The sequence below is a fragment of the Dromiciops gliroides genome, chromosome 1 (assembly GCF_019393635.1).
Source record: "Dromiciops gliroides isolate mDroGli1 chromosome 1, mDroGli1.pri, whole genome shotgun sequence".
Taxonomy (NCBI): domain Eukaryota; kingdom Metazoa; phylum Chordata; class Mammalia; order Microbiotheria; family Microbiotheriidae; genus Dromiciops; species Dromiciops gliroides.
The window spans coordinates 377,168,595-377,312,773 of record NC_057861.1 but is presented as its reverse complement, the minus strand read 5'-3'; positions in this window follow the sequence as shown (position 1 = coordinate 377,312,773).

Genomic DNA, 144,179 nt, shown 5'->3' with positions numbered 1-144,179 from the left:
AGTTTCAGATGTTTCTCCCTCCTGCCCCTCTCTCCCCCCTCCCCAAGACATCAAGTAATCTGATATAGGTTATATATGTAAAATCACATTAAACATATTCCTACATTAGTCATGTTATGAAAGAAGAATCAGAACAGAAAGGAAAACTCTCTGGAATGATGCCACTTACTGGAAACTTACAATGGGAAAGCTCCACCACGAGGAGAATGCCTCAGAGGGCAATGCCATTTTGCTTTTCCTTGATGTCAGGAAGTGACGTTTGCTCATGGGTGCTGTCTATCAAGGCTACCAGCCAATTAACTTGAGGAGCCTCCTATTTTCTGGGAGGGGACAGGAAGGAGGAAGGAGGGCCTGGGTGGAGAGCTCTGTGTCTTTTTGGTTCCTGACTTGGTGGTGACAGCAGGAAAAGACAGAGAGGAGCTGAGGAAAGATAGGATTGCGAGGTTGTAAGAATTCTGTTCTCAATCTTTCTCTTTCTATATTTCAATAAACCCTTAAAAATCTAAACTCATTTTATCAAGGATTTTAGTCAGTTCCCCCCCAAAAAAAACTGGGGGAACAGATTAGAACGCACATTTAGAATTTTAAATTACACACCTCAAAAAAGAAAAAAACAACAGCACCAAAAACAAAAGAAATAGTATGATTCAAACTGCATCCATATTCCACAGTTCTTTTTTTCTGGATTTGGAGAGCATTTCCCATCATGAGTCCTTTGGAAATATCTTGTACCATTGTATTGCTGAGAAGAATCAAGTCTATCACAATTGATCAACACATAATGTTGATGATACTGTGTACAACATTCTCCTAGTTCTGCTCATCTCGCTCAGCATCAGTTCATGCAAGTCCTTCCAGGTTTCTCTGAAATCTGGCTGCTCATCATTTCTTACAGCACAATAGTATTCCATTACATTCATATACCACAACTTGTTCAATGATTGCCCAATTAATGGGAAAACCTTCAATTTCCAATTCCTTACCACCACAAAAAGAGTAGCTATAAATATTTTTGTACATGTGGGTCCTTTTCCCTTTTCTATGATCTCATTGGGAAAAAGACCTAATAGTTGTATTGCTGGGTTGAAGGATAAACCCAGCTTTATAGCCCTTTGGGCATAATTCCAAATTGTTCTCCAGAATGGTTAGATCAATTCACAGCTCCACCAACAATGCATTAGTGTTCCAATTTCCACAGCTTCTCCAACATTTATTACTTTCCTTTTTTGTCATATTAGCCAATCTGATAGGTGTCAGGTGGTACCACCGTGTTGTTTTAATTTGCATTTTTCTAATCAGTAATGATTTAGAGCATTTTTTTTTCAATTGGGGAATGACTTGGATTCTTATACATTTGATATAGTTCCCAATATATGTTAGAAATAAGACTTTTCTTAGAAGTACTGGCTATAAAAATTGTTTTTTCAAATTTCTGCCTCCATTCTATTTTGGATACATTGCTTCTGTTTGTACATTTTTTTAAATTTAATGTAATCAAAATCATTCAGTTTGTATTTCATAATATTCTGTATTTCTTTTTGGGTCATAAACTGTTCTCCTTTACAAAGATCTGAGAGGTAAACTATTCCTTCCTCTCCTAATTTACCTATGGTATCACCTTTTATGTCTAAATCATGTACCCATTTTGACCTTATTTTAGTATAAGGTGTAAGATGTTGGTCTATGCCTAGTTTCTGCCATACTGTCTTCCACTTTTCCAGCACTTAATTTCAAATATTGAGTTCCAATCCCAGAAGCTGGAGTTTTGGGGTTTATCAAACAGTAGATTACCATATTCATTTACTACTGTGTCTCCTGTGCCTAACCTATTCTATTGATCCTCCACTGTATTTCTTAGCCAGTACCAAATATTTTGGATGACTGCCGCTTTATAATAAAACTTCAGATTTGGTACAGCTAGCCCACCTTCCTGTGCATTTTTTCATTAGTTCTCTTGTTATTCTTGACCTTTTGTTTTTTCAGATGAATTTTGTTATTATTTTTTCTAGCTTTATAAATTTTTTTTAGGTAGTCTGATTGTTATGGAACTGAATAATTCAATTAATTTAGGTAGAATTGTCATTTTTAATATATTAGCTTGTCCTATACATGAGTAATTAATATTTTTCCAATTGTTTAGATCTGATTTGATTTGTGTGTAAAGTGTTTTGCAATTGTGTTCATAAGGTTCCTGGGTTTGTCTTTGCAAGTAGACTCCCAAATACATTATATTCTCAACCATTACTTTAAATGGAATTTCTCTTTCTATCTCTTGCTGCTGGACTTTGTTGGTCATGCTGATGATTTATGTGGATTTATTTTATATCCTCCAACTTTGCTAAATTTGTCAATTGTTTCAAGGAATTTTTAATTGATTCTATAGGATTCTCTAAGTATACCTTCATATCAGCTGCAAAGAGTGATAGTTTTGATTCCTCTAATTCCTTTAATTACTTTTTCTTCTCTGATTGCTAAAGCCAACATTTCTAGTACAATATTAAATAATAGAGGTGATAATGGACATCCCTGTTTTACCCCAATCTTATTGGAAAGACCTCTAAGTTATCTCCATTACATATAATGCTTGCTGATAGTGTTAGGTAGAGACTACTTATTATTTTAAGAAAAGCTCCACCTACTCCTAAGCTTTCTATTGTTTTTACTAGGAATGCATGGTGTATTTAGTGAAAATCTTTCTCTGCACCTATTCAGATAATCATATGATTTTGGTGAGTTTTCTTATTGATATGGTTGATTATATTGATAGTTTTCCAATGTTGAACCAGCCCTGAATTCCTGGTATAAATCCCACCTGGTTAGTATATTATCCTGGTGATCACTTGCTGTATTCTCTTTGCTAATATCTTATTTAAGATTTTTGCATCAGTATTCATTATGGAAATTGGTTTATAATTTTCTTTCTCTGTTTTTGCTCTGCCTGGTTTTGGTATCAAAGTCACATTTTTGTCATAAAGGAATTTGGTAGAACTCCTTCACCTATTTTTCCAAATAATTTGTATAATATTGGAATTAATTGTTCTTAAATGCTTCATAGAATTCACTTTTAAAGCCATCTGGTCCTGGAGAATTTTTTCTTAGAGAAATCATTACTGGCTTGCTCAATTGCTTTTTCCAATATGGACTTTTTAAGGATTGTATTTCTTCTTTAGTTAACCTGGGCAGTTTGTATTTTTGTAAATATTTATCCATTTCATTTAGATTTTCAAATTTATTGGTATATAGTTGGGCAAAATAGTTCCTACTTATTGCTTTAATTTCCATTTAATTTTTAATACTGGTAATTTGTTTTCTTTTTTAAATCAAATTAACCAATGGTTTATCTATTTTATTGTTTTTTTTTTTCATTAAACTAGCTCTTAGTTTTATTGATTAATTATATAGTTTTGTTGCTCTCAATTTTATTAATTTCTCCTTTAATTTTCAGGATTTCTAATTTAGTATTTATTTGGGGATTTTTAATTTTTTCTTTTTCTAGCTTTTTACTTTTCATGCCCAATTAATTGATCCCCACTTTATCTTTATTATTCTTGTAAGCATTTAGAAATACAAAATTTCCACTAAGCACTGCTTTGGCTGCATCCCATAGATTTTGGTATGTTGTTGCATTATTGTCATTGTCTTGGATGGAGTGATTTATTATTTCTGTGATTTGTTGTTTGGACCACTCATTCTTTAGAATGAAATTATTTATTTTCCAATTAATTTTCAGTGTATCTTTTCATGGCTCTTTATTTCATGTAATTTTTATTGCATCATGATCTGAGAAGGATGCATTTACTATTTCTGCCTTTCTACATTTGACTATGAGGCTTTTGTTTCCTAATACGTGGTTAATGGTTTTTTTTTTTCTTCATGGTCAATTTTTTAATATGTGCCATGTACCACTGAGAAAAAGGTATATTACTTTCTATCCCTGTTCAATTTTCTCCAGACACCTATCATGTCTAACTTTTCTAACATTCTATTCACCTCTTTAACTTCTTTCTTATTTATTTTCTGGCTAGAATTATCTCATTTTGAGAGGGGAAGATTCAGATCCCATACTAGTATAATTTGGCTGTTTATTTCCTATTGTAACTCTTTAACTTCTCCTCTATGAATTTGTATGCTATACCATTTAGCGCATATATGTTTAGTATTGATATTACTGCATTATTTATAGTACCTTTCAACAAGGTGTAATTTCCTTCCTTAGCTTTTTAAATTAGATCTATTTTGCCTTTGTTTTGTCTTAGACAAGGATTGTTATCCCTAATTTTTTTTTACTTCAGCTGAAGCATAAAATATTCTGCTCCAACATTTTACCTTTACCCTGTGTGTATCTCTCTGCTTCAAATCTGTTTCTTGTAAACAGTATATTGTAGGATTCTGATTTTTAATCCACTCTGCTATTCCTTTCCATTTTATGGCAGAGTTCATCCCATTCAGATTCACATTTATTATTACTGTCTATTTCCCTCCATTCTATTTACCCCTTTGTATTTTCCCCACACTTCTTTCACCCTATTCCTCCTCACCAATGTTTTGCTTCTTACCCCTGCCTCCCCCAATCTGCCTTCCCTTTTACCAGCCCCTCTCCCTTTCTTTACCCATTTATCCCCTGCTTCTTTCTTCCTTTCTATCAGTGCCCCCTTTCCCCTTACACTTTTACTTCTGTAAAGAAGCTCAATTTCTTTATCCAAATGAATGTATATGTTATTCCCTCTTTGAACCAAACCTGATGAGAGTAAATTTGAAACAATGCTCACCCCTTCCTTATTTCCTACAATTGTAATAGGTTTTTTTCACCTCTTCATATGACATAATTAAACCCATTCCACCTCCCCTTTCCTCTTCTCCACATAAACTCCATTTTTTTCACTCCTTAATTTTCTTTATATCATCACATCAATGACAACTTATATTTATACTCTCTATGTATACTTCTTCTGTCTTTCCAAATAGAGACACAGTTCTCAATATTTATAAATGTTATCTTCTCATGTAGGAATATAAACGGTTTGAGCATATTGAATAACATTTTCCCCTGTTTACCTTTTTAAACTTCTTCTGAGTATTGTATTTTTTTTATTGTATTTTCATTTATTTTGTTAAATATTTCCTAATTACATTTTAACCTGGTTCAGGCTGCACACATTATCAGCCAAATCTGTGAACTGAGTATTTGATACCTCTGGTCTATGAACTTTTTTTTTTTTTAATGTATGAGGTATTTTATTTTTTCCGTTACATATAAAGATAGTTCTCAACTTTTGTTTATACATGCTTTACAATTTCAGATTTTTCTCCCTCCCTCCCCTCCCTCCACCCTCCCCTAGACAGCAGGTAATCTGATATAGGTTATATCTATATATCTCTATACATATACATATATATATATATACACACACACATACATATATACACACATAATAACATTAATCCTATTTCTGCATTAATCCTGTTACAAGAGAAAAAATCAGAGCAGTGATGCAAAACCTCAAAATAGAAAAAAAAAAACAACAGCACCCAAAACAAAAGAAATAATATGGTTCAATCAGCATCTATACTCCACAGTTCTTTCTTTCTTTTTTTTTTCTTGGATTTGGAGATCCTCTTCTATCATGAGTTCCCTGGAACTCTTCTGTACCATTGCATTGGTGAGAAGAATATAGTCCATAACAATAGGTCAACACTCAATGTTGATGATACTGTGTACAATGTTCTTCTGGTTCTGCTCATCTCACTCATCATCAGCTCACGTAAGACCCTCCAGGTTTCTCTGAACTCTTCCTGCTCATCATTTCTTACAGCACAAGAGTATTCCATTGTATTCATATACCACAACTTGTCCAGCCATTCCCCAACTGATGGGCACCCTCTCAACTTCCAATTCCTTGCTACCACGTAAAGAGCAGCTATAAATATTTTTGTACATGTGGGTCCCTTTCCCCCTTCCATGATTTCTTTGGGCAAAAGACCTAAAAGTGGGATTGCTGGGTCAAAGGGTATGCACAGCTTTATCGCCCTTTGGGCATAATTCCAAATTGCTCTACAGAATGGTTGGCTCAGCTCACAGCTCCACCAACAATGCATTAGTGTTCCAATTTTCCCACAGCCTCTCCAACATTTATTATCTTCCTTTTTTGTTATTTTAGCTAATCTGATAGGTGTCAGGTGGTACCTCAGAGTTGTTTTAATTTGCATCTCTCTAATCATTAGAGATTTAGAGCATTTTTTCATATGGGAATAGATAGCTTTGGTTTCTTCATCAGAAAATTGCCTGTTCATATCCCTTGACCATTTCTCAATTGGGGAATGACTTGGATTCTTATAAATTTGATTTAATTCCCTATATATTTTAGAGATGAGGCCTTTATCAGAAGCACTGGCCTCAAAAATTGTTTCCCAGTTTTCTGCCTCCCTTCCAATTTTGGATGCATTGCTTCTGTTTGTACAAAAATTTTTTAATTTAATATAATCAAAATCATCCACTTTGCATTTTATAATATACTCTATCTCATGTTTGGTCAGAAACTGTTTTCCTTTCCAAAGATCTGATAGTTACACTATTCCTTTCTCTCCTAATTTACCTATGGTATCACCTCTTATGTCTATATCATGTATCCATTTTGACCTTATTTTAGTATAAGGTGTAAGATGTTGGTCTATGCCTAATTTCTGCCATACTATCTTCCAGTTTTCCCAGGAGTTTTTGTCAAATACTGAGTTCCTATCCCAGAAGCTGGAGTCTTTGGGTTTATCAAACACTACATTACTAGTGTCATTTACTACTGCATTTCCTGAGCCTAGCCTATTCCATTGATCTACCACTCTATTTTTTAGCCAGTACCAGATAGTTTTGATGACTGCCACTTTATAGTAAAGCTCCAGGTTTGGTACCGCTAACCCACCTTCCTGTGAATTTTTTTTCATTATTTCCCTGGATATTCTTGATTTTTTGTTTTCCAGATGAATTTTGTTATTATTTTTTCTAGCTGTATAAAATAATTTTTAGGTAGTCTGATTGGTATGGCACTGAATAAGTAAATAAATTTAGGCAGTATTGTCATTTTTACTATATTAGCTCTGCCTATCCATGAGCAATTGATATCTTTCCAATTATTTAGATCTGATTTGATTTGTGTGAAGAGTGTTTGGTAGTTGTGTTCATAGAGTTCCTGGGTTTGTCTTGGCAAGTAGACTCCCAAGTATTTTATATTATCTACCATTACTTTAAATGGAATTTCTCTTTCTATCTCTTGCTGCTGGACTTTGTTGGTCATGTATAGAAATGCTGATGATTTATGTGGATTTATTTTATATCCTGCTACTTTGCTAAAGTTGTTAATTGTTTCAAGTAATTTTTGACTTGATTCTCGAGGATTCCTTAAGTATACCATCATATCATCTGCAAAGAGTGATAGTTTTGTTTCCTCCTTGCCTATTCTAATTCCTTTAATTCCTTTCTCTTCTCTGATTGCTAAAGCTAACATTTCTAGAACAATATTAAATAATAGGGGTGATAATGGACATCCCTGTTTCACCCCTGATCTTATTGGGAAGGCCTCTAATTTATCTCCATTGCATATAATACTTGCTGATGGCTTTAGGTAGATACTGTTTATTATTTTAAGGAAAGCTCCTCCTATTCCTAAACTCTCTAGTGTTTTTATTAGGAATGGGTGCTGTACTTTGTCAAAAGCTTTCTCTGCATCTATTGAGATAATCATATGATTTTGGTTGGTTTTCTTATTGATGTGGTTGATTATGTTAATAGTTTTTCTAATGTTGAACCAGCCCTGCATTCCTGGTATAAATCCCACCTGGTCATAGTATATTATCCTGGTGATCACTTGCTGTAATCTCCTTGCTAATATCTTATTTAAGATTTTAGCATCAATATTCATTAGGGAGATTGGTCTATAATTTTCTTTCTCTGTTTTTGCTTTGCCTGGTTTTGGTATCACCACCATATTTGTGTCATAAAACGAATTTGGTAGAACTCCTTCTTCACCTATTTTTCCAAATAATTTGTATAATATTGGAATTAATTGTTCTTTAAATGTTTGGTAAAATTCACCCGTAAACCCATCTGGCCCTGGGGATTTTTTCTTAGGGAGTTCATTAATAGCTTTTTCAATTTCCTTCCTTATCTCTTTTAATGAGATCTATTTTTGCCTGCACTTTGTCTGAGATAAGGATTGCTACCCCTGCCTTTTTTACTTTAGCTGAGGCATAATATATTCTGCTCCAGCCTTTTACCTTTACTCTGTGTGTATCTCTCTGCTTCAAATGTGTTTCTTGTAAACAGCATATTGTAGGGTTCTGGTTTTTAATCCACTCTGCAATTCGCTTCTGTTTTATAGCAGAGTTCATCCCATTCACATTCACAGTTATTATTACTGACTGTCTATTCCCCTCCATTCTATTTACCCCCTTTGTACTTTTCCCCCCTTCTTTCACCCTATTCCTCCTCACCGACGTTTTACTTCAGTGAGATTATGCACCTTCATTGTTTTCTTCAGTGAGATTATGCACCTTTTTTTTCCATTTGGCTAAGTGAATTTTTTAAGGTATTGTTTTCTTCAGTGAGATTACGTAGCTTTTTTTCCATTTGGCCAAATGAATTTTTTAAGGCTTTGTTTTCTTCAGCTTCCTTTTCCAAGCTGCTGATTCTTTTTTCATAGTTTTTTTGTTTTGCTTTCATTTCTCTCCCCATTTTTTCTTCTAACTCTTGCAATTGATTTTTAAAGTCCTTTTTGAGTTCTTCCAGGAAGGCTTTTTGTTCTTGAGACCAATTCACCTTCCCTTGTGAGGCTTCAGATGTAGACAATTTGAGGCTATTGTCCTCATCTGAGTTTGTGTTGGCTTCTTCCCTATTGATACAGAAGCTCTCAATGGAGAGGGCTCTTTTTTGCTACTTACTCATTATTGCAGCTTATTTATTTATTCTTTAAGTTGAGGTCTGCTCTGGGGGCACCAGGGTCCCTGTTTGGGGCTTCTTGTGCAGGTGTATAGGTGCTGTGTGACCGGGCTTTTACTCTGAGGCCTTTATGGTGTGTGGAGATGCCCCGTCCTGCACTTCCTGTCTGATTGTGCTCGGCCAGCCAGGCGCCAGACCCCGGCGTCTGATCCCGCCATTCGTGGCCCTCTTGGCCGGTGCAGGTAGGTTTTTCCACTGTCCTTCTTGGCCACCAGATTTTTGAATCAGGTTCCGGGAGCCTCAGTTGTTCGGCTGTGGCCCGCAGCTCCTGCTGACTTGCCCCGACCCCCTCGGCGCTGGGTTGCTGCCCTGCGCTGGACCTCCCTTTTGCCTGAGTCAGACCGACCTTTTCCTGAAGTCTTCTAAATTATCTCTGGTTGGCAGACTGTGTCTCTCTGTCTCTTTTCAGGTTCTGTAGTTTCAGAATCTGTCCAGAGGCTTGATTTAATGTTTGTTTTGAGGGAACAGAAGGAGAGCTCAGGCAGCTTGCTGCTTCCTCTCTGCCATCTTGGCTCTGAGTATTGTATTTTAAGATTAAATTTTCTATTCAGTTTTGGCCTTTTCATCAGGAAACCTTGAAAGCCCATTATTTCATTGAATGTCCATCTTTTCCCTTAAATGATAATGATCATTTTTGCTGGGTACTTGATCCTTGGTTGCAATCCAAGCTCCTTTGCCTTCCAGGATATCGTATTCCAAGCCTTGTGATCCTTTAATGTTGATGCTGCCAGGTCCTATGCAATCGTGACTGTGGCTCTATGATATTTAAACTGATTCTTTTTTGCTGCTTGGAGTATTTACTCCTTCACTTGATAATTCTGGAATTTGGCTACAATATTCCTTGGATTTTTCCTTTTGGATTCTCTTTCTGGAGGTGATCAGTGGATTCTTTCAATGATGATTTTATCCTCTGGTTATATAATATCAGGACAGTTCTCCTTGATAATTTCCTGAAATATGGTGTGTAGAATCTTTTTTCTGATCATGGCTTTCAGGCAGCCCAATAATTCTCAGATTGTCTCTCCTGGATCTCTTTTCAAGGGCAGTTGTCTTTCCAATGAGTTATTTCATATTTTCTTCAATTTTTTTCATTCTTTTGATTCCGTTTGATGGATTCCTGGTGTCTCATGGAGTCATTAGCTTTCATCTGTCCAATTTGAATTTTTAAGGCATTGTTTTCTTCAGTAAGCTTTTGCACTTCCTTTTCCATTTTTGCAAATTAATTTTTTAAAGAATGTACTTCCTTTTCCATGCTGCTGTTTCTTTTTTCAAAATTTTCTTGTTTTGCTTTTATTTCTCTCCTCATTTTTTCTTCTACTTCTTTCAATTGAGTTTGAAAATCCTTTTTGAGCTCTTACAGGAAAGCTTTGTGGTCTTGAGACCAAGTCATTTTTCCTTTTGAGGCTTCACATGTAGGCAATTTGAGAGTAGTGTCCACATCTGAGTTTCTGTTATATTCTTTCTTATCTACACAGATGTTCTCAATGGTAAGAGCCCTCTTCTGTTTCTTACTTATATTGCAGTTTATTATTATTTTTTTAATTGAGGTCAGTTCCTGGGGCAAAACAGTTACTCTTTCAAGCTTCTTGTGCTGGGGTTTAGGGGATGTGTCACTGGCTTTCTACTATGAGGCCTCCATGGCTGGGCTTGTGCCCTATTCTCTCTCCTAGTGTGCTGGAATGGCCAGGCCTGGTCCCAACTGTTCTGTGGGTGGCCCTGCAGCTGGCAGGCTTCCCTTTCAGCTGGTGCTGGTGTATCTCAGCAGTGGCCTGCTGTGCCACCAGCTTTCTGAGCCAGAATCAAGGGGCCTCAGTTGATCCACTGTGGACAAGAGCTTCCTGTTGATTTGCCCAGACCCCCTCAGTGCAGTGCTGTGCTGTGCTCCCCTTTTGCCTGAGTGAGACCAACCTTTCCTTAAGTCTTCTAAATTATCTCAAGTTGGAAGATTGTTGTCTTATTGTTTTTTGTAGGTTCTGTAGTTACAGAATCCATTAAGAGGATTGATTAAATAGCCTTTGTGAGGGAAGCTTAGGAAATCTCAGGCAACTCCCTGGCCTCTCTCCACAATATTGGTTCTGCCGCCCCTGAATGACATTTTAAAAATGTATAAAGTAGGGCACTAAATTTGAGAATAAAAAACAAAGCATATATTTGAGAGACATATTAAATTATGAATTAAAAATCTGTGGTGACTCTTTAGGAATGATAGTCTGTAGAGAATATACTTTTGAACTTTGGTTGACAAGATATTCACCTGGATGCTGTTGAAATATTAAAAAAAAAATAGAAGAAAGAAGTAATTTGTCAAAGAAAATAGATTTGGTTTTAGTTTTATTTTGTTTCATGTGAAAATACCCAAAATGTTATGCTAAACATGCAATTAGAAATGTGAGAATAGGACTCAAGTCTGAGTGGGTCCCAGAGTAAATAAATAAATATTTATATTTAGATATTTGATATTATTGGTATTATTTAAGGGAGAAGACAGCATAAATATTAATGCCAAAAGGGGCAGCTATGTGGCACAGTGGATAAAGCACTGGCTGTGGATTCAGGAGGACCTGAGTTCAAATCTGGCCTCTGACACTTGATACTTACTAGCTGTGTGACCCTAGGCAAGTCACTTAACCCCTATTGCTTTGCCCCCAAAAAATATTAAAGACAAAAGAAGTTGAAAAAAAGCGGATGAAAGAACTACCTTTCCTGAGTAGGGGAGAGGGGAAAAAAGAAAAAAAAAACTAATATAGAGAGTAGATCAGAAGAAAAAAAATCAACCTTCATAATACTATGGTAAGACAGAGGAAAGGGAAAATTTCAAAAAGGAAGGGAAAGTTGCTATTAGCAGACACAGAAATGATGAAATCACAAGGAAAAAAAAATATTGAATTTGAATATTAAAAGTATTAAGGGAGGGCGGAGCCAAGATGGCGGAGAGGAAGCAGCAAGCTGCCTGAGCTCTCCTTCTGTTCCCTCAAAACGAACATTAAATCAAGCCTCTGGACAGATTCTGAAACTACAGAACCTGCAAAGAGACAGAGAGACACAGTCCTCCAACCAGAGATAATTTAGAAGACTTCAGGAAAAGGTTGGTCTGACTCGGGCAAAAGGGAGGCCCAGCGCAGGGCAGCAACCCAGCGCCGAGGGGGTCGGGGCAAATCAGCAGGAGCGGCGGGCCACAGCCGAACAACTGAGGCTCCCGGAACCTGGTTCAAAAATCTGGTGGCCAAGAAGGACAGTGGAAAAACTTACCTGCACTGGCCGAGAGGGCCACGAACTGCGGGATCAGACGCCAGGGTCTGGCGCCTGGCTGGCCGAGCACAATCAGACAGGAAGTGCAGGACGGGGGATCTCCACACACCATAAAGGCCTCAGAGTAAAAGCCCGGTCACACAGCACCTATACACCTGCACAAGAAGCCCAAAACAGGGACCCTGGTGCCCCCAGAGCAGACCTCAACTTAAAGAATAAATAAATAAGCTGCAATAATGAGTAAGAAGCAAAAAAGAGCCCTCTCCATTGAGAGCTTCTGTATCAATAGGGAAGAAGCCAACACAAACTCAGATGAGGACAATAGCCTCAAATTGTCTACATCTGAAGCCTCACAAGGGAAGGTGAATTGGTCGCAAGAACAAAAAGCCTTCCTGGAAGAGCTCAAAAAGGATTTTAAAAATCAATTGCAGGGGCAGCTAGGTGGCGCAGTGGATAGAGCACTGGCTCTGGAGTCAGGAGTACCTGAGTTCAAGTCCGGCCTCAGACACATAACACTTGCTAGCTGTGTGACCCTGGGCAAGTCACTTGACCCCAATTGCCTCACTTAAAAAAAAAAAAAATCAATTGCAAGAGGTAGAAGAAAAAATGGGGAGAGAAATGAAAGCAAAACAAAAAAACTATGAAAAAAGAATCAGCAGCTTAGAAAAGGAAGCTGAAGAAAACAAAGCCTTAAAAAATTCATTTGGCCAAATGGAAAAAAAGCTGCATAATCTCACTGAAGAAAACAATACCTTAAAAAATTCACTTAGCCAAACGGAAAAAAAGGTACATAATCTCACTGAAGAAAACAATACCTTAAAAAATTCACTTGGCCAAATGGAAAAAAAAGGTGCATAATCTCACTGAAGAAAACAATGCCTTAAAAATTAAAGTGGGACAGTTGGAAGAAAAGGAATCCAGGAGACAACAAGAATCAGTCAAGCAGAATAAAAAAAATGAAAAAATAGAAGAAAATGTGAAATACCTCATTGGAAAGACAACTGATCTGGAAAACAGATCGAGGAGAGACAATTTGAGAATCATTGGACTGCCTGAAAGCCATGACCAGAAAAAGAATCTAGATACCATATTCCAGGAAATTATTAAGGAGAACTGCCCTGATATCATAGAATCAGAGGATAAAATCATCATTGAAAGAATCCATCGATCACCTCCTGAAAGAGACCCCAAAAGGAAAACTCCAAGGAATATTGTAGCCAAATTCCAGAATTATCAGGTGAAGGAGAAAATACTCCAAGCAGCCAGAAAGAAGCAATTTAAATATCATGGAGCCACAGTCAGGATTGCTCAGGACCTGGCAGCTTCAACATTAAAGGACCGCAGGCTTGGAATATGATATTCCGGAAGGCAAAGGAGATTGGATTGCAGCCGAGAATCTATTACCCAGCAAAAATGTGCATTTTCTTTCAGGGGAAAAGATGGACATTTAATGACATTGGGGACTTTCAATCTTTCCTGTTGAAAAGACCAGAACTGAATAGAAAATTTGATCTCAACATACAAGACTCAAGAGAAGTTTAAAAAGGTAAACAGAGGGGGAAAAAAAAAGTTACCCTATTAGGTTAAACTGTTTATATCCCTACACAGGAAGATAATACTCATAACTCTTAAGAACTGTAAATGTATTTGGGCAGAGAGAAGGACTTTATATAGAGGGTATAAATATAAATTGTCTTTGATGTGATGATACAAAAGAATTAAGGGGATAAAAAGGGAGTCTATGGGGAGGAGAGGAAAGGGGAGGTGGAATGGGATGAATTATATCATATGAAGAGGTGGAAAAAACCTATTATAATAGAGGGAAAGAAAGGAGGGGGAAACATGGTTTCAACCCTATTCTCATTAGATTTGACTCAAAGAGGGAATAACATATACATTCATTGGGATAAAGAAACTTAACTCACTCTTTTAGGGAAACAAAAGGGGAAGGGAAAGGGGGGACTGAGAAGGGAGGACAAAAGCAAGGGAGAAAAGGGTAAAGAAAAGAGAGGGGGGTGATAAAAAGGGAGGGCAGATCGGGGGAGGCAGGGGTAAGAAGTAAAACGTCGGTGAGGAGGAATAGGGTGAAAGAAGGGGGGAAAAGTACAAAGGGGGTAAATAGAATGGAGGGGAATAGACAGTCAGTAATAATAACTGTGAATGTGAATGGGATGAACTCTGCTATAAAACGGAAGCAAATTGCAGAGTGGATTAAAAACCAGAACCCTACAATATGCTGTTTACAAGAAACACATTTGAAGCAGAGAGATACACACAGAGTAAAGGTAAAAGGCTGGAGCAGAATATATTATGCCTCAGCTAAAGTAAAAAAGGCAGGGGTAGCAATCCTTATCTCAGACAAAGTGCAGGCAAAAATAGATCTCATTAAAAGAGATAAGGAAGGAAATTACATCTTACTTAAAGGTACTATAGATAATGAAGTAATATCAATATTGAATATGTATGCGCCAAGTGGTATAGCATCCAAGTTCTTAGAGGAGAAGTTAAATGAGTTACAAGAGGAATTAGATAGTAATACTATACTAGTGGGGGATCTGAATCTCCCCCTCTCAGAATTAGATAAATCTAGCCAAAAAATAAATAAGAAAGAAGTGAAAGAGGTGAATAGATTACTAGAAAAGTTAGACATGATAGATGTCTGGAGAAAATTGAATGGGGATAGAAAGGAATATACCTTTTTCTCAGCAGTACATGGCACATTTTCAAAAATTGACCATGTATTAGGGCACAAAAACATCATAGTCAAATGTAGAAAGGCAGAAATAGTAAATGCATCCTTCTCAGATCATGATGCAATAAAAATTACATGTAAGAAAGAGCCAGGGAAAAGTAGAATAAAAATCAATTGGAAACTAAATAATTTCATTCTAAAGAATGAATGGGCCAAACAAGAAATCATAGAAACAATCAATAACTTTATCCAAGAGAATGACAATAGTGAGACAACATACCAAAATCTATGGGATGCAGCCAAAGCAGTGCTTAGGGGAAAATTTATAGCTCTAAATGCTTACATGAATAAGAAAGAGAAAGAGGAGATTAATGAATTGGGCATGCAACTTAAAAAGCTAGAAAAAGAACAAATTAGAAATCCCCAATTAGACACTAAATTAGAGATCCTGAAAATTAAAGGAGAAATCAATAAGATTGAAAGCAAAAAAACTATAGAATTAATCAATAAAACTAAGAGCTGGTTTTATGAAAAAACCAATAAAATAGATAAAATACTGGTTAATTTGATTAAAAAAAAGAAAGAAGAAAACCAAATTACCAGTATCAAAAATGAAAAGGGTGATGTTACCACCAATGAAGTGGAAATTAAAGCAATAATTAGGAAATATTTTGCCCAACTGTATGCCAATAAATTTGACAATCTAAATGAAATGGATGAATATTTACAAAAATACAAACTGCCCAGGTTAACTGAAGAGGAAATAAAATCCTTAAATAAACCCATATTAGAAAAAGAAATTGAACAAGCTATTAATGAACTCCCTAAGAAAAAATCCCCAGGGCCAGATGGGTTTACGGGTGAATTTTACCAAACATTTAAAGAACAATTAATTCCAATATTATACAAATTATTTGGAAAAATAGGTGAAGAAGGAGTTCTACCAAATTCGTTTTATGACACAAATATGGTGGTGATACCAAAACCAGGCAAAGCAAAAACAGAGAAAGAAAATTATAGACCAATCTCCCTAATGAATATTGATGCTAAAATCTTAAATAAGATATTAGCAAGGAGATTACAGCAAGTGATCACCAGGATAATACACTACGACCAGGTGGGATTTATACCAGGAATGCAGGGCTGGTTCAACATTAGGAAAACTATTAACATAATCAACCACATCAATAAGAAAACCAACCAAAATCATATGATTATCTCAATAGATGCAGAGAAAGCTTTTGACAAAGTACAGCACCCATTCCTAATAAAAACACTAGAGAGGTTAGGAATAGGGGGAGCTTTCCTTAGAATAATAAACAGTATCTACCTAAAGCCATCAGCAAGTATTATATGCAATGGAGATAAATTAGAGGCCTTCCCAATAAGATCAGGGGTGAAACAGGGATGTCCATTATCACCCCTATTATTTAATATTGTCCTAGAAATGTTAGCTTTAGCAATCAGAGAAGAGAAAGGAATTAAAGGAATTAGAATAGGCAAGGAGGAAACAAAACTATCACTCTTTGCAGATGATATGATGGTATACTTAAGGAATCCTCGAGAATCAAGTCAAAAATTACTTGAAACAATTAACAACTTTAGCAAAGTAGCAGGATATAAAATAAATCCACATAAATCATCAGCATTTCTATACATGACCAACAAAGTCCAGCAGCAAGAGATAGAAAGAGAAATTCCATTTAAAGTAACGGTAGGTAATATAAAATACTTGGGAGTCTACTTGCCAAGACAAACCCAGGAACTCTATGAACACAACTACCAAACACTCTTCACACAAATCAAATCAGATCTAAATAATTGGAAAGATATCAATTGCTCATGGATAGGCAGAGCTAATATAGTAAAAATGACAATACTGCCTAAATTAATTTACTTATTCAGTGCCATACCAATCAGGCTACCTAAAAATTATTTTATACAGCTAGAAAAAATAATAACAAAATTCATCTGGAAAAACAAAAAATCAAGAATATCCAGGGAAATAATGAAAAAAAATTCACAGGAAGGTGGGTTAGCGGTACCAAACCTGGAGCTTTACTATAAAGCGGCAGTCATCAAAACTATCTGGTACTGGCTAAAAAATAGAGTGGTAGATCAATGGAATAGGCTAGGCTCAGGAAATGCAGTAGTAAATGACACTAGTAATGTAGTGTTTGATAAACCCAAAGACTCCAGCTTCTGGGATAGGAACTCAGTATTTGACAAAAACTCCTGGGAAAACTGGAAGATAGTATGGCAGAAATTAGGCTTAGACCAACATCTTACACCTTATACTAAAATAAGGTCAAAATGGATACATGATTTAGACATAAGAGGTGATACCATAGGTAAATTAGGAGAGAAAGGAATAGTGTACCTATCAGATCTTTGGAAAGGAGAACAGTTTTTGACCAAACATGAGATAGAGTATATTATAAAATGCAAAGTGGATGATTTTGATTATATTAAATTAAAAAATTTTTGTACAAACAGAAGCAATGCATCCAAAATTAGAAGGGAGGCAGAAAGCTGGGAAACAATTTTTGAGGCCAGTGCTTCTGTTAAAGGCCTCATCTCTAAAATATATAGGGAATTAAATCAAATTTATAAGAATCCAAGTCATTCCCCAATTGAGAAATGGTCAAAGGATATGAACAGGCAGTTTTCTGATGAAGAAACCAAAGCTATCTATTCCCATATGAAAAAATGCTCTAAATCTCTAATGATTAGAGAGATGCAAATTAAAACAACTCTGAGGTACCACCTGACACCTATCAGATTGGCTAAAATGACAAAAAAGGAAGATAATAAATGTTGGAGAGGCTGTGGGAAAATTGGAACACTAATGCATTGTTGGTGGAGCTGTGAGCTGATCCAACCATTCTGGAGAGCAATTTGGAATTATGCCCAAAGGGCAATAAAGCTGTGCATACCCTTTGACCCAGCAATCCCACTTTTAGGTCTTTTGCCCAAAGAAATCATGGAAGGGGGAAAGGGACCCACATGTACAAAAATATTTATAGCTGCTCTTTACGTGGTAGCAAGGAATTGGAAGTTGAGGGGGTGCCCATCAATTGGGCAATGGCTGGACAAGTTGTGGTATATGAATACAATGGAATACTATTGTGCTGTAAGAAATGATGAGCAGGAAGAGTTCAGAGAAACCTGGAGGGTCTTACGTGAGCTGATGATGAGTGAGATGAGCAGAACCAGAAGAACATTGTACACAGTATCATCAACATTGAGTGTTGACCTACTGTGATGGACTATATTCTTCTCACCAATGCAATGGTACAGAAGAGTTCCAGGGAACTCATGATAGAAGAGGATCTCCAAATCCAAGAAAAAAAAAGAAAGAAAGAACTGTGGAGTATAGATGCTGATTGAACCATATTATTTCTTTTGTTTTGGGTGCTGTTGTTTTTTTTTTTCTATTTTGAGGTTTTGCATCACTGCTCTGATTCTTTTTCTTGTAACAGGATTAATGCAGAAATAGGATTAATGTTATTATGTGTATATATATATGTGTGTGTATATATATATATATCTATATGTATATGTATAGATATATATAGATATAACCTATATCAGATTACCTGCTGTCTAGGGGAGGGTGGAGGGAGGGGAGGGAGGGAGAAAAATCTGAAATTGTAAAGCATGTATAAACAAAAGTTGAGAACTATCTTTACATGTAACGGAAAAAATAAAATATCTCAAAAAAAAAAAAGTATTAAGGTAAAAATGATGCTGTGTGAAGTAGAAAAGAAATAAAATAAAGCAAGATGTTACTATTTTTTTTAAAATGTTGGCAGTGTGAGTGCAGTGAGGTGACGCAGTGGCTAGAGCACTGACCCTGGAGTTAGGAGGACCTGAGTTCAAATCCAGTCTCAGACACTTGACACTTACTAGTTGTGTGACCCTGGGCATGTCACTTAATACCAATTGCCTCACCCAAAAAAAATGTTGGCAGTGACATTGAAGACAGGATAATTCTCACATTAGTGAAATGTAAACAAATCAAAAGTTTCATCACCCTAATTTATTGCTCATCCCTAGCTCTGATACATTAGAAATGTTTTGCTCTGTCTTTTAAAGCTTTTTTCCAGCAAAATAATTTATGCTGTCAAATTTCAGGTAATAGAAAGATAATTTGAATGTGAGTCAAGATCTTTCAAATATAAATTGACTACTAAAAAAGTAATTTGAGGTCATGGCATGTGGGAATCATATAATTAATTAGCTATTATAACTTAGGTAATTTTGAATTTTCCTAACTGTAACATTCCTCTCTATATTCCCTACTCTCCTCACCTTCTCAAATTTTTCACCCTTCTAAACCAGGGAAACATTACAGTAATATAAAATGTTATCATAGGGTGTCAGATGTGTGAACCAAGGGAATATAGTTTTATTTGATTATATCAAGTCAGGACTGAGTTCATTGGAAAACTAAATCTAAGGGCTCCTTGAGGAGCAGGATCACTATTGGTAACAATGGATCAAAAACTCTGAGCAAAGTATCACTTCCAGTTCCAAGGGAGCAGGGCTAATAAAAAGCAGTATAACATGGTCCCAAATGATCAGATATGTTCCTAGGGGAGAATGTTATTGCCAAGTAAAAGGATCAAGGATTATGAGCAGCAGAATTTAATGCAGTCCCAAAGAAATAAATGGCATTCCTGGGTAAGCACCAAAGTACAAACCAGGAGAGAAGTGACTACACCTCTCTGCAAATCACCCCATTTTAGAAGCATTGAAAATTTTCAAGTGGTTCTGGAGGTGGAACCATAATGTTTGAGTGAAGCCAGGAATTTTCCTGACATCTCCCAAATTTCCCTCAGAAAAAAAAAAAAAAACTGAAATCAAACCCCTCAATGGATTGTGGAGTTACAAAACCTGGAAAAAGACAGTGAAAAAATATTCCAGCTTAAGCAAACCTAGAAAGTTTTCAGGAATGCTCTGTATCACTTGGGCAAAATGGGAAAACAGCTCAGGGTAGAGCATGTCTGGGTAAGCCAGTAAAAGTCTCTTAGCCACAGCACAGATCAGTAGCTGAGGATCAATGGTCATAGCAAAGCAATGTAGTGGCACAGCAGACCAGGTGAGAGGGACCCCACCGCAACTCAAAAAGTAATCTGCCAGCTGGAGTATCTGCAACCCAAACAACCCAACTAGGCTGGGCCACTCTAGTTGGGTGAGCAAATTGCAAGCAGCTGAGGCCTCAGAGTAGAAAGCCAGGGACTAGGCCTCTGGCCCCAGAAAAAGAAGCTTGGGATAGGAGCAGAACTCAACATGAAAAGGCAAAAAAAAGGCTAAAATATGAATAAGAAACAGAAAATTGCACTCACAATAGAAAATATGGTGACAGGTAGGATCAAAACATAAACTTGGAGGAAGAAAACAATGTTAAAATGCCTATATGCTTTAAAGAGGAAGAAAAATTGATCTCTAGAACAAAACCCCTCTTGGAAGAGCTAAAAATGAGTTTACAAACCAAATAAGAAAAGTATAAGAAAAATGGGAATATAAATGAGTCGTGCAAGAGAAAGACAGTCAATATCTTGGTAAAAGAAAATAATGCCTTAAAAATATTATTGGATAAATGGAAAAGGAGGTATAAAAACTCACTTGGGAAAGTAATTCCTTAAAAATTGAAATTAGGTAGACAGAAAATGATGATTTAATGAGACAAAAGGAAAAAATAAAGCAGAATCAAAATAATAAAAAAGTAAAAGAAAATAAAAACCACCTCTTCAGAAAAATAGCAGACCTCGGAAATAGAACCAGGAGGGACAATTTAAGAATATTTGGACTACCTAAGGACAATGATTTAAAAAAAAAAAAAAAGCTTGGAAAGCATATTTCATGACATTTTCAAGGAGAACTTCCATTATGTCTTAGAACTGGGGGGGGGGGGCAGGGGGGAACAGTCATTGAAAGAATACACTGATCACCTCCTCAAAAAGATCTCAAAAGGAAAACTCCAGGAAATATCATGGTCAAATTCCAGCATTATAAAAAAGGAGAAAATACTGCAAGCATTCAGAAAGAAACAATTTAACTATAAAGGAGCAACAATCAGGATTACACAGGACCTGGCACCTTCAACATTAATGGATCAGAGGGCTTAGAACATGATATTTTGAATGTAAAGGAACTTGAATTACAACCAGGAATGCACTACCCAGAAAACTAATCATATTCTTTCAGGGTGAAAGAAGGGCATTCAACAAAATGGCAGAACTTAAATTTTCCCTAATGACAAGCTCAGAATTGAACAGAAAGTTCAATCTGCAAATACAAGACTCAAGAGAATCATAAAAAGGTAAAATGTGTGTGTGTGTGTGTGTGTGTGTGATATAATCTATTTAGTAAAGTTTAAATGTTTACATCCTTACATGGGAAAAAGATAGTTGTAACTCTTGAGAACTGTATATTTATTGGGACAGATAGGAAGACACATAGACAAAAGGTGTGGGTCTAAGTTTATTTTTATGTGATATTTTAAAAAAAACTTAAGGGGTAACACAAAGGATTATACTAGGAGAAGAGGAAAGGGAAGGCAGAATGATGTAAATCACATCACATGAAGAGGCACAAAAGAGGGAAAGATTGAAGGGGTGAGCATTTTTTCAAACTTATTCTCATCTGATTTGACTCAAAGAGAGAATCATGTAAACACTCAGTTATGTATAGAATTTTATCTTATCTATAGGGAAGAAAGAGGGGAAAGAGGAAAGAAAATGGTAGGATGCTGATAGAAGGGAGCATAAAACTAGGAGGCAAAAGAAGAAAGAAAAAAGGAGGTGGGGCTGACAAATGGGAGGGTAGAAAGAGGGAGGACTTTGTCAGAATTAGCACACTGGTGAGAAGAGACACAAGGAAAAGAAAGAGTAAAGTATAAACAAGGTGAAAAATAGGATTGGGTGAAATAAACAGTAATCAAATCTGTGACTGTGAATGGAATTAACTATTCCATAAAATGTAGATTATGTTGTCCTTTGAGAGACAGCAAGCTCTAGTGAATTATGTTGTAGGCAATTGGAAACTCAGGGTGATATTGTTTTAAGTTTTGTTTCTGACACATATTAGCTGCAATGATCACAGTCAAATAAGCTAATGTTTTATTTTATCCAGGTGATTCTTTAATTAATTTAAAGAACAGGTCAATTTACATTGGACACAGTTTGCAATTAGCATTCTAATCAGAGAAAATATAGACCTGAAACCACAATATGAAGTTAGGAATTTAGATTGAGTATGTAGTAAAGTTGATGGTTTTATTTTAAATGTCTTGAAATTGTTACAATTAATTAGATAATCATATGGAGGAGTAAGTATCATATCTTAAAATAGAAGTAGTATTAGAGGGCTTTTGGTTATTCATATTCCTTAGTAGGAATTTTAGACAAAAGCCATGCCAGAGTGAAGCAAATGAATAAAGCAGTGGGAAAGTGGGAGCAATAGAGAAGATAATAGTGCAACTGCACACCTAGAGAGTGTAATGAAAAGGGCCCCAGTGTTAGTGAGGGGATCTCAAAAATGAAATTGGAACAATATCAAGGTCAAAGTAGCCTACATGAACATATTTGATAGACATGCCTTTCCAAGTTGTTTCAAACATGTTAATCTTAATGGAAATAAGCACTTAGAAATAACGTAAGTCTTGGAAACTACAGGGACAAATGTTTTTGAAATATTTAGAAATATATATTAAGCATCCTAGAATTCATAAGATGCTTACTTCTATCTGCATTTGAACTCCATGTGACTTAACAGCCAATGACACTGATATCTGATGTTACAATGCCTCATTGAAGGTATAAATGAAACCTTAATAAATTAAATGTTCAGAGGAAGTCCCAATAAAAGGGGATATGGGTATTCATTCATAATCTCATTTTTTTGATCAGTAACATCTTTATTTGAAGTCAAATATTAGGTAAATGCTTGCTTATACTATAAAGGACTGGGAACACACACATAAATGTACTATTCACATGAGATATTACCTATATTAATATTTATGGAGGTTTTTTATTGAGCACATTCTTTATTAGAACTTAAGGTAAATAATATAAAGTACATAGCTTTTATTGTGTTTTCTTTCTGGGTGATAAAATTGGGATAGCTAGCAGAAATACTGAAAAATTTAAAAAAAAGAAGCCTGGATATAGCATGTTATATGGAGTGTAATGTGGATTCTAGTTTGTATATAATTAAGTGGCTGTAGTAACAGCTACATCAGATTTAGCAAAACATATGGTAGTGTTTCTATTTTTATCTAAATAGTTAAATTTTAAATCTCCTGAAACCAAATTGATGACAATGTTTTCAATAAAAAGTAATACCTATGACATGGTATTTTATAATGTCATTATTTGTTGTGTGATGGGGGTAAAATCACCAGAACTGTAGGAGAATTGGGAGAATAGAAAATTATAAAGAAAAAAATAGCAAGCAGAAACACAAAATATCTTTAAAATAGTAATAAATTCATTTGTGAGCTATAAAAATTCCTATATTTTTTCCAGAGAACATTTTCAAATTGATGGAAAATTTTATTTTATTTCTATTTTTTGTGGATTGTGAGTAAGATTTTCCACACCCTTTAGATAAAAGTGGTTTAAGTATAGCACTAATAAGTTTATACACTAAAAATTAAGATTTAAAAAGTTTAGATATTATTTTTAGCTAGAGAGTTATTATATTTAGATATTTTTGGTAGGGCAGAGTGAAGATGGCAGAGGAAAGGCATTAAATGCACAGAGCTCCTGACACAATTACCTCCAAAAAAGCCATGAAACAATGCCTGGAGCAGCAAAACCCATAAAAAGATGGGCTGAGATTATTTTCCAGCCAAAGACAGATTATCAGTAGCCATGCTGAGCTGGTAGAAGAGTCCAAGCCTGTGAATGTGACAACCCAGTCCCCAGGCAGGCAATGGCAGAAAACTTACAGAAGCCTCCATGTCAGTTGTAGGACCAGAGTCTTCTGGAACTAAGCTTACAGTCAGGTGAGAGGGTTGAACAACTGGCCAGGGGGTAAGTGTAAAATACAGGGATGTGTGTGGCAGTTAAGAAGAATTTCAGCTATTCCAACCCAGTGGGAACCAGGAAGAAATCTTGGGTGGCAGGAAGCCCAGGTGGGGGAGGAGCATAGGCTCATTGGAGCTAAGACACACAACACTCAAAGTTTGCTAACTGGTTAATTAGCAAGTTGGCTTGAGTTTCTCTTCAAACCAGAGAACAGGCCAGGGGAGAGAAAAATCTTTCCTTCTTCAAACCAAAACACCTGGGACCCTCCGAAGCTTAGTACAATGTAGCTTGGAAGTAGGGTACCACTGTAAGAGGGAGATCAAAGGCAAATAAAAGATGGCAAGATGAGGAAGCTAAGAAAATTGAGAACTATAAAATTTTCTTTAGCCACAAGGAAGATTGAGGTGCACAGTCAGAATAGGATAGCAACCTCAGGGCCCCTACATTGAAAAGTTCAAAGAAAAATATGAATTGGTCTCAGGCCATGGAAGCACTCAAAAGGAATTTTGAAGAGAATGTAGGAGATATAGAAGGAATATTTAGAGAGGTGGAGGAAAGAACGAAAAGAGAAGTAAGATCAATGCAGGAGAATCATTAGAAAAAAGTCAACAGCTCAAAAAGCCAAATGGAAAAGGAGATAGAAAAGCTTTCAGAAGAAAATACTTTCCTAAGAATTAGGATTGAACAAATGGAAGCTATTGACTTTATGAGAAAATGTGATGAAATAATGGGATTTAGCATATACTCAAAGACCTACCTGGAGATTAATCTATAATGATTGAATCAAGTGAGAGTTATTGACTGCTGATTAAGCCGACTTCAAGTTAATTGGATTGTAATCACACCTGGCTATCCCTTAAGAAGGTATTGTTCTCAGAAACTAGACTGTGAACTCAACTTGAGAACACCTTCAAAGACAATGGATTTGGATGACACCAACCAATCACCTTGAAGCAGTGTGTAAGGATTGCCTCTGTTCCAGATCTATAAAAAAGCTTCCACAAACAGCTTGCTAGGGTGTTCCTGATTAAAGCAGGCTCGTGGAGGAGGACTTCAGGAAGAACCCAACCAGGCTAGAACTCTAGACTTGACTGGAGCTGAAGCTTCTAATTTAAGGCAACCACAATTTAGATTTTAAACATCACAGTTAAGCATTTATTAAGGAGAATAAGAATTTGGTAAAGAGAGAAGAAAAGGCCTAGATTCCTATCTATTAAAGGGAGAGCGCATTTCTAGCTCCCTTCTCCACCAGTGTCCCCAGGAAAAGAGCGAGAATCAGAGCGCCAGGCTCCCCCCCCCCTTCCTCCCACAAGCAAACATCACTTCCTGACACCAAAGAAAAGACTCCTGGTCTTACCCTCAAAGACCTTCACTTGATGGCAGAACTTTCCTATAGTAAGTCTCCAGTAGGTGGCATCATTCCAATAATTACAGGAGAGACAATTTGAAAATCATTGGACTGCCTGAAAACCATGACCAAAATAAAAGTTAGATAGCATCTTCCAAGAAATTGTGAGGGAAAATTGCCCTGATATTCTAGAAACAGAAGGTAAAATAGAAATTGAAAGGATCCACAAATCACCTCCTGAAAGAGATCCCCAAGGAAAACCTCCAGGAATATTATAGGCAAATTCCAGAGCTCTCAGGTCAAGGAGAAAATATTGTAAGCAGCTAGAAAAAAGAAATCCAAATACTCTGGTCCTACACTAACCATAATGCAAGATCTAGCAGCATCTACATTAAAGGACTGGAGGGCATGGAATCTGTTATTCTGAAGGGCAAAAGAACTGGGACTACAGCCAAAAATCACCCACCCAGCAAAACTCTGTATAATCTTTCAGGGGAAAAAATGGAACTTCAATGAAAAAGAGAACTTTCAGACATTTGTGATGAAAAGACCTCACTTGAATAGAAAATTTGACTTTCAATTATAAGATCCTACAGAAGCATAAAAAGATAAACAGGAAAAAGAAATCATGAGGGATATTAAAAGATTAAACTGTTTACATTCCTACATAGGAAGATAATACTTCTAACTCATAAGAAATTTATCATTATTAGGACAGATGAAAGAACACAATTAGAGGACACAGGTATGAACTGAATTTGAAGGGATGATATATGTAAAGCAATTATTTTTTGTTTATCCTTGTTTTTTGTGAGGCAGGAAGTGTGGGGTGGCATATGTCTGGGGTGGCATATGTCTGGGGTGGCATATGTCTGGGGTGTGTAACGATTGGAATAACGCCACCTGCTGGATACTTACTGTAGAGGAGTTCTGCCCATGAAGGGAAGGTCTTTGAGGGCAAGACCAGGAGTCAGGAAGTGACGCGGGCTAGTGGGAGGAGGAAGGAAGAGACTGGCGCTCAGTCTCGCGCTCTTTCCTCTGGACTCTGGCGGAGAAGGGAGCTAGAAATGCGCTCTCCCTTTAATAGATAGGAATCTAGACCTTTCTCTCTCTCTTTACCAAATTCTTATTCTCCTTAATAAATGCTTAAAAGTCTAACTCTTGCTAAAGCTTATAATTTATTGGCGACCACTCATTAAATATTTTAGACAGACTAGCTAGAATTTTAGCCCTTAACAGATGGCTGACCACGAAGAGGAAAGCTAACCCTCAGTCTTCTTCTGATCTGCTGGTTGGGTAAGAAATTTCCCCTCCCTCTCCCTTTAACTGCTAAGTACTGGTGTACTGGCTGTGTTTTTCCTTTGAATTTTTTCGAATGGACCTTTTAAACTCCCTAATTATCCTATTTTTGATTTTGGTCTGTTTAACCAGACAAATGGGAGATAAGATCATGTTAATGCTTTGTTTTTGTGGATTTTCTATTTTTCTTTTTATTTTTGTTAAAAGAGCCAGCAACTTACTCACACAAGGAAATATCTCTCCCTCTCCCAACCATGCTTTTTCAGAGAAACCTGAAGAGATTCCTGCAGCTTTTCCCAGTTCTAACACTAATTGTTGCTCTAATTTTGCATGCCTGGAGGCAAAGACCCACCCTCTAGAAGCTTTTAATCCCCTAGCACCTGGAGGCAAAGTGGGGGAAGAGGAATCCAGGCCTGAGTTCAAAATCAAGTCTGATTCAAATTGTGCTGGTCCCTTCCCCCCTCTCCAGACTCCACCCTCTACTCCTCCCATGGCCAAGCCCATTGCTTCCCCGGCCTGGGAAGTCCAGAGATCTAATGCTCATGCGCAACTTTCTCTAACTACATTTGCAGCTTCAGGCTCAGCCCTTCCCCAGCCTGGCTGTGCTTCTGAGACAACTTTAGAAAACCCTTTAAATTCCAGATATGCTCGTTTTGTTCATAATTTTGCTAACCTGCTTTTGTCTTTAATTAGTAATCTTATAAAGCATTTGTATGGTGAAAAGCCCGACAGACAATATAGAGGGGTTAAAGAAGAAAAACTTAAGCTGAATAAGAATGACAATCAACATAGTTCAAGACTCTGCTTCTTTTGGCATGGAAGGGTATATATTGTACAGAAATGTAGAAGTAAGCAGCAAGGTATTGATATGAGTATTGGGGATTTTAGATATCGGAATCAAAAGTGTTCTAAATTCACTCAGATTATTAATAGTATCAGTTCAGAGGTTACATAGGATTTCTATACTATTACATATACATTTTGAAATTAATGGTATGGGTTTATTTTCATAGAGATTTTAATGCTTTTGAGATTGTGTCTTATACTTAGTTTCTGAAACAAGGAGAATATTTGTAAAAGCTTTTTATAGTCATGTGATCAAGTTTATATTTTATAATACTCTTATTGATATTAAGTTCATATTCATTTAGATTTCCTTAGTTTGAATTTCACTGTATTTTATTGTTCCATGTGTATTTTCTTCTATTCATTTGTCTATCTAATTTTGAAACATTGCAAGATGGTTTTGATTTTATTATACAATGTTAATTCTAGGAGTATTGTGCTCCCATATTCTGAGTTATTTGTTTTTGTTATTTTTTCTCAACTGATTATTTGATCAAACTCTTTAAAGCATTTCCCTAGCAAATTGTTTGCCATGGCAAGTGTAAATTGATTCTAGAAGTATTATTTTTGATAAGCATATTCCAAAAAAAAAAAAAAAGAGGGGAACATTTGTAAAAGTTTTCTTTGAGATTGTGTTGTGCTTTAACTTGTATTTAAATATGTTCAGATTTTTCAAAAAAGTAATTGTATACTAAGTTAAAAAAAAGGGGTATTATTTGAAATTGTTGCATAATTATATATTGTGTTCTGAGTCAAGATGCATTCACATTTTTTGCAATCATTTATTATCCTCAATTTTTAAATCCATATGAGACTTGGATTATGGGAACTTATCATTTAAGACATTAATTGCCTTTATTCTGAGTTATCAGATGCCAGTTGGCCAAGATGCCATCCAATCACAAGAGGAATACATGCAAGAGCAGACACTGAACTGTCACATGAGGGGAGACATGCATGAAGTCAAGGTATGGCCGAGGGAACGGCTTTTGACAAATGTTGAGGTTGGATTCTCTTGGTTTAATATTTTATTTTATTTTTCCCCACAATATTGTACAGATGGCTGGAAGTATTCATCCCACCCATCTCACTTCTACACCTGGCTTCTATGCTCCCTCCTATATGCCTGATGCCATGGACATCTTAATCCCATGGATCTGATTAAGTCTGACTCAGTTTCCTCCAATATGTTCGGTGGCATGGACGTATATTCCATCCACCTATTTTAAGCCTGGCATACTGTATGGGCAGTATATATTGCTCAAGTGTGGGAATGCTCATATCCCATCATTTCTCTGTTCTTTTATGGTAACCCCCATAATTATCTCAGGTGTCATGATAAATACAGTGTTGAATTTGGCCTTGATACCTGTTACCAATTATATTAGATTTTCTAATTTCTCATAATGGCATGAGGATAATTAGGCAGATGATGCAAAAAGTGATGAAACAAAGATAAAAATTATTTTTAAAAATTAATATCGCAGCAATTGTCTTCTCAATTACTCTCCATAAGGGGGGACTATAATAATAATGTAATTTTAAAGAATGGTTCAATTTTTGTTTTATTGTATGTTTCACGTGTTAACAACTAAGATTCTGTATTCCCTTAGACATGTTTTTGAGAACTTTCATTGTTTGATTTGATTATTGACAAAGCTATTTTAAAGTTGTGTTAAGCTCAATTTTGTAGGAAATTTTCCTGGCTGATTACCAGCATCCACACATCAACCCCTGAAAAGACTTCCATTCCACGACTACACCTAGAGGACATCTGAGAAAAGACTTTCAGAGACTTTAAATGAACACGCTCTCTTTCCTTTGGACTCTGGTGGAGAGCGGAGCTAGAAATGTGCTCTCCCTTTAATAGATAGGAATCTAGACCTTTCTCTCTCTCTTTACCAAATTCTTATTCTCCTTAATAAATGCTTAAAAGTCTAACTCTTGCTAAAGCTTATAATTTATTGGCGACCACTCATTAAATATTTTAGACAGACTAGCTAGAATTTTAGCCCTTAACAGATGGCATATGTCTGGGGTGGCATATGTCTGGGGTGGCATATGTCTGGGGTGGCATATGTCTGGGGTCGGGTTTGGGCTCAGGGCTTCTTGGGTTCAGGGGTGATGCTTTGTCCAATGTACCACCTAGCTAACTCATGATGAGATCTTTAAAATAAAGTTGAGTAAGAGGAATTTACTGGAATAAATGGAAAGGGAGAGGTAGACTGGGGAAAAGTGTCTCATAAAAGAAACAAGAAAAAGCTTATGGAGGGGAGGGAAAGAGGTGGAAGGAGTAGGGTAGTGAGTGAACTTTACTGTCATCAGAATTGCCTCAAAGAAGGAATAACATAGTATTCAATTGTGTTTTGTAATATATATTTTCCCTGAGGGAAAGTGTGAGGGGAAGGAGATAAGGGGGGAGCTGAAGTAAAGAAAGGCATTTGCGGGGATGGAACAATAAAAAGCAAAACACTTTCTAGGATGGTGGAGATGTTATGAATAACTGCATATGTATGACTTATATTGAATTGCTTTATTTAACAGGGAGGGTTGAGGAGGGAGACAGAAAGAAAATTTAGAACACAGAATTAGCTCAAAGACTTTAATCTCATCAGAGTGACCTCAAGGAGGGAATAACATACACACCCAATTGGAAGGAGTAATCTATATAACTCTGCAGGAAAGTAAGAGGAGAAGAGGATGTGAGAATTGAAATGACACCCCCTATTGAGAGGGACATTGTGAGAATCAGGCCTGAAAAGAAAACATGTGACTTGGATTCTGGAAGTGACCTTTCTAGGGTTTCCAAGGTCAGATTGACTTCTGGAAGTTGTGCCTACCACCTGTGGGTTATGTTAATCAGTGCTATCAGCCAATTAGCTTGGAGCTGTGTGTGAGGATGGCCCTGCTTCCTGTTTCACAGGGGACTTCTGTGAGAAGCCGCTGGGAAGCACTGTCTTTTGGTTTAGGATTTTGGTGTGGTGGTAGAACTTTACGTGGACTGCTAGGAAAAGCATGAGTTTCTCTCTGGCTATACCAAATAGATATAATCTAGGATTTTCCATGCTACGAGAAATCTGTTCTCAATCTCTCTCTCTACTAACTTCCATAAATACTTAAAACCCTAAACTCTTGCTGAATTGATCAGTAAATCTTAGCTACTTTCTCCCCGACACTAGGGTCAGGTCAGATGACCACACATTAGATTTTAAACATCACAGCTAGAATTTTAGGCTTTACAGTTTTGGCAACTACAAAGGGATATGCTGAACCCTTCAATCTTTTGATCTTCCAGTTGGGTAAGGAATTTTCCTCATTTGCACATGTGCCTGTCCCTTTAAATTTTCAATTTGGTTTCTCTTACCTGCTAAGTATATACTTTACCTCTTAAGTACCCCTTTTCTAATTTTAGCCTCCTATTTCCACATCTCTTCCTTTTACATTTCACAATGGATCATGGCCTCTGGAGTTTTATCACCCTCTGGAGTTTTAGTGTTTTAAGTTTCCTTTCCTGGTTATTCACCCAGGCCAGGATTGAACCCCTATTTATTCTTGGTCCTTATGAATTTGATTGTTCTATTCCTGTTTTTATTTTTATTCTTACTTTTCTTTGTGTTATAGTGAGGAAATTTTTGAATTACCAAAAAGGGACTGATAATATTACATATCACATAATTCAGGGGTCCTACTTGAGAAAATAATTGTAGCATGGGACTCTACTGATTCAGCCAGGCATGAAAAAAGCAAGGCTTATCAAACTGATATTTGTATGTATATATGTATTGTCTCTATCTCTATCTATCTATCTATGATATTATGAGATAGAAGCTATGAATGACAGATGAACAGCCAGAATGTTTCACTAGTACCCTTTTTATCTTGGGAGAAATTCAGGAAAACTTAGAGCATAATATGTTTGTCCTTGTGATTTACCTTTGTGACAATATGGATAAAATTCACATATGAACAGGCAAAAATATATAATTATAAGTATTGTTAGAGGGTAGTCCTGAATCTATGAGATGACAGATTTACTTCATTATTCTAAGGAACCATGTGACAAGTGGTGCTGAGCTGGTGGTTGGAAAGAAACAGTTGCAAAACATTATAACATTTTACTATTTCAAAGAATAAAGGAAGAAATTTAACTAGATATAGATCACTGCAAACTTAAGGGATTTTATATTTTATCACAATAACATATCACAAAATCATCATATAACAAGTATATAATACAATTCTTCATCTACCATGCTAGTTATTTAAAACAGTTTATTATGTACAGAATCACTTGCCTCATTTTTATGTCTCATTCTTCCAGGATAACAATTATATATCTCTAAGATTCTTGTACTTGACATTTCTTTTGAAGGCATGTCTCTTGAAAGTGAAATTGTGGACTCAGAATAATATGGGCACTTTTTTATGTTGTCCTTTTATTAGAATCTGAAAGGTAATTATCATCACATAGGTCTTAGTGACTTGATGGGGTCAGGTTACATAGTCAAGGAGAAAAATTATGGGCTAGTTATGAAAAAATACGACATGTGTTTAAACCCAATTGAGTTATTTAATAAGTAGCTTTAGAGAATGGATAGTATACCATCATGCCACTTCAGCATATTGAGTAGCTCAAGGGGAAAATGTTGTGAGGAGACTTTAATTAATTTCCATCATCAAATTCTCAGAGTTACAATGGAACAACATTCTGTCACATGCTGCAGATGGTTCCAAGGGCAGAGTGAATGCCATTTGAGTGTTGCTACATCCCTATCAAGCTATTAACTGAAAATTTCTTTCTTTTAAAGTTGATGAGTATAAAAGTTAATACTGTACCATGGAACTATAATAGAAAATATTTATTTCTGTGGCATTTCCTTGAGTGTTAGGGGATTAATTGCATAATACTCATCCCTTCATAAAGATGTGTTAAGGCAGAAGATCTCTGTCAGTTAATTTCAACTTCCTTGAAATATCGCATCTGAGATAATGTGATATCTGGGAAAGGCAATTTTCAAGATCTTTCAGTATCTCACTCCCTATATCTGTAAATTGAGTTTCATACATTTATTCTTTGTAGTATTTTCTATAGTGCCTTTCATTTCAGGGTCAAACAAAGTGATACATGATTAATGAGGTGACTTCTTAACATCTTTATGAATGAAAATTTCTGTCCTTATTTCAAAGGAGGAGAAATGAAGTCATATGGAGGTTAAGGAACCATTAAAGTTGTGTACTCTTTAAAAGGATGCAATTATGCTGTATTTCATTGTATTCTAAGTACTTGGTGAATAATTTTCCCCTTTAGTATTCTTAACTGTTATTCAGATTGCCAAGAGAAAAAAAATATAACATAGCATAAAATAGGCTAATCTTGGTAGCTATTGTGAATTATTTTACCAAGGACCTTATCTTACTTAGGTAGAGCTAGAAGGATCCATACAATATATATATATATATATATATATATATTTAATTAAAAAACTGTTTTAGGGTTAAAGAGCCACTAACCAAAAAAAAAAAAGTCATTCATTAGCATTCTTTTCTATGATGAAAGCACCACCATGGTAGAGTTTTTGTTTCCTTAATTATATGGCACAGCCCATAGAACAGATAGCTGCCACTTTTTTTTTTCTTTTCAAAAATGAGTGACTCTTATTTCCTTATATACATATGCACTGCCTAATAGGGGAAAATAAGGATGGAAGAGGTGCACGGGAAATATTCAGTAGAAAAGCAAACATAAAATTTTGTGCACTGCCTTTAGAGATGCCAGTTTGGGGTGCTGGCTACATATCTTATATTTTGGAGGTAACGCTTTTCTTCTTGAAAATGCTCTTTTAAAAAAGAAAGAAAGAAAGAAAATGCTCTTCAAATCAATACTATGGCAATGAACTTTTCTATATAATTCTAGTTACAGAGAAATAGCTGAAGGGACCATTTGATAAATTATTGTTCCACCGCATGCTTGTGTTCAAATAGAGTTTTAAAGGAGTTAACATCAAGGATCTGGCTCAAAAGTGACTGATCTAATTCCAGTAAATAATTACTCAATAACTGGCAGGAACTGAAGCAACAAAGCAATGGTCCAAAGTGCAGAAACTATAGATTATTGATTACAAAGCGCTATTTATCTTAACAAATTATACACTTTCAAGTATTTTAAATATCTATTATTTAATCAAATGTCAAGTGAATCAAAAAATAAAGCACACAGTTATCAATGTTAGCCCTATTTCTAACCCAAGGTCAGAGACCAGTGTCATAGAAAATATGAGAAAAGAAAATATCTAGGGTTTTACGTATGTTTAGGGCATAAATTGGTATGGGAACCATTGCTGGAAGTAGTAATAATATTGTGAAGAAATCAAGACTGACATCCTCATTCCCAAGACAGAGAAAAAGGAATGATTCAAAGAATGAATAGGATGTTTTTTCTATTATATGTCAGTAGCTAAGTCTATCTGGGTACTTGATGGAAGTTCTTTCTATTTCTCAAAAAAACTACATTCCTTATTTTGACCAATATACTTTTTTTTCCCCTCCCTTGACTCCTATATTTTAGGAACTTGACTTAATTGAAATGGAATTTTTCAAAAGTTAAAAAAAAATAAAATCTTACTGTTGAAATAAAATAAGACATATCTGCATTTTATTATGATATATCTAGTGGGTGTTTTTTATTATTCCCACTCATTTTTGATGACTTCTTTATCTTCAGCTTCTTTCCCAAAGGGCAAGCTTCTATAAGTGAGTGATAGTCTTAGGCCTGGTCTTGTCAATGGGTAGGTCACAAAATAGACCCTGTGGCTTTCTTTATTTTTGTGAGACTAAAGTGATCTTATCATAAGATCATAGACTTTGAGACAGAAACAACTTGATAAGTCATTGAGTCCAGCATTATTATTTTATAGGGACATGAAAAATGAATTCTCCATAAACTCCTTTTTTCTACATTAAAGTTCCTTTTTCTAAATTCTTGTCACAAAGAGAATGATTGGAAAGGAGAGGGAATTTCCTCAAAGTCTCAGTCATAAAGGTTCCAGTGAAATAGTAATCTACTGGAATATTTTTTTCCTAACTTTCTATTAATTAATATAAGAGGGGCTACTGAAAGATGACTTTGTCACTAAAGTGCCCAACATAATTAGAGTCTTTCCAAATCCCAACTACATATCTATATCATCTTTAATTAACCTAAGGACAGTTCTAGGTAACTCAAATGATATGTACAATTGGCCTAGAATAATGACTTCCCATATTAATTGAAATAATTTTTCCCATAACCCCAGAAAACATATTCACTAGCATAAAATAAGAACTCCAAAGACTTAATCTTAAAAGTCTTCAAAACCCAGTAGCATCCTGTCTTCCCAGTCTTAATTTACATCACCTCTTTTTTCCAAGTAAATTTAACAGCTAGTACTATTCTATTTCCTTCTATCATATTAAATTCACACAAACTACTTTAAACCTATATACTTACAAGACAATCTTCCTCTCTGCATTTCTGACTTCTTGTTATCCAAATTTTTAATTTGGCCTAAGGTTGATGGAGCAGTTGTCTTCTGGAAGATTAATAAATGTTAGAGAAAGGAGTAAAGCAAAAAGATGTCTTGGATTAAAGTGAATATGTTTTCCACTATACTGCAATCAATGCCAAAATGAAAAAAAATAGTTGGAGGAAGGAGCATTGTCTTTTTTTTTTTTTTTGGTGAGGCAATTGGGGTTAAGTGACTTGCCCAGAGTCACACAACTAGAAAGTGTTAAGTGTCTGAGGCTGGATTTGAACTCAGGTCCTCCTGAATCCAGGGCTGGTGCTCTATCCACTGTGCTACCTAGCTGCCCTGTCCTTCTTGTTTTAAACAGAATTCTGTTGGGCCAGAACCAAGATAGCAGAGTCAAATGGACATTTATTTTCTGAGTCTTTACCAATTTCTATTAAAAGAAAAATGAAAATGTGTCAAATCAAATTTTTAGGGGCATAAAAAACAACAAAAAAGTGAATCATTTACTTATCACAGGACAGCTTAGGAGGAAAGAAAGACAAGTCTTTGTTCACTGGGTTGGGGGCTGATGGAAAACATGGTGACAGAGAAGGGATGCAACTATAGGCCTTGAACATGGAGGTGATGGTGGAACCAACAACACTAACAGCCACAGTAGTACTGGGAGTGCTCAGTGCATAAAAATTATAAGAGAATTTTTCACCTGGTTAGAAAGAGAATAAATTGGACCCCTAGAATAGCATTAGGCACAGGAATAAATACAATTTGGTAACTCCTTTGCAAAAAGGAGAAGGATACATAAATAATAGGATGTAAATAAATTCACGGTTAGCAATCATAACTGTGAATATAAATGGAATGAATTCTCCCATCAAATGGCAACATTTATCAGAAACCAAAATCTATCATTGTACTGATTTTAAGAGACATATTTGAAACGTAAAGACACACAGAGATAGAATGAAAGGTTAGGGGAGAATCTATTATGCTTCACTGAAGTTTAAAAAATAGCAGGGGTAGCCATCATGATGTCAAAAAAATCAAAATCCAAATTCTAGAAGGACTTGAAAGTTAAAGGAATTACAGGAAGAAAAAGACAGTAAAAATATACTATCATGAAACCTCATTTTTACCTCCCTCAGAATTAGAGAAATATAACCATAAAATGAATAATAATTTAAGAAAATGAATAGAATTTTTGAAAACTTGGATGTGATAAATTTCAGGACAATTTTGAATAGAAATGGAAAGGAATAAACATTTTTCTTAGCTGTATATGGCACCTTCCCAAAAATTGACCATGAATTATCACATAAAATCCTCACAAACAAATGTAGAAAATCAGAAAAAAAAATAATGAATTCTATGTGGGCTATACCATCCTAAAAAACCCATTCCAAAAATAGCTATTCAAACTTACATAGGATTTGATTTGGAACTATATAGTATTGCGAATTCATTAGTCTAAGGAACTCTTTTCATCGGTACAATTCTATAAATTTCCTGCAAAACACTGTAAGAGAATTGACTTAGGCATTAAGATATTCAGTAACATTCCTGGAATTACTAAAGCTGATATGAGTCAGAGATAATATTTTAACCCAATACTTTCTGTCCCAAAGACCCACTTCTTATTCACTGCTTTATACTGTTTCTCAGAGAAAGGATATTCAATGAAGCCTCTCTGAGATTGTAATTCTCCTGAATCTGTGCTATTCTAGAATATAGTCATAGTTCATAAGGCTGCATTATTACACTTTTCTGTGCCACTGTCAAAAGCACAGTGAAATGGTACTTCCAAAAATGTGGCTTATAATAAGTTCAGCTGTATAAGTCTGGTGCTTCATTCATACTCCAGATAGTAGTGCACATCCATTTGTCCCCAAGGTGCATAATGGAATATTCACATGAGATACCAACCTAGAAAATGTCCACATGACACATAAGCAACCAACATAGTTATCTTATTAATTTTGGTAGATTTCTTCAACCAAAGAATAATATCTGTCACTCTTCTTTGGTAGAATTCCTTCTGTAAAGGATCAAAGCAAGAAGTTTTCATATTTTCATCATTCTTACATTTTACAGGTTATATATTTTTTTCTTTTTCGTAAGATTAGCATACTAAATTCTAACTGTTAAATGGTTTCCAAATATGCTATTTGAAACTAACAAAAACCCTGGAATATAGGTGCAATTTTTATTTTCATTTTATGGTATAGCAAAATAGGGCAAATAGAAGTGAAAAAAACTCACCCAGGATCACATGGTAAGTGTCTGAGGCAAGATTTGAACGTATCTTCCTTGTTCCAGGCCTAGTGCAGTATCTGCTACCTCACCAGCTACTTCATATATGTATCTGTTCATGTATACTTTTTTGTTTGATATTTGTTGGGGATTTTCATCTTTATATTTCATTAGTTTCCAAATAAATATGTCTCTTTTCATCTACCCAGTGAGCCATTCCTTGAACATTTTTTTCTTTTAAAAATGCATGCATGTATGTATGTGTATATGAACATAAGTACACATATATGTATACATATACACATACACATGTATGCATAAATAAACAAACATTTTCTTTTCTCTTCCATCCTTCATAAGTAAAGGGTGAGGGGAAGAGGCAAAGGCTAATTCATATATTGGCCATATATAAAAATGTTCAATACCTCTCTGTCAAAAATTATATTCTGGAATCATGGAAGTAAAGGTATGAAAAGAAAGCAAATTTAAAATAAGAGTTCAGTGAAACTAAGCAATATATTAACCTTATGTAATGCTCCTAATTCATGACCCCTGATCTATACATTGAAAGTTGGATTGCATATTTGGGAATTAATCTCTGGAGTGAAACATCTTCATTATAATTAAATAGTATCCAATTTTTGCCTTATTTTTGTTTTTTATTTCGTTGTATTACTTTTGCTTTTCAGTATGGTAGTTGTTTTAGGACATTGTATGCTTACATTTATTTAATTTCAGTTTTTGGACAAATTCTTGGCAGCTTTCTTAATCCCCAGGCCAGAAACCATGTTCTAGAAGACATTGTTTTCATTGCTGAAAAATGCTCTTCTGCTATCCTAATTGGTGGCTTTATTAGTTACTTAAAATATCTTGACCACAGTCATTCTTCTCATTCTTTCTCAGAACTTGTCTCAATTTTTTTATCATCCTTCTCCACCCCATATACCTGTTCCCAAGCTTTGTTATGCTCAGGTTTTTGTCCAGGGTGCTTAAGTATAGACATTTCTCAAAATGTGTTAATATTAAAATATAATTCCTTATATACAGATCCTTTTTTCATCCTCTAAAAGAGTCTTATTTTTTCTTTATCACTAACCATATAGTCTATTCCTCCCTAGCTGCACCTTAAAATATATTACGTAGACCACAAATCTGAGGATTTAATTTATACATATGCTAATTTTCTTTTTTCTTTAAATCCAGGTAATATATTTAACAATACAATATTTTTTTAGAAAACCAGAAGAAATTTTTTTTTTAAATTGCTTATGTCCTTTAAATTTGATTGTCTTTTTTTTGGGGGGGGGGAGCTAGTAAGTGTTAAGTGTCTGAGTCTGGATTTGAACTCAGGTACTCCTGACTCCAGGGCCAGTGCTCTATCCACTGCATCACCTAGCTGCCCCTTTGATTGTCTTTTTATCTAACTAGGGCTATCACATAGTTAAAAGAGAAAAATGCATATTTTTTGCAAATATTATATGCAAATCCATGCTTTAAAGTATAATATAAAGATAACAGGTATTTGTATAAAGAAAAACAAAATTAAATGTCTTATCATGATAAAGGACTTCATAAATGATTTTAAAGCTGGAATTTTTTTAGAAACTATATGAAATCACATAATTTTATTATGAATCATTTCATCTCAAATTGAATGCAAAACTACACTTTCTAATATCTTATGCTGTAGCTATGAGGAAGATAAAATAAAAGATTGTATGGCATTCCAAATGTATAGATTGTAATATTTAAAAGTTTTAAGAAAAATATGCTAAATGCAATATTTCAGGTATCAGGCTAAATTTCAGAATTTTAAAGACTATTTCTCCATTTTTGTTTTAATTTACAGGAGAAAATGTTCCTTTGAAATCATGTATAAATGTATTAATTTTATATCCTAAGCTTACAAAATCACCATCTCTGAAGCACTTAAGACCCACTTTAAAATGTTTATTTCAACTGACGGCAAGTTCAATGCAGAGCTATCCTGATGATGTTTTTGCTTTGTAGAACCTGGATTTTTTTTTTTGATGAACTTTAATTTTTGAAGTACATTGATTGTAAAATAATGTAATATATATAATATTGATAGTATTACCAACTCTGAATCTATGAATCCTCAAGTTTTAAAAAATATGAAGCCAGAAGATTCTCTGAAGTCTTTAAAGTTATTACGAGCATGATTTCCACTTTATATTATCATATGATTTTATATTAGAAGTTGTACTATAGAATATGAGACAAATTAAGAAATCCCTAATAGCCATAAATACATATAATTATTTTCTCTCCATGTCAGGAAAAAATAATCCTTGCCTTTAAAAATAATCAGTTTATAAGTACCTAATACAGAGTACATAGAAATAACTGTGGTTACTATTATGGAGTGCACAGAAAAGTATAATTCCTACTTCCTGATTTCACAGTTTGAGAAATTGTATAAACACACATACACACACACAGACAGATATAGAGACAAAGAGATCAAAAGAAATAGGTAATAATTCAAGGAAGTATATCAGTGAAAAATGATAGACACATGTTAGTTAATACATCCTTTAAAAATGGAGAGAAGTAAAAATATAATAGTTTGATAGGAATGACCAGGGGAGACTTCTGGAAAAAGTAGGACCAATGATAAAATTTAAGAGGTTCATTGAAATTAAAGTGAATGCCATAGGAAGCCATGGGAATTGCCTACGCACAGGACAAAAGACAGGAATGTTTAAGATATGGGAGACAAGTGAACACTGAATATTAGAAGATATAGCATAATATATGTGGAGAGATAAGTTGAGGACAGATAGGAGATGGGTCTTAAATATTATAATGTTTTGAAATGTTTCTCCTACATTAGATATTTTAAGTAGTGGATTTACATGATTGTTATTATATTACTAGTGGCCTTGAAAAATCACTTAAACTCGCAGTGTCTAATTTTCTTCATTTATAGAATGGACATAGTGGAGATGGATTATGCAATCTTGAGTTTCATTCAAGTTGTAAAATTACATGATTCTACATGAAAAAGAGATTGGTTACAAGAAGATTAATAAGCTACTGCAGTGCAGTTGAATAGGAATCATTGAAGGTTATTATTGTTCAATAACAACAAATCTTTTTCCTGTGTCATGCCTCCCCCCTTCTTTTTACTGGTTGCGCTACATATGGGAATGGTTTGGTAAGGGAAAAGAACCCCCAAATCATACCCAATAACCAGTGACACAGAAAACAAAACAAGTCCTCATGAAAGTGTATATATTGTCTCCAGGGTATACAATCCAAACTTTCCTGTTATTCATAGGGTCTAAAACTGCTCTGCATATACAAAAATAAAATATTATTAGGCAATATTAAAGACACAAGGAAAAAAAACATTTCCTTTGAAAATGATACTGACCTCCTGAATATTAAATAATATTTTTGATAATTAATTGAGGCAGAGTAGTTACATATAACCTAGCAATTTGATCTTAGAATATACTGATATACTGTCATAATTTGTTAATGCTTCATGCACCTCACAGTTCAGTAGAGACATGGTTCTACCCTACCACAGGAAAGGCTTTGTGATTATGTTTCTCAAGGACATCTGCTTCAATGTGAACAGACATAATGAATGATTTTCCCCCTTCAAATATATAAAAATATCCCAAATAAACTGTCAGTTCTGACCTTTTTAAAATGATATTGGCATTTTAATCTAGTAATGGTGCCAAAGCAATAAAATGTGGCCTCACCTGAACTGTATTTCAAAAGTTCATTGTACAAATGGATGGAACAGATCTCAGGGACACAGAATGAGTATATTATTCAGAATGGTCACATAGAAACAGAGAGGGGGAGGGCCTTTATGAGTCTATTAATTATTCTATACCTCTAGTTAAAAACTAAGGCAAGAAAAAAAAAAAGAAAATGGCTGTTCTGTTCCAGTGAAAAAGGTATTCATATCTTGTATAGCAACAGATAGTTACTATTCCCCACCCCCACCCCCACCAAATACTAGAAATGGATCCAGAGGGTGACTAGTCTCTGCTAGTATATTAGTATTTTGTTATTTTTAAGTATATGATAACTGAGAGAAAAGTGTGTTTATTGCTTAAAGATTCCTTTAAGTACTTCAACAAATTATGTAGGACCAATTGAGCTTACACTGAAGTCTTTCTCCTCCAAACCATATCTCTCTCTCTCTCATATCAATCTATTATTTATAATCTCATTTAAAGTTTGCATAACTATTAATGCCATGTACATTTTAATGTATGTTTTTAGCACAGTAATTTAAACAGTCTCCAACTTCTGGAAACTCGAGACATTTGGAATAAAAAGATTCTGACTGAAAGTAACTACTTGTAAATCCTTGATTAAGCCTTTTATTCTTTTAGATCTTATGTTGCTACATCCTTAAAATGAGACAAAGGGAAATCAGTAATATTAAAGGTATATCTTAAATGTATGATCTTGTGATCACAAACTTCATTGTGTTAGATGACTTCCAACATTTCATCCTTTTAACATTTTTCTATAATCATTTCGTATAAAAGTTTAAGTATGCTTAAATAAACACTACAACTAGAAGAACAACCTAAATTAGGAACTGTCTTATTCAAAATAGACTTGATCTCTATGTCAATCAGAAAAAAAATGTCATCCAAGGCTACAAGAGTTATTGAAAAACAAAATGAAAGAAAATGAAGTATTTAAAAGGGAATCACCTCACGCAAAAAGACATATCAATACAGTAGAAAATCTATCTGAAGAAAACTCAGAATGAGATGCAATCCTGAGTATTTATAAAAGTAAATGAAAGGACAAGTAGAGAACTAAATGTAACAGATTTGCCAATGAATTTAAAATTACATTTTAATTTTCATTGACAGTTGGGCCAACACACTTGTTTTTTGTTCATTTGTTTGGTTGTTTTTTTGTAATACCTCATTTATTTTGTGCTACAGAGAAAAAGTGAAATATTATTTCAAAACATGGAATTACTAATAAAATCGTGCTGAAATAAAAACACTTTGAAAATACCAAGGAAAAATTGATTTTAATTGTTTTCAAAATTGGGTAAAATAACCTGATGAGTGGAGGAGGGGAAGATGATATTAGTAGAAAGAACATGTTATCTAGAAGCAGATATCCTCAGCTAAAATATAAACTCACTCAGTGCTTGTGTAACATGAGTCATGAGTTAATTCTTTAGAACGTAGATTCCTAACTTATGAAATAATAGTCTTATAATAGATGCTTCCTACAATTCATTTAAGTTTTAAAACTATGATACTAATACTCACAATGGCAAATTACTTTATCATGTCTTTCTTCATGAGGATACTCATTACATATTTCTAGAGTATTCTTTATGAAAATATGAGAAGTGAAGTTAGACATTTGATATAATCACAATTTCTCAGCAGCATGATTGCCTAAAAGGTATAGGGAAGACCATTTTTATTGTTTTCTGAGAGAGAGAAAGGAAAGATATGTGTGTATATGTATGAATAGGTGTGTGGGTGTGTGTGTGTGTGTGTGTGTGTGTGTGTGTGAAAACATGGATTCAAGGATATCCACCAGCAAAATGTTCATATGTGTATAATGAACATTGTATAACATTTCTCAATGAATGAGAACACAAAAATAATTCAGTTCAACAATCTTTCCTTATCAATATCAAGTGAGTCATAAAACATGGAAAGGGAGTTAAGGCAATTAAGTTGCATATTAGATAGAGTGTTAGAGTTAAGGATACCTGAGATCTTCCCTTGGATGCTTTCTTCCAGGCAAATAATTTAATATCTTTTAGCATTAATTTGCTCATCTATAATAATAGCCCCTACCTTATTGGGTTGTTGTAAAGATCAAATTATGTAATATAGGCAACATTCATTACAAACATCAACATGTTTTAAAATTATAATATAATGATAACAAGTATTATCATCTCTTTTTTTTTGGTGGAGCAATGAAGGTTAAGTGACTTGCCAAGGGTCACATAGCTAGTAAGTGTCAAGTGTCTGAGGCCAAATTTGAACTCAGGTCCTCCTGAATCCAAAGTGGGTGCTTTATCCACTGCACCACATAGATGCCCCTATCATCATCTTTTAAATATTTTCATTATAATTGGCTGTTTGCAAATTGCTCAAATAGAAGAACGATTCTAAAAGTGGATTATGGTCTTTAAATGTTTTTGTTTGAAGATGACTTTATACTGTCTGCATCAAGTCCGAGAATATTATGTAGGACATTTATAAAAGCCATTTATAAATGACATTTTTTTAAAGAATCATCAGCAAAGCATGATGTTCTACACCTATATTCTCTGCTGACACCAAAAATTGAGACTGATAATCTCTTGAGCCCTGTGGTTCTGAGTTGCAGTGAGTTAAATTGATTAATTTTTATTAGCCATCTGCACTAAATTCATATTGATATGGGTCCCTAACACTTTATGAGCTTATATACTTTTTTTTTTTTTAGTGAGACAATTGGGGTTAAGTGACTTGCCCAGGGTCACACAGCTAGTAAGTATTAAGTGTCTGAGGCCGGATTTGAATTCAGGTACTCCTGACTCCAGTGCCAGTGCTCTATCCACTGCGCCACCTACCTGCCCCATGAGCTCATATTCTAACATGGAAATCCATATTTCCATACACATATAAGGAAACAACAACAACAAAAAAGGAAACAAAATAAATACAATTTAATTCTTTTGGATATAGCACTAGCAAGTGAGGAAATAAGTAGAGGCCTGATTAAAAAAAATATTTACTTGGACTAAGCTTTGAATGATATAAAGGATTATAAAATGCATAGGTGTTACTTTATACAAATGGGTGTCAGGCTAGGAAAAGGATTGGCGATGTAACATGGAAATTCTTGTGTGTAGAATATAATTAAATCAATTTAGCTGGGTAGTAGAATACAAAAAATTGGAGTGACTATTATTTTTTTAAACAAGGACCCCATATACAGTGAATATTTATTTGTGGTAGTAAGAAATAATGTAAAACAAACTAGATGCCATATATGTGGGAATGAATAAACAAACTCATATTAATATAATAAAATGGTGTGATGTAAGAAATTATGAGAATTTTATATAAAAAAGAAGCATGTGAAGGAAAATAAAATAATGAAAAGTGAAGTAAACAGAACCAGGTATACAATATGTAGAGAGACTTCAATGGTATAAATGGAAAGAAAAATGACAATCAAATCTTAAAAATGTGATAGTATAAAGAGGAATCCTGATCCCTAAGCACAGATCTAAATATGACTTCCTCAAATTTTCTACAGAGATAGGTAATGGATTCAGGAGGACCTGAGTTCAAATCCAGCCAGGGGCAGCTAGGGGAAGCTAGGTGGCTCAGTGGATAGAGCACTGGCCTTGGATTCAGGAGGACCTGAGTTCAAATCCGGCCTCAGACACTTGATACTTACTAGCTGTGTGACCCTGGGTAAGTCACTTAACCCCAATTGCCTCGCAAAAAAAAAAAAAAAAAGATGCATGGTCTTGCCCTCAGAGACCTTCACCTCATGGTGGAGCCCTTCCACAGTAAGTCTCTAGCAGGTGGCGTCATTCCAATTGTTACAGTGACTATAAAGTTAACAAAATGTTGAAGTGCATAATTTCATACTTTTTATATATTGATTAGTTTAGCCAAAGAGGTTTTTTCTCTCTCATTAATTCTTCCTCTCCTCCTACCTCCCCCCAGCCCCATCTCTCTCAACTTTTTGTAAGGGATGCCACTGCATGGGAGGGAAGAAATACATTGAAAAATGCATATGATGAGAAACAAAAGCTAAAACTGTTTTAAAATCTAGATGTCCATAAGGCAGTATACTATGTTGGAAAGAATATTCCATTTAAAGCTATAATAGTTTTGAATCCTGAAATCAGTACTCGAATAATCAACATCAATTGTGCTTCATTTTCTTTTTTAATCATATTTACAATTCATTTATTTTGTACTATAAATGTTTCACCCCTCTAATTGCTTGAGTCATGGGCCTGTATTTCTGAATATAGTTCATAGTTCAGCAATAAATTAATTTCAGAAATTCATTATTACTAATAATTCCTGTTCTTGCCTCAAGGAATTATCTGATTTTGTCAAATGAAAATAAACACAAGAGAGTCAGGCCTGATATCTTTCTACCACTAACTTATCCTTCAATAACGCCTGCTTTGCTTTCCAAATTATCTAGACCACTATATTGCTTGGACATTTTTAATGTTCACTTCTTAATTTTAGGGATGAAGGGTGAAGGGGTCATTGCTAACCCTTCATTACCAAACTTCCAATTAATTTTATTGTTCTCCATGCCTCAGCTATGTAACCAATCATGTTGACCTCAATACCTTTAGGTCAACAACCTTGTGCTGTTCTTTTTTCTGAACTCTCCAAAATCTAGAAAAGAAGGCTGTTCTCATTCAGGGGCTCCATTTACTGAGGAAGCTGTGATTTTATTTATTAGTAGATCTGTATTTTAACTATAAAATAATTGTACTCAGAACAATGTGCCCCAGTTTACCTTACTTTAATTTTATAGTACTTACTAAGAATATTTCCTTTGACAGTCACTTTACTGACTGCCCTAGAGTTTCTCATCTATAATGGAGGCAAATTGGACTAGATAACCTCTAACAAATGGAGTAGATGTTCTTTGAATTCAGAATCTATGAAATATTTTTCTTTGTTGTCTTCTTAATTTAATCTTTAAACATTCTCAGATTGACTGTTTTTTTAGTACCAAAACTTCCTTTAGACTAATTTTATCGGGGGTTTTTTTGTATTTTTTTTTTTTACTGTTTTATCAGGTGTTAATGCTGATAATCCATCATCCTTTTCTTTAAGTTGTCACAAACAAGTTTCCTTTCTAAACTACTGTTGCTAATAAGTCCATTAGTTACTAATTAAGGAGTGTGTTAAGCTCTTTGGGAATGCATATGGCAGTTGCTTTATATCAAATCACCACTTATATTAAATTATTGAGACTGTGTGAATTTCATTTTAACCTTTCATGTTTTTATAATAAATCACTAATTTAAATAGCTCAGTATGGAGTGATTTTAATTTTGCGCTTAATCTCCCCCCACCCATTTTTATTCTTTCTTCTAGATTTGAACTAGTTCAGACTTTCCTCTAACAAACTGGCATAATAAATATACATAGATACCTCCCTTTTTCAGGAATGATATCCACATCAAGAGTGATTAAATTTATGTGTATTAATATATAATGTAATTCATTTTTGTGACATCATTTAATATTTGCTGTGTCCAGTAAAATTGGATTTGGTTGTAAAAATAAAACAGAAAATGCCATGATATATACATGTGAGACTTCTGCATAATGTTAGCTTCCCTCATTTCATATTCATGATCTATATTTTTATATTACATATATATGAGAGAAAGAGGGAGAGAGAGACTGACAAAACTGGAGGAGAGAGTGAGGCAGATGATTATGAACAGCTCTGTCTCACTTAAATCCAATTTACATGCAAGTAAAGACATTCATACTCAAGATGTGGTTTATCCTTTTTGAGAAGGAAGGACAAATAACTACATAATACACACATACATATACATATACACATGCATATTCCTATACATATACATAAACATAAACATATGTATATCCAAATGATGTGGGATGGAATTTGGGGTCAAATTGATCATGAGTCATTCCAAAAGAAATACAAGACTCAGTGACCCAGTTTCCCAAGTTTTCTTGCAATAATGTGAGTGACCACAAGGAGAAAACCAGAATAGTGGAAAGGTATCTCTCAAATAAGGAAAGGAAAGACAGTTATATTTATAGTATGGATAAACTGATTATCAGTTTTATTATAATAATCTCCACCTTGGGGTGTTTCAGGTGAGGGCTTATCTTAAATTGGAGTTCCTGGAGACCTAAGCCAACACCCGAGGCAGGTACCTTTTTCGGTGGAGGTGTGTTTTAGAGTTTTACACATCATAAGGTAAATCTGGGGACAAATTTGGCCTTTTCTATGCATGTCTCTTTCTGATTCCCACGGCTAGTTTCAAAATATCTCCATTTTTCATTAGAATTTCTATACCCTTGTCATTTCCTTTATTGTCTTCAGGTCTCCATGGCCTAGGTCCCTCTGTTCCTGTTATGGGTAATGATTTATGTGGGTATGAGAACCTAGCATAAATTATCCATTAACTGGAATCTGACTCTCTTTTAGAGCTAATATCTGAATTAAAGCTTGGTTCTTAGGTTTTTATATTAACCCCTTTTTGCCTCCTACATCACAAACCCATATACATTTATACATGTAAACATACATATATAGATACATACATAAATATGTATCTGTATATGTATGTGTGTGTATATATATGTGTGTGTGTGTGTGTGTGTGTGTGTGTGTGTGTGTATACATATATATCTTAAGCTAATTTATTCCAAACTCTATTAAAGTCACTGGGTTTCAAAGTACAATAAAGAACAAGATAGGATCTGTGGAATGAGCTCTTGAACGCATGACATGATACCTCCAAAAAACATCCAAATAATGCCATAGGAAAATGCCTGGAGCAGCAAAACTCACAGAAGAATGTGATGAAAACATCTTCTAACCAAGAACGGCTTGGACTGTCAGAAGGAGGGAGCTGATGTGCTGATGCAGGAGTGGAGCCCAACCCCACAGTCACCCTGACACAGATCCAATCCCAGGAAGGCCTCACCAGAGAAGGAGACCCCCAGAGGCTCTGAATCAGCTGAAGTGGCAGTGTCATCTGGAACCAAGCTCACAGTCTGGTGAGAGGGCTGAGCCTTGGGAAGGGGGGAGCCTACAGGGGTCTATGCTGATGCTGAGGCAGAACTTGGATTTTACACCCCTGCTGAGAACCAGGAGTTAGGCTTGAGTAGCAGTGGCCCAGGTTGTGGATGGGGCACAGGCTCATCTGAGCTAACAACCATAAAACAGACAAAGCTGGTTGATTAGCAAGTTGGTCCGGGGTCATCTAAGGACCAGGGAACAGACAAGGTGAGTTAAGAACCTGATCCTCCTTAAATCAGGCCACCTGGGACTTCTGAAGCTTGGGATACTGAAGCCTGGAAAGAGTGCCCCACTTTAAGGAGCTAAAAGCCAAATAAAAGAAAGGCAAGATGAGCAGACAGAGAAAGGTGAGGGCCACAGAAAGTTTCTTTACTGACAAGGAAGACAGAGGTGCACCTTCAGAAGAAGATGTCAATGTCAGGACCCCTATATCTAAACATTCCAAGAAAAATATGAATTAGTCTCAGACCATAGAGGTGCTCAGAAAGGACTTTGAAGATAAAGTTAGAGAGGTAGAGGAAAAAATGGAAAGAGAAATGAGGGTGATGCAGGAAAGACATAAGAAAAAAGTGAACAGTTTGAAAAGTCAAAAGGAAAAGCTCTCTGATGAAAATAATTGCCTAATAATTAGGATTGAACAAATGGAAGCCAATGACTTTATAAGAAACCAAGACACAATAAAGCAAATCCAAATGAATATAAAAATAGAGGGAAATGTGAAATATCTTCTGGGAAAAACTGTTGATCTGGAAAATAGGTCCAGGAGAGATAATTTGAAAATGATTGGTCTACCTGAAAACCATGATCAAGGAAAGAGCTTATACACCATCTTCCAAGATATTCTCAGGGAAAATTGCTCTGAAATTCTAGAAGCAGAAGCTAAAATAGAAATTGAAAGAATCCACCAATCACCTCCAGATAGGATCTGTGATTTTATTAATAATAGGAATACTTGGATGAGAATAATCCCTCTATTCAAGTATGTAGCAAACAAAAACTTATGGAATCACCCTATTATTGTCCCAAGATTAGGGAACATAACTGGGGTTTATTATATCTTTGTTACTTAGAAATGAGAGGCTAAAAAAAATAAAGCAGGGCAGCTAGGTGGCACAGTGGATAAACCACTGGCCTTGGATTCAGGAGGACCTGAGTTCAAATCCAGCCTCAGACACTTGACACTTAACTAGCTGTTTGACCCTGGGCAAGTCATTTAACCCTCATTGCCCTGAAAAAAAAAAAAAGAAAAAGAAATGAGAGACTACTGCACCAGTTTGGGGGCATTAAATATTTATTAAAGCATACTAAACATTAGTAAAGAGAGCATATGGCTCAGAAAGTTAGCAAAGCCTATCTAGGAAAGAAGAGAGAAATAGTGGGGAACTATAGTGGGCTGCGTCTGCTTTCACCAAGTTCCAGGACCAAGAGAGCAAGAATCTGTGTAAGCTCCCTGCAGGCCAGAGGAGAGCCCCCCTTACATATTTCTCAAAGCTAATTGGCTTGCATGATTAAAATCTATTGGTTTGGTGCAGCTAGGTTGCTCAGTGGATAAAGCACTGGCCCTGGGTTCAGGAGGACTTGAATTCAAATGTGGCCTCAGACACTTGACACTTACTAGCTTTGTGACCCTGGGCAAGTCACTTAACCATCATTGCCCTGCAAAACAGAAAAAAAAAACCAAAACAAAAAACCAAACAATCCCTCCCCCCCAAAAAAAAAATCTATTGGTTCACTGGATTTGAGGGTGGTCCAGAGCAGTGTATGCTGCTGCCAGAGTACAAAGCCCATGTCAGAGTATGGAGCCCTCCTAGAGGAACAAACCTTCAGGTGGGTGTGGTTTTAATCCCTATTCATAGTCCCAGGTCCCACTTGGCTGACTCTGGGCAAGTCTTAAAAGGTCAGGCAGTTAGGCCCTGGAATGAGGGGGTCTCTGGGAGTCCCAAAACACGATTACATTTTTACAGGCAGCTTGGCATCTTCTCAGAATTTTACGATCTTAGGAGAGTTTCCTAGAGCACTAAGAGATTGAGATATTTGCCCACGGTCACATAACAACGTCTCTTTTACCTTAAATTAGAGGAGTTCATATTTACTTCACCAACAGCCAAAATATGTTTAATCAATATCTTAAATCTGTGATTCTTAGCATCAAATACCTGCTAATCAATGGATCTGTAAACACTTAATTAAGCCTCAAGTATATTCCTTGTACTGTGCTAAGCATTGAAGATACACAAAGAGTAAAAACAAAGTCTTTGCTAGCAAGGAGCTCACAGCCTAATGAGAGAAACTAAAGAAACAAATACACAAAACATAGTTATATACAGAATAAATGGGCAATGATTAACAGAGGGAAGGAACCAGAATTAAGAGGGATTTGGAAAGGTTTCTTGTAAGAGATAGGATTTTAGTTGGAACTTAAAAAAAAAAAATCAAGGAAGGTAGTCAGTGGAATTGTGGAAAGAAAGGATTCTTCCTTGGGTGAAGGCCAGGAAAAATGCCTGGGGCAAAGAGACCAAGTGTTTCTTGTTTATGCAACTGTAAGTAGTTCACTGTCAATGGATCAAGGAGTAAGATGTAAGAAGACTGGAAGGATAGGAGGAGGTTATGTATTTAAGGACTTTTGATGCCAAACAGAGGATTTTATATTATATCCTTTTGTTTGGAAATAATAATTCTAGCTGATAGAAAAAAAGGCTGCACACAATTGAGAAATTTTTTTTTGTCTCTTTGTTTCATAAGTTGTCATAGCTTAATAATAATGATAATGATGATGGTGAGGATAATAATAATTGCTAGATACAAAACCTGCTACTGATGACCATATCTGTATTTATGTTAGGCAGTTAAGTAACATTCTAGGTAAAATACTGGGCCTAGAGTCTCTAAAACCTCACTCGCTCACTAGCTGTGTGACACCCGGCAAGTCATTTAACTCTTATATGCTTCGATTTCCACAGTTTTAAAAATGGGAATAATAATAGTGCTTACCTTAAAGGATAATTATAAGGATCAATTGAGATATTATTGTTATATATTTTGATTATGTAGTCTGTTCTTCCTAGTTCAATCAGTCTGCGGGTGTTAGAATGTTGAATGTCTCATCTTTAAAGACACAATCTCAAGTTCTCATTTACTATATTTCCCTCACTGTTCTGTTTATCCATTTATAATCAATTAGTTTTTAGAACTTGGGTATTTACTTTTTAGAAATACCAAGAATACATATACTAAAATTTTGTCCCAACCCTTTGCTCTTTTTGGTCCCAACCAGTAAGTGTCCAGATTCAGCCTCATTGCCAGATATGTCATAATCTCAGCTAATTGCCTGTCTTCAGAGCATTAATTCTGTAATGGCTATAAAATATAGACTCAGTAAAGCTGGAACACTAGGGCACCCTCCTCACCTTTGTGATTGTAGGCTTGAAACCATTCACAAAAATTAGAAAAGATAAATCAGAGGCCAAGGACTAAGACCCTTTCATACTATTACATGGCTTCATAGGGGAGAGGAAATCAAACCTTTCTCTCTATAAGGACTACCTTTCCTAGGAAACCATTATCGATTCCTGGGGGTGGAGCCAAGATGGCAGAGAGGAAGCAGCAAGCTGCCTGAGCTCTCCTTCTGTTCCCTCAAAACGAACATTAAATCAAGCCTCTGGACAGATTCTGAAACTACAGAACCTGCAAAGAGACAGAGAGACACAGTCCTCCAACCAGAGATAATTTAGAAGACTTCAGGAAAAGGTCGGTCTGACTCGGGCAAAAGGGAGGCCCAGCGCAGGGCAGCAACCCAGCGCTGAGGGGGTCGGGGCAAGTCAGCAGGAGCTACGGGCCACAGCCAAACAACTGAGGCTCCCGGAACCTGGTTCAAAAATCTGGTGGCCAAGAAGGACAGTGGAAAAACTTACCTGCACCGGCCGAGAGGCCCACGAACGGCGGGATCAGACGCCAGGGTCTGGCGCCTGGCTGGCCGAGCACAATCATACAGGAAGTGCAGGGCGGGGCATCTCCACACACCATAAAGGCCTCAGAGTAAAAGCCCGGTCACATAGCACCTATACACCTTCACAAGAAGCCCAAAACAGGGACCCTGGTGCTCCCAGAGCAGACCTCAACTTAAAGAATAAATAAATAAATAAGCTGCAATAATGAGTAAGAAGCAAAAAAGAGCCCTCTCCATTGAGAGCTTCTGTATCAATAGGGAAGAAGCCAACACAAACTCAGATGAGGACAATAGCCTCAAATTGTCTACATCTGAAGCCTCACAAGGGAAGGTGAATTGGTCGCAAGAACAAAAAGCCTTCCTGGAAGAGCTCAAAAAGGATTTTAAAAATCAATTGCAAGAGTTAGAAGAAAAAATGGGGAGAGAAATGAAAGCAAAACAAAAAAACTATGAAAAAAGAATCAGCAGCTTGGAAAAGGAAGCTGAAGAAAACAAAGCCTTGTGAGATTTAAAATTGGATATTAGATCATAAATCTCCCCTACTTAACCCTTCCCTTAATTCATCTCCCAGACTAGTAAATGGAAGAAGCTTCTGGTTTTCTAGATAGAGCCTTTATTGTATATAAGGTGTTGTTGATTAGAAGGATAGGAAAACAGAAATACAGTACAAATCGTCTTAAATCTAGGCTTAGTCTATATTCCTTATAAAAACTCACCAAACCGATTTAGGCCACCTTTGGAGTGAGTCAGACCGTCTGTGCCGCGCCGCCCGGAGTCCCGCCAAGCCGGCAAAAAAAGGCTACTCCCCTTCTCTCCACCCCGGAAGTCAAAAAACCCGGCAGGCAGTCTGACATGCGCAGCAGGCAGACTGTACCTGGCAGGCAGTCTGACATGCGCAGCAGGCGGACTGTTCATCTCCTCCCCAAAAGGGTGGTCCTTGAAAAACTGGCGTCTTTCAGTTATCCTAGCCGACTGTTAAAAACTTTCATATTTTACCACAGCCTTAAAAAATTCATTTGGCCAAATGGAAAAAAAGCTGCATAATCTCACTAAAGAAAACAATACCTTAAAAAATTCACTTAGCCAAATGGAAAAAAAGGTGCATAATCTCACTGAAGAAAACAATACCTTAAAAAATTCACTTAGCCAAATGGAAAAAAAGGTGCATAATCTCACTGAAGAAAACAATGCCTTAAAAATTAAAGTGGGACAGTTGGAAGATAAGGAATCCATGAGACACCAAGAATCAGTCAAACAGAATAAAAAAAATGAAAAAATAGAAGAAAATGTGAAATACCTCATTGGAAAGACAACTGATCTGGAAAACAGATCGAGGAGAGACAATTTGAGAATCATTGGACTGCCTGAAAGCCATGACCAGAAAAAGAATCTAGATACCATATTCCAGGAAATTATTAAGGAGAACTGCCCTGATATCATAGAATCAGAGGATAAAATCATCATTGAAAGAATCCATCGATCACCTCCTGAAAGAGACCCCAAAAGGAAAACTCCAAGGAATATTGTAGCCAAATTCCAGAATTATCAGGTGAAGGAGAAAATACTCCAAGCAGCCAGAAAGAAGCAATTTAAATATCATGGAGCCACAGTCAGGATTGCTCAGGACCTGGCAGCTTCAACATTAAAGGACCGCAAGGCTTGGAATATGATATTCCGGAAGGCAAAGGAGCTTGGATTGCAGCCGAGAATCTATTACCCAGCAAAAATGTGCATTTTCTTTCAGGGGAAAAGATGGACATTTAATGACATTGGGGACTTTCAATCTTTCCTGGTGAAAAGACCAGAACTGAATAGAAAATTTGATCTCAACATACAAGACTCAAGAGAAGTTTAAAAAGGTAAACAGAGGGGAAAAAAAAAAAGTTACCCTATTAGGTTAAACTGTTTATATCCCTACACAGGAAGATAATACTCATAACTCTTAAGAACTGTAAATGTATTTGGGCAGAGAGAAGGACTTTATATAGAGGGTATAAATATGAATTGTCTTTGATGTGATGATACAAAAGAATTAAGGGGATAAAAAGGGAGTCTATGGGGAGGAGAGGAAAGGGGAGGTGGAATGGGATGAATTATATCATATGAAGAGGTGGAAAAAAAACCTATTATAATAGAGAGAAAGAAAGGAGGGGGGAACATGGTTTCAACCCTATTCTCATTAGATTTGACTCAAAGAGGGAATAACATATACATTCATTGGGATAAAGAAACTTAACTCACTCTTTTAGGGAAACAAAAGGGGAAGGGAAAGGGGGGACTGAGAAGGGAGGACAAAAGCAAGGGAGAAAAGGGTAAAGAAAAGAGAGGGGGGTGATAAAAAGGGAGGGCAGATCGGGGGAGGCAGGGGTAAGAAGTAAAACGTCGGTGAGGAGGAATAGGGTGAAAGAAGAGGGGAAAAGTACAAAGGGGGTAAATAGAATGGAGGGGAATAGACAGTCAGTAATAATAACTGTGAATGTGAATGGGATGAACTCTGCTATAAAACGGAAGCAAATTGCAGAGTGGATTAAAAACCAGAACCCTACAATATGCTGTTTACAAGAAACACATTTGAAGCAGAGAGATACACACAGAGTAAAGGTAAAAGGCTGGAGCAGAATATATTATGCCTCAGCTAAAGTAAAAAAGGCAGGGGTAGCAATCCTTATCTCAGACAAAGTGCAGGCAAAAATAGATCTCATTAAAAGAGATAAGGAAGGAAATTACATCTTACTTAAAGGTACTATAGATAATGAAGTAATATCAATATTGAATATGTATGCGCCAAGTGGTATAGCATCCAAGTTCTTAGAGGAGAAGTTAAATGAGTTACAAGAGGAATTAGACAGTAATACTATACTAGTGGGGGATCTGAATCTCCCCCTCTCAGAATTAGATAAATCTAGCCAAAAAATAAATAAGAAAGAAGTGAAAGAGGTGAATAGATTACTAGAAAAGTTAGACATGATAGATGTCTGGAGAAAATTGAATGGGGATAGAAAGGAATATACCTTTTTCTCAGCAGTCCATGGTACATTTTCAAAAATTGACCATGTATTAGGGCACAAAAACATCATAGTCAAATGTAGAAAGGCAGAAATAGTAAATGCATCCTTCTCAGATCATGATGCAATAAAAATTACATGTAAGAAAGAGCCAGGGAAAAGTAGAATGAAAATCAATTGGAAACTAATAATAATAATAAATAATAAATAATTTCATTCTAAAGAATGAATGGGCCAAACAAGAAATCATAGAAACAATCAATAACTTTATCCAAGAGAATGACAATAATGAGACAACATACCAAAATCTATGGGATGCAGCCAAAGCAGTGCTTAGGGGAAAATTTATAGCTCTAAATGCTTACATGAATAAGAAAGAGAAAGAGGAGATTAATGAATTGGGCATGCAACTTAAAAAGCTAGAAAAAGAACAAATTAGAAATCCCCAATTAGACACTAAATTAGAGATCCTGAAAATTAAAGGAGAAATCAATAAGATTGAAAGCAAAAAAACTATAGAATTAATCAATAAAACTAAGAGCTGGTTTTATGAAAAAACCAATAAAATAGATAAAATATTGGTTAATTTGATTAAAAAAAAGAAAGAAGGAAACCATTATCAAATGAGTCAACAACTCTCAAGAACACTGAGTTGAAGGGTATAGTCGAAATCTAACTAGGCACTTTTGAAGATCCCTCCAGTTGTGGCCACATAGTCAAATACCAAAAGAACAAACAAACAAGTAACCAAAAAAAACCCCAAAATCTAGTGTTCCTAGCAGAGCAGGACCCTTATAGAGTGTCTCTACATGTTTAAAAGTCTTTCCAAAGCATGATATTTTACATAGTCATGTTTGTTGAAAAAGTAGTTTCCTCAGGTTCTCGAAGTGTGGAGATATCAACCCAAGCACTCTTTACATGAGGCTAACAATGCCTCAAAAATTGTGTAGATGCCTGAAAACTGTGACCATGAATCTCAATTATAACTATTAGAGCATGTAGAATATCCTATAACTTACACTTTGCAAGCATAACTTTAGACAACCCAGTTTTCTCTCTGTTATGTTGAAACACTAGACTTCGACTTTGTAGGGGTTAGTTAGATAAATAAAACAAAGGAAACATAGGGTATTAGCATTTTAGCTTTGGAATAAGAAAGCCCTGGGTCTAGGTATTGTTTCTATTATATATTAACTCTATAACTAGAGGCAATTCTCTTAATTTCTCACTACCCTAGACAACTTGCAAAGACTATAAGATATAGCTATTCATACATAGACAAAAATGTAAGTACATCTCTATATATACATATATGTGTATATATGTATAAATTTGTACATACATACCTACATAAATAATCAATCCATATCCTTAAACATATATTTACAGATTAAACTCTTCAGAATCTTCCTAAGCACTTCAAATAGAAGCAATTCAGTTTTCTTTCATAGCCCTGGTACACTATCCAGGTTTTATAGGCATACAACAATGAAATAAGCACAATGGTTATGCAGACCTTCAATATCTTAGTCAGTCTAATACCTCTTCTCTCCCACACTTAACTTCAATGCCTCCCAAATGCTGAGCTATCTCTGGCAAAGTGTGAATCAACCTCATTATCAATGTGTAGATCCCTGGAAAATATACTGCCAAGGAAAGTGAACTTATTCACAGTGTCTAGAACTTCTCCTTTTCCTGGAATGGATGGTTTCATGTATGGATGGTGTGTTGCTGGTTGATAGAGCACTTATATTTACTTAGTATTAATTTTTAGGCCAAAATTATCATAAGCAGCAGAGAATGCTTTAAAAAGAATTTGTCCATACATAGTTGCATTTTAGCTTCAGGGGCTACATTGAGTGCACAATCTTCTGCAAACAAACAAACAAACAAAAATTACACAAACATTCTTCGACTTTAATCTTGGGTTGTCACCTTTTCAAGTTGAAGAATTTTCCATCAGTGTTGTAGCTGACATTAATGTTGTGTTCATCCTCCTTAAAGGTGTTTGACAACATGGTTGAAAACATCATGCTAAAAAATATGGGAGCAAGCACACAGCCCTGGTTCACTCCATTGATGAAAGCACAAGAGCATGTTCATCATCTGGAACTCAGGCAAACATGCCATCATGAAACTGATGTACAGTACTGATGAACTTCTCAAGACAAACAAGTTTTGACATAATTTTCCCTAAGTCCTCACAAATGACAATATGAAAGGCCTTGGTCAGATCTACAAATGTTGTGTAAAGACCTCTGATTTGCTCCTGGCATTTCTTGAGGAGTTATCAGGCAGCAAATACTATATGAACCATTCCTTGCCCCTTTCTGAAGCCATACTTAGTGGCTCATAGGTAGATGACCATCTTCTAGGTTAAGGATCAACCCCTTAAGGAGTACTCTGAGCAGAATTAATAAATATGTAATGACCTGACACTTTAAATATATATAACTAAAGTTTCATTCATCTCTTCCAGATGAAACAGAAGAAATATAATTAGACTCAAAAAAGTGACATTAAAATATGTTAGTTATATTACTCAAGCACATTGTAAAGTGTAAATACAAGGTATTCTTGCTTTTAAAACTCCCATTTCAAAATAAACAGAGACAGGACAGACCATTTCACAGGTAAAGTAGGTTGATGGATATTTGTGATAAGTTCAAAGATGCCACAAAGACCTCCTGACATCCAAGATGCCTCACCTTCCTTTGCTTATCTCCAAATTATCCTGTATATATTTGGTTATACATAGTTATTATCAGCATATCTTCTACATTAAAATATAAGCTCCTGGAGAACAGGGACTTTTGCCTTTTTTTTTTTTTTTTGCGGGGCAATGGGGGTTAAGTGACTTGCCCAGGGTCACACAGCTACTAAGTGTCAAGTGTCTGATCTATATGTGCACAGAATTCCATATGTCCACTCAGGTAAAGCATCTACTTCTGGTATTGTCTATTGGTCCTAATTAGGATACATGTTAGATTCTTTTGTATCATCACTTAGGAATATTTTCTTACAGTCACACTGACAATGTGAGTCTAATGTCAGGAGGAAACAGGTTGAAACATTAAGATTTCCCTTAAGAGTTAACATTTTCAACACAAATTTGGCAGCTGGCAAATAAGTGGTCTCCAAATCTCAGAGAAATAGTTAAATTCAGGGATCTCTGGATATCAAGAGAAAACAATTACCAATTCTTGACATGGAAACCAAACATTTGCTGTGAATGTTTTCAAAGGCCTCATAGGGGAATGACTAGCCAATTGCTCTGGATGGTTCTCCAGTTTTTCAAAATTTAGCTCAGAGGAGAATGTTGAATTATACAATTTTTTTTTTTATGGAAGAATCTTTCAACTAGAAAGCTAAGGAGAATTATATGTTAATGCATGAATGGAATACCATTTTAGAGAATGTGTGTATAAACATGCATATACATATGTGTATATGTACACATACACATTGATACATGTGTATATACATACATGTGGATCGATGTCCATCTACTCTATTCTAGAGTTTAAATATGCATGTATATATGTATACACATATATATATACTTGCTCATTCATTCATAAATTTGTCTATCATTTGTTTACTTGTTTATTTATCTCCAATCAAACCCAGATATCTTTTAGTACATCAGCGAAGATATAGTGTGTTCTTCCTGGTGGCTGAATCTCACTACATGATAGCTGTTAAATACATGAGAGTGTTTAACAAATGATAGAGGACCTTACTTTTATGAAGCTGACTTGACTGTTACCCTGTTCTTTGTTGATATCACTAAGCTAGCCACTGGAGAAGAAATGCAATTGTTGAAAATATTCCAAGGTATAAGTACAAAGTGTTCCCGAATTAAAAAATAAGTATGCCTATTTTCCTTCAAGATGTTATATATGATTAGATTTTGTGTAATACATATAACATATAATATACATTATATTTGTTATATATTAAATAGTTACTATACATATGTATACACACATACAACATATATAATCACATTTTCATGGGTAGTATGAATGTATATGCATATGTATGCACACATCTGTGAATTATTAGTTATGATAGCACATAAATTAGTAGTTACTGATGTTTTATAATTTGAAGCAACAGTAAGGTCTAGGTTGTGGTTTGTTGTTTTTTGTTTAGGGATTGAAGAGCACTGTATTGTATTTAGGAACTGAAATTCAAAATCACACAAAAGTCCTGGAAAATAACAGAATGACAATTAAAATGTTACAATATATAGTAAACAAAGAACTATGAATGTAAAATACAAAAAAATGTTTATATCAAATAAATTCATCAGCAAAAATATGAACTGACCATGTGTCAAGAATGAGGAACAATTGATATGCTCTGATATTATGCTAATGATGTTAAGAGCAAATGAGGAACATTTTTATCATGTTATGTGTAATCACTGTAACAAATGTTTAGGAGGACAGAAATAATAGTTGTACAGGGAGGAGAGTCATTCATAAGTTGTGAGATGTATTATCAGGGAAAATATTAATATAATTTGAATCATAGCTGCATTTGAAAATTTAAAAGTGTAAGAAATTTTAGCTTCTCTTAACATCTTCATACTTGGTAGAAACATATTTTGAATAATAATATATGCAATGTTTTAATATTCATATCTCTATGAAATTAGTAATTTCTATACAATTATTTATGATCCCCATTTTACAGATGAGGAAACTGAGAATCTGAGAGATTATTTGATTTTTGAAAGATAATACAGGAAGTAAATGGCAGAATAAGAGCTCAACTCAGCTCACTCCAAATTAGTACATCGAATTTTGTACTTTTTTACAAAGCTTGTTATTGAGAGAGAAAATATATGCTTCATCTCCCTACATGATATTCCTTAAATAATATTTATTTGGGGGGGGTACATGACTCCCCACACACGTTAAATGAGAATTTAAAGGTAAAATTCTGTTTCAGGTGTTCAGGTGATAAGACATTTAATTTTGCTGTATTGCTTTCAGGAAATTAGAAACGATGACAGCAACATCAAAGATATTAATAAAGTAAATTCCCTATTAAGTTATTTAGTAAGAAGGATTTTTTTAAGACAACTTAAAATGGGAAACCAATTTTAAAATGGTAGTTTGTTCCATTACAATTGGATTACCATGATAAATAGGGAGTTTAAACAAATCTTATAATCCAAGAATTTGTGATAGGGGATGTCTAGAAAATGATTTTCATTTAATTTATATAATTACAAAAATCCTTCTTTACATATGTTACTAGAAATTTTACAATCACACATATCAGATTTACACTGATATATGCTCATTCTATTAAGTATTCTCAAATTTTGCAATTGTTTAAAGTTTCCAGTATAGAGTGAATCAGGAATGTACCCCGAACAAGAAAGAAATAATGGTTGATCTGGATATCCTCCTTAACAGAGATTAGAGGTAGAATCATCTAATCAGAGGAACAGACCATAGATACTTCCACAGGATAGAGTGGACTTCTAATGTGAGAAGTAGAGTGAGCTTCAATAATGAAAAGGTTTTAATGGCCTGGTAGAGAAAACCCTGTGGAGATGTCAGGCAAGAGACTGAAGAAAAATGCAAAGTAATCCATTGTCTTTTCTAAAAAAAAAAATCCTTTAAAGCATGAATTTTCTATTCAATACTAACACCAGTATTCAAATAATCCACATTTGAAAACCCATAATAATCTTTGACTTTTCATTTTCTCACTTTTCATATCTAGTTTCCGTACCCTATGAACTGTAGTTCTGCAATATTTTATACTTGTCTTCCATCACTTCTATTTCTCTTCAACAAATCTATTGCAGTGCCTCTCACCTCAACTATTGTAATATCCTAATTAGTTCCAATTTTCTATTTTCTCCTTTATCCAGCCAATATTTCTTTACCACTAGCATATTATGGCAATTACAGAATTCTAATAAAACAACAAAAAAATATCAGTGACTTCATATTGTATTTATTGTTATTCATTAGTTCAGTTGTGTCCAACTCTTTCCAACCTCATGGATCATACCACACAACGCCCTTCTGTCTTTGACTATCTCCTGAAGTCTGCCCAAGCTCATGTTCATTTCTTCTATCACAACCCTTACATCATTCTCTACAATTCTCTTGTCTTTTTGTCTTCGATTATTATCAACATCTGCATATTATCCAAGGAGTTCTGTCTTTTCATTATATAGCCAAAGTATTTAAGCTTCTGATTCATCTGCTATGAGTAATCTGAATTAATTTCTTTTATTCCTGATGGATTTTTATCTCCACAATCCAAGGAACCCTCATAAGCCTTCTCCAGCACCATAATTCAAAAGTGTTCATTCTGTAAGACTCATTATTCCTTATTGTTCAATATTCTCAGTCTTATGTTACTGCTCAAAAAACAATGTTTTTAGTCATATCTGAGTCTTCATGACTCCATTTAGGATTTTCTTGTCAGAGATACTGGAGTGATTTGCCAGGTTTTTCTCCAGTTCATTTTTACAGATGACAAAATTCTGGCAAACAGAGTTAAGTGGCTTGCCCAGGGTCACATAGCAAGTAAGTATCTGAGACCAGATTTGAATTCAGGAAGATGAACTTTCCTGACTCTAGAAATCAATACTCTATGCACTGTAGCACCTAGCTGCCCCATATAGTCCCTATAGTCAAACCATATCTTTGGACCTCTGTTGGTATGGTGCTGAGTCTGCTTTTTAGTATATTGTCAGGACTTTCCAAGCTTTCCTCCCAAGGAAAAAGCATCTTTTAATTTCATAGCTATAGTCACCATCTTAAGTGATCTTTGAACTCACAAATAAAAACATCCGATACTGCTTTTATTTTTTTCTCTCTCTATTTTCCAGGAAGTAATAGGGACAGTTGCCATGATGAGTTTTTTTTTAATTGTCTACTGACCTGTGATTGCTTTATCTTTCACAAAATCCTTTAAAGTGCTATTGTAGTTTCTTAGCTTTATCTTTCACCTTACTACTTCATTAATGCTATGTTCTAGGGAAACATGATTATAATTCTCTGTTCTTGGGCCCCTTGTTCTTTTGTGTTCCTTTATGTCTATCTGTTCCTAAAATACATTTAGCCCATGATTACCTTATGTTGAAGCTCATCCCCACCTTTTTTCATGATTCAACTCAGACACCATTCCTTCTAAGAGAAATTTCCCCTAATACCCTAACTGAGACATTTCTTCCAAGTCAAAATGTTCACAGAGTTTCCTATGGATATTGCTTTTGTATTAATCACATTCTTCTTGTCATCATGATTATTTGAGCACTTCAGAATAGTTTTTGCAAATTCTTATGGGCAGGACCTGTGATTTATTTCACTTTTATATCTTTGTGGATGAAGAAAAGGTTAGTGGATATACAATTGGCCTAGAAGTCATAATGATCAAAAATTCAAATCTTATATCTGACACATACTGACTATGACTATGGTAAGTTTCTTAATCTCTTAGGATTGTAGCAAAATTCATGAAGACTATAAATTACAGGGAAGGTTCTTGCACAGGTATAATAAGTTTATTTATTCAAGAATTCCCTAGATCAGCAAAATCACAGGTTTGGGCTGTATATTCCCTATATTGCTAATGCTACGTAGAACCTTAAACATAGCAGGTATGCTACATTTTCCAAATAACTCTTGGGTGATGTATAATGGGGAGAGGATGATACAGCTTTTGATTACGTATTGAGATTAAATTATGTCAGTGTTCTCAGAAGTTCAAAATTTCAGAGCAAACATTTTTGTGAATACATGTTTGTGCAAGACCATAAAATTGTTTTCAGTGATTTTAAGAAACAACTGCTTCCCTGTAGCTCAAAGTTACATTCATTTTCAACTCTTGTTTTAAGTCTTGTTTGCTTTATAACATACATTGTCGAATTATTTAATGAGCACAATCCAATCAAAACTTTGGTGGAATGGACTATTAAGGCTTTCTAGAACTCATTTAGTATGAACTAGAGGCAGGAGAATTCCCATTATTTGGACACCTTTCTTCTTCCCTCCCTCCCTCCCTTCTTTCCTTCCTTCCTTCCTTCCTTCCTTCCTTCCTTCCTTCCTTCCTTCCTTCCTTCCTTCCTTCCTTCCTTCCTTCCTTCCTTCCTTCCTTCCTTTCTTCCTTCCTTATTTTCTACCTTACTTCCTTCCCCAAGGACTCTACCCCTCCAAACACAAGCTGCTGAAAACCCTGAAGGTTTGACTGGTTAATCATAGTCTTTGGATGAGATCAAAGGAAATGACTAATTTGATTACTTCCAATTGGATAGATGAACACCAAAAGACCTTACCATTTGAACTAGCACTGCCTTCTAATGTTCTCCAGGCATTGACATCTACTTTGACTGTCTATCCTCCACACTACTGGCACCGGCATCTAACCTACTAATGAATCCTATGGACCATTTTATCTTGTCATCTAATCTACTTTTGTAGCATTAGGACTTCCTGGCCTTTTCACTTACCCTGTTGGTGAACGTACTTTTTTGTATTGTCTTTACAAATTAGAGTGTGACATCTTTTTATTTTTTTAATAATAAAAGTATTTTATTATTTTCCAGTTACATGTAAAGATATTTTCAACATTTGTTTTCATAGGATTTTTGGTTCCAGATTTTTCTCCCACTCTCCCTTTCCTCCCCCTCCCCCAAGATGGAAAGCAATCTGATGTACGTTATATATGTAAAATCACATTAAACACATTTCTGCATTAATCATATTGTGAAAGAAGGAGCAGAATACAAGGGGAAAATCTCATAAAAGAGCAAAAATAGCCAAGAAATCAAAACAGTGTGTTTCAATCTGAATTCAGAATCCACAGTTCTTTTTTCTGAATTTGTTGAATATTTTCTAGCATAAGTTCTTTGAAATTGTTTTGGATGATTGAACTGCTGAGAAGAGCTAAGTCTATCACAGTTGATCACACAATGTTGCTGTTTCTGTGTATAATATTCTCCTGGTTCTGCTCATCTCACTCAGCATCAGTTCATGTGAGTCCTTCAAGTTTTCTCTGAAATCCTCCTGCTCATCATTTCTTACAGAACAATAGTTTTCCATTGCATTCATATACCACAATTTGTTTAGCCATTCCCCAATTGATGGGCATTCCCTTAATTTCCAATTCTTTGCCACCACAAAGAGAGATGCTAGAAATATTTTTGTATATGTGAGTCCTTTTCCCTCTTCTGTGATCGCTTTGGGATACAGACCTACTATTAGTATTACTGGGTCAAAGGGTATATACAGTCCCATAGCCCTTTGGGTATAGTTACAAATTGCTCTCCAGAATGGTTGGATCTGTGAGTGTGACATCTTGGACAGAAGGAATTATCATATATTTTATTATTTTCATCTCTGGTTCTTAGTATCATGCTTGAAATTATATTCTATGGACTTAATAATTGTGGTCATATCAGGAATGAGTTCAGGTAAAAATTAGTATTAACAAAATATTTGGTTCTGATCATAAAAACCACAAATTTGTTTGATTTAAATTTTGCCATCATAATAACTTTATTACTCCCCAAAATAATAAAAGATGAATGGGGAGAGATAGAGAGAAAGAAACAGAGACAGAGAAACAGAGGTTATATAAAACTAATACTTATTTTCTTTTGGCAATTGATTTACATGATGACAACGTGTGTGTGTATGTATATATATATATATATATATAAAACACATATATGTATGAATCATCTTTCTTTCTGCTTCTATCTCTCTATTTCTTTGACCCCATATTTCTCTTTCTTTCTTTCTCTCTCTCTTCCCTACTGCATTTTCTAAATATTTTATCTATAATGTCCAAGTGAAATAGACAGTTCGAATACCATCATTTCCATTTTATCAGTTAGGAACATGAGGCTTAAGGACCTTGAAGCCTGTACAAATGCATATAACTAATACCTATTCAAAATATAGTATACATACAGATGTTCTGACTTTTAGATCAATGACAATGCTATACATATATTTATTTAGCTTCTAAATATTATTTTATAAATAAACATTTATATTATTTTTTCATTTTTGGTAAAAATTCTGAGTATAAGATTTATATTATGAAAGATAATTAGCTATTTTCACTTAACATAAAGTAAAAAAATGTAAATTGACAGAAAAGAAAGAGCTAAGTACAAAAGTTAAATATCTGAAATGAATAGCTTGAGTCAATTCTCTAGTCATCTTAAATGGAAGCTTCAAGCATCTCCTTAAGTGATGATAGATCCAGAGGAAAAGGAAAGGCCTAGATTTTCCAGTATCCACTAAGAACACTGGTTGTATTGTACAACCCTTCAAGCAGAAAAAAAAAAACCTTGGGCTTGATAGAGTCTCATCTTATTTGTCTATAGTTGATTTTATATGTGTGTGTGTGTGTGTTCACACCAATTCTCCTGGACTCATACAGAGAATTCTTTTTTACAAAAATATCTACCTGGCTCATTCAATGAAGCATTCATCATACGCAGGGAAGCTCACAAGAGATCCCCTGATAGTCCTTTCAATTCAAGCATGAAAAAGATATATAAGCTAAAAATATCTTGCCCACAGACTAAAATCAAGAACATAAGTAAGTTCATTTTATGCCATTAGAAGGATCTACATTCTTGAAAAGACATTTGACTGGATTGACAGATTGTCCATTGTATTTAACATAATTTAACTTTGGGTAAGTTATAACTTGCTTGTTTGCTTTTGAAACAAGGTTATGCCTCAGAACCCCTGCATTTATCTCCACAAAAGTCATCATTGCATATCATTTTTCCCATTATATTCTCTAGTGTACAATCTGATAATGATTCTAGGTTAATTTTTAAAAGAAATTACATTTTGTATTAGGGGGTCCTGGTCTAATATTTATTTTTGTCACTATCTGTGTAGCATTGTCTAAGTTATTTAAACTATTAGTAATTAGCATAAGTAGTTTATCAACTAATTTTATTTAAATCATACATGGATTTCAAATATTTGTTCATATTTCCCTTTTATTACAAGTATAAGTAAATTACAAATTTCATATAAATATCTTTATAAATTTCAAAGCAGAGTTGGGAAAATAAATGAAACTTTATACTTATACCATCTGAGGTCTTTAAAAAGCCAATGCCACAGATATTTGTGGGATTGTCATATACATTTGATGACAAGGGAAAAAATGAAGTTCACAAAAACATACTAATTGGTCTTAAGTAGACTGTACAAAACCATCTTTATCTAGGCTTTGATTATCCCCCCAAAGCCAAGAAAATTATAAAATTGCCTTTTGAGTGTAAACTTAAATTTACCTGCCAAAATGCCAATCTTTACTTTGAAGAGAATTTCATACATAGTGTCTTTTTCTTCATTTTACAGGTCTATGTAAAAGAGTGGTTTTTTTTTCTATTTTTTGAACCTTTTCCCTTTGCTTCACCTCCCTACAATAATATATTAGGATTTAAACTCATGAGAATGATAATATTTTGAATCCATATATCAAATAGGTAGCATTGATTTGTGTTTAATAGTCTAAATAATGTTAGTAGGAGTAAAAATATAATTCTAGATCAACATTTGATATGAAAAAGTTTCCATTAGAAAAATAATAAAAAGAGAGCCTGCTTGTATAATCCAGAAAGGTTTACAATGATATAAAAATAGTTAATATTACATTTAGAATTAAGCCATTAAATCATAATGAACTAAGGATAGGATTTATTATGTGTAATTTTACAATGTAGGATCAAATAACATTTATCTTTTTTGGCACTTGAACTAACATCTGACTTTTTATAAGAGATCTTTCTTTATAGGTACTTCTGTCATTCACCTCAGTAAATTTCCTTTGAGATTGCCATTTACAATGTAGAGATTTTCTATGTCTATATTTATTTGCATCACTGATAGGTATTTCCATTTCCCCATACCATCAATAAAATGTGAGATCCTTGAGGTCAGCGATCATATTTTTCCTTTTATTTGTATCTTGAGATTAGCATTATGTCTGGCACATGATATTAATAAATACTTGTTGAATGACTGACTAAATGCTAAAAATCATATAACTTTAACAAACTAGTTAATGTTATTCAGTTGCATCCAAATCTTTGTGACCCCATATGAAGGTTTCATGGCAAAGATTCTGGAGTGGTTTGCCATTTCCTTCTCCAGCTCATTTTTTTAAATCATAAAAGTATTTTATTATTTTCCATTTACATGTAAAGATAGTTTTCAACATTTGTTTTCATAAGATTTTTAGCTCCAAATTTTTCTCCCTCCTTCCCTTCCCTACCCCCTCCCCAAGAAAGAAAGCAATCTGATATAGGTTATATATGTACAATCACATTAAACATATTTCTGCATTAGTCATATTGTGAAAGAAGAAGCAGAACACAAGGGAAAAACCTCAAAAAAAGGAAAAAAAACAGGCAAAAATTAGAAGCAATATGGTTCAATATGCATTCAGAATTAACAGTTCTTTTTTCTGGATGTGGAGAACATTTTCTATCGTGAGTCCTTTGAAATTGTTTTGGATCATTGTACTGCTGAGAAGAGCCAAGTATATCACAGCTGATCATCACACAATCATTAGGGAATTATTAGGGAAATATGCTACACAGGTCTTATGCCACACAATGTGATTGTTATTATGTACAATGTTCTCCTGGTTCTACTCACTTCACTCAACATCAGTCCACATAAGTCTTTCCAAGTTTTTCTTAAATCTGCCTGCTCATCATTTCTTACATAACAATAGTGTTCCATTACATTCATAGACCACAATTTGTTCAGCCATTCCCCAACTGATAAGTATTTCCTCAATTTCCAATGCTTTGCCACCACAAAGAGAGCTGCTACATATATTTTTGTAGATGTGGGTCCTTTTCCCATTTTTATAGATCTCTTTGGGATACAGACCTAGTATCGGTATTACTAGGTCAAAGGGTATGCCCCATAGCCCTTTGGACATAGTTACAAATTGCTCTCCAGAATGTCCAGCTCATTTTATAGATGAGGTACCTGAGATAGGGTTAAGTAACTTGCCCAGGGTCACACAGCTAGTAAATATCTGAGGCCAGATTTCTACTCAGGAAGATAAGTCTTGCAGATTCCAGTCCTGGTGTGCTATCCATTTTGCCAGCTAGTTGCCTGAAACCACTGGATAGAGATGGATAAAATAATGAAAATCTCATGAGTGGGTACCCTACATAATTAATTGTGATATCAGTGCAGCTAGGTCATACAGTGGATAGAGCACTAGTCCTGAAGTTGGAAGGACCTGAGTTCAAAGTTGACTTCATACACTTACTACCTGTGTGACCCTGGGCAATTCACTTAAACCCAATTGCCTTAAAAATCCAGGGCCCACTTCAGTCTTCCTGATGGAGATCTTGCTGTTGGATCCAAATGGCTCTAGAAATGAATATGACTTCGGTGACTTTGTGCAACACTCCCTCACTTAAATCCAATTCATCACAAGTCATGACACCACCCCATTTCATGGTCCTCTTCAATATTGAAAGAAAAACAAGTGTTATATCAGCATTTGTACTGTGTCAATTTATAAATAGTTTAGAGACTCTGTTGGGCCTAATTGAAAATTTCTTTCCAGAATGGTTTGAATAAATCACAGCTCCATCAATAGTAAATTAGTGGAACCATTTTCCTATAGCCCTTCCAACATTTTTTATTATATTTATGTATCTGATGCAAGTGAGGCAGAAACTCAGTTACAACAAATTGTGTTTTTTCTAATTATGAATAATTTAGAGAATTTTATTTCCTTATGCCTATTGAAAGCTGCATTTTCTTCCTTGAATACACTCTGACCATAAACTTTGACAAATTATCTATTGGAGAATTGCTGAGATACATTAGAATCATTTATATATATATATATATATATATATATATATATATATATATATATATACACATCTAAAATGAATTTTATTAGGGAAATATGCTACAAATTTTTTATGCCATTACTTGTTTATCTCCTCAGTTTAAACTCTTTGATTTCAATTGTGTAAACATCTTAATTTAATATAATCATAATTGTTTGTTTAATCATCCATAATCATTTCTACCCCTTTTGGTCAAAAACACTTCTCCTAACCATAGATGCAAAATTTATTTATGTCATATGTGATCCTAAATGTTCAATGTTACTTTATATTATTTCCTTTATGCTTCTATCTTTCCCAGCATTCTTTCTCTAAAGTAAGTCCCAGTAACTAGGGCCAGACTTATGTTCTGTTATTTCCAGTTGTTTTATGAGGAAAATAGGCTAAGACTTTGTGTCTTTATCATGACCATGCAGAGAATGGATTAGGATCCTTGAGTCTGAATAGTCGTTCCAATGTGTTTTCTTTTCTTTTCTATTTTTTTTCATCAGTACCAAGTCACTTTATTGGGATGTAAATGGTGGTAGTTTTTTGGTACAGATTATAAAAAGGTCAGATAACCAAAAGATGCATGCACTGAAAGACAGGAGTGGTGCCCACAGTTCCCAGGTATGGGGGAAGTCAGGTGTGACTTAGCTCTCATTGTGACTGTCTCCAAGGGTGTGCTTGTCAAAAATATATTCCGCCATGACAGATTCATGGGCCCCCATTTTGTGCAGGTTGGTCACATGATTACCCAGTTGTTTGATGGACTTTACCTGTTCATCCAGCTACTGGGTTTTGATGAAATTACATAAATGGGGGTTGTTTTTTGTCAGTTGCCAGCTTGTGCAGTTCCAGTAATGAGTGATTGACATTTTTTTTTCCAAGTGCAGAGCACACTCCCTTTTTTAGTTCACTCCCTGAGTCATCACAGTTTGTTTTTTTGAGGTCTTACAGGAAGATGAAGCTGGGGTGTTGGTTCTTCAGTTTCATCAGCTTCTCATCATGCTCCAGCTCCTCATGGGAGTGGTGTAGGAAATACTTGGCAAAGTTCTTCAGGGCCACATAATCTCAGTAGAAATAGTAAGACATAGACAGGTACACTTAGGAGGCTTAGAGCTCCAGGTTGATCTGCCGGTTGATGGCGGCCTTGGAGTCCTGGTGGTAGTTATGTCACACCTGAGAATGAGATGAGGTCATCATTGTGGCAGAGATGGTGGAGGTGGCTTAGACAAAGAGGCAGAGGGAGGAGGCAGCTGCACAGCAGTCACAGCTGAGGCTGGGACAGTGGTGGCAGCTGAGGTGGACAGCTGCTGCTTCAACGGTAGGACAGAGAAGTGTTGGTTAATGGAGGTAAAGGTGAAGAGGTGGCTAAGGGCAGCCCATAAAATGAAAAAAAAAAATCTACAAAAACTTTCAGAAGTCAAAGAAGAGCACTGGGTTCCGTTCAAGCACTGTTGAAGCAGGAAACTGCAGTGGCTCCCCTTCTCTGTGCTTGTTATTTTAAATCCACATTGGACTTCTTCACTTATTTATTTTTAATTTTAGCTAATATTTTGCATGCTCCCTTTAAGTAAAGGCATTTTCTGATATGAATCTTACCAGCAATTCATTTAACTTCTTCATTCATTGCCTTAAGTAATGGCAGATAGGGTTATTTAAATATATTGGTCTGAAACATTTCATAAAATTTATTTAATGTTGGATTCTTGCTGATTTGAGTCATTTGGAGAAAAAGGTATTAATTTAAGGTAAATAATTTTCTGAACTTTCAAAAAATTGACTTGTCTTGCTATCCAGCCCTTGGTAAATACTATGTCCTTCAACAACTCTTGGTTAAATGCTTCTATTTGAGAGAATGAGAATATTATGATTTTATTTATTTTTTACACTATATCTTTAAGACTTTTTTATGACTATGACACAGGGCATATTTTAGTAGTAGGATAGACTGCGTAATTACCATACTGGAGAGTAAACATGGGCAAGCATTCTCAAAACTGTAATTAATATTCTAAGTCTGATCATAATAAAAGCTTGCTTAGCACTGATTAGGCTCTGTAGGGAATGTGTCAATGGGCAGTTTGTTAATAAATGAAGCACCAGAAGTCTGATGCACTGTGTTAAGTGTTTAGTCGATGCCACATATAATTGTCAGTAGTGAATACTAAAGACTGAGAACTAGTCACCCTCATCAAATGACTTTAGGGACACTGTTTCCCTGGCCAATCTAGATCGCTCTTTCCAAATAAAGTCTTTCAAGGGCTAATGGAAACTCACTGCTGAATGTTTCTAATTATGGATTATTGCATGCCTGGTAATCTATCACTAGCCACTTAGAAATAAGTGTAAGTGGCTCTTTAGAGGCTTTAAGCCTCTATGAAAAAAGAGGTCTCATTTTGACCAAAGAATACTATGTTACCACCAGGATATTGTAATTCTGTTTTGGAAAATTGGTGCTAAATACATGGTATTTTCCCAATATAATTATTTTATAATTATTTTCCAAAATGTTTTGTTGGATACATAGAGATACACACAAATATATATTTATGTATACATGATTATGTGTATACATATATAGATACAAACACATATGTGTATATGTATGATATGTAGATGTGTGTACATATATAAAACAGATACATGTATACATACATATGCATATATACACATAGATATGTATACATACATATCTATGTATGTATCTCTCTTTCTCTCTCTCTTCTCTGCTGGGGTTCTATATTCTGACAAATTTTTTTCATTTGGAAGCCCACCTTCCCCATGGACCAAAAGAAGGAAATTGAGGGAATTCGTTTATTGGATTGTCCCTTTCCCATTAATCAAAAGGAGGAAATTGAAGGGATTACAACAAGCAAGTGGTTAATTGTGGGAATTGAATTAACCACACTGACTCCATCTTGTTACTCATTTCTGGAGCTAGCTCAGTTCCCTTTCTATTCAATTATGGGTATAGGCCAATTTCTGTCTTGTGAGAAAATTTTATTCAATTCTGGGGATTGTAAGAAAAATTTTTTTTCAGTGTTTGAACCCAGCCCTGTGTGACTGAGAAGATGGACCACTTTTCCATGCTGCTTAGGGACCATTAACCAAGGACCTAGGTGGTACTGACCAGAAACCTGGCCAGAGCCAAAGTGATGCAAAAAAAGTGTTCTCACAACTATACATCTGAAGCAAATCATATTTTTTATCTTTTACTTTGAGCCAAATTTGATGAAAGTTTCAAACAATGATCATCCCCTCCCTGCTTTCCCTCTACTATAATTGGTCTTTATATAGAGAAAATATTTTCATCCCAATGACACACTCTCTTCAGTTGTAGCATGGAAACCAGAATTATATATCATTCCTGAGAGAAGCAAGATTACACTGATTTTCAGATACATTTTAAAAATCACATAAGAAAATAGAGTACCTAAAAAAAATCATTAAAATGAAAAAAAAAACTACAAAAACTTTCAGAAGTCAAATCTTAAGAAATTATAAATAAGTAACTATCAATTATATATCAAAAACATCAGGAAAATGGCAATAAATCTAATTTTAGATTTTGGAAACTCCTGACAGAGAGGAATGTGTTCTAACAAACAAGTGCTCTCAAGCATAAGAAGCTGTCTTTATAAGTCATGAAGTCTCTTTTTTTCCATTATAAAAAAGATGTGAGGGATAAAAGGGGGGGTAGATATACTTGAAGGCTGGAAGAAAAAAATTAGTCATGATAATTATGATAAGGGTCCCCTGACATGATATAAGGTATTTTTTTAATTATATATGTCATAAAAAGAAAAGAGTAATAAGCTCATAAAAAAACAATGTTTTCATAAATTAGATATAATCTAGTACATGGAGAAGAACAAATTATATCGTCTGTCATGGAAAGATCAAAATCTTGAGTTTATTAGAAATGTTATATAAAATAATAAAATATTAGAGTCACAATTATTCAAAAAAGTAAAAGTGTGTTAAGGAGGTACACAAAGGAAAATAAATGAAGAACTTCTCAATACAAATAGAAAGAAGCTTATGTCTTTTAAACTACAGGGTTGCCCTGTTTTTTTTTTTTTTTCCAAGAATCATTTTATATTCAGGTCCTATGTGTCTTTCCTCTTTTTATTTGGTATAAAAATATGTTTTTATCTTCATTTGTTCAGTATATGTAGTTGGATAATGATGGTCTATATACTATTTCCACTGGTAATAAAGGTTTTCTTTTGCAACCCAGGCTTCTAAGTCTGGAGTGTTTTGTATGCTATTGTGTATACAGGAAGAGAATTTGTGTGTGTGTGTGTGTGTGTGTGTGTGTGTGTGTGTGTGTGTGTGTGTGTGTGTGTGTGTAGGGGATTCTAGGTTTTAATCCACTCTGCTGTTTCTATTTTGCGAGAAAGTTCATTCCATTCAGATTCACTATTATGATTACTAACTATATATTTCCCTCCATACCATTTTCCCCCTTGTTTATAGTTTTCTCTCTCCTTTATCCCTGTCCCTTCTCATCAATGTTTTGCTTCTGACCACTGTTTTTTGCTATGTGACCTCCTTTCTATCAGCCCCACCTCCCTTTTTTTTCCCTTTTCCTTCCTACTTTTGTTCTTTCTTCTTTTATTGAACACCCTTTTCTTTCCCTTTTCCTCTTCTACTTCCTTATAGGGTAAAATACATTTATATACCCAACTAAGTGTATATGTGATTTTATCTGAAAAGTGTCTCTGTACTTGTTAATCAATTATAATTTCCACATCCCTTTGAATGAATTCAATTAGGAATAGTAGAACACCTCTTTTTCTTAAATGCACCTGTTTGCTCTCCTGTTTCCAACTTAGAAAGTCCCTACTATTTTCTAAAGTTAGAAATCAGATCACCTAATTTTTATCGATCCTAGTAAATTATTTCTTATTAATTGATCTTATTTGATTAATGTTTTTTTTTCTGTATAAGAAAAACAAAAATTTGTTTCAGTATGTATTTGGAGTCTAGTGCCAAAGCTGGTCCTGGATTTGTTGGGCAGTTGCCATGTATTGCTTAATATATTAGTACGCTTAGGGGCAGCTAGGTGGCTCAGTGGATAAAGCACCAGCCCTGGATTCAGGAGTACCTGACTTCAAATCCAGCCTCCCACACTTCACACTTACTAGCTATGTGACCCTGGGCAAATCACTTAACCCTCATTGCCCCTCCCCCTGCTATATCTATGCATATATATATGCATATATATATATAAAATATTTGGAAGTTAAAATCTTTGTTCAGCCATTTTATCTTTCAAAGTTTGATTTCAAGATGCAAATCAACTGCTTAATATCTTTATTGCCACATGCCTTGCCTATAAAAAAAATAAAGTATTTTTAGATACCACCTTCAACCACTTATTTAACATGGGCTCTGGATTCAAGATAAATTATTTCAGTCTCTATATTTAAATCAAATAAATTCAAAATTGTGCATTTGTCCAATAAAAGTTGTATTTTCATATCAACACAGAAATTTGTAATGAGTTTTAAAAAATCCTATTTTTATAGTTTTCCTTGAGGCCACCTATGTTTATGTCACTATACATATCATAGTTAATAAAGCATTTTGGTTTAAATATTTTGATTTGGAAGTCATACTCTGTTCCATTTAGGATAAATTATAATTGAATGAAAACCTGGACATTAAATTAATTTGCTTTTAAACATCTCTGTGAAATGCCATATGAATGTTCCTTTTTATTGTTTTGTTGATGACTTGTTTTAAATATTATGTAGTTTTTTATGATGCTGTTAAATGATCTTAACATTCTAATTATATTTTTGTCAGTATTATATATTTGCACATGACTGTGCTAGTCAGATGAAGAAATTGAGATACTAACCAAGGCAAAATAGTTGCCATGCCATAGTCCAGCAGTGAATTGATAAAAATAGACTCAATATTTCTGGAACTTTTTGGAATATCCTTTCCATTCTTCACTTATAAGCATCTATACATTTATTTAGGGATTATATTACTTATAGTTATTATTTGGGAATATGATTTATACCCTTCTTGATATGCATGATACCTGTTACTGCTATTACCACCGTTATTGCTCCTATTGCTGCTGCTGTTGCTGCTGCTGTTACAGTCATTCTCTACTTCCAAAGTAGCACTTCTGTATAGGAATATCTTCACTAGGAAGTATAAATTCCAAAAAGTAATTTGTCAAATGACGAATAAATACACTCAAATATTTGATACTTGAAAGAGAAGCAAGATAGACTATATCACTTAACTAAAAGAAATTTGGAAATTTATTTTGAATTGAGGACCCTGCATTTGGGCTGAGATAAACTGTCAGGGTTTTTTTTTTCTGTATGAGAGGCTGGTTCCCCTCTCCCTCCACTTCAGCTGAGCCAAAAAAGCCCCCTGGGCTTTTCAGGACACCAAGTCAGACTGCTGGGAGAAAAAAAAAAAAGCCCAGCTCCCTACACCCTGTGGGGAGCTACTCCAGGGATCCCAGACTTGTCCTGCCAGGCCCTAGCATAGCCTGTGCAGAGGCCCCAGGTATGCAGCAGCGGGCACGGGCCCTTCGAGCCCTGCTGGGCACAGCCCTAGTGTGGCCAGAGGATGATCTTGGTGTGTATAGGGTTGCAGAGATCCAAGGTTTTAGGGGGAAAGAAGAAACATATATATAGGGGAGCTAGCAAGACAGTGGAGGGGGGACTCCGAAGGACGAGGAGGGCACAAGGAGGCCGGAAGATTAAGAAGACACTAAGGGAGGAACAGACAGAAAGGGGGGCTCTGGAGGATAGAGAAAGGAGAAACACTGAAGGGGGAGGACAAGAGAAGGACTCCGGAGAAAGAGTACTGAGCATGGGGGCTTTTCAGTGAGGGGAACACTAGAAGAAGTTCCTTTGGTTGGTATGCAGGAGGAGGCTAAAAAAGTTTCAGGTGAGGCAGGTGGAAAGAGACATGCCAGAAAGCAGTCATGTTGTACATTTTATTTTCCTGTATCTTTATGTTTAAATTGTATATCATAAATAAACTCTGGTTTGATTATTTAGTTAAGAGGCTTCTTAATCTTTTGCTTATCAACTTGGGAGCAGTGTGGAGAAATTTTTAAATGGCCCATACTAAGTTAGTAGCAGTCAGACAGACAGCCAGTCAAAAGTCCCCAGATTAGTCCTCCAGTAAGATTAGTACTCCCCTCCCAGCCAAATTAGTTCCCTCTAGTCAGTAAAAATATTTCCACATTTGAATGGTGACCCAGATGGGACTTATGGCCCAATTATAATTTTTCTATACTTATAATTTTTATAAGTCCAGTTATAAATTTTTCCAGATTAGGATAAGTTAATATTTTGTTTTACAAAATGAATACAATTGTTTGTTAATATGTTGCTCATATCATAAGGGATCCTAAGGTCAAGGATGCTTTGGGCATTTCTTGAGCTTACCATAGCAAGGAACTTTAAAGCTTTTCCCCCATTCAAATGATAAGAACTTGACAATTTCTGTCTTACTGGGATATACCTATTTTTTTATTTGTACTTGATTTTCACAGCAAAAGGAGTCGCAGTAATCAAAGTCATTCACCAGGGTGGTTGTTTGAGCACTGTAACAGGCCATACATGGCAGTAGTCAAAGACTTAGCCATTTATAAATGCAGCGAAGTCAAGCAGAAATAAATGAATCTCCTGCCCTTTAACATTTCAGTATACAGGGGGAAATCTATTCTTTGTCCTAGTTAAAGGAAATGTATACCTTTATGTCACTGTCTGAGCCATACTCTTTTCAATGAATGTTCTGTAGGAACTTTCATAAGTAGAAAATTTCCACTTTCAGCTCATCTTCCTTAGTGAGCAGTTTTCGCTAGCTATTAATCTGAAGGCTGTCTCTGACTAGATTGTGTTTTGCACCAAATGTATTAATGCACAACATAATGGCATAGTTTGGTGTTTGAGATAATAATAATAATTCTTTATTTACTCAATTCCACTATAGCAAAAATGTTTTATTTCCTTCAATTTAAATTCACCTTGGCACACTCATAATTCTTTGCATGTTAGAAATTTCATTGAAGTTTCTATTGAAGAATCTCTAACCTTTTATTGGTTTCCCTGGTTATTAATACAATAAAGATGAAAAATCATTGCTTATATTCAAATTAATAACTGTTAGGTGTCAAATGAAGCTGTAAGTTTTACTTTCTATTAAATGGATTCTTATTGAAGACACATATCTATAATTAGATCTAATCAATAAATTCTTATATACTTTAACTTTGGTTAAGAATATTGAGTCATTGGGGCAGTGAGGTGGTGCATTGGATAAAGCACCAACCTTAGATTCTCAGGTTTGAACCTGAGTTCAAATCCAGCCTCAGACACTTGACACTTACTAGATGTGTGACCATGGGCAAGTCACTTAACCCTCATTGCCCTGCAAAAAAGAAAAAAAACAGGGGCAGCTAGGTGGAGCAGTGGATAAAGCACTGACCCTGGATTCAGGAGGACCTGAGTTCAAATCTAGCCTCTGACACTTGACACTTTCCAGCTGTGTGACCTTGGGCAAGTCACTTAACCCTCATTGCCTTGCCTAAAAATTAAAAAGAAAAAACAAAAGAAGAAAAAACAAAACAAAACAAAACAAAACTTGGGTTATTATAGAAATCACAGATGATACATTAAACAACTCAACCTATTGCTGTGAGCAGTCACACTGAATATGTATTTTGTCAGAAAGATATTAGTGAGTAATTTCACTATTGCTGTTGAATATGATGTCTAGATGTTCGCTTATTGTAATGGTTAGGCACTGTATCTAATGTTAGTAGAACTGACATTGGAAAAAAGCCCATCTGAGAAATGATCAGACTAGTAAAAATCATTTACTCACTCTTGGGCCAACAGTGAAATGTACATTAAAAGAGTATAAAAATTAGGGGGCTGGTATGTGTGTGTGCATGTGAGTGTTTATGTGTGTTTAGCAACAACACATGGGACTCAAAACTAGAGAATATTTTGCCACAATTAGTTAACTTTAAATTTTTTTAGGAAAAGTCATTAAAGAGTATATTTTTTGGGCAGCTATGTGGCACAGTGAATAGAACACTGCCCTGGAGTCGGGAGGACCTGAGTTCACATCTCTGATTAGACCCTTCACATTTACTAGCTGTGTGACCCCATGAAAGTCACTTAACCCTGATTGTCTTGCAATAAAAGATGATATTACCACTTGACAATCCTAACTGACTAACTCTGTTCCTCAAGGTATGATAATGAGAGGATTTTCACTGGTGGTGTGGGATTATATTTTGTAGATTTTGGGGGAAAGAGACAAGGATTAATCTATTTCTGTCTAATGTAAACTTTTTTTTTAAAAGAATTTTAAATTATTTAAAAATATCTTCACATTTTCTAGCCACAAAGGATATTATTTGTGTTATAGAAATAATAGGAAAAAAGAAATAATAGAAATTATAACTATACTTTGTACAAAAAATGGAAAATGGAGAGGGAATATAACATATGGTCTTCTTTTTACAAAGTGCCTCTCAGTCTGTTTAATACGTATTTACTTTTTTTTTATAACCTGCCTCTCAGTCTGTTTAGTGCATATTTACTCTTTTAAAATTTTTTTTAAATTTTATTTATTTATTTATTTTATTTTTTTGCAGAGCAATGAGGTTTAAGTGACTTGCCCAGGGTCACACAGCTAGTAAATGTCAAGTGCCTGAGGCTGGATTTAAACTCAGGTCCTCCTGCATCCAGGGCCAGTGCTCTATCCACTGCTCCATCTAGGTGTCCCCGTGACATATGGTCTTAAAGAATGTCTGAATATATATCATCATAAAATAATCTTTCTATGTAACTATAATTTAAAATATAGTATTGTAGGTTGTACTAAAATGTCATTATTGGGATGGGACAAACAACTCAAATATGGCAATGAAAGTATAGACCTTGTTCAAAGGAACTGCTTAAAAAAATGTGGTATAGTAAAACCACTATTGACTCTTGTATCTGAGATCTGCTTCTTTTACTTCAGTGACCATAGGCAAATGACTCTGACCTCAGTTTCCTAATATAAAACATTAAAAAAAATAGCTTAGGTTATATTTAATGTCTTCTGTAAAAAATATTTTGACTTTCTGGCCTAATTTGGGGGGCCTCATCTGAATGGAAGACTAATCTGGGGACTTTTGACTAACTGGATATCTGACTGCTATTAATTTAATGTGGGCCATTTATAAAGTTCCACCACACTGTTCCACTGCCAATTTGATAATCAAAAGATTAAGAAGCCTTTGAACTAAATAATCAAAGCAGAATTTATTTATGAGATACCATTTAAACATAAAAATACAGGGAAATAAAATGTACAACCTGACTTCGTTCTGGCAATTCTCTTTCCACCTGCTGCTCCTGGAACTTTTTTCATACAATAAGGGCAGTAGCAGCCTCTTGCCTTAGGGGATGTTCCACTTTCACTGCTCAGTTCCTTTCACTAACTCCAAGCCCCTTTCACTCTGTTGATCCCTCTGCACGGGCTACCTTTCCTCTCCGTACTGCCACTGCTGAACCCCTGTGTTTCTCTCTCACCAACCTCTCCTTCCATTCTCCTAGTGCTCCAGTTTCCTTCTGTTCTCTTAATCTTCACTTTTTCCAACCTGTACCCTGTGCTGACTGCTTCTGTGCTCTCTGCTGCCTCCTGTTCTGTCTGTCTGTCTGTCGGCTCCATCAGTCTGCCCTCTGCCGCCTTTGCCGCCCCTCTAATCTTGTCAGCCCCCCACCCCCTTCTTGTCCTTCAGCTTAAAATTAAGAATTTTATCAATCTGCTTAAATACTAAACAGAATAATTCAATATGTGAACAAATAATTAGAAGAATCAAAAAATCTTTTTTAGCTATGTCTAAATTTATAGAAATAGAGGACAAGTTAGACATATATTTTGCTGCGGGTAATTTAGTTAAAAAAAAGATGAAAAAGAGAGTTAAAAATTAAATCCTATTTCTTTTTTCCATTTTTATTTTCAAAGAGAGTAAATATTTCACTGTATAAAGCTACAATAAATATGCGTAATTTTGAATTAGAGACAATTCAAGAGGTCTTTTTTTTTCTTTTATAGTTTTTGGTTTTGTTTTTGTTTTTGTTTTGTTTTGTTTTGTTTTTTGCAGGGGGGCAATGAGGGTTAAGTGATTTGCCCAGGGTCACATAGATAATAAATGTCAAGTGTCTGATGCCAGAATTGAACTCAGGTCCTCCTGAATCCAGGGCTGGTGCTTTATTCATTGCACCACCTAGCTGCCCCTTTTTTTTTCTTTTAAATGATGTTGTGATACAGATTAAGTATTAAATTAATAATCTAGATGCTTATCAATGGAGAGTGAACAGGAGTATGAGGATATAAATAATCCATCCAAAAATCAGATGAAGGAATTACATCTGTTTAATCTTGAGAAAACTTAAAGAACATAAGTACCTTCAATATTTGGTGGCTTGATTTGTATAAAGAATCTTAATGTAGATCCAAATGACTGGAAGCAAAAATTGGAAACTGCAAAGATGAAGTGTGTTGTTTATTTGTTTTTCTCAGTATAAAGAAGATTTTCCTAACAATTGGAATTGTCATCTAAAACCATATATATATTGCCTTATTATGCAATGATGTTCCTGGCATTCATTTATAAAGGGAGTTAGAAAGGATATTCATGATCTGGGTAGGCAATCTGATTAGATGACTTTTTAAGTTTCTTCTGAATTAATAGTCTATGATTTTATAATTCTAATCATTATTTTAATGAATTGTATAACATTTAATTTAAGTTCTATACCTTTATTTACATCACAATTGCAAATATTGGTTAATATACTACACAGATCCCTGTGCTTGGGGAACGATAATAGAACAAGGAATTTATTCAGAGACATATTAAATACAATTATAAATAAACCTGGAACTCATATAAGCCAATTCTTTTACCCAGTTGACAAAAAATAATAATCAATATAAAATACAGTATTTTTAAGTAAATTATATATATTTGAGCAATTTGGGAAAATTAACTTGTTTTATACTTAAACAGTAAAATATTTAATATGGAGTATTTCTTTTATATGACTTATGGCCCCAAAGGGTGTTTCCTATGAAATGTGATGATTTTCTTTTTTTATTGAGGAAAACTAAATTCAATAATTGAAATAAAATCTGAAAATATGGAGTTTAATTGTTCAGTTAAACAAGATTGTCAACCAGATCTTTAATAATTAAGGAATTATTTAGAAGGGTAAGAGAATTTTTTAATGAAAAAATTTATAGTATATCTATAGTATATGCATTTCTCATCACACATTTCAGTTATTTACTAATATTTGCTATTTTCAAATTATCATTTTAAAAATGGGTTACTACATAAATTTGAAATTTAAATAACTGCCTGAATAAAGGGAATGGAACCCCTGCTGAAAGAGCCCTTCTTTGTTCCTTTCCATTTTATAGCCTTCTTAAGGATGTTAACACTATGAGAGAATGTGTAAATTTTTACTATTCTTTTTACAGTTATATGCTATGGGACATCATTAGGTTTGTTAATGCTACAATACATTTCAAGACTATACCAAGTTTTTAATATGTCAAAATTTAACCAGACTCATATTTCACATCACTTTTAAGTGCCACATTAGTCTATCAAGTGAAGTAATAGGTCATCCATAAGCTTTTCTATTGTAATAGGAGATCATTTAATAAAGGACATCTATCTCAAGTACAGATATGAATTGCCTAAGGATTAATATTAGTGCAACAAATAAAATATTCTGGAAATAAAATGAATAATTCACTCTGGAAAGACTTGACTTAATCACCTGAGAGCCCCAATGAAGTTCATTAGAAGGCAAATGATTTCTTAAGGCCTATACAAAATGTCCATGTGTTTCTGACAGTTAAAGGTAATGCACTGATAGGGTGATCCATAAAATAGGCTTCATTTAATAGTCAAGAATGTCCTTTTGAAGAGGCACACATGAGTTTCAAGATACAAACTCACTCATTTTTTTTTTATTTCAAAATCATGGATCTTTTAACAGATCTACATAGTCTGTATCTTATTTGAGGGATATTAAAAGGTTAATCTCTTTACATTTCTACAAAAAGAAGATGATACTTGTAACTCATAAGAACTTTCTCATTATTAGGGCAGCTGAATGGAGTATATTTAGGCAGAGGTCACAGATGTGAGTTGAATATGAAGGGATGATATCTTTAAAAAAATGGAACTGAAAGGAATGCACTGGGAGAAAGGAAGGGGAGAGGTGGAATAGGGTAAAGTACCTCACATAAAAGAAACAAGAAAAAGCTTATACAGTGGAGTGGAGGAGGGGGATGTACAGGGGAGTGAGTAAGCCATACTCTCATCAGAATTGGCTCAAAGAGGGAAAAACATACACATTCAATTGGGTATAGTAAGCTATCTTACCCTGCAGGAAATTAGGAGGAAAAGGAGATAAGAGGGGAGGTGATTGATGGGATGGTAGTTTGGGGGAGGTGGCAGTCAGAAGCAAAATACCTTTGAGGAAGGAAAGGGTAAAAGAAGATAGGAAATAGAGTAAATATCATGGGGAGGGAATAATATGGAGGGAAATACAGTTAGCAATAGTAACTTTGAAAAAAAAAATTGAAGCAAGTTTGTTTGATAGCCCTCAGTTCTCAAACACATAGAGAACTGAGTTAAATTTGTTAAAATATGAGCCATTCCCCAACTGATAAATGATCAAAAGACATGAAGTATTCAGATAAAATAATAAAAGTTACCTATAGCCATATATATTTTTTAAATGCTCTAACTCACTATTGATTTGAGAAATTCAGGTAAAAACAATTCTGGGTACTACCTCATAATTATTGGATTAGATAATAGAACAGCAGAGGAAAATAGCAACTGTTGTAGGGGTTATGGGGAAAATGAAACATTAGTATACTCTTGGTAAACTTGTAAATTGATTCAAACAATCTGTAGAGCAATTTGGAACTATGGCCAAAGGGCTATAAAATCAGGCACACTCTTTGATCTAGTAATACTACTACTAGGTTGGTATTTGAAAAAGAGATTTTAAAAATTGAATTTGAAATTGGGGAGTTGCCCATTAATTGGGGAATGGTTGAATAAATTGTGGGATGAGATTATGATGGAACACTATTTTGCTATAAGAAATGATGAGCAAGATGTTATGAGAAAACCTGGAAAGATTTACTTAAGCTGATGAATAATGAAATGTACTGTATACAAGATTACAGGAATATTGAAAGATGATCTGCTGTGAATGACTTAGTCATTGTCAGCAATACAATGATCCAAGACAACACTGAAGGACTTATGAAAAATGAAATCCAGCTATAGGAAAAGAACTGATGGTATCTGAATAAAGATTGAAGAATATTTTTTTTAGTTCATTTTTCTAAAGTTTTGTTGTCTGTTTTCTTTCACAACCTGACTAATGTGGAAATATTTTGCATGACTATACATGAATAACTTATATTAAATTCCTTGAGTTCTTAAGGGGGCTAGGGAGGGAGGAAGAGAATTTAGAACACAAAGTTTTAAAAAATCAATTTTATAATTTGTTTTTATGTGAAATTTGGAAAAAATTAAAATTCTATGAAAATCTGAAAAATAAAATAGAATTAAAAAAAATAAAATGTGAGAGGACTGGAAATATTGGAAGGAACCAAGTTATAAAAAGGCTTATATTTGATCCTGAATGTAGTAGAAATGAATTGAAGTGAATTGAATAGTGGGTGACTTAGTCAGACCTCTGCCTAGAGAAGATAAATTTGACAGATGAATGAAGCATAGATTAATATGGAAGGATATGTAAATCAGAAAGAAAACTAGAAGTCTATTGTAGTAGTCCAGGTAAGAGGTGATAAAATCCTGTAGCAATGTTATGGCAGTTTCTAGAACAGGAATCAGTTAAGGGCTTGGAAGATGATGCCTAAGCACTTTTCTTAATCATGGTTTTCAGGTAGACCAATAATTTTCAATTTGAAGAAATTGTCAGGGAAAATTGCCATGATATTCTAGAAGCAGAACGTAAAATAGAAATTGAAAGAATCCATCAATCACTTCCTTAAAGAGATCCCAAAAGGAAAACTCCTAAGAATATTATAGTCAAATTACAGAGCTCCAATGTCAAGGAGAAAATATTACAAGATGCCAAAAAAGAAAGAATTCAAGCACTGTGGAGACCCAGTCAGGATAGCACAAGATCTAGGAGCCTCTACATTAAAGAACCAGAGGGCATGGAATATGATATTCCAGAGGGCAAAGGAATTGGGATTACAACCAAGAATCATGTATCCAGCAAAACTGAATATAATCTTTCAGAGGAAAAAATGGGACTTTAATTACAAAGAGGACTTTCAGGTAATAGTGATGAAAAGACCTGAACTGAATGGAAAATTTGACTTTCAAATACAAGACCCTAGAGAACCATAAAAATAAAAATTAGATTTGGGGGACATACATAGGGTCATTCGGTGGGTGACTGTCTTTTGTCTGAGACCAGGTTTTGGCTGGGATCCCCCTGGGTCCAGGGTGGATGCTTTGTCCACTGTGTTACTTAGCTGCCCCATAATGACATCTTTAGGGTAAAATTGAGGGGTGAGAGGAATGCACTGGAGGAGGGGGAAGGACAGAAGTGGCATGTAGTGAGATCCCACATGAAATAAATAGCAAACGGCTTATGGAGTGAGAAAAGAGATGGGGGAAGACCAAGGCAGTAGATGAATTTTACACTCATCAGAATAGGCTCAAAGACCTTAATCTCATCAGAGTTGCCTCAAAGAGGGATTAACACACACACACACACACACACACACACACACACATATACACACACAATTGGGTGGAGTGATCTCTTTAATCTGGGAAGTAAATGAGCCTAACACTCATCAAAACTGGCTCAAAGACCTCACTCTCATTGGAATTTCCTTAAGGAGGTGTAAGGATTTAATTGTAATTTGCGGTTTTCCTAACACTATCTTTGCTTTATTATGGTCAGACTGAGAAAAAAATGTAAGCTTAAAAGCCTAAGAGAGTATGGGTGTGTACTTTGGGAGATAATTGAACAAAGTGGAGGAGCTCTGACCATAAGGAACATTTATTGAAACTATGTAACTAAAGCCTTCCTCTAATAGTTTTCCCATGCCCACATGGGATTGTCTAGATTATAACGGGGACAGACCATGTGGGTGTGCTGAGCCAATCAGAGACTCAACATGACTAAGAACTGGCCCTCCACTGCCTGTGAAAAAATAAGTTAGAGATACAGTTGAGATTCAATTAGAGGGAATTAGGGGGAGGGAGGCACCATGGTGACGGCTACAACCAGTGGGTGGAGCACCGTGCTGCTTGTAGAGCCCCAGAGGCCAGTGTATACTGAGGTTTTTTAAAAAAGTTCTAGCCAAAAGACGGGGTCATAAAAACCTCAAATAACAATTCATTCTTTACACCTGGTTAATGTTTTGTGGAGGCTCCACAGTTTGGCTGACCACAAAGAAGAAAGCTGAACCCTGATCTTCTGATCTTCTGGTTGGGTAAGAAGTTTTCCCCTATTTCCACATGTCTCTGTCCCTTTAAATTTTCAGTTGGGTTTCTCTAACTGGCTGAGTTCTTAAGTACCTTTTAAGTAGCCTTTTTCTAATATTAGCCTCCTATTTCCTTTTTTTTTTTAATTTTTTTTTGTCTCTCCCATTACTTTTTCCAATAGATTGTAGCCTCATGAGTGTTAGATATTTGAGCCTTTTTTTCCTGGTTATTCACCCAGGCCAGGATTTAAATTGTGTTTATGCTTGGTCCTTATGATTTCGAATGTTCTATTCCTATTTTACTTTTCTTTGTGTTATAGAGAGGAAATTTTTGAATTACAAAAAGAGGACTGATGATACTATAGAAATTAAGGACGCTAAGAAAACTATGAATCCCAGAACATACCACATAATACAGGGGTTTCCCTTAGAGAAAATAATTGCAGCATGGGACTCTCATAAGCTACTGATTCAGCCAGGCATGAAAAAAGCAAGGCTTATCAAACTGTGTTTTATGTAGCATAAAAAATATTTTAGCTTACTGGAAAACAAATGATTAGAGAATGGATCTTTTCACTACTTAACACTGAAAAATGTGCAAATAACCATTCACTTTAAGTCCTCCAAATATTTAATTTATTGGGAACTATGGAAGAAAGCAAACAAGGGGCTTATAGAGGAGGAGATGACAGGTTTTTTTTCAAATTGTAACATTAAGCATTTCTCTCCTTTTATATGCCTGGAGGCAATGACCCAGCCTCCTCTGGAAGCCTTTATCCCCCTTGCAGCAAGGGAAAGAGAATTCAAGCCTGAGTTTAAAACTAAGCCTGCTTCACAGGCTAGAACCCCAAATTACCCTGGCCCCACCCTAGCTAAGCCAACATGTTTGAATGTAAGTACTGCAGGTATGCAGCACATGGGAGAGATGGTCCTGCCCCTTCCTCTTGGGACTCCACCTCCTCCCCCTCCCCTGCCACTACTTCCTACTCCTCCCATGGCCATGCCCCTTGATTCTCCAGGCAGGGAAGTCAGGAGATCTAATCCACCCTCCTCAGGTCCTGAACTTGCTCATGCACAGCCTCCTCTACCTGCACTCCCAGCTTCTACTCACTTACCAGAGCAACCAGCCTCAGCCCTACCCCAGGCAAGCTGTAATTCTGCCTCAACCTGCTGTAGTTCTCCCAAACCAACCTTAGAAAACCCTTTAAATTCCAGATATGCTCATTTTGTTCATAATCATTTCATTAATCTGCTTTTGTCTTTAATTTGTAACCTTATAAAGAACTTGTTTTATGAAAGGACCAACAGAGAAAATAAAGGGGTTAAAGAAAAAAACAAGAGAAGCTTAAGCTGAATAAAAATGTACAAGAAAATTGTCATGTTTCAAAAACCTGCTTCTGTTGCTATAAACAGGGAAATATTTTGCAAAAATGTAGAAGTAAACAGCAAGATATTAATATGAGAGTTGGGGATTTTAGATATCAGAATCAAAAATGTTCTAAATTCACTCAGAGAAATAATGTCAGTTCAAATGTTACATAAGGATATCTACATTTTGAAATTAATTGTATGGGTTTATTTTCATAGATGATTTCCTTCTTTTAAGATTGTGTTTTATACTTAGCTTACAAAGACGAACATTAGGAAAAGCTTTTTATATTCATGTAATCAAATTTATGCTTTGTATTACTATTATTAATATCAAGTTCATATTCATTTAGATTTCTCCATTTTGAATTTCATTGTCTTTTATTCTTCCATGTGTATTTTGTTCTATCCATCTATCTCTCTATTGTTGAACCAATGCAAGATGGTCTTGATTTCATAATACAATATTAAGTCTGGAAGTATTATTCTCCCATATTCTAAATTGTTTGTTTTTTCAACTAATTATTTGATCAAATGTTATAAAGCATTTCTCTGGCAAATTGGTTGCCATGGCAAGTGTAAATTAATTCTAGAAGTACTATTTTTACTAAACTTTAAAAAAGTTATTATTTGAAATAATTGCATATTGTACATTATATTCTGAATTAAGATAAATTCACATTTTTTGCAATCATTATTATCCTCAATTTTTAAATCCACATGAGACTTGGATGAGAGGAATTTATCATTTAGGACATTAATTGCCTTGAGTTTTAGTTACCAGATGCCAGTTGGCCAAGATGCAATCCAATCACAAGAGGAATACATACAAGAGCAGACATTGAACTGTCACATAAAGGGGAGACATGCACAAAGTTCAGGTACTGCACTTCCTTGGGAAAGGCCAAGAAAATGGCAATTATAAGAGTTGAGGTTGGATCTTCATTTAATTTTTCCCTCACATGGCACTGGGCAGCCAGGTTATGATATCTCATTCAACACCTGATTTCAATTCCCCCTCAAATGTGCCTGATTTCATGGACATCACAATCCTATGCATCTGATTGAGCCTGACTCTGTTTCTTCTCTGTTCTTCCATGGTAACTCCCATAATTATCTCAGGTGTCATGATAAATACAATATTGGATTTGGCCTTGACATCTGCTACGAATTATATTAGATTCTTTAATTTCTCATAATGGCATGAGGATAATTAGGCAGATGATGCAAAAAGTGATGAAACAAAGATAAAAATTATTTTCTACTTTAATATCATAACTGTCTCCTCAATTTATTCTCCACGAGGGGGAATGTAGTAATATTAAGTTTTAGAGAATTTTTCAGTTTTTGTTTTTATTTCATGTGTAACAACTAGGATTCTGAATTTCCTTAGACATGTTCTTGAGAACTCTCATTGTTTGATTTTATGATTGACAAAGCTATTTAAAGTTGTGTTAAGATCAGTTTTTTAGAAAATTTCCCATCTGATTACGAGTATCTGAAACACCTGAAAAGATTTCCATTCCACAACTATACCAAGAGGACATCCCAAGAATCATCTGAGAAAAGACTTCCAAAGACTTAAATGGACATTTTCCTGTTTTCCTTTTCCCCATTGTATACAATGTTTAAAATGTCCACTTACTAAAGGGGAGTGCCCCTTTTAGTATTTCTCTGTTTAGAGTGTTCACCTGTTAAAAGGTGAGTGCCCCAGGGGCAGCTAGGTGGCACAGAGGATAGAGCACCAGCCCTGTAGTCAGGTGTACCTGAGTTCAAATCCAGCCTCAGACACTTAACACTTACTAGCTGTGTGACCCTGGGCAAGTCACTTAACCCCAATTGCCTCACTAAAAAAAAAAAGAAAAAAGAAAAAAAAAAGGGAGTGCCCCCTTTAGCCTTTGTTAATGCATCACTCAATCTTTTCAATCTTTTTTTCTCTCTTTTCATCCCCTTTACTTTGTTAGTCATAAGTATCTGTAACGTTATTGCTTTGTGAAGACATTGTGAGAATCAGAACGACATGCCCCTGAAAAGAAAACCTGTGACTAAGCCTCCCTGAAAGCTCTCTGGCATCCAGAAGTTATCACTTGTAAGTTTTGTCAATCACTGCTACCAGCAAATTAGTTTGTAGCTGTGTGTGTAGGAACCTCACCTGGGTGGCACCACAGAGAGCTTCCACTTCGGAGAAGCGGGGAGAAGTCTTTCAGTTGGACGTCACGAGAGGAACATGGGCAGGTACAGGTAGCAAGGGTCTTTTCTTTCTTTCTCCATGTGTTTCTCTTTGCTAACACCTGATATACTTTAATAAATGCTTAATGCACAAAGACTGGTGGTAAAGCTTCCAACTTAAGGTGACCACGCATTAGTTTTTCTTAGACATCACAGTTAGAATTTTAGACTCCACAGACTCATATGAACTTATGTATAGTGAAGTGAGCAGGACTGGGAGGACATTGTACATAGTGACAGCAGTATTGTTCAATGAGCAATTGTGAATGACTTAACTACTCTCAGCAATACAATGATCCAAGACATTCCCAATGGACTAATGATGAAGCATACTATCCACCCCCATAGAAAGAACTGAAAAAAGAGCACTTGTGGATTGTACATATGTAACCTTTTTAAGATTGTTTGATGTCTTATGGAGGGGGAAGGAAAGGGAGGGAGGGAGAAAAATTTGGAATTCTAAATCTTATTAAAATAAATATTGAAACTGAACCACAAAAACATGAAATAGTATGCTGCAATCTGCATCTAGATTACACAGTTCTTTTTTTCTGGGTTTGGAGAGCATTTTCCATCGTGATTCCTTTGAAACTATCATGGATCATTTGTGTTGATGAGAAGAGTCAAGTCTATCACAGTTGATCAACAGACAATATTTTTGATACTATGTACAATGTTCTCCTGGTTCTGCTCATCTCACTCAGCATCAATTCATTTAAGTCCTTCCAGGTTTCTCTGAAATCTACCTGCTCATCTTTTCTTCACACTGATTTTTTTAAAAAACTTTGATTTCTAAATTTTCTTCCTCCCTCCCTCCTCAACATGCCCTATGGATTCCAGCAATTCAATAAAAGTCATCCATGTACAATCATGCCAAGTATCTTCATATTACTGAAGTTTTGAAAGAAAATATACAGACTAACTTTAGCGAGAGGAACTAAAAAATAAAATTATACTTCAATCTGTATTCAAGTACTATTAGTTCTTCCTCTGTTGATGGTTTGCATTTTTCATAAGTCCTTCTGATAGCATCCTGCTCATCATTTCTTTCATAGTTACTATTGCTAACTGTATTTCCCTTCATCCTATTCCCTCCCCTTCATCTCTATTCTATTTTCTATCTTCTTTTACCCCATCCCTCCTTATAAGAGTTTTTCTTTTTACTTCTTCCTCCCCCAATATGCCCTCCCTTCCTTCACCTCTCCCCCCCCTTTCCCCTTTCCCCCTGCACTTTCCCTCAGGGCAAATATATTACTATACACACTTGAATATTTATATTATTCCCTCTTTGAGGCAATTCTGATGAAAGTAAGGCTCCTTCACTCCCCTGCTCCTTCCCCACTTTCCCCTCCACTTCATAAGCTTTTTCTTGTTTCTTTTATTTTAGTTACTTTATACCCTTCCACCTCTCCCTTTCCTTTTCTTCCAGTACATTCATGTTACCCATTAACTTTATGTTAAAGATGTCATCATGGGTTAGGTAGGTGGCACAGTGGACAAAGCGCCGGCCCTGGACCCAGGAGGCCCTGAGCCCAAATTCAGCTCCAGACATAAGCCACCCCACCCTGCCTGCCCTACAAAAAAAAAAACATGGATAAATGCTTTACATATATCATCTCTTCATATTCAATTCACACCTCTGCCAATAATCTAAGTATATTCCTTTCAGCTTCCCTAATAAAGTTCTAAAGAGTTGGAAGTATTATCTTCTCATATAAGAATGTAAAGAGTTTATCCTCTTAATGTCCCTCATGATTTCTTTTTCCTGTTTACCTTTCTATGCTTCTCTTGGGTCTTGTATCTGAAAGTCAAATTTTCTATTTAGTTCAGGTCTTTTTTATCACAAATGCCTGAAAGTCCCCTTTTTCATTGAAGTCCCATTTTTTCCTCTGAAAGATTATAATCAGTTTTGCTGGGTGATATTAGCTTGTAATCTCAATTTCTTTGCCATATGAAATATCATATTCCATGCCATTTGGTCTTTTAATGTAGAAGCTGCTAGATCATGGTGTCATGACTGTGGTTCCACAATATTTGAATTCCTTCTTTCTAGCTGCTTACAATATTTTCTCCTTGACCTGAGATCTTTGGGATTTAGCTGTAATATTCCTGGAAGTTTTAATTTTGGGATCTCTTTCAGGAGGTGATCAGTGGATTCTTTCAATTTATATTTTACCTTCTGCTTCTAGAATAGCAGGGCAATTTTCCCTAACAATCTTTTGGAACATGGTGTCTAAGCACTTATTTTGGTCATGGTATTCAGGTAGTCCAATGATTTTCAATTATCTCTCCTGGATCTACTTTCCATGTCAGCTATTTTTCAAGGAGATATTTCTTGTTGCCCTCTATATTTTTAGTCATTTGGATTTGCTTTAACATGTCTTTGTTTCTTATTGTAAAAATATTTTAACTAGCTTGGGCTGATTTGGGGGGACTTATCTGACTGGAGGACTAATCTGTGGCCTTTTGACTCACTGGTTATGTGACTATTATTAAATTAGTATGGGCCATTTAAAAGTTTCTCCACACTGCTCCCAAATTGATGAGCAAAAGATTAAGAAGCCTCTTAACTAAATAATCAAAGCAGAGTTTGTTTATGAGATATAATTTAAACATAAAAATACAGGAAATAAAATGTACAACCTGACTGCTTTCCAGTGCATCTCTTTCCACCTACCATGCCTGGAACATTTTAGTGGCAGCTGAAGCAGAGGGGGAGGGGAAGCTCCACTTGGGGAGCCTGAGGCCAATTTCAAGGCCTACATTATTAAGTCACTATCTTCCATTTGGTCAATCATAATTCTTAGGAAATTATTTTATTCAGAGAACTTTTGTATCTCCTTTTCCATTTGGCTTTTCAAGCTGTTGACTTTTTTCTCATAACTTTCCTGCATTACTCTCATTTCTCTTTCCATTCTTTCCTCCACCTTTCTGAATCTTCCTTTTATCTCTCCTACTTTCTCTTCAAATCACTTTTGAATGCTTCCAAGGCCTAAGACCAATTCATATTTTTTTTGGAAGCTTTAGATACAGGAGCTTTAACTTTGTTATTATGTTCTTCTGAGGGTGTATTCTCGTCTAGCTTGCCCCCAAAGCAGCTTTTGATGGTCTGCTGTTTTTTCTGCATGCTCATCTTGATCCCCTAATTCTTAGCTTTTAATTCCTTCTTAAAGTGTAGAGTTGCTTCCAGGACACACTGTTCAGAGCTACAGCTTGGCCCAGGCAATGATTGGGCTTTTTCTCAGCATGCCTGGCCTGTGTGTAACCACGGCAAATGTTCTCTGCGACCTGGAAACATGAATATGATTGTAATCTGATTCTCTATGGTCCAAAGCTTGGCATACCTGTCCCCCTCCCCCACTGAGTGGATGTCATCAACATTTCTTGCTGGTTCAGAAGGTGGGTGCCCCACCCCAGTTTCAGCAGAGACCACAGCTATTCCCCCGAACCAGTGGATGCCCTCACTGGTCCATGAGCCTAGTTTCACAAGAAGTAACTGAAGATTCTGAGTCATTGAAGGTGCTGCCTGCTTGATGCTGGTCTTGCTCCACACACTATGCTCCCCTCTCAGCCTGAACAGCAGTTGATCCCAGTCACCTAATTAAGCTGTCTTTGGCTGGAAAAGAGTCTCACTCTGTTCTTATGTGGATTATGCTGCTCCAAGTGTTGTCGTATCACATTATTTTTGGAGGTATATGGAGAGGTTTTCTGGAGCTGGGAGAGTCCCAGGCTTCCTTCTGTCATCTTGGCTCTGCCCCCCTAGACAGCCTTCTTAATGACTTTATTCACAAAAGGTAAAAGGCATATAGAAGAATATACATAAGAGATGGATAGATCAAATGAATTTTTTTGGAATATAGGGAAGATAAGAAAATATTTATAGACAGTAGGGAAGTAGTTCATAGAAAGATATTGAAGATTAATTTGAAATTAATTGTAGAAGGAGCAAACTTCTGTAGTAGATGGTATGGAATGGAATCATCCAGTATATAGCAGGGTCTTCCTTTGGAAGGAGAAAAGACTTAATGTGAAATGAGATTGAGAGATGATAGTAGTGGAACATATTTAAGTGATGTGAAATAAGGTAGAAGTGGGAACTCTTGGTGAATGACTTCAATTTTGCAGTGAAATATGAAGTATTGAATTCTTGTGCCACAAAACCTCCAGATTCTTAGGAATATACTAGTGAGTGAAAGAAATGATAGGGGTAAAAAGTGGCATAGTATAACTTTAAAGATAAATTTCCCTTTCACAATTTTGTTAATTACCATTAATGTAGTTTTATAAGGAAATGACTTTTCTATGTCCATTCCTTTTAAAGTGTTCACTTATCATCCAAAATGGTTCAACTGTGGAATACTTAGGCTCTGAGGCCGATTTCTCTACAATTGTTTTTTTCTAACTTCTCTCTTGATGATTTCCTCCTTTCAAAAAGGTTCAACTATCAGCTCAAGCCCTAATCTCTCTCCTGATCTTAAATGCCTTTCCCCCTATTTTTGGCCATACAATTTTTTGCTTATTCTTTCATTAGAACCTCAAACACAATATGTCCATCATCTCACCAAAATTATTCCTCCTCCAAATTTTGATATATATTAAAGTCTCTTTGATGCTTTTGTCATTCAGGATTGTTAATAGGTCACCAAAATTTACTTTTTCCTCTTTTTAATTCTTCATATTACATAATTGGTGAAATCCTCCATCCTCTTAAGTCCTTCTCAATAAAAACCTTTTCCTTGCCACTCATATAACCATCACCCTAGAGAGCAAGTATTCATATTCTCTTATTTGGATTTTCCTAGTAGTCCCTAATTAGAGACCTTTCTTCCAGTCATTTTGATGAATTCATTTTCCACAACACTATCAAAATACATTTAATAAAGGAAAGGCCTAACCATGGCATTCTTCTCAACAAACCCACTTGAAATTCCCCATTGTTTCTGGAATAAATAAATAAAATACAAACTCCTTATATTGTCTTTCCATCTGATCCTTACCTAACCTTCTAGTCATCACCACCACCACCACCATCATCATCATTTCACATTACCCCCCCCCCCATCATCTCTTATATGTCCCAGGTAAATTGGACTAGAATCTCTTACCTGGTCATGATAGCGTAATTTGTGCCTCTGCACTGTGAATGCAATTTTTGTCACCCCTTAGATATATAGTATTTACTTCTCTACATATATATATATATATATTATATATATAAATTATATAATTTGCTTTTTTAAAACAGATTTTAAATACTTAAATCAGTCTTTCCTCTCTTACAGGATAAACTATAAATTCATTTCCCTCTCATACATTAAGGCATTCTCCTTTTGACCTTTAAAGTTTGTGGTTAAGATGGACCAATCAGGGAAAAGGTAAAATTCCCAAAATAACTACTTTGGAGTTGCTCTGGACCAATCAGTACTGGTAGAATAAGAGTTAAAGCAAAACCATGATTATGACATTCCAAATTGTCCACATTACTTAATAGTACCATAAATGTGAAATAGCCAGGTCCACAATGGCTACTTCTGGATGGGTTATTGGATAGGTTTTCTACTTCTACAATGGGACGTATAATATTGCAAGTCTGTAAATCATGAGCTACATAACATTTTTTCTTTTTTTTTTTTTTGGTGTCTCTCACTTTTTTGTTTTATTTTGTTTTTTTCAACATTTGCTTATATAAGAATTCCAATTCCAAATTTTTCCCCCTCCCTACCCTCTGTCTCCCCCCTCCCCTACACAGCAGGTAATCTGATATAGGTTATATATACACAATAATATTAAACATATTTCTACACCAGTCATGTTACAAGAGAAGAATCAGAGCAAAAAGGAAAAACCTCAAAACAGAAAACCAACAGAACCAAAAACAAAATAAACAGTGTGGTCCATTCAGCACCCATATTCCACAGTTCCTTTTTTTTCCCTGGATTTGGAGAGTCCTTTCCATCAGGAGTCCCCTGGAACCCCCCTGTACCATTGGATTGGTGAGATAAATCTAGTCCATCACAGTTGATCAACACACAATGCTGATGATACTGTGTATAAAGTTCTTCTGGTTCTGCTCATCTCACTCATCATCAGTTCATGCAAGTCCTTCCAGGTTTCTCTGAACTCCTGGGCATCCTTTCTTACAGTACAATAGAATTGCATTACATTCGTATACCACAACTTGTTCAGCCATTCCCCAATTGATGGACAGCCCTTCAATTTCCAATTCCTTGCCACCACAAAAAGAGCAGCTGTAAATATCTTTGTACATGTGGCTCCCTTTCCTTTTCTTATGATCTCTTTGGAAAAAGACCCCAAAGTGGTTACATAAATTTTCAACAATGATATGGAGAACCAATAAATGAGAACATATGGCTATATATTTGCTTATTGAAGAAGTAACTAATAACATTTATACTGCTTTAATCTTGGAGGCTCTATGGGTATAAATATCCCTCATCTCTGTGGCTTGAGGTCTTTGGGTACTAGACCTGAAACCAGCTTTATTGTGAGATGGGATCCTTCTCTCAATAAAAATATTATCTTTGGCTAGGTGACTTTGTTTTTTTTTTTTCCTTGTCTAACACTCGGACTTAGAAATTTTTGCAACAGTACATTTACTTAAACCACCTCCAAGGCAAATAAACACTCTCATTCTTCACCTTATCATTCAGAATACTGTTCTTTTTAAAGCTCAGTTTGTATGTCATATTTTCTATGAATTTCTTATGGTCTCAGCTTTTATTTGCCCAATTGTAATTTTCAAGATATTATTTTCCTAGTGAGCTTTTGTATCTCATTTTCCATTTGGCCAGGTCAAATTTTTTTTTTTAATTTTTAAAATTTTTTTTGCTGAGGCAATTGGGGTTAAGTGACTTGCCCAGGGTCACACAGCTAGTAAGTGTTAAGTGTCTGAGGCCGGATTTGAACTCAGGTTCTCCTGAATCTAGGGCTGGTGCTCTATCCACTGCACCACCTAGCTGCCCCCAGGTCAACTTTTTAAGAAATTATTTTCTTCAGTAAAATTTTTTACATTTTTCCCATTTTTTATTCTTCATTAACCTATCTTTTTACTTTTTTATGATTCTCTTGAATCACTCCTATTTAATTTCCCATTTTTGCCTAAATATCTAATTTGATTTTTAACGTTTTCATAAGGTTTTTCCAGAAAACCTCTCTCTCTTTCTCTCTCTCTCTCTTTTTGGGGGAGAACACCAATCCACATCCTTCTTTAATGCTTTTCATGTAGCCCTTTTTATGTTTTCTCCATCTCTTTAGTTTGTGTTTTGATCTTCCCTATTCCCATAGCAACTTTCTATGGACAGCTTCTTTTTTTATTTTTGGTCACTTTTCTAGCTTTTTCTTGATTTTTAACTTTATTTTAAAGTTGGATTCTGTTCCTGCTTTAATCGTACACTGTCAGAAGGTTCTGTTTTATTTATGCTAAAGTTTTCAGACCTATTTCTGGTGACCTGTAAGTTTTAAATTCTTCCAAGGTGGTATGATCAAATAAGGAATTTAGTAATTGTTCTCCTGGCCTGTGATCTTGTCTGTGAGTGAAAACAAGCACTCTTTTCAACCCTGGAACTGTGATTAGGGTCCCTGCTCCCCTCTGGCTGTGACCTCTAGGTGGTAGTACTCCCAACTATGGGACCTGGTCCTGTGACTTGAATCCCTGTATGCGCTATTCCAGTGAGTCCTATACTCATCACCAGCAAAGTGTTCACTATAATCTCCTTTTGACCAGTTGTCTTCTCCCCTTGCCATCTCTGGGTAGAGAGTTTTGGAAGATTTGCCACTGATTTATTGTCTCCCAAGGTCATTGGCTTGTTGGGGAACTACTGGACTACATTCTACTATCACTTCTGTAAGATAAACCTTTCCTGTAAACCTTCTAAGTTGTCTTAGGCTGAAAAAATATTTCCATGGCTGTTTTGTTTGGTTGCTTGCTTTGTTTTGTTTTGTTTTGAGGTATTATTTAAAAGTTGTTTGGAGAGGAATTTAGAAGAGCTCAAGAAAGTCCCTGACTTTATTTCAGCATTTTGGCTCTGCCCTCCCCTTTCTGTTTTTTCTAGTACTTTTATACCTCTTTTAACAATCTGTTAATTCTCTTTTCATAATCCTCTTACATCATTATCACTTATTTCTTCAGTTTTTCTTTAACCATTTTTATCTCTTATTTTAGCTTTTCCAACAAGTCTTATCGGGTTTGGGTCCAATTAGAATTTTCTTGGAAGCTTTGCTTTAGTTGTTTTTACATTGTTATCTTCTTCTGGGTTTATGTCATGGTCTTCCCTTCCATCATATAATTTTTTTTAATTATAAATGAATTTTGTTCATTTATAAACCTACTTCTTGACTTTGAATTCTCTATTAAAGTTGGGTTTTGCTCACTTGGCACTGGGGCAGCTTTTTCTTTCTTTTTTTTTTTTCTATGCTGTTGTTTTTGGTGCTAGTAATGGGGGTCTGCAAGTTTGCAATGCTTCCAAAAAGATGAGATCCATGGTGATTCCTGTCCTGGTCTGTGCTCTAATCTTTACCTAGGAAGTGCACTTACTCTCCTGCAGCAACACATATTCCAGTGTTTTGTTTTGTTTTGTTTTTCACCCTGAAGCATTGACCCAGAATAATATATATATGCAATATAAATACTAAACTGTACTAGCTACTCCCAGGGCCAATAGGGTGACCACTGTAATCTCTTTCTGACCATTTATCTGTCCTCCTCACCAATTCTGGGCAGAAAGCTGCTGCTGCTAATGCTACTGCTGCTGCCTCCAAAGTTCTAAAGCTCAACTTTTGGTACCACACTTCATTCTGGACACAATTTTAGTGTTTTAGCAAACATCCTAAGTTGTCTTTGACTAAGAAAAAATTCACAGACTTTTTGTTGTCTCTGCTACTACAAAAGTTGATTTGAGGAATTATTTTCAAGTTGTTTTGAAGGAAATGTTGGGAGAGTTCACCTGGGTTGTTTCCTGTAATCTACCATCTTAATGCCTATTTAAATAAAAAATAAAAGGACAGAGTCAAACATTTTATGACAAGAAGTATAAACTGTTAATAACCATATAAAGGTTATGTATGTTTCTAATAATGAGAAAATTATAATTCAAGGTAACCTTAATACATTTTTTACTAAAATGGGAAATTTTATTAAAATATTGAAATCCAATTCTGATGGGCTTGAGGGGAATGAAGCTATCTAATGCATTCTTTTAATGGGACTAAATTGGTCTGAGAATTTTAGAAAATAGTATTGGCTATCTGAAAAGAAAGTCATAAAACTCATCTCAACCATTGACTTCTTTTTGAGAGTAAGAAAGTAGAATGATAAAATGAGGAATGCAGAGGAGGAAGAGAAAAAAGAAGGTGAATAAAGAGGACAAATTATAAGAAAAAAGAAAATAAAAAAGGACCTAAATCCTCAGGATGAATTCCTAAATTGAAGATACTTTAAATAAAAAAAAATAATATGGATGGTTGGTTGTAGTCTACATTGAACAGTGAGAAGCTAACTATTTGATTTCACAATGTAGTATCCTACATAAATTATACTTAAACAGAAATTTGAGTTATTTAAAAGCCAATGACTGGAAGTACTCGATGTTCCTTACAATACCCATCAAGACTCAGAGTTTTAAGATTTTTTTTGGATCATAATGTAATATTCTATCTTGATCAATTCCATAATGATGGTGAATTTCTCAAATATATTCTAATTATTATTTCATCACACGCAGAGAGTACAATGGTTTATTTAGAGATGATATAATCAATCTACATGTCTACTGAGAGAAAAATTATTTTCCATATCTGTTGTGAAGTGTGGCTGTATTGATTATATCTGTCCTCATGAATGCTAATTTAATGTTCTGCAATAGAATGAAAGGTTATTTTTAACCTTTAAAAGAACACCTAATTTTATCTTCATTGCAGCTAAATATTACCGAAAAAGAAAAATTGCAAATATCACATATTAATCCATATCATCTAGGAAAGCTATTTAAGATTTTTCTACTTAAAGAGTAGTTAAAATTTAAAATAACAAATAAGCCAGTCATTTTAAAATGATCAGTGTTTTCTATCCAGGATCAAAGCTTAGTATATTCATCATAATTCCAATGGGTTCATGATGAAAAATGCTATACACATACATAGAAAGAACTCATGAATTCTGAGTGCAGATTGTAGTATATTTTTAACTTTATTTTTCTTGCTTTTTTTCCCACAATTTGGCTACTCTGGGATGTGTTTTGCATAACTTTATGTCATTGTCTTCCTTGCCTTCTCATTAGGTGAGAAAGGAGTAGAGTGTTGGGAGAGAATTTTTAAATTAAAAATTAAAATTAAAAAAAATTAAGCATGTGGAAGATTTATGATGAAATACTTTAAAATATGCTGTGATAGGATAGCACTAAGATTTAATTCCTATTTTCATGTACTTTATCCTACAGACATCTACACTTAGCCCCTCTTTATTCCAAAAGGTATGAAACAGAGAGTAACATTACAACCTATTTCCACGAAAATTGTATAATCCTGTGCAATCACAACAAATGAACAATATCAAGATATGCTATTTTCACCAAGATCCATTCTAAGACCTGATCCAGTTATTTGCCTGTACTATTATTGATGAGCTATTGAAGGAAATTTTAGATATTTTTAGTACAGATTGGATCTCTATAGAAAGTTAGCTTACAATTGTGAAAATTTTGGCCCAAGCCAGGATGTATAATTTTCTCTGCTTTGTATCACTGAATGGTTTATTGTGCCCCAGAGAATCAGAAGGGGGAAATTAAGAAGAATATGTATATGTTAATGTAAAGTTCAATTTAAACAAATTTAGCAGAAATTCCACTTATCTCAATACAAATCAATTCAGCCAGAATGATAGTACACATGTGACTTGTAAAAAAGCAAAATGCTATTTCATATCAAATATATTATATTATCCCTAGAAACCATAACCAAAAATTATATAAGAAATATGTGACTTCAGCCCTTTTTTATGCTTAGAAAACTAGAATCTTACATTGTTAATGCATCAAGTTTTTGATTTAAGTTAATGTATTGCTCAAAGCCTTTTTATATGTTAATAACAGTATTCATTTTCCATCATAAGCTTCCAAGAGTAATACTATAGGTTACATTTAATATTCTTTTTTCCATTCACACCAACCTAAAATCTTTCTTTAAGCACTCTAAAACTTCATGTTGATTTATGATACATGATACTTTACCCTACTGGTATGCATGGATACTTTCATTACGACATTATTTCTATTTCTAGTTTCCTTTTCAAACAGTAATCAACAAAGTGTTCTTATTCAAGGTAAATTCCCAAGGCCTTCAGATTTTGAAACACAGTCCATTTATAAATTTCAGCTCCTATTCTCACTAGGTATTGGACAGATGTCTTTTAAAGGAAATACAATCCTTCTATATTTTATTTGTATTTGAGTACTATCAGTTGCACATGTTTAAGGTAATATGCAACCCAAGACAATTATTGAGTATAATTTAATTAATTGTCACCATAGTCTTATGAGACCAGAACTGTAGTATCATATACCAAAATGATCTATCTAACATAAAAAATTCAGAAAGCACAGTCTGAATCACTAAGTTACCCACAGGGAATAAATGAATACTTTGAGAGGTATTCTGTATTTTCCCAGTCTCAAAATTGCTCTGCCACAATGTTAATATTTTAAGCTATTGCCATCATAATATTTATTTCCAAAAGTATCTAAAATTCCAGAGAATAATTTCTATGTTCAGTTTTATTTGGATTTTGACATTTAGCCTCATATATTCAATAGTTCATTTCAACTGAACCAATATTTATTAAGCCTCTACTCCACTCAAGGTACTGTGATGGGTACTAGGGACACAAAGATGAAAAATAACCTAGTCTCTGTCTACAAAGTGTGTTCAGTCTAACAGAAAGAAGTCACACACTTGCTTTCCAACTCACTGCTATAGTGGACTACTTCATTGTCTCTAGAAACTCATCTTCCTACAAGATCAAAGCAATTTTGAAGCTCACTTCCTCAGTAAACCCTGTCTCTTGGACATTTCTCTTTCTTTAATTTAATGACAGCATCCAGGGTTTATTCCTGGACTTAATTATTCTCTCCAGTAACTCATCTTCCTACAAAATAGAATCAACTGAAACTCACACTTTTTATTTTTTTCCCAATAGAATAAGATAACAGTTTATTTAGGGACTGGGGAAGGGAAACCAAGAGAGAAATCCTTGGACTTCTCATGTGGAGAAAGCATGGCACAGAGCATGGCTGTGCAATAACAATCTCCTTGAGCAGGAGACAGGCAGACACTTTTATAGAGGTCCGATGGTGGTCCAATAAGGTGATCATCTGACTGTGGAAATTTCCCCTATTAAGGGAGGACCATTCCCCACTGGTGGTGGCTGGAGGAATTGGGTGAGGGGTGGCTTTGGATCTCTCAAGCCATCTCTCTGCTTCTCAGGCCACAAAGGCGTCAGCCACCTAAACTTATCTCCCCAGGGGTAAGGGAGATAAGAACACCTCTCAAAGTATTCATTTATTCCCTGTGGGTAACTTAGTGATTCAGACTGTGATTTCTGAATTTTTTCTGTTAGATAGATCATTTTGTTATATGATACTACAGTTCTGGTCTTGTAAGACTATGGTGACAATTAATTAAATTATACTCAATAATTGTCTTGGGTTGCATATTACCTTAAACATGTGCAACTGATAGTACTAAAATACAAATAAAATATAGGACTAACTGAGTCTGGATCCAGTTCCACTTATCTCTTTAGGTGTGTCTGTCTTTGGTTTAGTTTCTCAAGGAGAAGGTTCTTTGATGTACCCCAGAGAACTTCTGGGGTGCTCAGCCCCATAACATTCCCCACTTCTCTCTATATAAGGAAAAAGGACGATGATTCTTCTTCTGAAACTGCTTCATGCTGAGCAGGGTTGAAGAAATCATGGGGGGGGCAGGGGGGCAGGGTGGAGTGGGGAAGTAGGGAAAAGGCTTGGTCCCAAGTGTGAGATTTGAGGTCAAGAGGGTAGGAGGAGACACATAGGCGCAGTCGTTAGCTGCCATGAGGTTGAATCCTTGAGCCTAGATGGAACAGACTTAAACAAAAATTTAAAAGTAACCAGGGCAAAAGATGTAAAAGGACTTATCAGATGAGTTAAGTGGGGCTGTTTTTTTTTTTATTTTTGGTTGTTGTTTTTTCCAGTGGAAGCTGGCAAGGCTGAAGGCAAAACAGAGAGTGGCCTGCCTTACATGAGTTAAGTAATCAGATCAAAGCTTAATTCTGTCCAGCTCAATGGCTAGACTAATTTTTTTTTTCCTTAATGCTTTTACACATTACAAATAATTCCCAATCTTAAACTATTCTACCACAAAAGCCTTTAAGAATAGCAGTAAACAGATCAACAACTGTGAGATGGCTACAGGTTATTTCTTCTGGTCTATGCAGTGAACTAAGAATCCATAAGCTAGGAACTTCTCACTGAGCTTGCTTTTTCTTGACAACATGCCTTAATAAGGGCCAAGTTGAAGAGGGTAAAACCAGAGAGGGATGAAGGAATTTGTGATCCTCATGTGTACACATTAAAGGCAATGTTGGCCTATGTTTCAGGGGTGTTCCCCTTAAACTCCCCACAACCTGTAGGTTTGACAGAATAGTAGAACTTGAATGAGAGAGTAAGACAAGGGTCGCCCCTGAGTCATCCATAGAATTAACCTCCTACTTCCAGCTTGACCCTGGGCTTGGCCATAGAAATGTCAGTAACAAGGGGATGGCCAGGAGACCAGATTACAGGGAGCTGGGTTTTTGCCAGGCTAACCTTTTGGGGGCTGCACTGGGGACAAGGAGGTAGGGGAGGTGGCCTCACCTTCGAGGAGCATCCCCCACTCCTGTGTCTCAGTTTACTGCAGCTACCAGAATTTCTGCCACCCAGAGATCTGCTGGGAGCAGATGTGATGGCTGCTGCTATTAGCAAGGCTTGTTCTATGGAGAGGGAATGAGACATCTTTTCTCTCTCTTTGGCTACCTCAAGGTCTCTGTTATAAAAAATCTTAAAAGGAACATCAAGGAATTGTGAGGGTGGGGTTTGGGGACCTCAGTCTAATTTCTGGAGTTTTCTCCTGATGTCAGGAGCAGATTGGCTAATAAAATATATATTGAGGACTGTTATTCCTACATCCCTTTCTGGAACTAGATTTGTATATTTTTTTAGAAAGTCCATGAGGAGACTCATGAAAATAGCTGAGTTTTTGTCTGGCCCCTTTGTGATCTCCTTCACCTTCTTGTAAATGATTTGTTTCTTCCCCCCCCCCCACTCCCTTCTCATTCCCCCAACCAGGCAGGTGACCATGTGGTTTCTACAGCCCTGTCCTCTCTATCATGATAGTTCCATCTTGGGTCTACAGCAGGAACAGCTATAGTTCCAGGAACCCCAGCCCAAATTCCAACCTATGAATATTCATCACCTACTTGTACAGCCAGGTCTCAAATCTGTTTTTTCTCATCAGGGGTACAGCAGCTGTCAAGAATAATTTTCAAGTCGGTCCAGGAAAGGTCAAACTGCATTGTCACAGACTTAAAGCCATCTATGAACTTTGTGGGGTTCTCTGAGTAACACCATAATTTCTCTTTAATTTGAGATAAACTGCTCATGGAAAAATGAACATGCATTAGGGTTGTAACCTTCCCAATGGGAAATTCCCTTAATGGAAGCAGGGGAGCCATGGAAGACACTGGTAGGGACCTGGGTGAAGCCTATTGGGGAGGGGACCAGGGGGCTGGTGAAGGTCAGATGGAGGAGCCTGCTTAGTCTGTGGAGTGGGTGGGGGAGCAGTAGAAGTCTTTGGCTGTGGAGTGGGTGGAGGAAGGGTAAAGGAAACTGGGGGGAAAGGGCATAGGCAACTTCAGATTAGGTAAAGCAGATGGGTTCTGCTGCTGAATGGAAAAAATTAGAAAATAGGAAACATATTAGAGCTCTCCCAGATTGTGACAGGGGTACAGCTGTGAGGGCTACACCTGGATAGGTTGTGGAGATCACTGTTGGGTGGGGCAAATAGAAGAGTATTGACATCCACTCCAAGTGTGGCTGGACCTCGGCTGTGTAGGGCACAGGAGATTGGTTCTGAAATCAGCCAGTGGGCAAAGAAGAGTCTTAGTCATGGAGTAGTATGACAGTGGTTGACCCATAGATATGGAAGCAGGCAGGGAAGAAATGAAGCAAGAAACAGGTAGGGAATGAGGCTGAGGAGCAGGAGGGCATGGGGTCCCAGAGGAGGAGGGTGTGCCAGAAAGGTTAGCTAATCACTTGGACTTGTGGTGATTTTATACCAGCAGGAGGACATTGTCCAATAAATAATTTAATTCCTAAGCCTCCTGTGAAGAAGGTGTTTTAGGGTTATGGAAAGCTTACTGTGAGAAAGGAGGCTTCTTAGGGTTATCCTAAGGCTCCTTGGACTCAGTTTGTTTTGCTGGGCATATTGCATTCTGTTCCTTTCCTTTTGAGTTCTGGCTTAATGCCATAAAGGCAAAAATGTATGGAATTTCTGTCCATTTGCCTTCACACCTGCAAAACTTGTCCAGTTGCAAAATGGTATTATAGTTAAGAGTTCCACATACAGGCCAGTTCTCTTGGGATTCCAACTGATACTTTGGCCAATGAGTGTTACAATAATAGATCATGCATCTTTCTCAAATTTGTAAGTTCTAATTTAGTTCAATCCCTTAGTATGCATCCCAGTGGTGAACCTTTTGGAACACTCCCTTTCTGTCCCATGGTTGTACCCAGATGTTGTCCTGTATAAGGAGAAAGGTCTGAACATGATTCAGATGTTCGGTTGAGATTTCTCAAGGGAGGGAAATGATGGCTGCCCATCTCATAGAAGAGCTGAGTGCTGGCAAAGGATAGACACACAAACACAAAAGATCTTACCCAGAAACTTGAAGTCTGAGGGTCTGAGCATGGTTCAGATGTCTGGCTGAGCTTTTGGTGAGAGGAGACCCAGACTGCCAGTTGCTGTCACGTGGAAAAGGTGAACGTCTCTACTTCTCCATGACTCACCCTTCTGTTTGAGTCAGGTGAGAGAGGGAGAAAAGAAACCCAAAATGAAGGTTCCTACATCCAGGTTTTGTGTTCCAAGAGGAAAGAGGAAATTTCCCGGAGCCTTCACACTGGGTGCCAGTTATGTTGTGGGGAAATAGGGTAGGGGGTTTGGGATGGGGGTAGGGGTTGGGGTTCTTAGGAGTTCCTCTTTAAAGAATTACACCCTAGGGGCAGCTAGGTGGCACAGTGGATAGAGCACTGGCCCTGGAGACAGGAGTACCTGAGTTCAAATCTGACCTCAGACACTTAACACTTACTAGCTGTGTGACCTTGGGCAAGTCACTTAACCCCAATTGCCTCTCTTAAAAAAAAAAAAAAAAGAATTACACCCTCTTGCACACAAATACAATAGAATAAGATAATGGTTGATTTAGGGGCTGGGAAAGGGAAACCAAGAAAGAAATCCTTGGACTTCTCATGGGGAGATGGCATGGCACAGAGCAGGAACTCATAATTCTTTAGTACCCACTTCTCTGGGGGCACCTTCACTTAAGGAAAGGTAAAAAGCACCATTTAATTACAGGATTTTAGCATTCCCTGGCACAGACTACTTAGCACAATGCCTGGATTAATGGTAGGTATGTAAGAAATATTTGTGCTGCTAGGTATTACAGTAGATAGAGTGCTTGACCTGCACTTAGAAGACTCATCTTCCTGAGTTCAAATCTGGCTTCTGATATTTAGTAGTTACATGACTCTGGGCAACTAACTTAATCCATTTTTCTTCAGTTCTCATATGTAAAATGTGCTGGAGAAGGAAATGGCAAACCATGCCAGTATCTCTTTCAAGGAAACCTGAAATGGAGTAAAAAAAAAAAATCTGACAAACTGAAAACGACAAAAAATACAATAAAAATAAGTATTTATTATTGACTAGAGGTATTGTAAAGTATTTAATTTATAACTGTTTTTGAAACGAAGACTATCTGGGTTCTATCCTTGTCTCTGCCACAGTTGGTTTGGCTTTAAAACCAGCACCATCATAAGTTCAGGTTTGATATTAGGAAGGAATTATCTCAATTTTTGTCCTTTTTATTGGATGTAGGCCAGGAGACTGTTGCAGGCGGTGGGGGTGGGGGTGTTCATGTAGAAAGCTTAACCAGCCACTAGGGAAATTGGGGATAAAAGAAGTTACGTGAGAATGGAGGAAGCTTTGTTAATGTAAGGGGATCTTTGTCAGAAAAATACTATCTTCCCACAAATGGTATGGAGAAAAAAGAGAAAAAAATATTCTAGATAAGGAGTTATTAACCTAGTGTTTGTAAATTTTTAAAATATATTTTAGCTGGATTCCATGAATGCAATATTTTTTACTTTAGAAAAAAAAAAACATTATTCTGAGCAGCTTATAGGCTTAACTTGGCTGCCATAAAATATAAACATATACATATACAAACTCACACACATATAATCCGTCAAAATATAAGAACTCATGATCTAGACAAAGTTATAGAGGAAACTGCAATTATAAGACTTTTTTTTTTCTTTTCTTCTTTCTTCCTTACTTTCTTCCTTTCTTTCTTTCTTCCTTTCTTTCTTCCTTCCTTTCTTTTCTTTCTTTCTTTCTTTCTTTCTTTCTTTCTTTCTTTCTTTCTTTCTTTTTTTGTTGTTCTTTTGTTTTTTGTGGGCCATTGGGGGTTAAGTGATTTGCCGAGGGTCACACAGCTAGTAAGGGTCAAGTGTCTGAGGCCAGATTTGAACTCAGGTTCTCCTGAATCCAGGACCAGTGCTTTATTCATGCCACCTTGCTGCCCCTGAAGACATTTTTTTTTTAAATTGGAAACCTACATTCCTTTTTTGGGGGGTGCGATTTGCCCAGGGTCACACAGCTATTAAGTGCCAAGTGTCCGATGCCAGTGCTTTATCCACTGCACCACCTAGTTGCCCCAACATCTTTTTTAATAAAGTAAATAATACCTAAAATGAAAGTTGAAGAATTAAAAAAAATAAAATATGGAGAATCTGTTTTAGTTGTGGAGAACAGACTATCCAATGCACCAAGATGGCAGAGAACAGGATCAAGATGGAAAGTTAGTAAAATATATATGAAATAGTGAGCACATGGAGTAATGTAAATGAGTTGTAAAGATAGGTTAGAGCCATGAAACCTATTATGGTGGGTGTAAATGCCACACTAATTAGTTTATATTATGTTCTATAAGCCAAAGTATTTCATAGGAGATTAACATATTTTGCTTTCTTCCATTAACTCAATAGAAACTTTTAGTTCTTTTAATTTTTATAGTGGACTAAAATATCTCAGAAAGTTTAAAGATTTATAGACATCATAACAATTAACCCATGTCTTTGATGTTAATATTTAAAGAAAATTAATTTTTTTTAAAGATCCAACTTCAACCTTTTTCATTACTTTTGTATTATCATACGCCAAAATGTCTAGTCTAAGTTCTATGAGAATTGGAATGCCACCCCTTGTTGGGAGGAATATGTTGACTGAGCTCTTTCCTGAAAAGAAACCATGTGACTTTAGTGTCTGAAAGTGACCTTTTCTGGGGTTTCGAAGGTCAATTCAGGATCAGGAAGTGATGTTTGCTCTTGGGTCCTGTCAATCAGAGCTACCAGCCAATTAACTTGGAGCTGTGTGTATGGAAGTCCATGATTCTGGTTTCTCAGGAGGCTTCTAGGAGGAGCAGAGGAGCAAGCTGGTTTTTCAGTTGGAGACTTCTTCAGGGGAGCAAGAGACAGGTAGGATAAGGAGAGCAAGCAAATTTCATACTTGATCCATGTGTTTCTCTTTACTTACCCCTAATATACTTTAATAAATATTTAATGCCCAAAGATTGCTGCTATACCTTTTCTAATTTAAGGTGAACATTCATTAGATTTTAGACATCATAGCTAGAATTTTAGGCCCCTTAAAGATCTTATATATATAATCAACTATCTGACTTGCTGGTTTAGATTTTTGCTAAAGTTCCTGTGTTCTTGATCATGTTGATTAAACAGGCTATCTCAACCCACTTGCTAATTTGGATGTGTTATTTCCAAATATATACTTTTATTCAACCTAATAAACTTTGTGGTTGATAATGATTTCCTTAGCTAGTCACTATATATTCAGGGCATCAGGATTATTTACAATGGCTTTTCCAAAGCTGCCTTCTCCCTACTGAAGGATTTAATGACTCTGGTATCTAAAGTTACCTAATATTTGCATGGTTTCTCATTGTCCTAGTTAGTAAAACTAATTTGTCTTCCTGTTATCACGAATGATTCTAATTTATAAATGAAACATTGTTTCTTTTTATTGCCTTCAACTGACATCTAGAAACATTTGTTTAATCATGTTCATAAAAATCAATACTTCTATCACTATACAACTCCTTTTACATACTCTATTGTAACTCCCCTTATATTATTAAGTTATGGAAATTCTTCAAATTTTAATACAATGTTTCCTCTTAGACTTTCTACCAGGATGGAATTTCTAGGCATCTGTACTTTTTTCTCCTTTTTTTTTTTTTTTTTTTGTTTTTAAATTCTTGACTATATGGGTTAAATCTACTTCTTGTTATTAATAAGTTTAGCTAAGTTCTTATGGTCCATATGATTGCTTCCATACATTCTCAGTTTAGTTACACAAAGGTAATGTAATCTTCTCAGATGAGTAGTTAACTAACATCCAAATTCATAAAAAAGAAAAAAAAAAAGAAACAACACTAGTATTTGATGAATTGTGAATGATTTAATTATTTTTGGCAATACAATGATCCAAGAAAACCCCAAAGGACTAATGATGAAGCATAATATCCACCTCCAAAGAAAAAACATATTGATAGAACACAGAATAAAAATGCTATTTTTCACTTTAATTTTTTTCTTTATTGAAGTTTTCTTGTAAAAAATGACAAATATAGTAATATTTTACATAATTTCATATATCTAACACATATCTGATTGCTTACAGCATCAGTGAGGAGCAGGGGAAAGGGAAGGAAGGAGAGTTAAAAAATGGAACTAAAAAGTATAAATAAAAATTATTATTATAGTAAAAAATAAAAATAATAGATTTTTTAAAAAATCAAGGGAAAAATACAATTCAAAAATTCAAATTTATAAAGGTGGATAATTTGCTTCATACAAAACCAACAAATTTTTTTCTTTTTTGGAGTGGGCAGCAAACATTTCATCTTTATTTGATAGAGAAACAAACTATGGGAATTAAAATAATTTGCCCAAGTTACTTGGCAAATGTTATGGCAATAACAGAGTCAGAAAGAAGACTTAAAAGACCAAGAGTTAGATGTATCCTCTTCCCACATAGGAATGCAAAAAGTTGAACCTTTTAACATCCCTCTTAAATTATTTTTCCTGATTATCTTTTTATAATTATCTAGGGTCTTGTATTTGAAAATAACATTTTCTATTCAGTTCAGGTTATTTCAACACAAATATATCTGAATGTCCTCTTTTTCATTGAAGTCCCTTTTTTTTTTTCCTTTGAAAGATTATACTCAGATTTGCTGGATAGATGATTCTTGGTTATAAACCCAATTCCTTTGCCCTCTGGAATATCATATTCAGTGCCCTCTGATCCTTTAATGTAGATGCTTCTAGATCCTATGCTATCCTGACTGGGACTCCACAGTACTTGAATTGTTTCTTTCTGGCAGCTTGCAATTTATTCTCCTTGACCTGGGAGATCTGGAATATGGCTATAATATTCCTGAGAGTTTTCCTTTTGGCATCTCTTTTAGGAGGTGATTTGTAGATTCTTTCAATTTATATTTTACCTTCTGCTTCTAGAATGTCAGGACAATTTTCCCTGAAAATTTCCTATTAGACGGTGTGTAAGCTTTTCCCTTGATCATAGTTTTCAGGTATTCCAATAATTTTCAAATTGTCTTTCCTGGATCTATTTTCCAGGTCAGCTGTTTTTCCAAGGAGATATTTCACATTGCCCTCTTTTTTTATTCATTTGGATTTGTTTCATTGTGAATTGATTTTTCATAAAGCCATTAGCTTCTATTTGCTCAATCCTAATTTTTAAGCAATGATTTTTTTTCAGAGAGCTTTAATACCTCCTTTTCCATTTAATCAATTTGGCTTTTTCAAGCTATTGACTTTTTTTTTCATGACCCTCCTGTATCACTCTCATTTCTATTTCCATATTTTCCTCTACATTTCTTACTTTATCTTCAAAGTCCTTTCTGAGTGACTGTATGGCCTGAGAACAATTTATATTTTTCTTGGAAGCTTTGGATGTAGGAGCCCTGATGTTGATATCCTCTTCTGATAGTGCACCTCAATCTTCCTTCTCACTAAAGAAACTTTCTGTGGCACTCACCTTTCTCTGTCTGCTCATTTTGCCTGTCTTTTACTTAACTTTTAGTTCCTTAAAGTGGGGCATTATATCTATGCTGCAGTGTTCCAAGCTTCAGGGGGTCCCAGATGGTATGATTTAAGGAAGGGCAGATTCTGCACTCAAATGGCCTGTTCCCTCATCTATAGATAGCCCCAGGCTAACTTGATAATTAACCAGACAGCAAAACTTTGTGTGCTGTGGTTGTTAGCTTTGATGAGCCTGTGTTCCTCCCCAATCTGGGCTACTGCTACTCAAACCTATTTCCTGGTTCCCAGCAAGGCTGAAAAACCCAAGTTCCTCCTCAGTGCCCTCAGAGACCCCTTTAATCACCCCACCCCTTGCCAACGACTTGACCCTCTCAGCACACCATGAGTTTGGTTCCAGATGACACTGGTGTCACACCTGATTCAGAGGCTCTGGGGGGCTCTTTTCCTGGCTCTGCCTGCCTGTGACTGGATCTGTGTCAGTGTTACTGTGGGGTTTGGTTCCACTCCTTCTTCAGTACCACAGCCCCCTCCTTCCTGAAGTTCTCATTTGTCTTTAGTTGGAAAATGATCTCAGCCCATTCTTTTGTGGGTTTTGCAGCTCCAGGAATTTTCCTATAGCATTATTTGGAAGGTTTTTGGAGCCATCTTGGGAGTTTGAGAGCTTTTTTCTGCTAGTTAGTTTTTGACCCTTCACTGCAGATATTTTCACCACCCGCTGTATCTGGAGATGCTGCTAAACCAACTATGACAAATCTAAATACTCAGAGGGAGTAAAGTTACCAAGATCTTCCTCTGGTCACAAGTTAGAAGTCAGGAGAGAAATCCCAGATTGAGATGAAGTCTGAGCCTGGGGTTTTTCTCCTCTACACCCCCCACAAAGCAATCCTCTTAAGGGGATTGTCTGGAACAGCTTTTCTCTAAGCTGAGAAGTGCCTGAATTAACCATTTCACACTAGCTTTATGAATTTATTTGTGCCTTTCTAGGAATGAAAAAGTTCTCAAACTTCTTAATTGACTATTCCTCATATTTGTATTTCTTTCAGTGTACAGAACAGGGTTGGATGTATAATAGACATTTAATAAATGATTATTAAATTAAAAAAAGAAAAATAATGCCTGAAGCAAATAAAGGATATTGTCTTATATAAAACAAAAACAAACAAAAAACAAAACAAAATAAAAAATTCTTATTGAATTGGAACATGTATATTCTAAGAGGTTAATTAAAATATGTCTATGAGTCTATAAAACATAACTAAAAAAGAAATAGTATTAATGGGGGATAGAGTACAGTAGAAGATTTTAAGAAAGCGTTTATGCAGATGGTATTTATTTTTAATTATTTAAATTATTTTTGCTGTAATTTTCAGTTTAAATGCTTTTACTATATCCATTGAAATATTAAAACAACTTCTGTTTTTTATTTGTTATTGTTGATATGGTCAACTATGCTGATAGTTTTTATTATAATAATAAAGCCCAGAATCCCTAGTACAAATGAAGCCTAATCATACAGTATGATCTGTTATGTATTGTTATAAACTCTTTGCTAACATTTTATTTTAAAAATTGCATCCACATTCATAATTGAAATTTGTCTATCTTTTTCTTCATGTGTGTTGCTCTTGGTTTAGATATCAGAATAGTATTTGTTTAATAAAAGGAATTTCTTCTTTCACATTAAAAATACTTTATGTAATATTATAACAAAGTATTTATTAAATATTGGACAGAATGCAATTATAAATATGTCTGGTCCTGTTTTGTTATAATTTTGGGAAGCTCATGATTAATACCATTCTCTTTTTTTAAATGAAAGAGCTATTTAAATATTTTATATTATCATTCGTTAACCTGGGAATTTTATATTTCTGTAAATCTTTAGATTTAAATTGATAGTTATAATCAAACATAGAGGGCTAAGCTTGGTTCTAAAATGGATTTTATTTCATTTTCATTGGTTGTCCAATCTTTGTTTAATTTTTGAGCCACTCTTTCTTTTTCTCTCAACTTTTAGATACTTTCTAATATATATATATATATATATATATATATATATATATATATATGGTCAGGCAATTGGGGTTAAATAACTTGCCAAGGGTCACACAGCTAGTAAGTGTCAAGTGTCTGAGGCTGGATTTGAACTCAGGTTCTCCTGAATCCAGCGATGGTGCTCTATCCTCTGCACCACCTAGCTGCCCCTAGGTAGTTTCTAATTAAGGTTAACCTATGCTTCCAAGGTTCTTTATTAAATATATTTTATTGTATTATGGTTAGAAAAAGGTGTATTTAATATATTTGGTTTTCTACCTATGCTTGTAAGGTTTTTGTTTCCTAATACATGTTCACTTTTTGTGAAGGTTTCATATAAAGCTTGGAAAATCATTTATTATTTGCAGTTCCCATTCAATATTCTCTAGAGAGCTATGATATTTAACTTTTTTTCCCTAAAATTCTGTTCATGTATTTCACTACTTTCTTGTTTATTTTTGCTGTTAGATTTATCTAGGTCTCAGGGAGATAAATTAAATTTCCAGATGAAAATACTTTTATTTGTACTCATTTAATTTTAATTTATTTTAAAGGATCTGTATGTTATGATATTTCATCAATATGTTTTATTGATGTGAATTGTTTATAATAATTTGTAGAAAAAAATATTCCTCCTTATTATCTCCTTTAACTCTATTTTGCTATTGCTTTGTCTGAGTTTGTGATTGCTACCCCCACCTTATTTTAACTTCAGTTGAAGTATATTAGATTCTGGTCCAGCTCCACAGTTTATCTCTGTATGTATTTTTTTTTCTTTTGCAAGTATGTTTCATAAATATTATAAAGTTGGATTCTGGCCTTTGTTTTCATTCTGCTATTTTCTTCCATTTGATGGGGGAATAAATTCATCCCATTCAGAGTTATGATTTCTAACTGTGTATTTCCTTCCATCCTTTTTTTTTTATCTTGTCTTTTAACCATCTTATTTCCTCAATACCTACTTTGTTCCGGATTACTGCTTTTCATCCTATTTTCAGTCTGACTCTTAGTCTCTTTTCTTCCTATTTTCCAGATTGGTAAAATTAATTTCTATATCCCCCTGTGTGCATACATAATTCTATCCTCTTTAAACCAGTTAAAACGAGAGTGAAGAATTACTATTTTAAAGAATTACTATTTTACAATCATCCCATTTATTGTAAAAAAATTTCATTGTGCACCTTTTATATGAGATAATTTTCCCATTTATCTTCCCTTTCTTCCTTTTCCTAGTGCAATTCTGTTTCTGACCCTTCCTTTCCTCTTTCAAGATAATCATAAAAAGGGGGCAGAACCAAGATCCTAGAAAAAAGGCAGGGACTCACCTGAGTTGTTTACCAATATCCTTCTGAATAACTTTAAATAATGCCTTAAAACAAATTCTAGAGCAGCATAATCCAGAAAAGGAAAGGACAAAACAGTTTTCCAGCTCAATAGAACTTATAAGGTCAGCAGGAAAAATTAGTAATTGGGGTGAAAGTAGAGCACAGTCAAGGAGTAGCCAACACAACTCAGATTAGGCCCCAGGAAAAACAGGAGAAGGCCTTGGGATCTACTGAATGATCAGAGGCAGTGGCAGTGTCTGCTTCTAGAGCTCTTAGCCCACAAACTATAAGGAAGTCAGACAACTTTTCAGAATGCTGCAAGGGTTTCTTTACTGGCACTGGTGGCAGCTCTCTATTGCTTTGTCCTTGCTTGAACCTGTATTAGAATCCTGGCTGTCATTCCCAAGGCAAGGAGGAACACTAGCAAACCAGAGCTTGTAGGAGTAATGGGGTAAAGACTGTCTTCACAGATCCACAGCAGAAAAGAGTGCTTGTGAACATTCACAGACCAGATCATAGAGCAGGAGAGGCATAAGTACACATCTCCTTAGATCATACTATTTTGTAAGAACTCAAAATATATAGGTCCCTAGAAATATATCTGAAAATATCTGCACAAAACCCCTGAAGCTTGGGACATCCTGCTTTCCATCTTGGAAGCAGAGATTCACTTTAAGAAAGTGTTAATAGACTGGAGGACCTGAGCCAAGATGGCAGAGGAAAGACAGTAAATGCACTGAGCTCCTGACACAATTACCCCCCAAACATCCATACACAACCAGTGGAGCAGCGAAACACACAACAAAGATGGGTTGAAATTATTTTCCAGGAAAGACAGCTTAAAGGGAGCTGTGCTCAGCTGTGAGCAGGATCCAACACCATGATCACACAGACACAGTCCCCACGCAGGCTGCTCCAGAGAAACTTAACTCCAAGCCTCTGAATCAGATGCAAAACCAGTGTTTTCTGGAAATAAGCTTATGGTTAGGTGAGAGGGCTGAATGGTTGTCTGGGAGGGTGGTGGAAAATACAGGGGTGTCTGTGGGACATAAGGAGAAATTTAGCTATCCCACCACAGCAGGGAACCAGGAAGAAATCTTGAGTGGTAGGAGGCCCAGGTGGGGGAAGGGGCACAGGTTCCTCAGAGCTAAGAAACACAGCACACAAAGTTCATTTGGATGGTTAATTAGCAAGTTGGGTTGAGGTTATCTTCAGAACAGAGAACAGGCCAGGGGAGAGAAAAACCTGCCCTTCCTCAAACTGAAAGGCCTGGGACCCTCTGAAGCTTGGGACAGTGTATCTTGGAAGTAGGGCCCAACTATAAGCAGGAGTTAAAAGTCAAGTAAAAGGCAGCAAAATTATCAAGCAAAGAAAATTTAGAACTATAGAAAGTAATGTTAGCAACAAGGAAGATAAAGGTGAACCCTCAGAAGAGGATAGCAACCTCAAGGCCCCTTCATCAAAAGCTTCAAAGAAAAATATTAATTGGTCTCAGGCCATGGAAGTGCTCAAAAGAGACTTTGAAGAGAAAGTAGGAGAGGTAGAAGGAAGATATAGAAAGGTGGAAGAAAGATTGGAAAGAGAAATGAGAGAGATGCAGGAGAGTCATGAGGAAAAATTCAACAACTTGAAAAGCAAAATAGAAAAGGGGATACAAAAGCTCTCAGAAGAAAATAATTGCCTAAGAATTAGGATTGAAGAAATGAAATCTAGTGACTTTATGAGAAATGAAGACACAGTAAAGCAAATCCAAATGAATAAAAAATAGAAGGCAATATGATATATTTCCTTGGAAAAATAGCTGACCTGGAAAATAAATCCAGGAGAGATAATTTGAAAATCATTGAACTACCTGAAAAACCATGACGAAAATAAGACTTTAGACATAATTTTCCAACAAATTGTCAGGGAAAATTTCCCTGATATTCCAGAAGCAGAAGGTAAAATGGAAATTGAAAGAATTGGGGCAGTTAGGTGGCACAGTGGATAGAGTACCAGCCCTGGAGTCAGAATAGCGGAATTCAAATCCAGCCTCTGACACTTGACAATTACTAGCTGTGTGACACTGGACAGGTCACTTGCCCCAGTTATTGCCTCACCAAAAAAAAAAAAAATAGAAAGAAAGAATCCACAGATCACCACCTTCAAAAAGAGATCCCCAAAGGAAAATCTCCTGGTTGAAAATTAGAGTTTCCCTTTATTTCTTGTCTATTCATCAGAAATACTTAAAAGTCTACCATTTCATCATTTATACTCATAATTGTAGTAAATTTGGTGAATAGCTTTTTTCTTCCAAAATATCATATTCAAAATTCTTCTCTACTTTGAAATGGTGGCTGCTAAATCTTTTCTATTTCAGACAGTTGCTTCATCATATTTGATTTTTTCTTTTTGTTTTCTTGTAGTTTTTTTTTTTCCTTCTTGACCTGAATGTTCTGGATATTACCTATAATATTCCTGGAGTCTGAATGTTTTCTTTCAGGACGTTAATGGTAGAATCTTTCAAATTCTACTTTATTTTCTTGTTCTAAGATATCTAAGCAGTTCTCCTTTCTAATTTCTTAAAATATGATGCTTAGACTCTGTTCCTAATTGAAGCTTTAAAGAAGTCCAATATTTCCTAATTTTTATCTCTTTGATCTAATTTCCATGGCTGTTATTTTTCTGATGAAATATTTTAAATTTTCTTCTATGTTTTCATTTTTTTAATTTAATTTTATTGTTTCTTCAAGTACTATGAGATATTAGCTTCCATTTGACTAACTATAATTTTTTTCATTTTCTCATTTTTCTAATTTCGCCACTTTGGAATTTTTGTCAGAGTTGGCTTATGCTCAATTCTGGGAGTGGGGGACTGTCTGGCATGAACTTCTATCTTTTATGTCTTTTTTTATGTTTTCAGAAAATGATCTGGATGCCCTAAATTTTGGGGGGCTTTCTATGCCATATGGTCTACTGTGAGGTTTTTCCATTACATTCTTATTCAATGATCTTATCCTTACATGGGTAAGTCCCCGATATTTCACAAATCTGACCACTCTTCTCTATCATGGAACTGTGACCTTGTTAAGATTAATGGGCCACAGAGCAGCCAAATGGCACCCATTTCTGCTCCCAGTGCTACTATGAGCATCATTTAAAATCTCTTTTTATCTAGATATTTCATTTTCTTACTGTCCTTAGGCACTGAGCTGCTCCCTGCTTTTACTGCCTTTGCCACAGCTTGGTACTGCTGCCACTCTAAGTATCACCTACACTTTTCTGCAAGCTTGTGTACATACCAAATCCTGTTGTCTATAGACTTCCATTTTTGCCATCCTAAGCTTATCTTACCTGAAAAATTGCTCACTGTGCCTTTTTTTTTTTTGCTGATTATTTGTTCAAAAATTTTGATTTATGATGCTTTTTAAAGTCTCCTAGAAAAGACTATTGGGAGAGTTCAGGAAAAAAAAATCTCACTTTACTCCACTTTACCTCTGCCTGTTTTTGCATGCTTTAATTACTTCACAATGCAAATACTAGTCCAAAATCTTCCATGGGAAAAGGGAGGTGGGAAATTTTAGAGCAAAATGGAATAAATTATGTTTTTCCCCACAAAATGATGCATAGACTGAATTTTTTAGTCAATCAAGAATTTGATAGGTCTGAGATGTCAGTGATACATTCATTCCAACAATTCAGATTATAACACATTTATACCCTTTCATTGTTTATAATTCCTTTGTGTGTTTTTCCATAATACTCCATAGATAATCTACTCAGTCAGCTGGAGACTTTCTGATAATTGTTTAATCTCTTGTAAGTTAGAGTGCAATACCCAAGTGTCCATGTTTTTGTTTTCTCTCTTGTAGCATCTCTTACCCATCACCTATCCTACTGCATGCATATCCTTGATTATGTGTCTTACTATCTAGTGGCATTATTGGATACAATTTAAAATTGGTAATAAATTAGTTTTAAACTTATGTATAACACAATTACTCTAACTTAAAAACCTCAAATTTAAAAATATTAAAAGATATTTTCTAAAGTTACATGAAAGGGAAGAGATATAGAGAGAATGGGAGAAGTCCTGGGTAATAGTACCAAAAAATAACCTAACAAAAATATAATGGAATCTCAATACTTATTGGAATACATAGATAAAAATATGCCTATATCCATCACTATAAACACATCGTCTATCTATATCAATTTATCAATATAGATAGATAATATACCAATTGATATATTTATATTGATGTATTCATATAGATACATCAATAAATATAGGTATAGATACTTTGATATAGATGTTTATATATCCATATTTTATATGTATAGGTAGACATAAATAGAAAGATAGATGATAAAGAGATAGAGAGGTAGAGAGATAGAGAGATAGATGGATATAGAGAAAGATAGTTGTAGATATGAAGATATGCTTTGCCTTTTAAAAAAAATCTTTATAAGCATGTTTTACATTCACATCCAGATATTTTTGATGAAATTTTGAGAAAAATAAAGGCAAGATTTTTACAAATGCTATTCTACAAGTTATTATAATTTTAATCTCAAACCTGTCCAAAAGGTATAAATTGTACAGTATATTATTATTATTATTATTATTATTGTTGTTGTTATTATTATTGTTATTACTATTATCTGAATGTAGGTAGTTTCTTGTTCCATACTTTTTATAATTGCCATCAACTCTTATTTCTCATTCATATTATTCCTAAACTGCCTTTTCAGGCTTTCACATCTCCATATGAAAAGTCCCATATATCTGTTAAACATTTCTATTTCATCTAAACCTCAGTGTTACAAATAAAGCTATTTTTTTCTGAAAAGACTCACCTTTCCTCCTCACTTCCTTATTTCTGACAAAGATAAAATGACCATTTTATTTACTTGAAACAACAATATCTTTTGACTATGTCCTCTCATTCTTTACCCATATGTAATCTTTATTTGCTGTTTCCCACATTCTCACTCCTCAGTATCTCTCATAACTGACACAATACCTCCTCTACTCTTCACTCTCACCACAATGACCCTGGCCCAGGCCCTTGTCTCTTCTTCCCTGGTCTATGGTAACCACTTTCCAACAGGCATTTCTACCACTTTCAGCTCCCCTGTCCAACTACTCTTTGTCAAAATGGTATTTATAAAGTACAAGTTTCATTGTGTTACTTCCTTGATAAAAGTTCTTAGTGGTTTTCGATTGCATTTCCTATTTTCTCATCATCCCTTGATCTGACTGAATGCCTGATTTTTAGTCCAACATTGTAGAATCCTTGTCGAGATGCAACTTTGTCATCTTGTTAAGGAAGTGCTCAGTAAACATTAATAGCTAAAGACCCAGGGAAGAAATTTCTCCACACCACACTTCTTGGCAGTACAGCTTAATATCATAAATAGAAATCAAATCATCAGTGGAAATAGCACTAAAGAACAGGAATTGATATGTTATTTGTTATTGTACTATAAGAACCAATAAGTCATTATGCATAAATTGTAGCTGAAGTCTCCTGTCTGTGTTGTCTTCCATCACTAAAATTTAATTTCCTTGAGACTAGGTACTATCTTGTGACTCTACAAATAATTTAATAAACAGTCTTTCATTCAGCAATTCAAATTCTCTAGTCATTCTCATGGACCTCAAAACAATGAGTCAGGGAGAACTTGTATCCAGGCACAGAAAATGTATGTTTCTTATAATTACTTGTTTGTGAACTTATCCACCAAGTAAAATGTAAGGTCTTTGATAACATGGATTGTGTAACTTTTGTATTTTTTTCTAAATGCCAAACACAATGTCTGGTACATAGCAAGTACTTATTTAATTGTTAGTTACTCTTGATCATCTTAGAGAGAGCAATGGAAAACAGTTATGGAGAAAACACCACATTGTTGTTTAATGATAGAAAGGAGATAGACATGAATTGCATCATGTGAGCAGGCATGTATGTATTGCAATCTATATGTACAAATGGTGAGAGACCATTCATCAATGAAATAATAAAACAATTCAAGTTTTGCAAAGTTTTGTACCAAAAAATGAAGAGTGAGTTCACTTCAAGAAGGAAAAGACTTAGGGGAAAAGCATTTAAAATAAGTGGTCTCTCCTATAGCCAAAGCCTTTTGTTTTAGTGAGGCAATTGGGGTTACGTGACTTGCCCAGGGTCACACGGCTAGTAAGTGTTAAGTTTTTGAGGCCGGATTTGAACTCAGGTACTCCTGACTCCAGGGCTGGTGCTCTATCCACTGCTTCCCCTAGCCAAAGCCTTTTACTTGACATTGATTCTACCCAGACTGAGCAGAGTCCTTATCCAGAAGTGATTTCATGTAAATACATTCATTATGAACTATCGGACCCATTATAGCACTGCTAAATGTTTATGACTTAAATCCCTTGAACACCCCACCAAATAATATCAGTCTTGTGGTTGTGGAACCTAATGACCATCACAATAAAACTATCATTACTTGAATCCATTTTCACAATATTATATTTTAAAGTCTTTGTCCACAAAGCAAAATATAGATGTTACCACATTTATGCAAGTTAAATCCATTAATATCAACAAACGCATCTATTGTCTGACTGTTGATTTTGACAAGCATGTGTAATGGCCAGATTGCAGTGGCCTCCATAGCAGCAAATTGGAAACATTTTTTTAAGTGCTTGGCACTATGGAAACAGAATTATTCTGTGATATTTTATTTATGTATTTGTTTTATTTCCTGCTTTAAAAGCAAACTCAAATGGGTGTTAAGAAAAGATTCCAAAATGATCTGGCAAAATTGTTCAAAGATTGCCTTTTGCATGCTTTTGAAAGAGAAAGAATATGGAAGGAATTTTTTCAAGTCAAAGCAATAAGGAAATTCAGTCCTTGAAATGCAATCCTCCATTGTTATAAACCCTTTTTAAAAATCATGAATAATATTCATCAAATGTTAAAAATGTTACCTTGAGAACAAGAAAGAAGAATTAATTAGTCATGTTTTTTTTTCCATCAAAATTGTAGAGAGGGAATTTTCTTACAATTGATTTGATTACAATTTTTAATCATAAGACTTTCATTATGTTTGCTTTGTAACATAGTTTTATTTATCTAGAGATCTCTTACATTTTCAAAGAAGATTTTTCCTATGTTGTCATCCTTCTTGATGTCTATATCACATTTGACATTGCTGATCATTGTCTTCCTATGAACTCCCTCTTCTCTAAATATTTTTTGTCACTGCCCTCTCTTTGTTTTCCTCCTAACTAGCTAACTGCTCTTTCTCATTCTCTTTTACTAGCTTTCATCCAAGTCTTGCCCAATTAATTTGGATGCACCTCAAAGTTCCTTACTGGACCTTTTTTGTCTTTGTTCTCTACACTATCTCACTTTGTGATCTTATTAGGTCCCAAAAGCTCAATTGTGATATGTAGTCTATGATTACTAGATATATAAATATACTGACCTGGTATTTCTCCTGAGCTATAAACAGAAATCATCAACTTGAGGACATTTAACAGAATGTCCGGTAGGAATTTCCAACACAACCTTTCTAAAACAGAACACTTTACCTCCACTCTCCCCCACCAAAAATGTAATAAAAAATCTTACTTTAAAAAAAAAAAAAACTTTCCTATTATTGTCAATGAAATCAAAATCATCTTACCAAATTACAAACTTGTTCTCATTCATGACTCCTCATTCTCAAACACCCCATATATACTATCCAATATCAAATCTTATCAATTCTTCACTAACCACAACTCTTATATACATTCCATTCTCTCCCTGCAAACAACTACCACTCTTGTTAATGTTCTCATAAACTTTTAGCTAGATTGTTACAATGACCTTGTAAACTAGTCTTCCAGTTTCAACTCTATCCCTATTCCAATCCATGCTCCATTCAGCTTCCAAAATGATTTTTTAAAAAAAGTTGACTATTTTCAGTATCCATAGTCAATTCATGACTAACCTCTCTTACTTGGGTTTTAAAATACCTTTATTTATAGCCCTCACTGGAGCCAATTGGAAAAGTCAAATTCCTCATTCATTAAACTATTTCCTTCCTCCCCGCCCCTCCCCTCCCCTCCCCTTCCGTTCCCTTCCTTACTCTTCTCAGGCCTAATCTTTCCATTTCATCTTTCTTCCCTTCCCCTTTTCTCCTCCTTCCTTCCTTCCTTCCTTCTTTCCTTCCTTCCATCACAGAAGGCACTTTTTCTTTTTCTAATTAGACTTCATTTTTCTCCAAAATAATTTTCTTAGGCTTCTTATCTCTTCCAAAGATATTCATACTTTGGTTTGATTTATTTGTGCACACAGACACGAACACACACATATTCAGCCAGGCAATCTATAACAGGATTCTTCTACTTCTGTTAAAATGTTAAAAGTATCATGTTGATAATAACACCTTAAAATTTAAGGGGAAGTTGTTGAATATTCTCTCCTCTCTATAATAGTACTAACTAAATAAATCTTTAGGTCAATGTATTTTTCTTGTACAATTTTTTTCTTATATTTTCATTTATTACTGTGATTTCACATTTTTTGTATACTTTGATGAGTTAATTTTTATTTTTTCTACTTTCATTTCAAACATCACAATTCTATATTCTATGTATATTTTCACCATTAAAAACATTTTGCTTATGGTAGATCATAATATTGTAATTAACATCATAGATTCTCCATAAAATTTCATAACTTAGATTTTAAGTGTCTGTCTTGTATCTCATGATTAGTGGATTCTCACAGAAGCATTAAAAAGTATTCCTTAGAATTTTTATCTCTATGTATTCCTGGTACTTCATAGTTTGACCAATCTATTTGTGAATGATCTATAGAGGTTTAGAACCTAAGTGTGTTATCTCTGATATCTTTGTTCTACCTGCTAGTTCAGCTTCTCATCCTTCATGATAGATTCTGATTTCTTCTTTGGATTGTGACTGTAGTTTCCCATTCTTCTTACATGCCAGTTCTGTGGTTCTGGCTTCTTTATCACTTTACTGAGCAAAGTTGTCAATGCCAAGAATAATTGAGATTATCCACTCTTTATGTCCATTGTTTGGAATCATCACTTGACTTTCAACAATCTATTGGTAGAAAGTTACAAATAAATGTGTTTAGAACCATTTTTTGTAATATATACAATATGAGACTACATGATACATATATACATACATGTTTGCATGTATATATACACATATATGTGTATATAAATATATGTATATATTTAGATCCACATATACTCATATTTAATCATTTACACAGTGATTTCTTCACAGATCTGATAGCCTTGAATATATTTCTTATAATGAATGCTTGCTAACTTTGCTAGGCAAGTTCTAGCTCTTTGTTACTTCCCTTACTTCAGATAGCTTCAAAGTAACATATTGCTTTGGTAGTATATGGAATTCTAAATATTTAAATCTGGTTGTATGTTTGGAGTAAATGTTCAACAGTTAAAAATTATCCTAGCAAAGTGATTTAACCTGAAAATGGAGAGTTACCACTATATTCTTTAACTATTTAAATCATAATCTCTGCAATCGATTCAGAAGCCTGAAGGTTTTTGAATTATCATGGTTTTTACAATGGAATGCAGCTTTGAAAGGCATTGTTTGGGATTTCATTTTCTTTTTTACTCATCACCTAAAAGATGCAACCCAGTAATGACAACAATGAATAAAAATACATTCCTAATCTTTCCAAAAGCCATTACAAAGTCTTTTCATTAACTTATATTGAAGTGTGTGTTATTCCCCTTAGTTCAAGGATTTAACTCCATGGAAGTACAAAATAGCACATTTAGATAAAAAAAAAATTCCTCACATGGAAACATATTAGTGGAAAATTAAAACCCTTGACATTGCTTTCCCTTTTGTCCTTATTAAAGAATAGATAAGAACAAAATAAGCTCATGTGTCTGATTCTTTTTTTTTAATTCATTTTAAATGAAGTTTGGAAAATAGCTATACAAATAAATATATATACACATACACAGATATATAGAAAGAGAGATAGATGCATGACAGAGAGATAGATAGATGATAGATAAATAGATAGATAGATAGATAGATGAAAAAAAGGGTAGCCACCCTCTGCTGTGAAGTAAAGGACTTCATTATTCCTATATCACACTTTCCATTACTTGTCCCAATCATCTCTCTCACTGCTTAGGCAAATTGTTCAGTATTCTCAACATTAGTCAATGCTCTGACTTCAGATTTTAACTATCTCCTGAACTCAATATAAAACAATTATGTGAGTAGGTAAAAGTTCAAAGCAAAATGGTACATAGGAAAAACACATTAATATATATTTTAGATCTTTTTAAATACTGTTATTAAATAGCATACCATTAACAAATATATTTCTTTATCATAGGAAACATATGTGTTTTTATAAATTATTTATTTCTAATTCAATCAAGCAAATAGTAAAATTATATATGCCTCTACCTTCAGTGATCAAGTTGTGGTCATGTAACATCACATAAGCTCATTCAATCAACCCACAAATATTTTATTAAATATTTTCTGTCTAGGAACTGTGATAACTACTGCTGATACAAAGAAAAAAAATCCCTGCTCTCATAGAGCTTTAATTCCAGTGAGGGAAGACAATATGTACACTAATAGAGTACACAGAATAGAGATAGTTTAGGAGAGTCAGGAAAGTCCTTGGATAATATTTCCACTTAGCTGCATTATGAAGCAACCAAGGATTTGAGAAGTTTTACAGAAAAGAACTGAATGAAAAGAAAGCAGTATTATGAAAGCCCAGAGAAGTGAGAATATCTAGAAGAAAAAAAAAACAGTTAACAATGTTAAATGTAGTTAGACATGTAGGAAAAAATTAGAATTAATGTCACCTTTGGATTATTCCCAACAACTGTTACCCTAGCTCCCCTTCAGGAATAAGGAATGGATTTGGAGGAAAAAAAAATTATAAAATCCTCATCTAAATCCACTATAAATTTATATTGTAAAATTTCAAATAAGCCCTCATATAGTAAAACAGTCTTTTTGTTCAACTATCTAATTAATTAGTTATTTCCATTCAAAAAATAAACCATTTCTATTCAACCACCTTCAACCTTACATAGAACCTCCTACCTACACCCTCTAATCTAAGAACCTTGCTGACATTTTTCCATAAAAAAGAAATTTATAATTTTTTTTTTTTGGTGAGGCAATTGGGGTTAAGTGACTTGCCCAGGGTCACACAACTAGTAAGTGTTAAGTGTCTGAGGCCGGATTTGAACACAGGTACTACTGACTCCAGGGCCGGTGCTCTACCCACTGTGCCACCTAGCTGCCCCTATAAAACATTTTTTACGGTCATTACCTCTCTCCAATGTATCCTACTCATCTCACACCACTAAGATGTCTTCCTTCATGCTTTTCTACCCAAAAGCAATGGTCTTTTTTTTCCCTATTCCAGGACAAATTTGTCTACATGCACCCTTGGTCCCACTCCATTGCATCTTCTTTATCATGTTTTCACATCTATTATTCTCACTTTCTTGTTAATTCTCAAACTCTTGTTATCTCTGGCTCTCTAATTCCTAAAGAGAGAGAGAGTGAGAAAGAGAGAGTGAGTGCGAGAGAGAGAGACAGAGAGAGAGAGAGAGAGAGAGAGAGAGAGGAGAGAGAGAGAGAGAGAGAGAGCTTCTCCCTCATTCTTTTATTTTAAAATAAAAGTATTTTATTATTTTCCAGTTACATGTAAAGATAGCTTTCAGCATTTGTTTACATAAGATTTCAAATTTCAAAAATTTTTCTCCCCCCTCCCCGAGGCAGCAAGAAATCTGATATAGGTCATATCTATCTATCTATCTATCTATCTATCTATCTATCTATCTATCTATCTATCTATTTATAAATATATATGTATATATATACATACATACACATATATACACACACACACACACATATATATATATATACATACACACACATACACACACTCATTCTTAAAATAAAATGCCCTTGTTGCATCTCACTGTCTTCACTAGTTTTCATAGTATATATCTCCCCTTTTCTTGATTTCTGTGAAGTCTTTAACACTACCATGTAACAATTTTTTCCTGGATATTCTCTCTAAGATGTTAATTTTCAGCAGATTGTTCTTGGCCCTTTTCTCCATTTAGTCCTGGGATTCTTGATAAAATGAATAGTATATGAGGAGGAAGGATTTATAATCATCCTGGAAAGAAAAGCTATAGTCAGAGTGCTGCAGAGTTTAAATTTTGATCAAAAGAATGTGTATGTTTTTCCACAGGCAAATGTGAGATGCTGAAGTCAATAAAACGTGACATAGTTAGACCTGTGCTTTAGATCTAACTAGGTGTTACTTTAACAGCTATATACAGGATGAATATAATTGGACAGTAAGAACAATATCTTTCAAATTATATACATACATATACACACATATAATCATAAAATGCCTATATACACATGCATATATATATGTATGTACACACACATACATAAATCCACATGCATTATATGTGTATATATGTGTTTCTTTGGCATAGATAGATATATCCAAATTCTTTATTACTCTTCTCCATAGCAGATTGAGGTTTCCACCATGAAGTACTCGGGAGAAGGGCCATGCCTGGATGCTGCTTCTTCCATCATCTATTATCAAGAGGTGTATTATATTAGAATTATATTTATCTGACTCTATTTCAGATTGTTAGTCTAGATATGACCACTGACACAGTCAATGATCCTTCAAAAGGTGGGTAACCCTTATCTTTTTATTAAACAAACTAACATTTTCCCCCAATGAATACTAGTTACGCTAAATATCACCATGAATAGCTAATAGAAATTAAATATTTATTCAAGTTAAAACAACAAAAAAGAAAAATGGTGGACTTATACAGTTTGGAACATTCATTTATCCATATGTCCATGCGCATGTGTGTGAATGAGTTCTGATTGGAATAACATCTCAACTTAAATTGAGAGAGGCAAGACAGACAGAGAGACAGAAACAGAGATAAAGAGACAGAGAGAAAGAGACAGAGGCAGAGACAGATAGAATCTGATCTCACCCAAGTGTAAATACCCTTTTTGAAGATATAAATCAGTAATATATTGATGACATGGCTTCACATATAAGTATGGTTGTTTCTAAAGTATTTTGTTCTCTGGAACTATTCATAAAAGCATATCTGGAATCACACTTGTATCTCTCTCAAAAGCAGCCTGTCTCCAAAACTATTAAACCAGATCTACCCCTCTTGGATCATCACACAACATCTAATTGGGACAAGTGAAGGATCTATTTTTCTCTTCTTTTCTGCTTCTTTCAAATTTTTCCAAATTTTCATATGTAAAAGTGCATCTCAAAGCAAATATGTTTCTCTTCCCAGAATAGATTCTTACACAAACTCTATGCTTCAGGAACTTACTTTGTGTTACATTGTCCTCAGAAATCTCTGCATTAATCTGACTGCCTTCTCTTCTTCTGAATAATCAGGAGGATACAAAATATACCAGATTTGGATGAAATTCCAATTATATTTTTCCTTCTTGGTGTCTTGAAAATCTTTAGCAAAAAGGGTTTAAATTAATAAGGGTGAGGAATAAAGAAGACTATGACCAAAAAATAAATCATGTAGAGAGGAGACACAAAGAAAGAAGACAATAAATAGCAATTGAGATACCCAGAAATTAATAGGAAACAAAAATACAAGAAATGGGTTAGTAATAAAACCCATAATATTAAGTTGTGATGTCAAACTCAGAAAAGGGGAGTACCAAACAATAAATCAGAATACCTGTGAGCTGTGTATTGACTTAGAAAACCAGGGTCAGCTAGATGGCACAGTGGATAGAGCACCAGCCCTGGAGTCAGGAATTCAAATCTGGCCTCAGACACTTAACACTTACTAGCTGTGTGACCCTGGGCAAGTCACTTAACCCCAATTGCCTCACTAAAAAAAAAAAAAAAAAGTTCCAGGTGCATCCCGAACACAGTCAGGTTTTACATTTTATTTCCCTGTATCTTAATTTTAAATAGTATCTCAAAAATAAACTCTGCTTTGATTATTTAGTTAAGAGGCTTCTTAATCTTTTGCTTATCAATTTGGGAGCAGTGTGGAGAACTTTTTAAATGGCCCATACTAAGTTAATAGCAGTCAGGTAGCCAGTTAGTCAAAAGTCCTAGATTACTCCTCCAGCCAAATCAGTCCCCCCAAATTAGGCCAGTAAGGCAAAATATTCTTACAAAGGTAGAGAATTAGATTGAACCTATCAAAGGAAATTGAAATAGGATAACTATCTTACACTTGAGTTAAATAAATTTTAAATGTATATGAGGGATGAGGCATATTTGTATAGTGTTGTGAAAGAAAAAGAGAGTTTTAGTGGACTACAAACTCAGTATGAGTCAATAATTAGATACAGCATCAGAGATATTTAACATAAGATTCTGCAGCACTGAGAGATATAATTTACAGTAGACATTATTGACCTTTTCTTTGTATTCTGGCCCTATTTGGCAGTCTGGAGAAGCCAGGTCTCTTTTATTCATATGGATACTGTAAGAATAATGCTTTTAAATACATAAAACAAATATATAAGGTTACACAGGAAACCAAATATTTTGAAATATAATTCTCATTTTAAATGCTCAGGGAGCCTAGATTAAGAACATTTGGTTAGTAGGAATGAGGATGTAATAATGTAATGTGTTCTATCCTGGTCATCACCCATCTACACAGTGGCCAATTTTAGGAATGACACTTGAGAAAGACATTAATAATCTGGACAACAGTGAGAGATGAGAAACCACAATTGGAAAGCACCTCAAGACCATGATATATCAATCATACAAGAATTTATTAAACAAGTACTATAAAACAAAGGAAAAACAGAAATATTAGAGCTCCATGCATACCCTTTGACCCAGTAAAATCAATACTAGGTCTGTATCCCAAAATTCTAATAGAAGAGGGAAAAGGACCTACAGGTCTAAAAATATTTATAACAGCTCTCTTTGAGGGGGCAAAGAATTGGAAATCATGGGAATGCTCATCAATTAGGGAATAGCTAAACAGGTTATGGTATAGGAAGTAATGGAATAATATTGTGTTGTAAGAAATTATGAGCAGAGGGGCAGCTAGGTGGCGCAGTGCATAGAGCACCGGCACTGGATTCAGGAGGACCTGAGTTCAAATCTGGCCTCAGACGCTTAACATTTACTAGCTGTGTGACCCTGGGCAAGTCACTTGACCCCAATTGCCTCACTAAAAAAAAAAAAAAAAAAAAAAAAAAAGAAATTATGAGCAGGAAGATTTCAGAGAAACCTGGAAGGACTTACATGAACTGATGCTAAGTGAGATGAGCAGAATGAGGAGAACATTGTATACAGTATCAGCAACATTGTGTGATTATCAAATGTGATAGACTTGGCTCTTCACAGTAGTGCAATGATCCAAAACAATTTCAAAGAACTCATGATCGAAAATGTTCTCCACATCCAGAAAAAAGAACTGTGGATTCTGAATGCAGATTGAAACATCCTGCTTCTAACTTTGGACTATTTTTTTTCTTTGTTGTTGGTTTTCCCTTGTGTTCTGATTGTTCTTTCACAATATGACTGAAACGATTGGAATAACGCCACCTGCTGGATACTTACTATAGAAGAGTTCTGCCCATGAAGCGAAGGTCTTTGAGGGCAAGAGCAGGAGTCTTTTCTTTGGCGGGAGGAAGTGACACGGACTAGTGGGAGGAGGAAGGAAGAGACTGGCGCTGACTCTGGGGCTCTTTCCTCTGGACTCTGGTGGAGAAGGGAGCTAAATATGTGCTCTCCCTTTAATAGATAGAAATCTAGGCCTTTCTCTCTCTCTTTACCAAATTCTTATTCTCCTTAATAAATGCTTAAAAGTCTAACTCTTGCTAAAGCTTATAATTTATTGGCGACCACTCATTAGATATTTTAGACAGTTTAGCTAGAATTTTAGCCCTTAACAGATGGCTGACCACGAAGAGGAAAGCTAAACCTCAGTCTTCTTCTGATCTTCTGGTTGGGTAAGAAATTTCCCCTCCCTCTCCCTTTAACTGCTAAGTACTGGTGTACTGGCTGTGTTTCCCTTTAAATTTTTTCGAATGGACCTTTTAAACTCCCTAATTATCCTATTTTTGATTTTACTCTGTTTAACCAGACAAATGGGAGATAAGATCATGTTAATGCTTTGTTTTTGTGGATTTTCTATTTTTCTTTTTTTTTTGTTAAAAGAGCCAGCAACTTACTCACACAAGGAAATATCTCCCCCTCTCCCAACCATGCTTTTTCAGAGAAACCTGAAGAGATTCCTGCAGCTTTTCCCAGTTCTAACACTAATTGTTGCTCTAATTTTGCATGCCTGGAGGCAACGACCCACCCTCTAGAAGCTTTTAATCCCCTAGCACCTGGAGGCAAAGTAGGGGAAGAGGAATCCAGGCCTGAGTTCAAAATCAAGTCTGATTCAAATTGCTCTGGTCCCTCCCCTCCTCTCCAGACCCCACCCTCTACTCCTCCTATGGCCAAGCCCATAGCTTCCCCTGCCTGGGAAGTCCAGAGATCTGGTGCACATGCTCAACTTTTTCTACCTGCATTTGCAGCTTCAGGCTCAGCCCTTCCCCGGCCTGGCTGTGCTTTTGAGACAATCTTAGAAAACTCTTTAAATTCTAGATATGCTCGTATTGTTCATAATTTTGCTAACCTGCTTTTGTCTTTAATTAGTAATCTTATAAAGCATTTGTATGGTGAAAAGCCCGACAGACAATATAGAGGGGTTAAAGAAGAAAAACTTAAGCTGAATAAGAATGACAATCAACATAGTTCAAGACTCTGCTTCTTTTGCCATGGAAGGGTATATATTTTACAGAAATGTAGAAGTAAGCAGCAAGGTATTGATATGAGTATTGGGGATTTTAGATATCGGGATCAAGAGTGTTCTGAATTCACTCAGATTATTAATGTCAGTTCAGAGGTTACATAGGATTTCTATGCTATTACATATACATTTTGGAATTAATGGTATAGGTTTATTTTCATAGAGATTTTAATGTTTTTGAGATTGTCTTATACTTAGTTTCTAAAACAAGGAGAATATTTGTAAAAGCTTTTTATAGTCATGCAATCAAGTTTATATTTTGTAATACTCTTATTAATATTAAGTTCATATTAATTTAGATTTCCCTAGTTTGAATTTCATTGTCTTTTATTATTCCACATGTATTTTCTTCTATTCATTCATCTATCTAATTTTGAGAGATGGTTTTGATTTCATAATACAATGTTAATTCTAGGAGTATTGTGCTCCCATATTCTGAGTTGTTTGTTTTTGTTATTTTTTCTCAACTGATTATTTGATCAAACTCTTTAAAGCATTTCCCTGGCAAATTGGTTGCCATGGCAAGTGTAAATTGATTCTAGAAGTATTATTTTTGATAAGCATATTCCAAAAAAAAAAAAAAAAGAGGGGAACATTTGTAAAAGTTTTCTTTTTTCAAAAAAAAGTTTTCTTTGAGATTCTGTTGTGCTTTAACTTATATTTAAATATGTTCTGATTTTTCACAAAAGTGATTGTATACTAAGTAAAAAAAAAGGGGTATTATTTGAAATTGTTGCATAATTATATATTATATTCTGAGTCAAGATGTATTCACATTTTTTGCAATCGTTTACTATCCTCAATTTTAAATCCATATGAGACTTGGATTATGGGAACGTATCATTTAAGACATTAATTGCCTTTATTCTGAGTTATCAGATGCCAGTTGCCCAAGGTGCCATCCAATTACAAGAGGAATACATGCAAGAGCAGACACTGAACTGTCACAAGAGGGGAGAAATGCATAAAGTCAAGGTATGGCCGAGGGAACGGCTTTTGACAAATGTTGAGGTTGGATTCTCTTGGTTTAATATTTTATTCTCTTTTTCCCCACAATACTGTACAGATGGCTGGAAGTATTGATCCCACCCATCTCACTTCTACACCTGGCTTCTATGCTCCCTCCTATATGCCTGATGCCATGGACATCTCAATCCCATGCATCTGATTAAGTCTTACTCAGTTTCCTCCAATATGTTCGGTGGCATGGACATGTATTCCATGCACCTATTTTAAGCCTGGCATACTGCATGGAGAGTACATATTGCTCAAGTGTGGGAATGCTCAAATCCCATCATTTCTCTGTTCTTTTATGGTAACCCCCATAATTATCTCAGGTGTCATGATAAATAACAGTGTTGAATTTGGCCTTGACATCTGTTACCAATTATATTAGATTTTTAAATTTCTCATAATGGCATGAGGATAATTAGGCAGATGATGCAAAAAGGGATGAAACAAAGATAAAAAATTATTTTTAATAATTAATATGGCAGCAATTGTCTTCTCAATTACTCTCCATAAGGGGGGACTATAGTAATATTATAATTTTAAAGAATGGTTCAATTTTTGTTTTATTATATGTTTCATGTGTAACAGCTAAGATTCTGAATTCCCTTAGACATGTTTTTGAGAACTTTCATTGTTTGATTTGATTATTGACAAAGCTATTTTAAAGTTGTGTTAAGCTCAATTTTGTAGGAAATTTTCCTGGCTGATTACCAGCATCCACACATCAACCCCTGAAAAGACTTCCATTCCACGACTACACCTAGAGGACATCTGAGAAAAGACTTTCAGAGACTTTAAATGAACAGTTTTGTTTTGTTTTTTTCTCTTTTCTTTTTCTGTTATAATATACACCATCTGTAATATGTATTCTCTGCAGAGGCCCTCCCTTTGCAAGACTAATGTCAAAGGGTCGGTTCATGAGGACAAAAAAAATCGCCCCTCTGGACAAAACTTTCCTCTCTTCCTTTTCTATATTGTTGTTCACATATTATTAGTTAGCAATAGTTATTATATTCTTTTTACTGTTCCGTCAAGGAAACATTTTGTTTCTTGAGGAACAACAGGGGGGACTGTAACGATTGGAATAACGCCACCTGCTGGATACTTACTGTAGAAGAGTTCTGCCCATGAAGCGAAGGTCTTTGAGGGCAAGAGCAGGAGTCTTTTCTTTGGCGGGAGGAAGTGACGCGGACTAGTGGGAGGAGGAAGGAAGAGACTGGCGCTGACTCTGGGGCTCTTTCCTCTGGACTCTGGTGGAGAAGGGAGCTAAATATGTGCTCTCCCTTTAATAGATAGAAATCTAGGCCTTTCTCTCTCTCTTTACCAAATTCTTATTCTCCTTAATAAATGCTTAAAAGTCTAACTCTTGCTAAAGCTTATAATTTATTGGCGACCACTCATTAGATATTTTAGACAGTTTAGCTAGAATTTTAGCCCTTAACATGACCAATGCAGGAATATGTTTAATGTGATTGTACATATATAACCTATATCAGATCACTTTCTGTCTTGGGGTGGGTGGGAGAAAAATTTGGCATTAAAAATCCTGTGAAAATAAATGTTGAATGTTGTCTTTACATGTAACTGGAAAATAATAAAATACTCTTATGATTAAAAAAAACAATATATCATAACAGGAAAAAAAATGTGTGCATACTATCCAAAAGATTTCCATGTTACATAATTCTTGCGATGTCACTGCCCTAAAGGTGTTTATTAATACAAATTGGCACTGACTTTGCAATTTAGAAAAGATCTTGAGAACCTGAAAAGTAATATGATTTGGTTGGAGTCATGTAAAAAGAGTTGCCTGGAACATTAAAAGGTTTATGTATGTAAATTTAGTAGAGTCTCATAGATTTTGTATAACCATAGTTTCATTTGAAACCAGGTCTTCCTTACTCTGAGGTTAATTGTCTATTCACTATCCCCCTAATACATGGATGGTGGATAGATAGGGAGATGATAGATACATATACATATGCATATGCATATGCATATACATCTGTTTATTTATCTATCTATATTGATTATTATTTTTTTTTTCTGGAGAGGGTTACTATGAGCTGAAATAACCAGGAAAAATTTCAAGTGGGTGTTGAAATCTGATATTTCAGCTGATTTCTGAATGAAAACAAAGTGAGGAGAGTGGGCAAAACACCTGAGGAAATACAACATAGCCATGTTGGCTGAAACATAAGGTGTATGCAGGCAGAGTGATGAACAATCATCCAGCAAAATATGTTGGAGCCTCCTTGAAAAGTATGTAAAATACCAAATAACAAGAGTTTCTTTTTGATATTATAATTGACAGAGAGTCAGTAAATAGTACTGAACAGAGGTGTAACATGATCAGATCTCTCCTTTAGGAGGTAAAATCAAAGCAAAAACAAACACCTTGAGAATAAGATGGATGGGTTGGAGAAAGGAGTGATTTAAGCTATGGAGACCAATTAGTAGGTCCTTGTAATAGTCTAGTTGAAGGTGATATAGGCCTAAATTTGCATGACATTTGAATGGTTAGGGAGAAGATGTACATTGGAGATGCTGGGAAGTTACAATTGGAAGGCAGTTAAAAAATAAATATGAGTTTAGGAAGAGTAATAGCTGGAGGATGGAACAGAAATTGTAAATCTGAGTAAAAAGTGCTAATGTCCTTTAAAATAAATAGTTTTCTAGAAGAGGGAAGGATTAAAAGAAAAATACAGTATTTTCAACATATCAATTTTTGTATCTCTGTTTCTCTTATATCAGTCTCTCTTTTTCTTTCTCTGTCTTCCTCTTTTTCTGCTTACCTGTTTCCCAATCACTTAATGACTACTAAAGTATCTTTTGAGAAAAGGTATTGATAGACCCCTTACTTCATATTTTTTATTATTATTCATAAAATTTTGGTATTTTTTCTAAATCTCCAAAATATTTAGAGTGTTTATTGATAAAATGATAATTAAGTAATTTATTTTAATTATTATTGACATTTTTTATTATATTGGTTGAATTTCTCCTTAAACAATTACAGATTATTTACTTCTTTAGGTCTCTTTTTCCCCAAAGGGTGTTTTATATTTAAGCTCAAAAGCTCCCCATGGGAATCTTTGTAGAAACACTACAAAATATTTTATAAAATTAATGGTTATTTTGAATGGATTTTATTTACAACACTTTTTCTCTTGTTTTTATTTTTTATATTTTTTATTTTAAGAATGTTAATTATTCGTGTAGACTTATTTTATATGTCATAATTTTCCTAAAACTGATAGTTTAATTAATTTGAGGCAATTTTACATTAATCCTTATTAAGACACTTTTCAGCATTTAATATGTGATCATATTTTCATTATTTATATTATTAACATGGAATTGATTTATAAGTTTCCTAATAGTAAAGCAGCCCTGAATTCTTGGTATAAATCTAAGGCATTTAGTGCATAATAATTATAATATATTGCTGTAACCTACACCCTAATATTTTATTTAAAAATTAAAAATCAATAATCTCTAGGATTATTGATCCATTTGTTTACTTTTTCTACTTTGTCTCTCCCTGGTTTAGGTTTTCATGCTTACTTCTCTTAAAAATAACAGAAGATAGGGCAGCTAGGGGGTGCAGTGGATAGAGCAATGGCCATGGATTCAGGAGGACCTCAGTTCAAATCCGGCCTCAGACACTTAACACTTACTAGCTGTGTGACCCTGGGCAAGTCACTTAACCCCAATTGCTTCATCAAAAACAAAGAAACAAACAAAAAAACCCAAAAGGATGTCTTTTCTTAATACTGCAAAAAATTATATATTATTAGCATTAAAATTTCCTTAAATGTTTGAAAAAAATACTTGTAAATCTAACTATCCTAAAAATTGCTTTCCTCTCTAAAAGTTTCTTTAAGACTTATATAATTTATTTTACTAATATTAAGTTATTTAAGTAGTCTATTCCTTATTTTGTTCATCTGTCAATATTTCTAAGTTCTCTATTTTGTTAATAATACATAAATGAGCAAAAATTTAGGAAACGTCTTTCATTTCTTCATTAAATGTAATGACCTTACATTTTTCAATCATTTTTGAGATGAACAGTTTTGTTTTGCTTACTTTTTATGGTTAGCTAAATGCTTGTCAATTTTGTTAGATTTTTATAACCAGTTATTATTTATATTTATCAATTTACTGGTGTTTTCCTTTGAATTTAATTTATTTTCTTTTAAAATTTTTGCTGCTCTTAATTTGTATTTGGTTGGAAAATTTCAATTTCTCATCATCACAAAAATTTCTAAGTTGCAAAGTCAGATGAAGAAAAAACAAAATCTCCAAGTCAAAGTAAATAGGTTTATTGAGAGAGGTTAATAGTCTCACAATAAAGCCAACCTCAGGTCTATGATGAAAAGGCCCTGAGCAGCAGGTCCCCTGGGTTTTTATAGACAATAAGGTCTCAAAAGTATTTATACAAACTATTTTTAGAAAAATTCCACCCTCAAAAATTATCTATACTAGAAATACAAGTAGTGCATGTAGAATGAATATACATAGAGTGAATGAAAAAGCACTCTAAAATCATGGATTTTTATGGTTTTTACTTAGGGTGCTTTAAACCACTAGAGCTGATGGATTCAACTGCCATTAGATGGTTTTCTGCAGACAGCAGAATCCATCCACTTTCATTATATGGATTTCTTCAAATTCTGATTGGTCAGTTATAACTCAGGAGTCACTATTCTTCGTATTTGATCTTTAAGCTGATTGAATGCCTAAGCCCAGTGGATTTAACTGATAATTTCAGTTAAAATGGTGTCTGAACCATTTTACTAGTAGTTTCAGAGTCATTTCACAACATTATATATATATATATATATATATATATATATACACATATGCTCTACTACCCTCTATTTTACTTCCTCCATTATTATTAGCTTAAGTTACTAAAGAATACCTAAACATATTAGTCTATAAACTGATTATTATCATAGTTAAATCACTTATATTTAAAGATTTGGGGAAAATTGCAAAGACACATTGCCCATAAATTTAAAGTACATACCCACTCATTTCACTTGTTCTTTCTTCATTTCTTTATATTAGTTGTGTGTGTGTGTGTGTGTATGTGTGTGTGTGTGTATGTATTCCTTGAAACTGAATTAGCTATATTTCTAATCACCATTATCACTTGATCCATTCTAGCGTTTTGGTATATTGTCATTTTTTCAATTTTCTTTGATGAAATGTTTTTATTATTTCTGTAATTTGTTTTCTGAGCCAACAGTTCATTATGATTATTTCATTTTTTCTCCCATTACTTTTTAATTATTTCATTGGAGACCTTTTATTGAATATTATTTTTATTGCATTATGATCAGTAAGTGATGTGTTTAGTACTTCTGCTTTTCCTCTCTTTTAAAGAGGTCATTATGCCACAATACATCAATTTAATCATAAAATACATGTTATCTTTATTGTATTAATATGAATATTATTTTCAAAGAAGAAAACCCTCATTTTGTTATCACATGAGTTCGTACTTTTGAAAGAAACTGAAATACATCAATAGTAGGGAACATAATATTTTATTAAGTGTGTCATTTTGGTGCAGATATGACTTGGAATGTAAAGATGCCAAATAAATATGAAATATTTAATGCTACTGGGGAGATTTTAAAAGAGAATTGGAGGGGGCAGCTAGGTGGCACAGTGGACAGAACATCAGCCCTGGAGTCAGGAGGACCTGAGTCCAAATCTGGCCTTAGAAACTTGACACTAGCTGTGTGACCTTGGGCAGGTTACTTAACACCAATTGCCTCACTAAAAAATAAATTAAAATAAATAAATAAAAAGAGAATTGGAATACATATCAAACAGAAGTATGACTAAAACACTGGTATAGCTAATTGTAAATATAATGTATCATTTAAAATAGGATAAATTTTGGACACATACTTCTATGCCATAGAAGTATAAACATAATTTAAATAGTATTTCTTTCTAGAATTAATGGTTTTCCCAGTTCTACAAATAAGAATATAAAATATATTTATGGGCATTCTTCATGCATATATGCATCATTTATAGAATTTAATGAATCAAAACAATTTTATGAAATTTCATCATATTCTTATTATGGTGTTTTCTCTCAAGTTTCTTGTGAAAAGATAATATTATTTTTATATATCCAATGTTATTATAATAAATGAATCAAATTCTTTCCTATTGATGAAAAACTGACATTTACTTTCATGTCAAGACTCCAGAGATCTGAGAATCATTTTTAGACTGTGCTCTTATCCAGTTTTCAAAGAACTTTGACCTTTACTCAACTAATCTTCATTGCAACCATAATGGAGTCAGTATTATTGCATGTACTAAATTGGAGAGGAAACAGGAAATGTATTTAGACTCTGTGTGTTGTATATGTGCACGTGTATGTGCATGTATATATACATGTACATGTGATTACATATGTATATGCATATATATGTTTGTATTAGTATATGTGTATGTATATGCACAAATACATGTATGTGCATATCTGAATACAAATATATACATGTTTGCACATATTATTATGTGCCTTTTCATAATAAATAAGAATAAAAATTGAACTATTCATAAATATATAAAAATGATTAAGCTTCCAAAAGAAAATTGCAAATAAAAAGCATTTAAAGAAGAGGCTCAATAAGCAAAAGTGCTTTCCCTGAAGACAAGGATTATGGCAATGCATTATGATAGTGATAAGCACTAGCAGATACATTGGATTTAATTATACATGATCAAAGGCAAAAAAGAACACAGTGATCTCAAGAAAGTTAGGATCAATTTATCCATTCTAGGAATATGAATCAGGATTAATAAATAATGCAGGATGGTCAGATTGAAATTTTAGGTTATGTGTCCTGTTATACATCACAAGCATGAAGAGAAGTATAAGATTTTATTCTTGAAATTAATCAGAAATTGTAATTTCTTAGAAATAGAAAATAATTCACATCTTCAGATACCAGGAGACTTCAAATGTTACTGCTAATGGTGAACCTGAAATATATTGAACTGTATCAAAAAACACCCAAGTTTTATGTTCTTCAATCTTAGACATGCTTTGAATATTAAAATAAAATAATTACTTGAATATCTCAATGTTTATATAGAAAACAATGGTAAAATATTTTTCCCCTAAATTTGTAAAATTTTTGAGCATTTCCCATTAGAGATTTCCTGATGCCAGAATTTAAGATTGGATTCCTTATTCTAACAGTTTTTGGAGGTTCTTTGTGAATATTTTTTTTTTAATTTTCAACAAATTAATTTTATTATTTTTAACATTATATGTACTTAGAGAGTAAATATAACATATTTTGCTCCTGATATGTTCAAAACTAAATGGATTTTTGTGAATTAAATTAAATTTCATAATATTATATAATATTTAAAGATATTAGCTATACACATAATTTCCATGTGTGTAGAACCTCAGTAAACACTTGTTCATCTTGCTATCTTACAGATTAATTCTCAAAGTTAATCACACATTCCAGAGTTGTTTTTTATCTGAATTTTCAAATAATGATTTTACACAAAAATGGAGTATATTTGTCATGTGTAGCTTTGTCCAAAAGTAATTTTACCCCATTTTTCCTAAACTACAACCTTTTGTATCTCTCTGAACATTTGACTGTCAATTTCTTCTCCTTGATAATCTCTTTCCTCTGTTTTTATGACATGACTCTCTCATGCTGATACTCCTAAATGTCCAATGGTTCCTTTCTTCTTTTTTGGAATTTTGCCCTCTAATGATCAAGGACCTTCAAGGTCCTTTTCCTTTGAACTCTTCTTTTCTTATTTTATACTATTTCATTTTATATTAATTTTGTTCAGTTCTCATGATTTCAGTGAACATTTCTATGCAGACAACCAACAAATCTATTTGTCCAGCCATAATCTCTATCTAGACTTCTAAACTTGTATCTGCAACTACCTGTTAGGTATCTCAAATTGCATATCCCATAGACATATCAAACTAAGTATGTCCAAAACTGAGCCCATTATTTCTCCCCTAAGGCTTCCCCACCTCCTAACTTCCCTATAACTTATGAGGGTAACATTACCCTACTATTCCATCAGGCTCAAAAGTTAAGTGACAGCCTTTATTTCTCATGATGTCTCATATTTAATGTATTGTAAAGGCCTGTCAGTTTCAACTTTGCAACATCTCTTGATTATGCCACTTCTTTATTTGGTCAATGATACCACCCTTGTACATGCCCTCATCACCTCACTCCTGATCTATTACAATAACCTGCTTTTGCCTCTGCTTGCCACAAACCTCTCCACACTTCATTCCATCATCTACTCAGCCACCAACCAAAATTTTTTAAAGCACAAGTCTGGCCATATAATTCCCCTTTTCCCATCCAATAACTTCTAGAAATTCCTTCTCACCTCCAAGAAAAAAATATTATATATATATATATATATATATATATATATATATATATATATATATATATATATATATGTATATATATATAATCCTTTCTTGGATTTTAAAGCTTTTCATAACCAATCTTCTTAAATCATATTGCATTCCATATACTTTAATTCTATCATAATAGTGGCCTCCCGACACTTCCTCAAACCAAATGCTTTATCTCTTGACTAGGGATATTTCTATCTAAAAGTATCCCAAAATTATCCTGTATATATCTAGTTTATTCATAGGTATTTGCAGGTTGTCTTCCCCATGAGACTGAGCTCTTTGAAAACAGAGGCTTATCTTTTCTCCTTTCTTTCACTCCCCATTGCTTAGAACAATATCACTTGTCACAGGGTTAGGATTTAATATAATGCTAATTGACATTTCATTTCAAATATATAAATATTACAAAAACATTAAAAATTCATGTTTGCTGCACTGAATGCTGACCGAAATGTTTTGACATTAAAAAAAGAGCTTTCATGCAGAACAAATTAGCATGACATTGATAATTAAACAATATAATTTGATATTTTCTGGGACCAACTAACAATGAATTAATTGAAATTTAATATTTTAAGGATAATTTAAGTTCATTACTTATTGACTTTATGTAAAGCCCCATCTCTAATATCAAAAAAGGACTTTGTCAGATATTTTAACTGAAAACAATTTATTATCCATTGGAAGACCTTTAAGGAATAATCATAAAATCTCATGAAACTAGTCCTAAGGGATAAATATATGTCTATATACACATGCATATATAGCCATATTATATATTCATATATACACAGATGTTGCTTATGTATATATTTATATATTCATATTAAGCTTATCACCAGGTAAGTAATTAAAAACTTTCTATATTGGCAGAATATAACAGAACTTGCATTATAATAATATAGCCTTTGAGAATTTAGGGTTGACATGATGAAACATGATCATACAAATGATTTACATTTGTATGCCATGGTAAGTTTACAAAAACAATTTCTATCATGGTGGAGAAAAGGTGGGGAGTTGACTAGAGTTCTCTTCAGTTTCCCTTAGAAACGACATTAAATCAAGCCTTTAAACAGATTCTGGTGCTACACAAGCTACAAAAAGACCAAGTAAAACAATCTTCCATCTTAAGATAACTTGGAAATACTTCAGGAAAGGTCTTTCTCATTTGGGGATAAGGAGTGTGCAGAAGCACAGAAGGCTTCCAGGCAAGTCAGAGGGAGGCACTTACTCACAGCACAGATCAGCAGCTAAAGAACCTCAGTCCTGAATCAGCAGGCTACTGGAGCTGCAGGCTATTGAGAACTATAACTATATTAGGGTAGATAAAAGCATACACAGACAGAGCATGTGGATCTAAATTGACTTTGATCTGATGATATCAAAAAATTAAGGGGTGAAAAATAAGATTATACTGGGAGAAGAGAAAAGGGGGAAGCAGAATAGGGTAAATTACATCACATGAAAAGGCACAAAAGACCTATTATAATAGAAATAAAGGAGCAAGTCAGCATTGGTTGAACCTTACCCTTCCCTCATTTGTCTTGATGAGGGAATAACAAATAAAACCACTTAATTGAATAAAGAAATTTAGTTTAGCCTATAGGGGAGTCTACTTCCCTTAGGGGAAAGGGGAAAGAAAGGGGGGGTCCTGATAAAATAGAGAAAGACATAATAGGGGAAGGGAAAAGAAAAGGGAGGATGGCTGGTAGAAAGAAGGGAAGATTGTGGGAGGCAGTGGTCAGAAGCAAAAACATTGGTGAGGAAGGAGGGAAATGATGAAAGGAGAGAAAAGTATAAACAAGGGGGGAAATAAGATAGTGGGAAATGTACATTCAGGAATCATAACCGAGAAGGGAATAATATTAATTCCCCCAATAAAATGGAAATTATGACAGAGTGGATTAAAAACCAGAATGCTACAATGTGTTCCTTACAAGAAACAAATATGAAGCAGAGAAATACATACATGGTAAAGATAAAAGACTGGAGCCGACAGTATTATTCTTCAGCTAAAGTTAAAAAAAAAAATCAGTAGTAATCCTTATCTCAGAAAAAGCAAAAGCATAAAAAATAGACCTAATTGGGGCAGCAGGGGGGCTCAGTGGATAAAGCACTGGCCCTGGATTCAGGAGGACCTAAGTTCAAATCAGGCTTCAGACACTTGACACTTACTAGCTGTGTGACCGTGGGCAAGTCACTTAACCCTCATTGTCTCACAAAAGAAAGAAAATAGACCTAATTAAAAGAGATAAAGAAGGAAACTTCATCTTGCAAAAAATCCCATAGATTATGAACATCAATAATAAAAATAAATGAAAAAAATAGTAAAACATCCAAATTCTTAGAGGAGAAGTAAAGTGAATTATAGTAAGAAATAAATAGCAAAAGTATAGTAGTGGGGGACTTAAGCCTCCTCCTCTCAGAAATAGATAAATCTACCACAAAATAAACATAAAAGAAGTTAAGGTAGTGAATTGAATTTTAGGAAAAAAAAACAGATATGATTGATCTCTGGAAAAAAAAAATGAATGAAGGTAGAAAGGAATATCCTTTTTTTTTCCCTCAGTAGTACATGTCACCTGCAAAAAAAAAAAAAAATGACGATGTATGAGTGCATAAAAATCTCACAGTGAAATGCAGAAATTGTAAATCCATCCTTTTATTGATAATGATACAATAAAAATTACATGTAATAAAGGGAAAATAGAATAAAAATAAACTAAAATTATTTGGAAAGTTCATTCTAAAAAATCAGTTGTTCATCCAATAATGTTCATTCAATAGGAAAAAATCAATAATTTCCTGAAAGAAAATGGTAATAATTAGACAATATACCAACACTTGTGGACTGCAGTCAAAACAGTATTTAGGGGAAACTTTAAATCTCCAAATGCCTATGTGAATAAAATAGAAAAAGAAGAGATCACTGAATTGGGCATGCAAATAAAAACACTGGAAAAAAAATAAAGATTCCCCAATTAAATACCAAATTCTGAAAATCAAAGGAGAGATTTATAAAATTGAAAGTAAAAATAAAAACTGTTGAAATAAGAAATAAAAGCAAAAGCTGGTTTTATTTTTAAAAAGTAGAAAAATCTTTGGTTAATTTGATTAAAAAATAAGAAAATCAATTTAACAGAATCAAAAATTAAAAGGGTGAATTAACCACACTGAAGAAGAAATTAAAGCAATAATTTTGAAGCATTTTGCCTTCCTGTATACCAATAAATTTTACAATTTAAATGAAATGTATGAATATTTACAAAAATATAAATTACCCAGATTAACAGAAAATAAAACAACATATTTAAATAAGTCTATTTTGGAAAAAAAAAATTGAACAAGCTATTAATGAACTCCCCAAGAAAAAAATCTGAAGGACCAGATGTATTTTCAAGTTTAGTCTGACAAACTTTTTTTTTTTAATTAATAAAGTATTTTATTTTTTTTTCTGTTATATGTAAAGATAGTTCTAAACATTTGTTTATACAAGCTTTACAATTTCAGATTTTTCTCCCTCCCTCCCCTCCCTCCCCCCTCCCCTAGACAGCAGGTAATCTGATATAGGTTATATATGTATATATATGTTATAAGAGAAAAAAATCAGAGCAATGATGGAAAACCTCAAAATAGAAAAAAAAAAACAACAGCATCAAAAACAAAAGAAATAGTATGGTTCATTTAGCATCTATACTCCGCAGTTCTTTTTTTTTTTTTTTTCCTGGATTTTGAGATCCTCTTCCATCACGAGTTTCCTGGAACTCTTCTGTACCATAGCACTGGTGAGAAGAATATAGTCCATCACAGTAGATCAACACCCAATGTTGATGTTACTGTGTACAATGTTCTTCTAGTTCTGCTCATCTCACTCATCATCAGCCCACACAAGACCCTCCAGGTTTCTCTGAACTCCTCCTGCTCATCATTTTTTATAGCACAATAGTATTCCATTGTA